General features: G+C 42.4%; 1 protein-coding gene across 1 annotated transcript; it reads left to right on the plus strand.

Moving 5' to 3' along the window:
* Positions 1-30594: 30594 nt before the first annotated feature.
* Positions 30595-116069, plus strand: arsib (arylsulfatase family, member Ib). Its single transcript, XM_028813037.2, has 2 exons — positions 30595-31594; positions 113996-116069. Exons 1-2 carry the CDS (start codon positions 31275-31277, stop codon positions 115389-115391), a joined length of 1716 nt encoding a protein of 571 aa, XP_028668870.1. The 5' UTR covers positions 30595-31274; the 3' UTR covers positions 115392-116069.
* Positions 116070-144179: the final 28110 nt, after the last annotated feature.

The following is a 144179-nucleotide window of genomic DNA, read 5'->3' on the forward strand; positions in this document are numbered from 1 at the left end:
CTGAAGAGATGTGCTCGGATTTTCTTTTCCTAAATAAGATTCTAGCAGCTGCATTCTGCACCCGTTGAAATCGATTGATGTCTTTTTTGGGTGGTCCTGAGAAGAGTGCGTTACAGTAATCTAGCCAACTGAAAACAAAAGCGTGAACTAATTTCTCGGCATTTTGCAGTGTTATAAGAGGTCTAACTTTTGCTATATTTCTTAAGTGAAAAAATGCTGTCCTTGTAATCTGATTAATATGTTATTTAAAATTCAGGTCAGAGTCAATAATTACCCCTAAATTCTTTACCTCCGTCTTGACTTTTCATCCTAATGTATCAAGTTTATTTCTAATAACCTCATTATATCCATTTTTGCCAATCACTAAAATTTCTGTTTTCTCCTTATTTAGTTTGAATAAATAAACACAGGCACTGGAGTAGAGTCAGATTAAGAACCTTGTTTGGGGACACAGGGTGATTCAGAAGCAGGGCTTAAACCCACATACCCAGGGGTTTTAAGTCCTATTCCTTAGCCACAAGGTCACATTGACTTTAAGTAATGTAATTTATTATATAACATAATCATTCTATGTTGCTCTTATGACATTAATGAAAATGCATTCAGCCTTCTGTCCCCCCCCGAGTCAAAATGTGCTTGGCTCCTCCATTTTGTCATGTCAGCTGAGCAAGTAATTAGAATCAGGTGCGTGAAAACATGTGCCAATAATGAGCTGCTGATCATGACATGATTCCACATGTTCTCTTGATGCAACCCGAAATGTTTTGAGTTTAACTTTTTAACACTTGAATTTATAGTGAAGGCATCACATTCAGATCAAAGGAAATCTGTGACACACTTAGAAATAATTATTATCGCTGCTTCTCAGTCTGGGATGAGTTACAAATCTATTTCCAAACACGATGATGTCCGTCATTTCATGGTCAGAGAGATAATATAAATGTAGCCATCCATTTGCTTAGACTTTGTGAAAGGAGGATTCGACAAACACAGGAAAAGGTTTAGGGGCGGACGTCTGTATACTTGATGTAGGTTGGTTCAATGAAAACGGGTCTCAACAGACTTCAGTCCAACAACAGAACAAACAGACAGGTAAACATGGCAGTTTTAAAGTCGACCAGGGGAAGTGATGTCATCGGGGTCAGAACCAGAAGTGACGTCAGTGAGTCTAGGTGAAATTTCCCATGGTTGGTCTGCTGATGAAAAAAAGAGGAAGGATCAGTGCACTCTGCTACCCCCTGGTCTGCCATGGAATTATCCCTTTTTGAGCCCTTCAGTTGCTACCCACGTGCACATGTGTGACACCTGTCTGTTTCATTGTGGAAAGGCTCAAAACACATACCTTCTCTTACCCGTATAATATGGACCCACAGTATAATGTGTAATTTCTCTTTCACACTGACCTATAACAGCATTTGGGATATACAGTCCACACTTTATTCTACATCACCTTCAGACAGTCTTCAGACTCCTTTACTTCCTTAATATTTTTATGTTAAAAATAAAACATGTTAAAGACAAACCAATGAAATATCACACTGACACAATTACTCAGACTGTTTGGTAAGACGCTTGAAATTTGCCTCAGGTGTATCCCATTCTGTTGATCATCATTGAGATGTTTCTACACCTTGTTTGGTGTCCATCTGCAATTAATTCAGTTGATCAGATCTGATTAAGATACAGTGCATCCAGAAAGTATTCACAGCGCATCACTTTTTCCACATTTTGTTATGTTACAGCCTTATTCCATAATGGATTAAATTCATTTTTTTTCCTCAGAATTCTACACACAACACCCCATAATGACAACGTGAAAAAAGTTTACTTGAGGTTTTTGCAAATTTATTAAAAATAAAAAAATTGAGAAAGCACATGTACATAAGTATTCACTGCCTTTGCCATGAAGCTCAAAATTGAGCTCAGGTGGATCCTGTTTCCCCTGATCATCCTTGAGATGTTTCTGCAGCTTAATTGGAGTCCACCTGTGGTAAATTCAGTTGGTTGGACAGGATTTGGAAAGGCACACACCTGTCTATATAAGGTCCCACAGTTGACAGTTCATGTCAGAGCACAAACCAAGCATGAAGTCAAAGGAATTGTCCGTAGATCTTCGAGACAGGATTGTCTCGAGGCACAAATCTGGGGAAGGTTACAGAAAAATTCCTGCTGCTTTGAAGGTCCCAATGAGCACAGTGGCCTCCATCATCCGTAAGTGGAAGAAGTTCGAAACCACCAGGACTCTTCCTAGAGCTGGCCGGCCATCTAAACTGAGCGATCGGGGGAGACGGGCCTTAGTCAGGGAGGTGTCCAAGAACCCGATGGTCACTCTGTCAGAGCTCCAGAGGTCCTCTGTGGAGAGAGGAGAACCTTCCAGAAGGACAACCATCTCTGCAGCAATCCACCAATCAGGCCTGTATGGTAGAGTGGCCAGACAGAAGCCACTCCTTAGTGAAAGGCACATGGCAGCCCACCTGGAGTTTTCCAAAAGGCACCTGAAGAACTCTCAGACCATGAGAAAGAAAATTCTCTGGTCTGATGAGACAAAGATTGAACTCTTTGGTGTGAATGCCAGGCGTCACGTTTGGAGGAAACCTGGCACCATCCCTACACTGAAGCATGGTGGTGGCAGCATCATGCTGTGGGGATGTTTTTCAGCGGCAGGGACTGGGAGACCAGTCAGGATAAAGGGAAAGATGACTGCAGCAATGTACAGAGACATCCTGGATGAAAACTTGCTCCAGAGCACTCTTGACCTCAGACTGGGGCGATGGTTCATCTTTCAGCAGGACAACGACCCTAAGCACACAGCCAAGATATCAAAGGAGTGGCTTCAGGACAACTCTGTGAATGTCCTTGAGTGGCCCAGCCAGAGCCCAGACTTGAATCCGATTGAACATCTCTGGAGAGATCTTAAAATGGCTGTGAAACCGACGCTTCCCATCCAACCTGATGGAGCTTGAGAGGTGCTGCAAAGAGGAATGGGCGAAACTGGCCAAGGATAGGTGTGCCAAGCTTGTGGCATCATATTCAACAAGACTTGAGGCTGTAATTGCTGCCAAAGGTGCATTGACAAAGTATTGAGCAAAGGCTGTGAATACTTGTGTACATGGGATTTCTCAGTTTTTTTATTTTTAATAAATTTGCAAAAACATCAAGTAAACTTTTTTCACGTTGTCATTATGGGGTTTTGTGTGTAGAATTCTGAGGAAAAAATGAATTTAATCCATTTTGGAATAAGGCTGTAGCATAGCAAAATGTGGAAAATGTGATGTGCTGTGAATACTTTCTGGATGCACTGTAGACACATACCTGTCTGTAGGGGGTCCTACATCTGAATAAAAACCAGGCCATGACGTCAAAGGAATTGCCTGCAGGGCTTGGAGACAATTGGGCTGACGTGCAAATCTGGGGAAGGCTAAACAAAATTCTGCAATAATGAATGTTCCCAAGATCATATTGGCCTCCATAATTCTTAAACTGAATAAGTTTTTTACAACTATGACTCTTCCTCATGCTAGCAATCCAGACAGACTGAGAAATTGGGGGAGAAGAGCTTGGTAAGAGTGGGGACCAAGAACCTGATGGTCACTCTGGCTGAGCTCCAGAGAACCTGTGTGGAGAAGAGAGAAATTTCCAGAAGGACAACCACTATTGCTACACTCTACTGATTTGGGCTTCTTGGCAGAGTGGCCAGATGACACATGAAAACCCACATGGAGTTTGCAAAAAAGGCACCTATAGGACTCCCACATTCTCTGATCTGATAAAACCAAGATTGAACCTTTTGGCCCCACTTCTAAGTGTCACTCCTGGATCAAACCAGGCACCACTCACCACCTGCAAAATACCACTCCAATAGTAAAGCATGGCACCATCATGCTGTGGGTTGATTTTCAGCGGCAGGTACTGTGAGACAAGTCAGGGCTGAAAGAAAGCTGAATGGAGCAAAAGAGATATCCTTAATGAAAACATGGGACAGAGGACTCTGGACCTCAGAATGGTCCGAATGTTCACCTCCCTAAAGGACAATGACCTTTAGTACAAAGCAGAGGCAACACAAAAGCATCTTATAGGGGTCAACTGTGAATGTTCTTGCATGGCCTGACCAGAGTCTGGATTTGAATCCAATCAAACATCTCTGGAGATGTTTAGAAATATCCGTCCACTGATGGTCTCCATCAAAATGAGCTTGAAAGGAAAATCCTCAAATTCAGGTGTGTGAAGCTTGTCATGTATCACTCAAAAAGATTCCAGGGTGGAATCGCAGTCAAAGTGCTACCTAACAATTGTATTAATAGGATATATCTTTTTTTATTTTCAATGAATTTGCAAAAATTCCAACAAGCTTGACTTTTCGCTTTGTCATTCTGGGGTAATGAGTGTTACTTGACGGAAAAAATTAATTTAAATAATTTCAGCACAAGGCTTCAACATAACAAAATGGGTAAAAAGTGAAGGAGTCTGAATTCTTCCTGAAGGCAGTGCACTACTGTACAAGTGCTCAGCGGTGCTACATAGGGGGGGTTTCATTTGTGAATAGGTGTGTCCTGTTTGGTGATGGTTAAATGTTAATAACAACACTGGTCATGCAGATTCCTGTTTGTGAATGTGGGGTCTCAGTGTTTAAACAGGTTTTCATGGATGGGAGAGCTTGTGGGATTTGTAATTTGGGGTTTGTAGGCACTATACAAATAAAACTGGAAGAGAAGGATGGACTTTTGGATTTGTTCATCTTTCACCTGACTTCATGTTCAACAGCATTGATACCCCTTTATCAATTGGACGTTTGCACCAGAGGAAGATTGTGCACAGCTACCAGATTTAGGGAAGGTGGTGGGTTCTTTTTTTTAATTCCAATCCAGTCCTTCAATGCTATTTTTTGAAGAGACCATTTATCTTCTCGACTCAGGTGGTAGGACTGTGTTCTCGATCCATGTTCCGGAAAGCAGTTTACTAAAGGGGAGTATTCTGCAACATCTTTCTGTCCGTTAACAATTGTTTTCACTTTTCTAGGACTGTAAATATCATCAGGGGGATTGCTCTTAGTGTTCGTTTTGTACTTTTGGCATTACCTTTTTTGCCTTGTTGTAAATAGTTATTATAGTAAATATATATAACTAGCCAACCCACGGCGTACTACACCGCATAATCACACCGCTTTTTTAATGATTTTTAAGCACAGGGAAAAAAATGAACATTTGAAAAATCTGTAATTTAATAAACCACCAAGAAAAGTAACATTGCAACAATGCACGCTACGAACCAACATACAATAATCGTTCAGTACGCACTGCCTGCTCATGTGCCCGCCCCCAACTCCTCATCTGAGTCGCTGTGGTCTGTGTACAGTCCACATGCACCTGTGAGTCACGTTGACTGTTCATTTTCCAAACACCGCCTCAGTCGCTTTCGTCTTTGCACAGTCCACATGCACCTCTGAGCCATGTTGTCTTTTTATTGTTCTTTGCGGTTCTGGCTGCTTTTCTATATATAATCCACCAAGTCACCCGACCATGGTAGTAAAGGGGGGGGGGGGGGGTGTGTGTACAAAGGGCAGGGATGTAATCAGTGCGAGTGTACGACCCGCACTTACTGGGAATTCCTCGTTCATGGGGAACAATTGCAAGCCCCGGTCTCCAGCATGAATGGGGTTCAACGACTTACCCATGTCTCTCGGCGCCGGGTAGACACATGTTGATCCATTTAGTGAAGCGCGCGTGCAGCACCGGACATCCAAGGGCATCACAGACCTGTTAATGCTCAATCTCATGTGGCTGAAAGCCACTTGTCCCTCTAAGAAGTTGGACGCTGACTGCTCTTGAGTCCATTTAGCAGGCGGGAGTCTCGTTCGTTTTCTGAATTAACCAGACAAATCGCTCCACCAACTAAGAACGGCCATGCACCAACACCCACAGAATCGAGAAAGAGCTATCAATCAGTCAATCCTCTCCGTGTCCAGGCCGGGTGAGGCTTCCCGTGTTGAGTCAAATTAAGCGAGAGGCTCCACACCTGGTGATGCCCTTCTGTCTATTCCTTTAAGTTTCGGCTTTGCAACCATACTCCCCCCCGGAGCCCAAAGACTTTGGTTACCTGGTTGGCAGCCCAGCAGGTCATGACGCTGCCGGATTGCCTGTCGGCATCGTTTATGGTCGGAACTATGACGGTATGTGACCGTCTTCGAACCTCCGACTTTCGTTCTTGATTAATGAAAACATTCTTGGCAAATGCTTTCGCTCTCGCTCGAGATGTTGTCGGGCGTGTGCCATGGTCGGCTGCTTAGTGAATTATTGGTAGGCGGGGCTCTGTGTTGTCGGTGGGCGTGGTTCTGTGAGTTGTCATCGTATCCCATGGTCTTAGCGTTGATGGGCTGGTCTCTGTGAACTGGTAGGCGTGGCTATGCCGTGCGTATCCCATGGTTGTCTTGCTTGTTCTGTCGGCTTAGTGAATTATATATATAGATATTCTAGTAGCCCCCTGCGACTCTGCCCGTGTAGTAGTGGAACAGGACAAACCTTAAAAATCAACTAACAAACAGGTATCGCTAGCTCAGCGGAGGCAAGCTACGCTCCAAAACGTGGCCAGAGGTAGACCAATTTGAACGGAGGCTGGCGTGTGAGTGAAGAGGGCTCTGCCCGGCTCCCCACTCCTGACGTCACACTTCCCTCTTCCCTCGACCCATAGCCTCTGTCTCGGATTAGCGAGAATATATCACTCCTGCAACCAAACTATGAAACTTACCTTAATGTCAGAAGTTGCAAAATCAAAATGTTCAAGCAAAAAAAAACCTGATCTAAATCCGTTCAGTAGTTCTATTGTTTGCTAACTAAGCAGAAGGAAAGGTAAGTTCCGAGGCTTGTGCGTGAGTGAGGAGAGACCCGCCTGGCTCCCCACTCCTGACGCTACGCTTCTCCCTCCCCTCGGCCTGCAGCCTCTCTCTCGGATGAGTGTGAATAAATTGCTCCTGCAAGAGCACTATGATTCTTAGCTCAATGACAGAAGTTGCAAAATCAACCGGAATATTCAAGCAAATTATAGAAAGAAAAACCAATCTAAATCTGTTAAGTAGTTGTGTTGTGAAAAGCGGACAGACATACAGATGTTGGATTTTATACATACAGAGATATATAAATATATATGATGCTGAATATATGTAATCTATTTCAACATTTTTCTGGTATCCTGTTAATATTTGGGTGTCAGGGTGGGGTGTTGGCCTGATTTTATATGTTCCTCATTTTAAAAGCATAGCAGCTTCAACACTACGCAAATCTGGTGGCAACCGCCACGCACTCCTAGAAGTTGTGGTTCACTACAAGTTCTACTGGAGTATCCTTCTCACCAGCTTACCACCCTAATGCATGTAGATAGATAGATAGATAGATAGATAGCCGTGCAGCTCCTCTGATGAAGCTGCTCCTCTGTCTAGAGATGATACTGTTTAGTGGATGCAGTGGATTTTCCATAATTGATAGGAGCCTGCTGAGCGCCCATCGCTCTGCCACAGATGTCAAACTGTCTAGCTCCATGCCAACAATAGAGCTTGCCTTCCTCACCAGTTTGTCCAGGCGTGAGGCATCTTTCTTCTTAATGCTGCCTCCCCAGCACACCACTGCGTAGAAGAGGGCGCTCGCCACAACCGTCTGATAGAACATCTGCAGCATCTTATTGCAGATGTTGAAGGACGCCAGCCTTCTAAGGAAGTATAACCGGCTCTGTCCTTTCTTGCACAGCGCATCAGTATTGGCAGTCCAGTCTAATTTATCATCCAGCTGCACTCCTAGGTATTTATAGGTCTGCACCATCTGCACACAGTCACCTCTGATGATCACGGGGTCCATGAGGGGTCTGGGCCTCCTAAAATCCACCACCAGCTCCTTGGTTTTGCTGGTGTTCAGGTGTAGGTGGTTTGAGTCGCACCATTTAACAAAGTCCTTGATTAGGTCCCTATACTCCTCCTCCTGCCCACTTCTGATGCAGCCCACGATAGCAGTGTCATCAGCGAATGTAGTTCCTGTTGGTACAATTCTGTTTTACTTTGACTGCTAGCAGTATCCATTCTAGCATCCACTCATTCACTGTGTCAATTCTGTTCAGCTTGCACTTTCTTCTTTATATTGTGCAAACGTGTAGAAATCTATTGGAGTGTCCTCTTCCTCACCAGATGACTTTGCTAAGGACTTAACTAGTCTAGTAGATGTAGAGTAGATAGAAATGTAAGCCAGGAAAGCAGATAATTAATTCAGTTTAATATTATAACATTTAAAATATGAACATTAATACTGATCTTCTTCTTCTTCTTTTGGCTGATCCTGTTATGGGTTGTCACAGCGGATCATCTTTCTTCCATATCTTCCTGTCCTAGTCATCTTGTTCTGTTACACCTGTCACCTGCATGTCCTCTTTCACCACATCCATAAACCTCCTCTTACACCTTCCTCTTTTCCTCTTCCCTGGCAGCTCTATCCTTAGCATCCTTCTCCCAATATACTCAGTATTTCTCCTCTGTACATGTCCAAACCAACGTAACCTCACCTCTCTGACTTTGTCTCCCAACCATCCAACTTGAGCTGACCCTCTAATGTACTCATTTCTAATCCTATCCATGTAACATTAATCTTATATGTCAAAGTGAAAGCAACAAAAGATTTGGCAATCTGCACAATGCAACCTGGTAATGGTAGATGTTCAGTCTTTCAGGTGGCACTATTCTATGTCACATGTGTATCTTAGTCATGATGGTGGTGGTAGAACAACAATCATCTCTTTTGAAGCTATTCTAAATTTGCTGTGGTTCTCCTTTCCTGAGGGGGCTCATACATCTTTGCATGTCTCCTTATCTTCTGGATGCTCATAAAATTGTATTTTTAACGTGTGACTTGTACTTTTTACACTACTGATCAAAAGTTTTAGAACACCACTGTTTTTCCAGTTTTTCTTCAACTTTAAGCAGTCAAAAATTGCAATGTATGAACTCAAATGGTGAAACGATAAGTAATAAACTGCCAGAAGTTTAAATTTAAAGTTTAGGTTAGCAAAAACCCAACAAAAGGAATTTCAGAATATTACAGATAGGAATTCTTCAGGGAACAACTAATAGACTACAACCTACTGATGTTCTACAGCAATTCAAACAAATTGGGCCTTGCAAGTTGAAACAAACAATTTGCACAGGTGCCCCTACTTCTGTTGATTACTTCAAACTCCTCTTTGTGTCTTAAAGCAGAGTTTGAAACAGACGGTGTTACTAAACCCTCGGAAGTGCTGCTTGGACAATATTCCAAAATGGCAATTAACAAATGAAATGAGACAGAGCATACTGTAAAAAAGCTTAATAAGGTCACATCCTCGACCGGAAGTTGTTGCCTGTTCCCAAGAGACTTTGCTTTTCCACCAAATTGGTTTACCTACAGCATGCTTGTTTGTTCATTGTTATTAATTATTTGTTATGTTGAATAAAATATAAAATACTGGAATTCACCAGTCTCTCATCTCCAGCCATCTAACCGTGACTCCTGCACATTTTCAGAGGTCCCTGAAACTCCTCTTTTACAATTAGCCATAGAAGTGTAGGCCTTGAATTCAGAGAAATTAAAAAAAAACACCTAAGTGTCAGCGAGTCCAGTGGTGTCCTACACAATCCAAGGGCAAATGGAAACTGGAAGAAACTCTGAAGGGAAGAGATCTGGCAGCCCCAAAGTCATAAGCCAATCAGAAGACAAGTTTCTGAGGGTCACCAGCTTGTGTGATCACAGGCCCCTCATAGCACAACAGCGTCAAGCACAACTTAACAGTGCAGGTTGACAAAAGCAAGTGTCAGTTTCTACTGTGAAGAGGAGACTTTCCGCTGCAGGTTTGACAGGGTGAGTGGTGGTAAGAAAGCCATTTCTTTAAAGACAAAATAGGGACTTGAAATACCAGCTATGGACTACTGAAGACTGGTAGAAAATCTTATGGACTCTGTGACGGGTCGGCCGGGTCCCATGCCTGGCTGGGACGCCCCTTCAACACTGGATCCAGGGGAGCAGCCATGGGATGCACTCTATGTCCCACGGAATGCGTGGTGGCAGCCCTCCTGGTTTACATCGGAGCCACAGGTGTGGGACTTCAGGACTCAGACCTGTTGGGCTCCGTGGCCACCACCCAGAGGAGCTGCACAGCTTAACGAGCCTCTGTGGGCTGGAATGCAGCCACACCTGGAATTGCAGCCTAATTAAGCCAATTACCACCTGGAGCACTTCTGGGAGGGCTACAAAAGGAGCCTGCAGCCACTACTCAAGGCCCAGAATTGGGAGGAAGAAGATGAGGTTGCCTGGGAGAAGGAGGAGAAGGAGGAGGATGAGGAGGATGAGGAGGATGAGGAGGAGGAGGATGAGGAGGAGGAGTGGTGGTGGTGGTGATGGTTGGTTCCAGACGAAGGATTGGTTGTTTTGAATAAGTGCTTGAGACTGTGTTATGCCTGTGTGGTTCACGGGGAAGACATGCCCCACAGGTGAAGAAAAATAAGTCTTGTGGGTTTGACACGTGCCTCAGTGTGAATCTGTGCCGGGTCGGGCGCCTATATAGTGCCTTAATTCACAACCGATGAATCAAAATTTGATATCTTAAGTTCATCATGAAGGGTATTTGCACACCGGGTTCGTGACAGGATGGTTCCTCATTGTGTAATAACAACGGTCAAACATTTAGGAAGAGGTGTTATGGTCTGGAGTACAGTTGGTGACTTGCACAGTGTGACTGGAATTGGGTATCAAAAGGGTAACCACAGTTTGGCTGTTATATCAGCAAAAGATGGCAAATTTGATGAATCAAACATCTGTATAAAAATTTTGTGCACTTAATAATTCCTTGACTTTTTATTTGCCATTGTTTATTTGCTCTATGCCTTGATTTCATGAAACTTTAAGAAATTAAACTGCACGCATTTTCATAAAAGCTGAAAAAATGGAGGTGTTCTAAAACTTTTGACCAGTAGTGTATAACTTTGCACTCAGAACTTTGGGGTTACACCGAAGTGCTCTTTTTCAACCACATCAAAAGCTGAGAGACTTTAGTGAAGTGTGCCCTTAAGACCCTACACCCATGTGGCAGTTGTAAAACCATAAATTCTGTTTTATAGCAGCTGCATTTCATTACAATGGGTGTTTATCTCTTATTAGCACACGGGCAAGAAACACCTCAGCATTGCTAAGTCTCTTGACTTACAATGCTGATTTTTGAAACTTTCATTTAAAATGATTATTAACACATTTAGGCAGCTCTTATCTGAATACAAAAGCAAATGTTAATAAGGTACATTTTGCTTCTCTGTAATTTATCACACTGAAAAGTTATAAAGTACCTATTGTGAAAGATCTACAGTTACATTTTAAATCACTTCAAGAAAAGTTCTGCTCCTTCCTCCTACACTGCTTCATTTAATTTTGGCGTCCGAAGCGAGTTGTGAAATACGGAGGGAATTTTGGAATCCCTGAAAATCTGAAAATCAAAATTGTGAGGGGGACCCTGAAAATAAATTATTGAAATATCTTACATTGTTATAAATCATTACTGTGTTTGTGAAAAAGCATTGTAGCAACCATCAAACTCTCTCCACAGGCTGGGCTGGAAGACAATGGAGACTGCAAGGATTCACCAAGCTGCTAGAAGATTTGCGGGGTCCAGTGGCTGTGGGGCATCTGTTGGTGAAGAAAAATTCACTGATCTTCTCTTTGCTGATGATGCTGTGATCTTTGCGGAGTCAATGGAGGCTCTCTGATTGGGGCTTTCGAGAGGCTGAGTGAGGAGTCTGAGTGTCTGGGCATGCAAGTGTCCTCCAGGCCTTTAATGACCTCTTGGGCACAGCCATCAGCAATGTGTCTGTCAGCGGAGAGAATGTCGACCTCATTGAGAGGTTTACTAACTTAAGGTGACTCTGCCTATGAAGTCAGTAGATGGACTGGGAGAACATGGAGTGGGATCACGGGTACCGCTGGTTTGACTTTGTGTTGAACAGGCGGTTGCTCATGGAGTCCCGAATGTGGCAGATTACCTGCATTGTAAGGGAGCGTTAGTTACGACACTATGGCCATGTGGTGTGATTCCCCCGAGGGTGATCGGACTCACAGGATCCTCATTGTTGAGGACCCAAACAGGCCAAGGGGATGCCCATGTAACACCTGGCTGCGGAAGACAGATGGTAATTTCTGGAGGGCGGGACTGGACCACGTGTCTGCCTGGGGGTTGCCAACCAGGATCCCAAGCCGTTTTGTCTTGTGGTAGGTTATGGGTAGGGTTAGGGTTAGGGTGGGTGTGGCAATGCACTAAAGCAATTCATGCTCCTCAACCTGACCTGACCTGACCTAGAAGATTGATCTGTCAGATTGGAGAAGTGTGTTCTTTGGCAGACCTCGAGAGAATCCAAGAAAGAAGGTGGAGAGTTTAGAGAATAGTTATAATCAGGAGTTTATGCAGCCACTAGTCCATGCTGAAAAGTATGATGGTGCATAGAATAACAGAAATTCCTGATACTGTGATACCAACAGTGATCATGTTGCAGGGCAGAGGTTAATTACGCTCAAAATACTGTGCTTTGACCTAATTAACCACAGCTTCAGCACCGATTCACAGTAAGAAATGACCTTAATCCACATGAGTAGATAGCCATATTAATGTTACACTCTCAGCGTCTAAGTGAGTATGTCATCCAAAAAGTTCTGTTCTGCATGATTATGGTCAGAGTTAAGATGATGTGGCTTTTGCTTGCAGATTACCTGTTTATGATGCAATGTATGTAATTAAGTTACGCATATCCTAAGTGATTGCATTCTACAGAGTTCATTTATTATATACTAGCTGTTTAAGTCCATGCTGTAAAAAGTCCAGGCTCCTAGTAACCATGGATTCTGTCACTTCAATCAATTAATCGCATCGGTTATACATTAGCGTCTAAGCAAAGTTCTCTTTTCTCTGCGGTTTTCTTTTGCCGACATGCTTGTCTATCAGCGGCTAAGCAAGTTTCTCTTTCGTCTGAGGTTTTGTTTTGCTGATGTGCTCGCTTTGCTTGTGTATTACCGGCTAAACGAGTTTCTCTTTTCTCGGCGGTTTCACTTTGGCGACAGGTTTGAGCTTCATGCTGTAGCCTCGCACTTCAGGGCCGGACAGACAATCACACTCAAAACTTCCACGGGTAGACGTTTATATGTAAGACTAGTCATTTAGCCTGTTACAATAATGGGTGCTAGAACAGTAGTGCATAAACATTAGTAGGAACAGTCTATATTAAATGGCAAGGGACTTTGACCTCATTCTTTTTGTTGGTTGTATTTTTCTTTCTTTTGTTGATGTTTACTTGCTGAGCTGACCGTTCTTCGTGGGCTGCCGCCGTGTATTGTGTGTCTTTAATTTTCTGTGACAGTAATACTGTTTTGTACGTCTTCTGGCTTGTACGTCCATAATATACCTTTAATTTTCTCTGGCGGTAATACAAGCGTGCGCGTCGGTAATATGCCTTTAATCTCCTCTGACAGTATACTGGCTTGTATGTGACTGTAATATGCGTCACTGTATTGTGTACCTTTAATTTCCATCCATCCATTTTCTAACCCGCTGAATCCGAACACAGGGTCACGGGGGTCTGCTGGAGCCAATCCCAGCCAACACAGGACACAAGGCAGGAACCAATCCCGGGCAGGGTGCCAACCCACCGCAGCCTTTAATTTCCTCTCGCAGTAATACTGGTTTGTATTTCCGTAAAACGCCTCTGACTTTCTCTGACAGTAATATCGCGCATCGCACCGTGCCTCGCGCATGTGCACTTCACCAGAAGACACCCACACACGGACACCTGGACGCACAAAGGGATTTTATTAAAGAGGAAACCACAGGTCCAGAATATGATTTTAATGTTAAGCTCTTAATTATCATGTGCTATTATGAACACTGGTAAAAGAATTTAATATACTAATAGAGGAAATTGAAAATTGTTACACATCTGGTCAGTGGAGATTCCATGAAATGTCCTCCACAGTCTAAGAATATAAGACCTACAGTAGAAATTCCAAAGATTCCAAAGGAGGTTTCTTATGCTTCATTTTGCTAGAGTAAATGTCAAATTTTCAAGAAAAGAGTGGAAAAAATGAGTGGGTATGCACTCGAAGATGGACTGATTCAGTCTGTAAAACTGCATGTGGATGAAACACAAGACTCCAGGAACCATTCTACCTGGATAGCTGAGTGGAACATTTAGTGATGAGAACAACCTCATGAAATTGGAAAAACCGGATATCAAGCAGTGCATTTAAGAGGTGACAGTGGACCTGGGGGCTCTGGTTTCCTGCCTCAAGACCAGGAAGCCTTCTTGTTATTCAGTCTCTTGTGAATTTCAAACTGTGCCAGACTTTTCCATTGGAAAAACAAGGGTGGAGAGACCACCCACCAGACAGCTGAGGTCAATCTGTTATTTGATTACGGGTTAGAACATCTGCAGCAAAATATCTGAAAAAGAAGACATTTAGGGTTATAGAATTTCAAAGACAAAGTTCAATGGAGAATTGTTAAGTCCTTAGATTTTGTGTGCTGCACAGGTGTTCTATGGAAGTGTTTAACAGAATTAACATGGTGCTTAATAAAACGGTGGCACGGTTGTTGGCCTAGGGACTATCTGTGTGGACTCAATATGTTCTCCCACAGTCTGTGTTGGTGTGTTCCCACATATTTGTTCACATCCAAAAACACATGCATGTTAGGTCAATTACCAACTGTAGATTAAATCTATATGATTAGCCAGTTCTGTACCTGGGGTGGGCTCTGGCTACCTGTAAGCCTGAATTAGTTATGTTGGCTAGACAATTGCTTTATAAAATACAGTGGACCACTTCACTTTCTGCACACATCAGGGTGTAGCTTTAATTTTAAAGAGATAAATTTGTCATGAGACACTTTAGTATGGATGTTGCTTTCTCAAATGAAACAAGAGGTGCATCCAGTTGTAGCTGTTGTACTGTATACATACTTGCCACCCCCAAACGCCGCTCTTGTAAACATGATCCCTGCAACAGGGATCTTCATCAAGAACCTCACCTCCTTTATCTGTTTATGGAGGTGTTGACTCGTGGAATAAAAGACCAATCCCCCTAGTGCTTTTTTGCTGGTGGCATTGTGTTGTTTAGCACCAGAAAAGAGGAAGTGGACAGGAAGCTGGAAGAATAGAGAAGAGTTTTGGAAGATAGAGGATTGAAGATAAACGGGAAGAAGACAGAATATATGAGGTGTGATCAGAAGTTAGCCTGCAGGGAGAGCCATTGAAAAAAGTGAATATATTTAAATAGGATCAGTGGTAGCCTGAGATGGAGAATTAGATGTAGAGATAACCCATCGAGTGCAGTGTGAAAGGAACAACTGGAAGAAGATATCAGGAGTATTGTGTGACTGAAGAGTTAAGGTGAAGGCTAAAGATAAGGTTTTTAAGAGCAGCAATGGTGCATGAGCAGTAAAGGAAATAGAGGAGAAGAAGTTAGATGTGACAGAAATGAGAATGTTGGGATGTATGTGTGGAATTACAGAAAAGGACAGAATAAGAAATGAGACAACCAGACGTACATCAGAAGTAGGAGAGATATTTAAGAAAGTAAAGGAAAGTAGGTTGAAGTGGTATGGACATGTGGTGAGGAGAGACAATCAATATGTGGGCAAAAGAGTTATGGGAATGGAGATACAGGGGAAGAGAAGGTGAGAGAGGCCAAGTGCAGGTGGATGGATGAAGTTCAAGAAGATCTGAAGGAAAAGTGTCTGACTGGGGAGGAGGTGCAGGACTGAGCTGTTTGGAGAAGTTTGATCAAGCACAACAACCTCACAAAGGAATGGAAAAAAATGAAGAGAAAGAAGAAAAAGATAACCAAAAGTGTTCAGGAGGCAAAATATTTAGTGCACGCATGTGAATCTAAAGAATCCACCAGGACAAATCTGAGGTAAGGACTTGCAAATCAGCACCTGGGGTAACATGATTGCTAATAGCCTCTTCCCTTTCAGTCCGCTGAAGTCACTTCAGGGCCACCCCTGGAGGTTCCACCTCTTCCACCCTGTAGGCTATTTGGAAAAACAGAAGCTTTGGAAGTTGGTGTTCATTTAAGAAGTGAATTCAAAAGTCCATGGAGCTCCAAGGAATCCATAGTGGAAAGCACAGAAGGAGAGGCAGCATCAAACACAAAACACCCACTATTCCTTTGTGTTGTTTATACTTTTCTTTTCAGATACTTTTCCGTGTTAAATGGGGTACCGGCTGGTCCCCAACTCTTCATCATTCCACTCTTGTTTTCTCATTATCTCTCCAATGTTGTCAAAAGTTGTAGTCTCTTCTACTTTGGGTCAGATTTTCATTAGCTTGCTTTTCGTTAGACGAATGGACTTGTCGTATTTGCCTACAGTGTTTCAGCTGACTTGGGTGCCTTTGAACATTCTGATGATCCATCAGCTGTCTTGACACCCAGACAGCTTTTCTTCTCTTTAAACGTGCATTTATCTGCACTCTAAAGGCGGCTTTGAGAACGAGTCTGTACCTGCTGCTGAATGAAAGGACGGACAGCTGTGCCATTATTAATCCTTGTGACTCCTGGAATGTCAGGAGTGAAGTCATCAGGCAATCTGAGAGAATTTACGGCTAGCAGATCTTGAAACAATGCACATTGTTGGACGGGGGAGTAAATTATGAGCTGTTCTGATGCAGTCATCTCACACTCTCCTTGTGTGGCAGGGCCCAAATGAGACACCCTGATGGTCAGATTAGTCCCTTGAGCTAGGTGAAGTTGCCTCAGGCCCAGCTGACTTGACTGTTATTCTCTGCACTGTGTGCGGACCTGTATTCACAAGTGTGTGTGTGTGTCAAGCTGTTGAACAGATACCGACAGGCTCGAGACTGAGTACGTCTGACAGTTGGGACCCTGCAGCGCACTCCCTCCACCCGGTGACAGAGAAAGGTTTTTATAAACATATGCATGTTTTTTAAAGCTTACTCTGTCAACGTAAAGCCGCCTAGGGCAGTTTAAACACATGTTGTCAGATATCTGGCTCTCGTCTCCATCGAGGGGGCTGCGAATGAATGCCTGGAGACGAGTCGAACTCAGGTGCACTTTAACAACTTGATGGCCAGCAACCCACGTCCACGGGCAGAGTTCAGAAATGGTCCTCTGCAGCTGCCGATGACGATCTTGTGTTTGGGAAAATTGGTCGAAGGGGGAGAGAGGGGGAGGGCCTCTAAAACACACTTCATTGCTCGAGCCAGAAAACATTACATGGAGTCACCAGGGACGTGTCTACATGCAAGTGTGAGACGTCCACTTCTGGAAACAAGTCAACGCCTGGGTCTTAATGCCTCCGCTTACTTACACTGTTGTTTTAACAAAAATCCATCATAAGGCTTTCCACTTCCAAATTTGAAGGAACACTACATCTAGCAATGATGCTCTTTACTTACCCCATGTAATTTGTAGTGATAGCTAAGAAACATCTTAAATCTCATGTTTTCATACAAACTGTAGATAACTTTGGATGTGATTTGAATTCTGTTTTGTTGCTTTCCTTGCGCGGTGGGTTGGCACCCTGCCCAGGATTGTTTCCTGCCTTGTGCCCTGTGTTGACTGGGATTGGCTCTAGCAGACCCCCGTGACCCTGTGTTCGGATTCAGCGGGTTGGACAATGGATGGATGGATGGATGCTTTCCTTGCTTTTTAACTTTCTGATATATATATATTTATGTTTTTGCTCTTTTCATTTGTTATTTTCATAGTTTAATTAAGTTATTTGTTGTATAAGCTCTGTGAAGGATGGCTGGGACCCTTGCCTGGCTGGGTCGCCCTCAACATGGAAGGACAGGAGGGAGACAGCATACACAGAGCATTATCTCCCCCAGAACAGTAGGTGGCAGCTCTCCTGGGTTGCAGCAGTGCCCAGGATCCCACAGAGCATCATGGGAACTGGAGTTCTTTGACTAATCCCTTTTGAGTTCCATGGGTGTCGCCAGTGGGGTGCTGTGGGGACTAGCAAGCCCTACATTGTGTGTCTCCCGCCTTACCCGGAAATGCTCATGGGCCAAGCCTGTGGAACACCAGAAGTACTTCTGGGGATCACATAAAAGGAGCTGCCTGCCACATTTATGGGAGTCAGAGATGGGAGAAAGGGGATGAAGCTTACTGGGAGGAGCGAAGGAGGCAAAGAGAGAGGCTGAAAGAGAAGGAAAGGGTATTGCTGTGTGCTACTGTGCTTGTAACTGTGTTTGTGGTGGGAAACACTTGTGGAGGAAGAGTTTCCCACAATAAAAAGTATTTCTTTTGGTGACTTGTTTCCAAAGCCTGTTTGTGTCTGGTGTGCCCGCTGGTGGCCACAGTTCAATTTGATTGTATGTAATCACAATGTGTCCAACCTACGCTATATAACAGCAAGTATCTCCCAAAACATCCCATGAAAAAATCTTCAGTTACTCAAGTCACATAATCCACATGTCAAGTCGTTTGTCATATGTTCACAATGTGCAAAACGAAGGCATTTTTCGCTAAAATAATGGCAAACAGGTACTTCTGGAAAATCTAAGTAGTCCACAAACAGGATTTGAAGACCTTCTTTCCTCCTTATTCATTGATCAAGAGCCCTGTTTTCAATTTAAAAGCACAAACTCATGAGAAGGGGCTTCCTGTTTGAGGACTACTTTTAATTTCTTCAGGTATCTCTATATCAGCATTTTAGCAAAACATTCATGATGTAACCACAAAGGGGTGCCACTGAAACCCAAACTACAGACACAATGTCACCCAACACAGTTCTCAGTTCAAATAAAGTTTTTTATTTGTCACCAACTTTTCCAAGTGAATGCAGCCAAAAAATACACAATCACATTCACAATCACAGTGCTCTTCTATTCCTTCCACCCTTGTGGAGAGTGTTGCCCACTGCCTCCTGACTCTGGCTCAATCAAGGCAGATGAGGCATCTCCTTTCATCTCAGGCCCGGGGCTACTTCTGACGTCAAAGCATTGCCTGACCAAAGCACTTTTGGGCTAGATAGAACCCAAAAAAAGTAGGGAATCCCTGCAGCACCCTCTAGTGGCAAGGATGCCCTGCAGGACCACAACTCCCAGCAATCCCTGTGGGTGTCCGTATGGCTAGCGTCCCCAAAGGGATGCTGCCATCTGGTGTGTCGGGAGAGTAAATAGTCCATCTAAGTTGCTGCCACTTGTCCCTTCATTATATTGGCTACCCAGCTAGGTAAGGATCCTTAATCATACCCTTCTGGGATGCCAATATATCTGCTACAATGCTAACACCATTTCCATGCCTTCTGGCTATGGCAAGGAATACCCTGTGTCTCTTCTTTGTTTCTTGTGTGGCCTCCTGGGGGGTATTTTCCGTATGTCATTTAAATCATCTGAGATCAGATGCCTCATCTTGGATGAGTTAATGCCAGTGAAACTCATCCTGGATAAGTCGGTTTTTCATGTATTAGATTAGTTTAGCTGGATCTAATCATACGAGAAGAATGCGCGCGCCCGCGCTGAGTAAAAACCCATATATATTGAGTCTAGAAAACATGATCAGCAAGTCTTTGATAGGCTGTAACAAAATGACAAAAGAAGGGGCGCATTTTTTTTTCACACAAGTGGAGCAAGACCTTTCATTCGAAGGACATGAAGAATTTCAAGATTTAATATGCACAAGGGGTAACACTTCAAAAGCAGCCCAAACCAAGAAAAGACGGCTAGCAAAAAGTGGCTGACAAATTAAATACGTGTGCATTGTACTTACTGAAAGCAGTGTTTCATTTCCTATGTGTCAGATTAATTATTATTTAATATGTCATAATTCCAGATCAAATGTGTGCACAAAGAGAACACGGGAACAGGTTAAAGTGAAGTACAAGAATATACTTCAAACTGGTAAATATTGGTATATAACTATTTAAAGAATTGTTGACATAAAGAATCATATATAATGTAAAGAACATTCATTTTAAAGCTAATAAGAAGGCAGACAAGCAAAAAAGAGGTGGAGGTCCATGCGGTCCAGACCTAACCCCTGCAGAAGAGTTGGCTCTCCAGTAAAATGCCCATCACCCTGTTTCTGAGGGCATTCCAGGGGGAAGCTCCTCCTCAGAACCAGTGGCAGGATGCAGTGGTCACTTCATTTCAGGTAAAGGATGGTCATTGCATATATTTGTCCTCCATGTGTGCCATAGGTATGTTCCATATAGCCCTCTTTTTTTGTTGGGTCAGTTGCAGGGAATGTCATATCCCTTGAACCTGTGTCTGACCAACAAGATATTGACAAAGGTCAAATATTTGATGAAGACACTGTGTCTGATTATTCATCAGGAGGAGAGGTACATTTTCCAAATAATGTTTGATCAAACTCCACTCTGATCAGTCCCATGTACCCCAATCACATTTGGAAATCCTGGTAATGAGAATGTTAGGCTGATTGTGAGATTCTTCATGGCACTGTGGGTGTTTTAGCCTGTGTATTACCTACCTGCAATGGCATGAAACGCCTCTTTTATTGTGTGTAAACGCAGGTGTCCAGGAAACACAATGAAAACCCGAAGGAAATATTTCAGAGCCAAACAGACTTTATGAATTGCCTGGCAAACTGCACTTTTAGATAGATTTTCCGCATCGCCTACAGTATATAAAAAAAGTGCCGCTTGTAAAACACCTCAAAGCAATGCATACTATCTGTGTGGTTGTGAAAGCCCGACTTCGCCGAGTTTGACTTCGAATATAAGGTCCTAATAAATTTTTGAGGTACAATATTCCCCCTCGGCTAAGCGGTATCTTTCGAAAAGAATTTCCTCCGGGAGCAAAAAAGGATTTTACCGATCGCGCAAAACCCTCTCTATATGAAATTCACTTCTTATAATTTGCGCACCGATATCAATTGGTCGCTCATTCATGAACGGCGAAGCCATGACTGGATGACTTCCACGCACCGTCACTGATTACATGTGTGAGCTAATCCTTGTTTACATCGAACAAACCTGCTCCGAGCAGGTCTGAGGATTAGGATGTGTTGCTATGACAACGCATCCAGCAAGAGTTTCGAAAAACCGACAGATCCAGGATCAGGCCAAATCGTCAACAATTACATCCGGCTAAACGAGTAATCCACGTATGAAAAATACCCCCCAGGTTAGGTAAGGATCCTTAAACCATCCCAGCTGGGATACCAGTATATAATGGCTATTTGGAGATGTGGATTATGTGATTCATATAGCAGGATATGTTTTCCTGGATATTTTTGATATTGCTTACTGTTGTCCAGTGCGTGTCAAGCCGGTAATCATTTTCGATTATTCTCTTGTTTCAAGGAACCCAACCCTGGATGGAATGCCCCACCTCGGTCCCATCAGCATGGATTATATTGTCTTGTACTGTCCACATTTGTGTTCTGCGTATGCTGTGGTTTCCTTATGAATTTTTGCATGCGTTTTTGGCTTTCATACAATTGTCTAGGTCTGTCTATATCCTGAAAAGGGTTGTTGGGATGCCTGAACATTTTAGGCTAAACTAATCACACTTGATAAAGCCTTGTAAAGGACTGAAGAGGCGTCTTTGTGAGGCTGTAGTGAGTTCAGTGCTTTGATTGGTGAATCATTGTTAGACGGGGTCACAGCTTTGCACATGTCTGTAAGCCACAGGATACCCAAGGCAAGCACAGGACATGCTCAAAGCTGTGCCTGACGGACATGGTTATAACAAAACGTTGTGCAGAATTACTGCATCTGAGCAGTGACTTGAATTCAAGAAGTGCTGAAATCATCACTGGGAGTATGCATCTGATGTATAATACCTGACTTTGATGGTCAAAGATTTATGCACACCGATCAAAACATGGTATTTGCTAGAGCCCACCCACTCAACTTTAATGTGTGAAAATGGCAGTTTTCAGTTTAAGTTGTATCTAATGTTCCATGGGGTGTCAGTAAATGTATAAAGAACACATTTCATGAATCATTTAATTTTTATGCCCACATATCATTGTGTTTTTGCAATTAGGGCAGAATAATGTAGCAAGAATCTTAACTAGATAAGAACAATCTGAACCCATCACACCAGTCTTAATGTCATTACATTGGTTACCTGTGTCCTTTAGAATTGACTTTAAAATACTACTAATGGTGCATAAAGCCGTAAATAATCCTCCTTCTTCCTATATCTTGGAGTGCCTGCCCCCCCTACAATCCAAGTCAAAACCTTAAATTTTCTGATAGCTGACTGCTTATAATTCCAAGAGCCAAGCTGAAACAATTGGAGAGGTGGCCTTTTGCTATTATACACCAAAAATCTGAAATATGTTACAAACTGAAATATGACTGGCAGTATTATGGAACATTTCAAGAAATCCTAAAACCATATTTTTAAAAATTTTGCCTTTTCATAGCTTCAATTTAGCTATATTCTTAATACCCTAGATATACATAGAAATATAATTCCTTTCAGTGAATCTGAAATTCATGAGGCTCAATTTTCTTCAGTTAAACAGATCCAAAACAGAAGCCATCTTAGTTGGCACATCACATCATCGCCGCTCTTCTACCATCACCAGTATCACTCTGGGTGTTAAAATGGACCCTCGACTCACTTTTGACACCCACATCAAACACTTTTGTAAGTCTTCTTTCTACCACCTCAAGAACATCGCTAAACTCTGCCCAAGTCTCACCCTGGCAGATGCAGAGAAGCTCGTCCATGCCTTTGTCTCCTCCAGGCTGGATTACTGTAATGCACTCCTCATCGGGATTCCTGGCAAGAGTATTCAGAGACTCCAGTATATTCAGAATAGCGCTGCCAGGATCCTGATGAGGGTGCGAAAGCATGACCATATCACCCTAATCCTAAAAACCCTTCACTGGCTCCCTGTCCCACTCAGAATAGAGTACAAGGTCGTTCTCCTCACCCATCAGTGCATTTATGGACATGCCCCCCTTTACTTACAGGAACTCCTTACCCCTCATACCTCCTCACGCACCCTCTGCTCTGTACACACTAACACTCTCCAAGTCCCTAGAACCAAGCTTTGCAGTATGGGTGATAGGGCTTTTTCATCTGTGGAACGCCCTCCCTGACTACCTGAGAGCCCCACAGTCGACTGATGTTTTTAAACGGAATCTAAAAACTCATCTTTTCAGAAAGACATTTTGTTAAAGTATAAATAGATTTTCTTGTTTTATTATTTTATTTTTACTCTGTAGCACTTTGAGATTGCTAAAATATAAAGCGCATTATAAATAAAATTTATTATTATTATTAAATTTATAAATGTATTAATTGTTATTAATCTTTACTTTTCACTGTTTTCTTTTCCAGGTTCCTCCATGGTGGTATTCTGTGCCACCACCACCTGATCAAAGTCCTGTGCAGCCACCTGTGATGTCTGAATGAATGTGGATACCCACCTTGTCACGAGACACTGGGAACCTCTAAGATGAAGCCTAAAAAAGAGCTAATAAAGAACGATTTAAGAACATTTATGTTAGGCAGAATGGCCAGTGGGGGCTGAGTGGTCTTTTGGCCAGGAACCCCTGCAGATTTTTTTTTTTTTTTACTTTTTCTGTTCACCTTGGTAATCTGACTCTCATTTAGGAACTTAAAAACAACAAAAAATTACATATTTTAAAGATTCTACTTCTCTTAATTATATATCTTTCTTATGTTAGTGTAGGCCTATGTCATTTCTTTATCTTTTATGTACACTTTATTCTTTATTAGATAGATAGATAGATAGATAGATAGATAGATAGATAGATAGATAGATAGATAGATAGATAGATAGATAGATAGATAGATAGATAGATAGATAGATAGATAGATAGATAGATAGATACTTTATTAATCCCAAGGGGAAATTCACATTATTATTCTTTTCTAAATTTAATTTGTTTTTCTTTGCATATAACTGTGGTGTTATGGGTCCACAGCTCTCCCACCAATGGCCGTTTTTATTTAAATAAATAATCGCCGCGCTCGCGGCTTAGCGAGGGGGCGTGGTGGCTATAGCAAGCCGCAGGGCGATCTGTGGTGTGGGCGTTTTTCACCTAAGTGCACAGGTGAGAGACTGCCCACGGTATCCGTCAATAAGGGCGCGCACATAAAGGCAACCTTCAAAAGGGCGACCTCAATTGGGTGCGGTGAATAAAAGTGCACATAAATAAAAGCGATCTTCAAAAGGGCGACCACAATTGAGCGCCGAATAAAGGCGCGCGTAAATAAAGGCGAGCTTCAAAAGGACGACCTCAATTGAGCGCCGAATAAATGCGCGCGCAAATAAAGGAGTGCTTCAAAAGGGTGACGTCAATTGGGCGCAGCGAATAAAGGCAAACGCAACAAAATTATTACAGAAAATTTATTAGATAAAGGCAATGATTGAACGTATAAAAAGGTGAGAGCAAGAATATTAAAACATCCAATTAATTAATGCATGAACTTCTAACGAGCTACTTCTAACGAACTATTTCTAAAGCTCTCTATATTTTGTTGTTTTCAAAATTACAGAAAATTAGATTAAGGCAATGACTGAATGTATAAAAAGGTGAAAGCAAGTTACACTTGAAGCTGTAGATTATGTGCAATGCCACGTAGATATTTGAGATGCGGTCTATTAGCATAATCAAGGACAATTAATTTAATTTATTCGGCGCTCAATTGAGGTCGTCCTTTTGAAGCTCGCCTTTATTTACGCGCGCCTTTATTCGGCGCTCAATTGAAGTCGCCCTTTTCAAGATCGCTTTTATTTATGTGCGCTTTTATTCTCTGCGCCCAATTGAGGTCGCCCTTTTGAAGGTCGCCTTTTTGTGCGCGCCCTTATTGAATAGAACCACTGGCCACATCCGTGATCGTTCCTGTGGCTAATGGGCTGCAGCTGCTATGTCCTCTCCGCATATAAAGAGAAGCGTGAGCCGGTTAGCGAGAGAAGTAAAAAAGAAAAGAAAGGGAAGAGAATGGGAGGTACAGAGAAGACAGGAAGCAGGTGAAGAAAGCCGGTGTGAGGAAGGAGAGCGAGCGAGCGAGTGCAGGCTCGTGCAGCAGCTGTACAGATAGTTTGGGTGTATGGCCGACACCCGAGGAGTAGCAGCAGTGGTCACTCTCGCAGAACATTCTGAAGGGCAAGAGTGACCAGAAGATGGATGACTCTCCGCATGAGACCGCGGACAGCAGCGGGAGTTAAGACTTGGGGTGTGTATTCCCCAGTGTGGGCGTCCCGGTCGCTGAGGAATCCAAGTCGCTGTCTGGAAGAGCTTACCAGAGCCAGGGGTCGGTGAGGCGATCCAAACAGATGAAGCAGGCAGAAAGAAAGTCAGCTGCATTCATGGCGACTCTCCTGTAGAGCAGCCCAGATGGGTGTAGCAGGGGAGCCGCCAGGCCAAATAGAAGACACCGGGCTTTTTGATTTATTTATTGCTTCCTGTGCTATTTTACCTTGTGGTTTTTAGAAGAGTTTGCTTATCGATTTTAACCTCCATGTTTCATTTTATGGATTATTTATTTAATGAAGACTTTGAAACACTGCACTTGACGTAAACTTTGCACAGTTGCACTTTTGTTTTGATTTATGTTAATAAAAGCACTTTTGCACTTTATACATCATCCCCTTGCTCAATTGTTTATTGCCTCACTGTCTAGCTCATCGGTGACATTACCGACGGTGTTGGGTTCAAGAGCTCCCTAACAGAAGAGGGGAGCATGGAGCCGAACCCACATCGTCACAATAACTACCTTGTTGACATGTTGTAAAGTACTTGAAACTTCAACCATTGTATGAAAATGAGGTATAAAAGTAAATATTACACTTGTTTTTATTTATTGTTTGTCAAATTTCACAGTGCTTGCATTTATTTTGGATTGATTTATTTATTTCAGTTTGTCTGGAATATTCCTCCATACCTTCAGACTCCTGATGATATTCTTGAATTAAAGCAGCCATTTTGTGCAGTAATTCTGGACAACGTTTTCTTGCACTCATATATGCCACAGACGCTCAGTCACTTTGAGCATGAGCTTCACCGATGACTTACCAATCCAAACACTTGTTAAAACCCAATTTCTCATTTTTGCACCCTATGCCAAGCTTATTACTGTGCCAAAGGACTATTTAGGTAGCTAATCCCCCACCCCACACTCCACACCCCATTATGGTCTGCACCCTAGGTAAATGCCTAATTTGCCTTAACAACAACAACAACATTTATTTATATAGTACCTTTTCATACAAATGATGTAGGTCAAAGTGCTTTACAGGATAAAGAAAGTTAACAAGACAAAATAAACAAGAATTAATATTAGGGAACACTAATTAACATAGAATAAAAGTAAAGTCCGATGGCCAGGGAGGACAGAAAAAAACAAAAAAAAAACTCCAGATGGCTGGAGAAAAAAATAAAATCTGCAGGGGTTCCGAGGCCATGAGACCACCCAGCCCCCTCTAGGCATTCTACCTAACATCAATGACCTCAATCAGTCCTCATTATATTCAGGGTTCTGATGGAAGAACTTGATGATGATGGTCATGTGGACTTCGGGCCTTTAATCCATCAATGTAAGGACATCACGGTGCTTTGATCAGGTGGTGGTGGTGGCGCTGATCGCCACCACAGAAAACCGGAAAAAGAACAGAAGAGAAAGGAGGGGTTAGTATGGATTACGGAGCCACCATGAATGATATTGATAATTAAATGAACATACAGAGTATCAGGATTAAACTAAGATGAAGCTATGAGAAAGCCATGTTAAAGTAATGTGTTTTCAGCAGTTTTTTAAAGTGCTCCACCATATTAGCCTGGCGAATTCTTATTGGTCAGCTATTCCAGATTTTAGGTACATAATAGCAGAAGGCCACCTCACCACTTCTTTTAAGTTTAGCTCTTGGAATTCTAAGCAGACACTCTTTTGAAGATCTAAGGTTATGATTGGGAGTGTAAGGTGTAAGACATTCTGAAATATAAGATGGAGCAGATTATTCAAGGCTTTATAAACCATAAGCAATATTTTAAAGTCAATTCTGCATGACACAGGTAACTCATGTAGTGACATCAAAACTGGTGTGATGTGCTCAGATTTTCTTTCCCTAGTTAAGATTCTAGCAGCTCCATTCTGCACTCGTTGCAATCGACTGATGTCTTTTTTGGGTAGACCTGAGAGGAGTGCGTTACAGTAATCTAGTCGAATAAAAACAAAAACGTGAACTAATTTCTCAGCATCGTGAAATGTTATAAGAGGTCTAATTTTTGCTATATTTCTTAAGTGAAAAAATGCTGTCCTACTAATCTGATTAATATGTGATTTAAAATTCAGGTCAGAGTCAATAGTTATCCCTAAATTCTTTACCTCTGTCTTGACTTTAAATCCTAATGGATCAAGTTTATTTCTAATAACCTCATCATTTCCATTATTGCCAATCACTAAAATTTCTGTTTTCTCATTATTTAGTTTGAGAAAATTACTACTTATCCATTCAGAAACACAAGTAAGACATTGTGTCAGTGAATCAAGAGAGTCGGGGTCATCAGGTGCTACTGATAAATACAGTTGTGTGTCATCAGCATTGCTGTGGTAGTTTGTGTTATGCTGCGAGATAATCTGACCTAACGGAAGCATGTAAATCGAAAAGAGCAGCGGACCCAGGATAGAGCCTTGTGGAACACCATATAGAATATCATGTGTCTTTGAAGTATAATTACCTAAACTAACAAAGAATTTTCTACCTGCCAGATAGGATTCAAACCAATTTAAGACACTGCCAGAGAGGCCCACCCACTGACTAAAGTGATTTCTAAGAATATTGTGATCGATGGTATCAAATGCGGCACTCAGATCTAAGAGGATGAGAACAGATAAATGGCCTCCGTCTGCATTTACCTGCAAGTCATTCACTACTTTAATGAGTGCTGTGATTTGTTCTGAAACCTGAAAACTGAAACTTATCAAGAATAGCATGTTTGTATCTTAATGGTGGTGGGGGCGGCCCTGGGTGTATGAAAGCACATGGAAAAACAATTAAGAAAGATATTAGGGAAGCTGAAAGGCAGTTAGAGAAGAATAATGCAGATAAGGCAAAAGATGACCCAAAGAGACTCTTTCAGTGTTTTAGTAGTAAAAGAACAGTCAAAGAGGAGGTGAAGTGCACCAGGAATAGATAAGGGGAATTAAAAAATACAGACAGTGAAACAGCAGATACTCTAAACTTACGTTTTTCTGACATCTTCACATGTGAGCAAGTAGATAACCTCCAAGTGGTAACAGGGACTACTAAGGAGGTTCTGAGTGATTTAGAAGTTCTAGAGGGAGAAGTGCTGCTCAGATTAAATAGGCTGAAATAAACAAAAATCAACATGACCAGATAATATTTACCCTTAAGATCTGAAGGAGATTGATGAGCACAAACTGTATATAAACTCTTGATTCATATTTTTAGGAAGTCACTGGACACTGGGAAAATTCTGAAGGACTGGGAAATGGAAAATATCTCACTGTATAAAAAGGGGGACAAGTCAGATCCAAGCATCTATATGCCAATTAGCTTAATGTGAATGACAGTTAAATTAATGGAAGGAATTATTAAGAAGAAGATTGAGCAGCTTATGACAAGAGCAGGAGTTTTACTGCAAAGTCAGCATGGGTTCAGATGAGGGAGGTGGAGTGGTGGCTCTGAGGGTAGGCATCTGCACTGGCAATTGGAAGGTTGCCGGTTTGAATCCTGTAAATGCCAATAGGGACTCTGCTCTGTTGGGCCCTTGAGTTAGGCCCTTAACCTGCAATTGCTGAGCGCTTTGAGTAGTGAGAAAAGCGCTATATAAATGCAAAGAATTATTATCATTAGGTCATGTTTTACTAACGTGCTGGAATTCTATGAGGAGGCAACAAAAGGATACGATCAAAGTGGAGCACATGATATTATTTGTCTTGACTTTCAGAAAGCATTTGATAAGGAGCCACATCAGAGGTTGGGCATCAAACTTAAAGAAGTTGAAGTTCATGGTGACGTGTGTAGGAGGGTGCAGAATTGAGTAAAACAGAAGAAGCAGGGGGTGATGGTGTGAGGAACCTTATCAGATGTGGCTTATGTTGAGAGTGGTGTTCCTCAGGGGTCAGTGCTAGGGCCACAACTATTTTTAATATATAGAAATGATTGGGAAAGGAATATAAGTAACAAACTAGTTAAGTTTGCAGATGATACCAAGCTATGTGGATTGGCAGATAATCTTTAATCTGTTTAATCATTACAGAAGGAGTTGGACAGCATACAGGCTTGGGCAGATTTGTGGCAGGTAAAATGTAATGTCAATAAATGTAAAGAATGACACGTAGGAAGTAAAAATGTTTGGTTTGAATACGTAATGGGACATCTGAAAATCGAAGGCACACCTGATGAGAAGGATTTAGTGGACTGTATGCTATCAACTGCCTGACAGAGTTCAGGCTAATGGAATATCAGGTTATATATCTCCCCCTAGTGTAGAGTACAAGTCACAGGAGGTTATGCTTAAGCTTTATAACACAATGGTTAGACATCATCTGGAGTACAGTATGCAGTTTTGGTCTTCAAACTACAAAAAGGGCAAAACAGTCAAGGCCGTCTTAACAGCATCATAGGACCTCGGGCAGAGTAGAGCACTGGGGCGCCTGTTTTGATAGCAAAACAGAAACATACACAGGCATCAGATAAAATGTGGGCCCCTATGCTCGTGGGGCACCCAGGCAACTGCCCAGCGTGCCCATGCGTTAAGATGGCCCTGATAGCAGAGCTAGAAAAATTCCAGTGAAAAGCATCTAGGGTGATTCCAGAGCTATGGGGGATGAACTATGAGGAAAGATTAAAAGAGCGGAACCTTTTCAGTTTAACCAAAAGGAGATTAAGATACGACATGATTGAAGTGTTTAAAATTATGAAGGGAATTAGTCCAGTGGATCGAGACTGTTATTTTATAATGAGTTCATCAAGAACATGAGGACATAGATGGAAACTTGTTAAGGGGAAATTTCACACAAACATTAGGAAGTTTTTCTTCACACAGTGGACATAGGGAATAAACTACCAAGCAGTGTGGTGGATAGTAGGTCTTGAGGGACCTTCAAAACTAGACTTGATGTTATTTTGGAGGATTTAAATGGAATAGGACTGGTGGGCTTTGCTGGACTGAATGACCTGTTCTCATCCCAAGTACAGTAAAAGCTGTGTGACCTCAGATTGCTTTTTTTTTTCATATATAAGGAAACCCATTAGTAAGCAGCAACATCATTGTATATTATGAATTTTATTATTACACATATACACATATGGAAGCTATGGTATACTTTACTGCATCGATTGCTTGATCGATGAATGTTAGTACCTTTATGCAAGTAGCAACTCCCATTTAAAGATATCTTTAAAAGATTTAGAGATATCTTTAAATGTTTTCAAGATATCTCTAAATGATAATGTGACTTGCCATACAGCTCCTTGTGCTATGACCTGAACTAGGCTAAACTGAAAAAGACCCCCCTACAACGCCATCCCCCCCCCCCCCCCCCCCCCCAAGTTGCTATGGAAACGTGATCAGCGGGCTCAAAAGGCACAGCGGTACTAGTGACCACGGTGAACCGCGGAATGGTCAGCGAAATGAAGTCTCCGCGCGTCAAAATCCTGTGCCGCTGACAGGAGCGGAGAGCCAACGTGCCGCTCCAATCGGCTCTCGAGGACCCAGTGAGGCGGAGGGAGGGCGAGCCAAGCTCGGGGAGTCAATTTAAGCGCATTTGAAACCGACGATCTGGCGAAGTTCTTATAAACTTGGAAAGGACTGCTGTGACTTTTTGCCAAATCGCTGCTTCTCGCAGAGCCATAAGGGAAGCAGGGGAGCAGAACTGCCGCCGCATTCTTCCTTTTGTTCGGCAAGTTTTCAAGGAAATTCACACAGGGGGGTAACAGCGTCTAAAGTGAGGGTGAGAGCATCAAGAGCGCTCGGATTTTTCTCATTGATGTTTCTGAAACTTCAATCCTTAGACACACAAGCAACTCTTTTCATTAACGTGGAATACCGATTTGAAAACTTTATTTGGTGAGCTTAGCTTAACCAAACAGCAGAACTTTCTTTATTCTAAGGCTTTTTTTTTTAATTTAGAAAGAATTTGTACCACTTGTTTTCCAGCCACATGCATTTGTTTTACAAGACGTGTGAATGTGCCCGTAACCTTTAAGCCATAAGTTTTTTGTTTTATGTGCAGGACTGGACATTTTGGAGTAATGATTTTATTTTAAAGTAACTTTTTTTTTTCTCGACCCATGGCGCTTTCTTCGCTTACCGGACTTTCACTAGTCAGTCTACTGAGCTTTGGCTATTTGTCCTGGGATTGGGTGAAGTCAGGTGTCCTGGAGAACGAACCTTCCATTTATCCCGAGAAAACCTTCCAGCTGAGGACTAAGTCGCCTCCGCATATCATTTTTATTCTTACCGACGATCAGGGCTTTCACGATGTCGGATATCACGGCTCTGACATTGAAACCCCAACTTTGGACAAGCTGGCGTCCGAAGGGGTGAAACTGGAGAACTACTACGTGCAGCCCATCTGCACCCCCTCGCGCAGTCAGCTCATCACCGGCAGGTAATCACCGTCCTTTTTATTACTTTGTAGTGTTTTTATCTTCTTATTGATCAAGCATCCACTTTTGATGACGATTAGTTAAAAAAAAAGAGCTCGAAAGTACAGTTTTGTAAAAGTAACGTTCACTGTCATCGCATTTTCACCGATTACAGGAATAAACGTCTTTATATCGTTCAAACGATCGCTGTGATATGGTTCTATATTAATGTGTTCACTTTTTAAAATAGTGGGATTATGTTGTTTAGAAGGTGGCACACTGGGCAGCCTTGCAACAAAGAGAATGAGGCTCACACTGGTTTTGGGTGCTCCCAGTGTGGAGTTTGCATGTTCTCCCTGTGTCCGCATGGGTTACCTTCCACAGTCCAACGACATGCAGGTTGGGTGCACGGACACTAGTGAGAAAGTGTGTGTGTGTTTATCATGCAAACGACTGGCGTCCTGTCCAGGGATTGTTCCTGCCTTGCACCTGATGCTTCCTGGGATAGGCTCCAGCTTACCTGCAGCCCAGCTCAGTATCAAGCGGATTTCATAAATGGATGGATGGTTTTATGATATAGTGTAGCTGCCACACAGTTTACAATTACTATTTGTGTCATGTTTGCATGTTCTCCCTGTGTGTGTGTGGATTTTTCTACTAGAATACTCCTTTCTTCTATGCACATCAAAAACATTTAGATAAGTTCAAGTTTTGGATTAACTTTGGCCTGCCTTTTCAAAATGAACTTAGAGTACTTTGGGAGGACAGCTATGTACAAAGTTATGCCTAAGTTTGTGTTCTGAATCAATTGCATGCTCATATTCACATGTATCAAGGCTTGTGAATGTTACAGTATAACTAAATCCTTTTCAGCTTCTGAAAATTGTATATGGATTTCAACTAATGGGGAAAGTAATGTTGTATATTAACTTTTGCTAGTTAATATGTGTTATAAAATTCCTGTCATGGAGGAAACTGACAGAAGTAATCAATGAGTTTTACTAGTGAGACAGAAGTGATATTTGCTTCTTATCATTTTTAAGTAAGGTTCTCCATCCTAGGAACAAGTGCTTCTTGACTTGTTGACATTTCAAATGCAACAAATTTAAGCTCTTTCTTTTGCACAACTATTTGCATTTTATTTTAACATGTGTGGTGAATATTTATTGCTGTATTAAATATGCAGTACAAAACTACAAAAAAAACAAACAAAACTTTGGCCTGCCTTGTGTGCCCCGTTGTGTCCTCAGATGGATCCATGTGCTGTCCAGGATGGATTCCTGCCTTGATTCAGTGCATGCTGCAAAGAAAGCATCCTGCTTACTTCTTTAAGGCTTCATGGTTTCTGCATTGCACCAGAAGCTTCAGGGATAGGCTGTAATCCTTGTAATCCTATAATAGGACGAAGTTGGCTTGAAAATAGGCAAATGTCTGGAAATGTTGAATGTTATCCCTGTGTGTGTGTGTGTGTGTGTGTGTGTGTGTGTGTGTGTGTTGTTTTGTTTGTTTTATGCAGGGATACTCATTACTTATTTCTTCCAACATTTCAACGACGTTTATATAAATTAAAGTGGTGAATTGATGTTGTCCTGCTGTGTACCCCAATGCATCATCAGATGGACCCGTGGCCTTTCCTGTAGGTTCCTATCTTGAATTGGTGTTTCTGAGAAAGCCAGCTGCTTACTTCACTAAGGCAATTATGTCTTATGATACTGCCTGCCTTCTACCTGATGTGGCAGGGATAGGCTCTGATCCTTGTAATTCTAAAAAAATGGATGGATGTCTAGAAATTTTTAAAAGATCAAGGTTTGGTGCCATTTATTACTATTAGAGGAAAATTGACATTCTATTAATATTCTCACCTTGCAATGGATGGTTCCTGCATTGCACCTGGTGCTTCCCGGGATAGGCTGCAGCTTCCATGTGGTTCTGCTCAAGAATAGTTGGTCTGAAGATGGATGGATGGAAAATGTTCTGTATTAGTGGAGCTGCCATACAGTTTACAATTACTATCTGTGTTATGTTTGTATGTTCTCCTCATGTTGAAATGGTGCTGCTGGGAAAGTCTGCTTACGTCACTAAAGCAAAAGTGTCCTATGATAGTTCATACCTTCCACCTGATGCTGCAGGGATAGGCTCTGATCCTTGGAATCCTATCACTGGATAAAGTTGGGTTTGAAAATGGATGGATGTCACGAAATATTTAAAAGATAAATATTTCATATAATTTATTAGTCTTAGAGGAAAATTATATTAATATTCCATCCATCCATTATCCAACCCACTATATCCTAACTACAGGGTCACGGGGTCTGCTGGAGCCAATCCCAGCCAACACAGGGTGCAAGACAGGAAACAAACCCCGGGCAGGGCGCCACCCAGCACACACTAGGAACAATTTAGGATCGCCAATGCACCTAATCTGCATGTCTTTGGACTGTGGGAGGAAACCCATGCAGACACGGGGAGAACATGGAAACTCCACACAGGGAGGACCCGGGAAGCGAACCCAGGGCTCCTAACTGCGAGGCAGCAGCGCTATCACTGCGCCACCGCGCTGCCCATTATATTAATATTTCCAAACCTAATACAATTCAGGGTCATGGGGAAAGAGTCTATTATTATTATTATTATTATTATTATTATTATTATTATTATTTTAGCAGCAAATCCCTAATTAGTATGGAATTTGTGTGTTCTTCCTTGGGAGGGACAATTTAGTTACATTGCAGTCAAGTAGATTGTAAATTGGCGGCCTCACAATCATTATGTGCCATGCCTAAGGGAGGGTACCATAATGGTGTTTCTATTATATATATAATATATATATATATATATTATATATATATATTATAAACAGAAATACCATTATGGTACCCTCCCTTCGGCATGGCACCCTTAGGCCATTGCCTACAGCCAGCCCTGTCCTGGGGTCAGCAAGGAATATCTCTGGGTACTTTGGTTTCTTCCCACATCCTAAAGATATTCCCCAATTCTAAATTATTTATAGTGGTCTCCTTATCATTGTGATCATTTGTTCATGTTTTAAATAATGAGAATATGGTGTTTTGGTTTAGTGTAACTGTCCTGTCAGTAGTCGCATGTTCTCCTGGTGGATTTTCTCCAGGAGCTCTTATTTCTTATGATATTTCAAAAATCTTCTTCTTCATCCTCTTCATCCTTTCCTACTTCTAAATGGGGTTGATTTGCTTGCTCACCCTTCTCCAAACAGCTCGGTCCTGCATCTCCACCCCAGCCAGACCCTTTTCTTTCAGATTTTCTTTTACTTTACCCATCCACCTCTGTTCTGGCCTCCCTCACTTTCTCTTCCCCCTGTTCTTTCATTCCCATCTCTCTTTTCATCACATGTCCATACCACTTCAACCTACTTTCCTGTACTTTCTCTCCCTCTTTTGTTGCAACTCTGATTGTCTCATTTCTTATTCTGTCCTTTTTTCTAACTCCACACATCCATCTCGACCTTCTCGTTTCTTCCACATTTAACTTCTTCTCCATCTGTGCTCCCTTTACTGCCCACGTCTTGGCTCCATTCATCATTGTTGGTCTTACCACTGTCTTAAACACCTTACCTTTAACCTTTGCTTTAGTTTTATGATCACACAATATTCCTGACCAGTAACGGCGGACTGCACAGTAACCTGCAGTGAATACACTTGACTTGAGCAGTCCTAGTTTTCTTCCTCTGTACGTTTGCTCAGAGGTTGATGTGCTTGCTGATAAATGAGCAGCTCTTCTTTTCTCCACCCTAGCGGCCTGCTTCTTCTCTTCTTCCGCCAGCATCTTTTCACACTAAAACTGATTAAGTCAGTGTTTGTGTTCCAATTACTTAATACGTTTTCCTTAATTTTTCCACTTAACCTGGCACTTAAGTCTTCAATCTGCCTCAAGAATGGTTTAAGATATGAAGAGGTAGGGGAAGTGATGGCGAAGGTGGTAGGGATGAGAACGGCACCCATACACATGCACCACATGGCTGCCCTGCTGCCGAGAGTTGATTCTACAATAAAATAAAATAAAAATAAAAAAGAGGAATAAACCTTGGAGGTCAATCATAAACCCTGAAAGCGGGCAGTAGAGGTCACGTAGTATATGTGTGTCAGATTTTAGGTCAATACGTCAAACGGTTTGCGAGCTACAGGTGATTTAAAATCCTAGACAGACAAACGGACAGCCATGGTAGCGTATTATATAAGAAGAAGATATCTTCTTTCAATTGTTCCATCCACACTGCACTCTGTGGGTTACCTCAGCATCTAATTCTCCATCTTGGGCCATCACTGCTCCGAGATATTTAAACTTCTCCACTCTTTTCAATAGCTGTCCCTGCAGGCTAACCTGTGACTGATGAAATTTCAAAGATGTTTAGAGCAGTAGAGTGTTGTACCGTGTTCGCCATAGATTGATACAGGAGGAAGTAGGGTGAAATGACACCTTTTATTGGCTAACTAAACTATTTATATTAATTATTATTATTATTAACTATTAAGGAACCTTTCCTGATGAAGGGGCCTTAGCTGCCTCAAAAGCTTGCATTTATAATCTATTTAGTTAGCCAATAAAAGGTGTCATTTCACCCTACTTTCTCCTGTATCAAAGATGTTTAGATAAATTCAAGTGGTGGATTAATTTTGGCCTACTATGTGCCCCAATGTGTCCTCTGATGGACCTGCATACCATCCAGAAGCATACTGCCTCTTTTACGTACTTTGACTCTTGGAGGAAAATTGACATCCTATTAATATTCTTAAACCCTATCCTGGCAGCCTTGGGACAGGACACCAGTCATTCAGAGACCCCACTGGCTCACACAAACACGGGTCAGGTTAGAATTGTCAAGTAACGTAAACTGAACATTTTGGGGGGTGTGTGTGGGAGATGAGCAAACACCATACAGATAACATCCAGGAATGGTGGATCTAAAAGGCATCTCGGTTTTATAAGCAGACAAAAAAAAAAAGTATATACTGTAAGACTCCACGTGATTTAATTTTATTCTCAAGCCCACCTTCATTCAAATCAGTCAATCTACCAGTCTATTTCATTTCAGCAGCAAACTCCCTATCTGTATGAAATTTGTGTGCTCTCCCTGGTCTGGGCACAATGGTTTCTTTTCCACCCTCCAAACACGTGCCAGCTAATTGGTGTGTAAATCTGCGTGATTGGGTGAGTGTGCCCGGTCATAAAGTGGCATCCTGTATCTACCTGTGACTCAACAGCAGAGGAGCAACATGGAACATGACTACAGTCCCTCTGAAAAGCATTCACCCCCTTAGAAGTTTTCACGTTTTATCATTTTACAACATTGAGTAGCGGTGGATTCAGTTTGGCTTTCTTGACACTGATCAACAGAACAAGACTCTTTAATGTCAAAGTGAAATCGGATCACTTCAAAGTGAACTAAATGAAAAACAGATATAAAACCCAAAGTAATTGATTGTAAAAATTATTGACCAATTTTAATATGGCAACACCTAAATCACCATTGGTGTAGCCCGTTGGCTTTAGATGTCACATAATTAGTTCAATGGAGCTCACCTGTCTGGGATATCCGTTGGTTGCAGTATAAACCGCCTTCTAGTTAGCATTTAGTGGATGACAGCCGTGAGTCCGTATGCTCAGCAAGCTCTCTATCAGCTTTGCACTGTAGATTTCTCCATTCTTCTTTGCTAAATTGGTCAAGCTCTGAGGGTTGTGAGTGAACGGCCTTTTTCAAATCAAACCATAAAATCTCATTTAGACTCTGACTCGGCCACTCCAGGACGGTCACATTGTTGTTTCGAAGCCATTCGTGTGTAGCTTTACCTTTCTGTTTGAGGTCTTTGTGTTGCTGGAAAGCAAATCCCCTCCCAAGATGCAGGCTTCTAACATTAGTGCAGCGTTTCTCAACCTTTAAGTATTTGCGACCCGAGTTTTCATAACCGTTTTAATTGCACCCCCCTAACGTTTTTTTTGAAACCCTAATAAAATTTATTCCTATATTTTTTGCTGCCAATACACTGCTACAAGTTTAAAATTTTCCTACGAATAGCGAAATTACGCCATGTATGGCAACATTTGTGCCCCCTTTTTTGTTAATTCGGGGGCGCGCCCCACAGTTTGAGAACCGCTGAACTAAACAAAGACAAACTTCTGACTTGTCTAAAGTTTAAAAGAGCGGTCCCAGTCCTAGGAGGCATTATGAAGTCACATTGCTCTTTGTATAAAGGAGCCCCCATTATGTTTCTTGACACACGTGTGCTGAATAATTCGTTGGCTGAAAGTCCTCAGTGTTAGTGTGTCAGAGAGAGGATGAGTAGCATTGTTCATAATGGCCATCTGTTTTGTCTTCATTCTCTTCTCCACAATTACCTCCGGCAGGACCAGAGAGCATACCACAGTTTGAGAACCGCTACATTAGTGCTTCAGTTTTGCTGCATTCATTTTCTCCTCCGCCCTCACAAGCCTTCCTGGGCCTGCTGCAGAGGATCATCTCCACAGCATTATGCTTCACAGGGCATATGGTGTGTTTTTGATAAGGTACAGTGTAACATGGCATTCAGTGTGATGGGCAAAAGCTCACTTTTGGTATCATCAGACCTTAGAGCCTTCTTCCAGCTGTGTGAATGTTCTTTGTCTTTGCCATGCTATCACAAAGTTGGTGAAGCACCCGGGCAACAGTTGTTGTCTGCACAGTCTCTCCAGTCTCATCACTGTAACTTGTAACTCCTTCAGAGTTCTTAGAGGTCTCTTGGTGGTCTCCCTCACTGGTGGTCATCTTGCACAATCACTCAGTTTTCATGGATGGCCTGCTCTAGGCATTCTCTTTCCATTTCTCAATATTTAATAATTGAACTGGACTCTAAGGGATATTCAGTGACTTGGATGTTTTCTTGTATCATCCCCCAACATACACTTCTTTTCACAGAGTTGCTTGTTGTGTAGGTTAGACCACCATACTGACTCCGCACAAGTGGGCCCTTCCATATCAACTACTACTATTAACTGAAACCACAGATGGGTGGTCTCCATTGAACAAATTCCGTGACTTCTAAAACTAATTGGCTGCACCAGTGATGATTTTGGGGTGTCCTTTTAAAGGGGGTGAATTCTTATGTGATTGGTTATTTTGTTTTTTAATATTTGTAATTCATTTAGACCATGTGCAGAGATTCGTTTTTAATGTGACATTAGAGTCTTTTTCCATTGATTACTGCCAATAGAGTCCACAATAGAATCCACTAAGATTCAGTGTTGCTTGACAATGAAATATGAAAACTTTCACAAGGGTGAAAACTTTTTATATGCACTGTATTTTCCTATTTTGAAAGGAGAGGCAGCTTTGACAGGAAACAAATGGTTTCATAACATGGACAGATGGAGATTAATGAACATATTGTTTCAATTCTCGTTTACGCTTTTACTAGTCATGCTACCTGTTGGAATAATTTAAAAATGCTTGCTATCTCTTGCTCTTCATCCTCACTATCTATGTATGTCTGAACCTCTCTTAAATCGTTGTTGCTTCTCTCAAGTGTATTCCCTTAAGGAAGGGGTCCCCAATTCCAGTCCTGGAGGGCTGCAGTAGCTGCAGGTTTTCATTCTAACCCTTTTCTTAATTAGTGACCTGTTTCTGCTGCTAATTAACTTCTTTTCAGTTCATTTTAATTGATTTGCTCTTGAAGACTCAGACCCCTTAATTGTTTCTTTTTCCTTAATTAGCAGATAAACAATAATGAGATACAAAATGAGCCAAAACAGGACCAGCAAACTGTGTCCATCATACAATATCTGAAAATAAAGAAAGGTGAAGGTCTCATGAATATTGATCTGCACAGGTACTCGGGACATTTGACCAGTGCTCTCAGAAAACAGAGAAAATCAACAATTTCAGAAATGTCTGCTATTGCACAATGAGAGCAGCAACAAGCCATAGAATTAAAGAATGGGTTTAATTTACAACAGGAATCCTTGTCTAATTAAGCAACTGGTTGGAGTGAAATTGGTTGGTGTTTGAGGCCCTGACTTAGTTGGTCTTCTGTTGGCTCACTCACTTCACATTTCATTTCTGTTTGGGTGCCTTTAAGGAAAGAAATGAAACAATTCAGAGGGACGAAGGAGAAATTCAGGGAAACAAATCTTACAAAACAAGTCAATTAAAATGAAAGGAAAAGGAGTTAAGGCGGCATGGTGACGCAGTGGGTAGCACTGCTGCCTCGCAGTTAGAAGACCAGGGTTCGCTTCCCAGGTCCTCCCTGCGTGGAGTTTGCATGTTTTACCCGTGTCTGTGTGGGTTTCCTCTGGATACTCCGGTTTCCTCCCACAGTCCAAAGACATGCAGGTTAGGTGCATTGGCGATCCTAAATTGTCCCTAGTGAGTGCTTGGTGTGTGTGCGTGCCCTGTGGTGGGCTGGCGCCCTGCCCGGGGTTTGTTCCCTGCCTTGCGCCCTGTGTTGGCTGGGATTGGCTCCAGCAGACCCCCGTAACCCTGTAGTTAGGATATAGCGGGTTGGATTAATAGATGGATGGATGGAAAAGGAGTTAATTAGCAGCAAAAACTGTTCACCAATTAAGAAAAGGGTTAGAATGAAAACCTCTAGGACAGGAGATGGGGACCCCTGCCTTAAAGCTCGCTTCTTCTGTCATTATTTTTGGGACACCTTTCTTGCCTCCTGTCTGGTTTTATTTTCTCCACCTGATGTGTCTCACACTTCATCTTTTGATCATGTCATCAAAGCCAAACTGACCAATCACACAAAAGCCAAACTGACCAATCAGATTGCTTTGAGGGACTGGACACCCATCCATCCATCCATTTTCCAACCCGCTGAATCCGAACACAGGGTCACGGGGGTCTGCTGGAGCCAATCCCAGCCAACACAGGGCACAAGGCAGGAACCAATCCCGGGCAGGGTGCCAACCCACCGCAGGACTGGACACCCACACAGAGCTTAATTGCTTCATTTAAGTATACTGTATATAATATACATATACTAGAGGGGCAAGGCCCCCTGGCGCCTTCGGTGCCCAGTTGCGGCCAGAATATTAGTAAAATCTGTAAATGCACAAAAGAAAAATTATTATTTGTTGGAGTCAAAATCACAAAATTCTATAAATATTTTAAAGAAAAATGAATTATTATTTAACAGAATAAAAATCATGAAATGAGAATAAAATATTTACTCTCTTACCGACTGGAGTATTCCCGTTAAACTGAGGCCCACTCTGCTCAAAGAGTATTTATAAGAGACTAAATAAATGATCCATTCGTTTTAACTGACATTCTTATAGATAAAAAAAACTTTTTGTAAAAAATTACTCATTTAAATAACAGGAAAAATCACGTGAAAACTAAAGTGGTATGCAATGCAAACTCGACCTTAAATTTAACTAAATCACCTAAATACAAACATTGCTGTTGTGAATAGATATATATTTTTTAATAGTTTGTTCCTGTGAAAGAAAGTTTACTCACTCAAAAATAAAAACCAGACTTTCTTGATATTTTAGTTTATAATTTAAAAATGGAATAAGAATTTGAAAATCTAACAACATCACATTAAAGTTCGATCAAATTCTGAAAAGAATGGTACCAAACATATACATGTATGTTTTAAAATAAGCCTGATTTAAAGTGTGCCAAAAAACGGCACATAAAATCGATGCACTTTTAGGCTTAGGATTTTATATACAGTATATAGAATAGATATATATATATATATATCTTATGCAGTCAAAGTAAAAAGTATGTGAACCCTTTGTAATTATCTGGTTTACTGCATGAATTGGTCATAAAAAGTGATCTGATCTTCATCTAAGTCACAGGTACTGATCTACACAATGAGCTTACGCCAATGACACACAAACAATTCTACTCTTTCATGTCTTTATTTTACAAACTCATTAATGTTCACAGTGGTAGTGGAAAAAGTAAGTGAACCTTGGGATTTAATAACTGGTTGACCCTCCTTTGGTGGCAATGACCTCAACCAGGCGCTTCCTGTAACTGCAGATCAGACCTGCACATCGTGCGGGTTGGGGGGTTGGCTTTGATTTTAGCCCATTCTTCCCTGCAGAATTGCATTAACTCTTCCATATTCTTTGGTTGTCTTCTGTGTATGGCTCTCTTCAAGTCATTCCACAGCATCTCAATAGGATTAAGATCTGGGCTCTGACTGGGCCACTCCAAAAAGAGGAGTTTGTTCTTCTGAAGCCATTGTGCTGTGGATCTGCTGCGATGTTTGGAGTCATTGTCCTGTTGCATCACCCAGCCTCTTCTGAGCTTAAGTTGACAGACAGACACCCTCACATTATCCTGGAGAATTAGATAGATAGATAGATAGATAGATAGATAGATAGATAGATAGATAGATAGATAGATAGATAGATAGATAGATAGATAGATAGATAGATAGATAGATAGATAGATAGATAGATAGATAGATAGATACTTTATTAATCCCAATGGGAAATTCACAATTTGTTTGTTGATAAAGTTGTGAATTCATTTTCCCCTTAATGATGGCAAGCTGTCCAGGCCCTGATGCAGCAAAGCAAGCCCAAATCATGATGTTCCCTCGATGCCCTTTTTACTCCAAATGAAGTTCTGCTTGTTCCTCCTAAATAGTTCAATTTGGGTTTCATCACTCCACAAAACATTTTCCCAGTACCGTTGTGGAGGGTCCATGTGTCCTTTCGGAAACTTCAGGCGTTCAGCGATGTTCTTTTTTGATAGCAGTGGCTTCTTTCTTGGTGTCCTGCCATGGACTCCTTTCTTGTTCAGTGTTCTGTGTATAGTTGACTCATGAACAGAGATGTTTGCCAGTTCTAATGTCTTCTTCAAGTCCTTTGCTGTCACTCTAGGGTTCTTCTTTACCTCATTGCTGACTTTGCGTTGTGCTCTTGGGGGTCATCTTGGCAGGGCACCCAATTCTATGCAGAGTAGCCACCATACCAAATTGTCTCCTTTTATAGACAACTTGCCTAACAGTAGACTGATGAAGATGACTTTGTAACCCTTTCCAGCCTTATGTAGATTATGTAGATTCAAGGCATGATTCCCATCTGGATATGCTTCTTGTCAAAAGCTCAAACTCAGACTTTATAGTGTTTTTTATCAATCAAAGTAATTCTATGCCGCACCTCTGAACTCGTTTTATTGAATGGACTCCAGGTGTGCTAAATTTTGACTGCAATGAGCTTTTTAAAAAGTCATTAGCTTAGGGTTCACTTACTTTTTCCAACTTTCATTTTCACAGTTTGAATGATTTATTCAATATGGTCAAAAATTCTCTGAAAATCTGTGTATTTTTAGTTATAGGAGACTGTGTTTGTTCATTATTGGGACTGACATGAAGATACAACCATGTTTTATATGGGAATTAGAGATAAATATAGATAACTAGCCGACGCCCGCCGTAGCATACGGCAGTGTAAGAATAGGAACGGAAAACGGTGAGAAAGGAATTCAGAAATCAAGAAGAAATAAATACTTCTTGAAAGACGCAGTTGTGAATAGGTGTTTTGGTGGAGACGACAGATAATGAGTCGAAAGATCTAACCCTAGAAAAAGCCACGTACAACTGACCATGGCTGAAGACTGGTTGTTGTAGATTAACACAAATCTTTGCAAACGTTTGTCCTTGGGACTTGTTGATAGTCATGGAGAAGGCAAGTCTGAGTGGGAATTGTGTGCGTTTAAATGTAAGAGGGAGATTGGTGTCGGAAGGAAGGAGAGAGATTCTGGGAATGAAGATTGTTTCAGATGTTTTGGATAGCGATCAGTTTGCACTCAATAATGTTTGTATGTATTCGGGTAACGATGAGTCTTGTTTCGTTGCAAAGACCTTTTGATGGCATAATATTTCGGAGAAGCATAACTACAGCTCCAACCTTCAGACGAAGGATATGGGGAGGCATGCCAGTTGGTGTGAGGGTGTGTAAAAACTCCTGTGGGTATGTTCATTGATCAGTAGGATCGTAACTGACTACTGTATCTACACTCTCACTTTTCACCCTGTATAAGATCAAGAAGTTTGTTGTTAATATGTAGAGAATCGTCGTTTGTGACTCAGTATTGCTCTTGCAGCAAGTTCTTGGGGAGTCACAGTCGAGAAATTAGTATCACCGTAAAATTGAGCAACTGGGTCTTATTCTTGTGGTAAACATTGAGAAGGTAGTTCTGCTGTTAGTTTTGTTGCGTGTTTCTTGGACTTCCTGGAAATGTGGATGGTAATATGATCATTTTGCCTATACGTATGTTGTTATTTTCAGCGTTTGCTTGCAGTGCGTCTGATAGTCTTTTGTATTGTTCCATGCGCAGATCTTGTTGATGTAATCTGAGATAGTTGAGACACGCGCCCTCTGTTTTAACATAAGCATCTACGATGTACTGTTGGAATAGTTTGTCGCTGGAGTGCAAAATTCTAAATGTATTCCTCATTGCTAATCTGTACGGGTAAAATTGGCATTGAGTAAGCCTTATTTGCTTGGCGGTTCTTTTATTGGGAACATGTTGTAAATCTTTGTGCCAGCCAAAGTCTCCGTAAGGGAATAAAAGTGAGTAAACCATAACATGACGTTGTATAAAAACCTGTCGATAGAGAAGATACTGTCATTCATTTTATAACAAAGGCTTAGGAAACAACCGTCGCAGTATAACGAAAATAGCAAGGTGTATGGGAGGCCGCAGGCAGTGTGGGAAAGGGTTTGGAAGAGGACGAATAGGAATCGAGAAATGCCATGTTGGCCTCGTGTGGACGGGACCGGTTTTGAAGTGGAAGCAGGACGAACCAGAAGAGAAATATACTGTATATGAGATTCCTAGGGGTTCACATACTTGACTGCATATAAACGTTTACGCATGGAAGTGTGTGTGTCTGTCTGCCTGGCCTGGAAGTGCGAGGCTACAACATGAAACTCAAAGAAAACGACTTTGTCGCCAAAGTGAAACTGCCAAGATAAGAGAAACTCGCTTAGCCACTAATACACAACGGAGGAGAGCACATCGGCAAAATTAAACCGGTAAGGAAAGAGAACCTCACTTAGCTGCTCACAACTGATGCGATTGTTTGATTGAAGTACCAAAAAACATGGTTTCTAGGAGCCCAGACTTTTTACAGCCTGGGCTTACACATCTAGTATATGTGTATAATATAGATACAAGGGTGAGTCAAAAATTGTCCATATTCTGGTTATATTAAAACTTCTGTTGGCAGCACTGTCTTATCAGTGCTTTCCGCACGAGGTCCCTGTTTCCCCAGTCACTGCTGTGCAGGCGTGAATGTGTTATGTCACATCATTTGTAACTGCGGTGCTAGAAACAATGGCTGCTCCACTTGTGATTTGCACGTAAGAAGAGCAACGTACAATGATTCATTTTTGCTGGTCTGAGGGTGTGACTGGTGCCGATATTTATCGAAGACTTTGTGCACAGCATGGATAAAGAATTGTGTATGAATAGATAGAGGAGTTCAAGCAAGGTGTCACAAGTGTCAGCCATGAAGAAGGACCTGGATGCCCGTCCACATCCACGACTGATGACAACATTAAGCTTGCATGGGAAATGATTCTGTTGAATAGACGAGTGACAGTAGATGATGTGGCAAATCATTTCAGCGATGGCTCTGCCTGTGCAATAATCCGCAACATACTTGGGTTTCAAAAGGAGCCTTATGAGGACGAAGATTCACGTCTGATAAAGAGGTGAAGACAGCGGTGCATTTGTGGCTTGCAGCTCAGCCTAAAACATTTTTTTAATGAAGGAATACGAAAGCTTGTTGACAGTTGGAAAAAAAGTGTATTGAAAAGTAGGGAGATTATGTCAAAAAATGATGTACTTGTCTTTTCTGAAAGTTGATTAAAAGAAATTCTACAGCTGGAGTGCAGATCATTTTTGACTCTCCCTTGTATATATAAAAATACATGACACTTCAGTAAAAAAACAGTCTGGGCTGTGCTCTTCTGTCATGATCCATTACCATTTGGCTGCCGTCCTCATTTAGTCCTCATTTGGCTCAGGTTGGACAGTTGGGAGACAAAGTCAGAGAGGCGAGATTGCGTTGGTTTGGACATGTGCAGAGAAGAGATGCTTGGGATAAGGGTGCTAAGGTTAGAGCTGTCGGGCAAGAGGAGAAGAGGAAGGCTTAAGAGAAGGTTTATGGATGTGGTGAGAGAGGACATGCAGGTGATGTGTGTGACAGAACAAGATGTAGAGGACAGAAAGATATGGAAGAAGATGATCTGCTGTGGCAACTCCTAATGGGGGAAAGAAGAAGAAGTAGTAGATGTTTCTCTCGATTTCTTCCATTATGTCTGCTATGTACACCATCCAAAACATCTGTAGTTTTAAGTTGATAAGCAACACAAAATTGGCTCAATGCACTGGCGGTGGCTGTGCATATCTTGTCCAGGTTTGGTTGCTTCCTTTCTGCAGCCTTTGATTTCCTACAGTACTCAAATGAAAAATGAGGTTATGAACATGAACAGAAGGATGGATGGTGTGACTCCATAGTCAATGAGGTATTAGGCTGCAAGTCTCATATCCTTCCAACATCCTGTTCTCCAGCTGTAAACACAGAAACAACAACAAATAGCATCCGCTAAGCAAATGGAAGTTCTTTTTCACTGTAAACACAGTCTCAAATGCAGAGAGGAGATGAGGTCACTTATTACATGTTGAAATAATGGGAGCTTCGCGTGTCTCAGATGGCCTTTTTCAGAGTGCTTTTAGCACAATTATTGCATTTCAGTCCTTCATTATTAGAGATTTGATGTCCTCATGCAAATGCATGCTTGCTTTGGTGACATCTGTGTGATAATGCACAAAGGACATTCTGAAGGCCACATGTGATAGGATAATTGTAATAAATAAAAAAATCAGGACAAACCTACTATATATATATATATATATATATATATATATATATATATATATATATATATATATATATATATATATATATATATATATATAATACTGTATATTGTGATGGACACCCAGGCGTCAGCCTGCCCAACCCCTACATGATCACAAAAGCAAAGTCTTTTATCAATTAAATGAAGGTTTTGTTTTAAATTCCTCCAAACGTATTACTCAAAGCACAAAAACACTGGTCTTTCTCTCTCCACAAAATAATCTCTCACCACCACACTGCCCTCCTCCAGTCGAGTGTTGCCTGTCTACCACTTGGCTCCGACTCGCCTGAATAAGGGAGTGGGGTCCCTTTTATTACAGACCCGGGAGTACTTCCGGTGCCAGGGCGATTTCCCGATGGAAGCACTTCCGGGTCACACAGAAGTCCATTATAAGAGTATGGAGCTTTTTCCCTGCAATGTCCTCTTGTGGCACCCCGTGACTCCAGTAGGGCTACCCTGCCAGACTACATTTCCTGGCATGCCCTGCTGGCTTCCCACTGGGCGTGGATATCCAGGTCTGCTGCCATCTAGCATGCTGGTGGAATTAACAATCTCCTAGTGATATCTCTACTTTTATAGGGACTGTCCGTCCATCTCTTCCTTCCAGGTCTGCTTCCTTTCCTGGCGGGATGTCTATCCAGCCCATGTGGCATCTACTATATATATATATATATATATATATATATATATATATATATATATATATATATATATATATATATATATATATATATATATATATATATACAGTGGTGTGAAAAACTATTTGCCCCCTTCCTGATTTCTTATTCTTTTGCATGTTTGTCACACAAAATGTTTCTGATCATCAAACACATTTAACCATTAGTCAAATATAACACAAGTAAACACAAAATGCAGTTTGTAAATGGTGGTTTTTATTATTTAGGGCGAAAAAAAAATCCAAACCTACATGGCCCTGTGTGAAAAAGTAATTGCCCCCCTGAACCTAATAACTGGTTGGGCCACCCTTAGCAGCAATAACTGCAATCAAGCGTTTGCGATAACTTGCAATGAGTCTTTTACAGCGCTCTGGAGGAATTTTGGCCCACTCATCTTTGCAAAATTGTTGGAATTCAGCTTTATTTGAGGGTTTCTAGCATGAACCGCCTTTTTAAGTTCATGCCATAGCATCTCAATTGGATTCAGGTCAGGACTTTGACTAGGCCACTCCAAAGTCTTCATTTTGTTTTTCTTCAGCCATTCAGAGGTGGATTTGCTGGTGTGTTTTGGGTCATTGTCCTGTTGCAGCACCCAAGATCGCTTCAGCTTGAGTTGACGAACAGATGGCCGGACATTCTCCTTCAGGATTTTTTGGTAGACAGTAGAATTCATGGTTCCATCTATCACAGCAAGCCTTCCAGGTCCTGAAGCAGCAAAACAACCCCAGACCATCACACTACCACCATCATATTTTACTGTTGGTATGATGTTCTTTTTCTGAAATGCTGTGTTCCTTTTACGCCAGATGTAACGGGACATTTGCCTTCCAAAAAGTTCAACTTTTGACTGATCAGTCCACAAGGTATTTTCCCAAAAGTCTTGGCAATCATTGAGATTTTTCTTAGCAAAATTGAGACGAGCCCTAATGTTCTTTTTGCTTAACAGTGGTTTGCGTCTTGGACATCTGCCATGCAGGCCGTTTTTGCCCAGTCTCTTTCTTATGGTGGAGTCGTGAACACTGACCTTAATTGAGGCAAGTGAGGCCTGCAGTTCTTTAGACGTTGTCCTGGGGTCTTTTGTGACCTCTCGGATGAGTCGTCTCTGCGCTCTTGGGGTAATTTTGGTCGGCCGGCCACTCCTGGGAAGGTTCACCACTGTTCCATGTTTTTGCCATTTGTGGATAATGGCTCTCACTGTGGTTCGCTGGAGTCCCAAAGCTTTAGAAATGGCTTTATAACCTTTACCAGACTGATAGATCTCAATTACTTCTGTTCTCATTTGTTCCTGAATTTCTTTGGATCTTGGCATGATGTCTAGCTTTTGAGGTGCTTTTGGTCTACTTCTCTGTGTCAGGCAGCTCCTATTTAAGTGATTTCTTGATTGAAACAGGTGTGGCAGTAATCAGGCCTGGGGGTGGCTACGGAAATTGAACTCAGGTGTGATACACCACAGTTAGGTTATTTTTTAACAAGGGGGCAATTACTTTTTCACACAGGGCCATGTAGGTTTGGATTTTTTTTCTCCGTAAATAATAAAAACCATCATTTAAAAACTGCATTTTGTGTTTACTTGTGTTATATTTGACTAATGGTTAAATGTGTTTGATGATCAGAAACATTTTGTGTGACAAACATGCAAAAGAATAAGAAATCAGGAAGGGGGCAAATAGTTTTTCACACCACTGTATATATATAATATATTGTAACAAGAATGAGTCGGAGACATCATAAAGAGTTGGGGCAGTCACCTGTATGATATTTCCTCAGCTGCAAAAAGTTATTTTTTATGGTACCACGATATGCCTACAACAGAGTCTGAAAAAGAACTGCCTGTACTGAGGCAAGATGGCAGTTTTAAAGGTCCGGAGGGGAAATTACATCATCAGTGCAGGAACTGGGAGTGGCATCCTCGTGCCCGGAAGTGACTTCATCATCGGGGCTGGCAACAGGTGGGATTTCCCGGGAAAGGGAGCTGCAAGGGACTAAGAGAGACAGTCGATACACTCTGCTGCCCCCCGGCCTGGCGTAAAATTACTATTATTTAGGCCCTTCAGCCGTTTCCCATGGGCACGTGTGTGATATATATATCCATCCATTTTCCAACCCAATGAATCAGAACACAGGGTCACGGGGGGTCTGTTGGACCCAATCTCAGCCAACACAGGGCACAAGGCAGGAACCAATTCCGGGCAGGGCGCCAACCCACCACAGTGTGTGTGTGTATGTGTGTATATATATATATATATATATATATATATATATATATATATATATATATATATATATATATATATATATATATATATATCTATTATAAAAAAAAAATCTTGCAACGAGACGTGATCTTTGGAAGAGAGATCTTTTGAACAGAGATCTTTTGAAGAGAGACACTTTCATGTCCCACGAGACTAACAAGTCACATCACACTTACAACCTTTGGAAGCAAGTCCCGTGATACACATGCAGAGCAGGTTAGAGATAATGGAAGTAGGAAAATTCGAAAGTCTCAAAAAAATGAGAGTAAAGATCACATTAGAGCAAACAAATGGAAAATATTACTCAGTGAAATAACGGAACAGCGAAAAGATTGAATATTCAGGTGCGCCTCACGAAATGCCGATCACACGGCACGACAGAAGCAGCAAGCCAGCAGCTAATCATGCAAAGAGGAGGTAAAAAAAACAACTGTTATTGTTTCCTATCGTATCATAATTTTAAGATGGGTTTCGGAGAGGTGGCCTTGTCTCCTTGGGGTGCGTTCAGACCTCTTCTTCACAAGGGAGGGGGAGAGGGGTTGGTTGGGGAAGGGGTTGGTGAGCAAAGTGAGCAGGTGGCAATGCCACCTAGTGTATATGTATAAATGTGTATATGTGTGTGTGTGTGTGTGTATGTATGTATGTATGTAAGTGTGTATATATATACTGTATATATATATATATATATATATATATATATATATATATATATATATTCACGGCATTCGTAGTCTGAATCACAATCTGATTGTATGGGTGGTTACCTACCAGGTAACGCTTGTGGTTGGTCAGCAAGTCAGCTAACATCCGCCACGGTGCCCTCAGTTGTGAGAAGCAGATCACAGAATGGTTGAAAATAGTTTACTGTCAAATAATGCAAATAGTACGCGACACGTCTTTTGCCCTAATTCTGGGCTCATCAGGCGTACACACTCTACTGCACTCCCTCTCGGGAATCGAACCTCGGACATCCGCGCTAGACGCGAAGCCCCTAACGTTGCGCCACGGCGTGTGGTTCTTTGACAGTAAACTATTTCATACATATATATATATATAATATATAATATACACACACACATGGTTTAATGTGAACAAACTACAGACAGGCCTATTTGTCGAATGTAAGGGTGCCAGACCTTTTTTTGCCATTACAAGTGTCAGGCTAAAAGGAAGTCAGAAGTGTACTCTGTTTTGGTTCCATGGAGTCAAAGTAGCAAATAAAATTTCACTAGACGTGAGGAGACTTGGGGGTCCTTGTTGTGACGCTAGGGTTTAAAATGGCCCATGTCAATAAGCGGTGGGGACGTGAGCTAAACTGATGACAATTCATGGCAGAAGCCAACAGCCCAGACTGTTTTATTTTTTTTTTCTTGCTGATGTGCCATGTTCTGGATTTACCTCACATAACAGGATATATTTTGGGGAGCGAAGCAACTCCGAGTGTATTTGTTCAAGCAGCCCGTATGAAACGCCTCATTCCTCAGCTGCTTGACTCACTGGGGTGGTATGGTGATGAGGTCCCAACTGAGTTCAGCGGACTTCCCTTTGATGCGTATTTCCAGCTTGATCCAGCCCAGTTAATAGGATGATAAATCCCACGGTACGTTTAGCAGAAAATGCAAACAAAAGCTAATACCCTGGCACAGAAGGAGGCAATTAGAAGAAGAGAACTGATACTGTGGCTACAGTGAGTGGCGTGTTCTGCCCTTTGATTACAAAAGCTCAGCTGTAGGCATTTTGGCGTTCAAAGTGCACTCTGAGGGGGGCCGTTTTTGGCACAGTGCCCTTTGCAGCTGCCCTCAGCAGGCTTTAAAGGCCCAGTGGGATTTTTTTTCTTCCCCCAATTCTGATCTCAGACTTCAAAGGCAAACTGAAGATGCTCTCAGGTGTATTGCATTCACAAGCTGGCATTCTCTGGGTACACCGGCATTGGCAATTCTTTCTTGTCTGTGTGAGCCTCCCTCAAATTCAGTTTTCAATCTAACGCTCTTCACTGTGTAAACGCTCAATTTGTTGTCATGCAAATGATATCATCTGCTCAGATCTGCTATTGCGCACTCAATGAAGGGCTAGTTCGGCTGTCTTCATCCTAGACTAGGACCTGAGTACGGCCATGCGACGGGTGACACCTCAGGACCCCACACTAGTTCAGGTGGAATGGAACAGTGTGAGGTTTTTGGTAGTGACTGGAGTTCCAATTCTGCCACCAACCCCCAAGTTTTTCTTGCAGGTTGGAGGGTCTACTTGCAGGGCTGGATGCAGGTTAACGTCATACCCAGGATGGAGTAATTGCAGGTTAAGGGCCTTGCTCAAGGGTCCAATGGAGTAGAGTCACTTCTGGCGTTCACGGGATTTGAACCGGCAACCTTCAGACTGGCCTCATAATTATGAAATGGTAGAAGTTTGAAACAACCACAACTCTTCTTAGCGATGACCACCCAGGCAAACTGGTAACAAGGTATTGGGAGTGCTATGTGATCAGTTGTCTGCACCAGCACAATGTAAGTAGCTTGACACTTCAGTCTCAATGGCCTCTCTGTCTCCCTTAGGCAGCAAGGTAGTGGATGTTTTTCAGTAATTGTCTCTTGAACCTTTGGTCATTCTTCGGCAGAAAAAAATTATGGCTGGGCAACTCATATTTAGGATACATCGTTTTAAGAAGCTGCTTAAATCGTGTTTTTTCAACTATGTGACTGTAATTTCTCTTCATTTTTCACTGTCCTATTTCTAAAGTACACAGTGAGAAAATGCTGCTACTGCTAATGTAGTTTGTTTTAACACAGCAGGCTGCTGTTTGGCAGTGCGAGACAAAGACTGTTCAGAGTTTAATGTACTCTTTGCACTGAGTTGTGGGTTGTTGTTTGAGATGATAGAAGAGATTTGTCACACTGCTAGCTTTGACAGGACTGATTTACCTATGAACTTAACTCTTTCAGGGCGGATGTCGACTTTTGTCGAAATTCAGGTGTAGAGGATGGCAATCAGCTGTAAACTGTGACAAAACTTGCTATTATGTTTTAGTTCGACTCTCTTTAAAGTTAGCTTCATTGATTTGACTGAGATTTCCTGCACGTGCATGAGTAGTGAAGAGCAAACAACAACCCCTCAAATGGCATCGACATCTGGCGAAAGACCAAAGCGAATGCACAAAGCAAAATACAGTAATCCCTCGCTACTTTGCGGTTCACTTTTCGCGGATTCACGACTTCGCGGATTTTATATGTAAGCATATTTAAAAACATAACGCGGATATTTTGCTGCTTCGCGGGTTTCTGCGGACAATGGGTCTTTTTACTTGCTTCCTCAGTTGGTTTGCCCAGTTGATTTCATACAAGAGATGCTATTGGCGGATGGCTGAGAAGCTACCCAATCAGAGCACGCAGTTAAGTTCCTGTGTGCTGCTGATTGGCTCAGCGACGGAGTGCTGCATTAACCAGGAACTCTCATCTCACTCATTCATCATTAACGTGCTAATGCTTCAGGGGCCGTGTCCAAGCACCAACAGAAGATGCAAATGATTGCAGAAAAGGTAAAAGTTTTGGATATGTTGAAGGAAGGGAACAGCTACACCGCTGCAGGACATCGATTCTTTTTATTTAAAAAGGAGGAAAAGCATATAAGATCTACGGCCGCAGTGTCCTTTAACCAGGGTGCAAAACGAGTTGCAAGTGGACGTGATAAGGCAGTAGTCTGGATGGAATCTGCTTTAGGAATCTTTGCAACAAGGTCGACGACGTTATGACCGCCTACAAGCTGCTACGTGTACTTCGCTATACAGTAAGTGTAAACTTATCTACCGATTTCATATTGCTTAGCAGTTGTCCCTGTTTTTAATAGAGTAAATGGTGGGTTGTAAACAATACAGGGAGGGTTTAAAAACGTCCAAATACACATTAAATAGTTAAATAAATATAGTGTCCCTACTTCGCGGAAATTCAGTTATCACGGTCGGCCTTGGAACCTATCTCCCGTGATAAGTGAGGGATTACTGTACTCTGTGGATGGTATTTTCCATATCATATCGCTGAGTCAGACTCTGAGTTATTGGATTTTGATGTAAGTGATCTGGAGATTGAAGACAAAAGTGAGGGGCCACTGTCTGCTGATCGTGGTGCTGAACATCTCCATGTAGCTAATGCACCTACGCCAACGTTCATCTGGGAGGACTGTCTCTTATGATGACATCAGGTACAAGCCAGATTGTCTCACACTGCGCCTGCCACTGCTGCCTGAAGACAGCTAGGCAGCCGGCTCATCGCATATTCCCGCTGGTCATTGAGCTGCCCCTATGCAGCCGCTGCTACCAGAGTCATCGAACGGGCAGCCATGGCATGCAGCAGAATATGTTGTATATTGATATATATGTGGAACCATTGCTTTGTGTGCTTTTCTGAAAACTGGAAAAAATATTCAGACCTCAAAGAGTTAATAAAGCTTAGACCAGGGCCCCAATCCCAGAAGTGTGCAAAAGTGCACATTGCTTAAAAGGCCTACTGTATGAGAAAGAGTTTTTAAAACCCTTACATGTAGTGGTTAAATTTAAAAAAAAAAATTGTGGTAAGCTGTCATGGAACAACCCCATCAAAGAATATAACCGTGGTTACGCAGGCCTCTTTGCTGGTTACGAAGGACCCCCCCATAACAATTCAAGAGTCAGGACCCCAAAAATGTAAGTCTGCCACTGAGCTTTGGTAGCAATCTTTTTAGGTATAGCTTGCTTATGACTGTGCTTTTGTTCCTCATCTGACCTTTTGAAGCCGAACCATCTCCTTGCAGTAGAGTCATGGGTGCCATTTTTACAGGTAATTTACGGTCCTCCTCTAGACCAGCCTCGTTGATCCAAACGTATAATTCTGGAGACAAACCATAAGTGAATTTTGCTAGAAAGTGGGTTGGAACAGCTAGACGGCTCACTGAGTGTGACATTTCTAAACCAATCCAATGGCTCGTGAGGGCGGTGCTCAAAGTAGAGGCGGTGATTTTGAACTGCAAAGAGCAGCGGTGCTCTCGTTAATCTGGTCTGACAGACAGCCAGCCAGCCAGCCAACTTCTGTTTATGATGAATGGTCTCCTTAAAAACCCAATATAGACATTTAAATGTGCGTTGTGTTTTCAGAGAGCACATTGCACATTTTAAAAATAAACATCACCTGATGCAAGTGAAAAACCTTTCCATAGCATAAGATTATACATTGGCATTCGAAGACATCAATGAATGAGTGGTAAACGTGAACAATGTGTTGTCGCTGATGCTGTGATCGTCGTGCATCACAACAATAGTAAGAGTTGATATAAGGTTGAAAGAATAAGCAGCTATATTGATGAAAATATGAACTGCATAATATGCATTTGTAGGAAACGGTGTGTCACACTCCATCCGAAGGACTGCCATTAAGAGAGCTGATTATAGCGAGCCACAGATGACGCAGATTTCAGGGCTCAAAACACCCAAATCAACAAATCAGCCTAACGGCACCAGTAAAGCATGCGAAAGGCTGTACAACATCCACCGTCTGACTACACGTCTAAATGAACAATTAAAGGGAGTTAACCTTACTGTCTAAATGGAAATGCAAATGTGCCATGCCAGAATAGCTGCAAAACTTTAACACACAGCATATCCATAGACCACAATCCTTATTTAACCTGTTATACCTTATGGTGATGCAATACTTGAAATGACAGAAGGATATCATCGTCAGTCAAGCATGCTTCAAGTCGACCACCATCATACCAGTGCGGAAGAAGTCATCAGTGACATGCCTGAATGACTACCGACCAGTTGCACTCACGCCAATCATAATTGATTGCTTCGAAAAGTTAGTCATGTCACACATAAAGACTAATCTCCCTGCCTCCCTTGACCCTCTTCAGTTTGCATACCGCTCAAACAGGTCAACTGAGGATGCCATATACTCTGCCCTTCACCTCTCCCTGACACATCTGGATAAAAAAGACACATATGTCAGGATGCTATTCATAGACTTTAGCTCTGCCTTCAACACAATCATCCCTCCAAAGCTGGTTGTAAAACTGAACAGGTTGGGCCTGAACACCACCCTCTGCAACTGGATCCTGGACTTCTTGACAGAGATGCCCCAGACAGTTTGGATGGGCTACAACACTTTCAGCATCATCACACTGAGCACTGGAGCACCACAGGGCTGCGTGCTTAGTCCACTACTGTTCACCCTGCTGACTCACGACTGCACAACCATGCACAACACCAACCACATCATCAAGTCTGTGGATGATACAATGGTGCTGGGACTGATAAGCAAGGTTGATGAAACATAATACAGAGCTGAGGTGGAACGGCTGTCCGCATGGTGTGAAGACAACAATCTATCTGTCAATGTCGACAAGATAATCGTGGACTTCAGAAAATCACGTCCTGCCCACATCCCACTCAGCATCAACGGTTTAGATGTGGAGACTGTTAGGAGTACCAAGTTCCTCGATGTACACATAACTGAGGAACTTGTGGACACATAACACCTCATCACTAATCAAGAAAGCCCAGCAGAGACTACACTTCCTGAGGCAGCTGAAGCGAGCAAGTCTTCCCCCTTCCATCCTCACCATGTTCTACAGAGGCACCATTGAGAGTGTTCTGACCAGCTGCATCACTGTCTGGTATGGCAACTGCAACATATCCGACTGCAAGCGCCTGCAGAGGATAGTGAAGACAGCAGAGAACATTATTGGGGTGCCTCTCCCTTCACTACAGGACATATTTTACAAACGCAGTGTGTCCGCAAGGCCTGCAGCATTGTGCAGGACCCCTTACACCTTTCATATGGACTTTTCACACTTCTGCCATCCATGCGAAGATACTGCAGCATCAAAGCCAGATCTGACAGGCTGCAGGAGAGTTTTTACCCCCAAGCTGTTAGACTCCTTAACACCAGGCTGCCCCCTAGGATCTTCCACACGTCCTCAACCACCTCTAAAAACAGAACTTTTATACATGCGAGCCACTGTCCTGCAAAGACGAGTGTGCAGGTAGAGAAGAACTGACCTTTAAGTATTTTGACACTCTTGAGATCCTTCTGCTGTGAAACATTCTGACCTGTCATTGTTTACACGTCTTAAACAACTATTAGCATACACTGATAATTTCTGTATTATCTATATCTATTATTTATTATTTATTATATTACATATCTTACACATCAATATTGCTGCTACTTCTTTGTCCTATCTTTGCACAATGTCTTGTCTTGTTTGTGTTTTAATTTTTAAATTTAAATTTTAATTCTATTTATTATTTATTTATTGCACGTCATGTTGTTACACTGTGGACCCTGAGCTTCACAATTTTGTCTATCTGTATACTTGTATATGGTTGAGATGACAGTAAAGTTCACTTTGACTTTGACTTTGATATCATGGCAGACAGAAGCACTTCTCAAACTCATGGAGCCCAGTAGCCGTGGTGGTCAATATGTGTGCGTCTGTCTCTTCTGTCACTGCTCTAATTCTTCTTCTTCTTTCAGCTGCTCTCGTTAAAGATCACCACAACATAATATCTGTTTCCATATTTTCCTGTCCTCTGCATCTTGCTCTGTCACACCTACCACCTGCATGTCCTCTCGAACCTCTAATTACAACGTGTAAAATTAAACATTAAGCTTCAGTTATTTGTGCTACTGACCTCCTGAATTGATAACTGCAGTTTTAGCTTTTTATTTTCTCTCACCATCCAGTCTTTTGTTCAGTTTCTTTTGCTCTTTCCCTGAAACCCTGACAGCAGTGTAAAGTGCACAGACTGGAGAAACTGGAAGGATAAAAACCTGTTGGCCGAGAATTTCCAGTAGCAGATTTTGCTGTTATTCAGTACCAACTTTTTAACGGGTTGTCCCCAGATATGTGTTTTCATTTGGGACACGCTAGACTAACTAACTTTATCAGCTTTATGGTCTGTCTTACATCTGTCATTATGCTCCACTTCTGCAAAATGAGCTCAGATGTGTGAGAGACAAATCATGAAAATAACATTAAGTTGCATGGATTTGAAAACAGACTCACTGTAGGTTAAAAGAAAATGACTTGAGCTTCAGCCATTCAGACAAGAATGTATATGCTTGGCTGATAGGGGATTTTAATAGCATTGCTAATTGTAAATGTAATTGTAAATTAGCAATGGTGTTAGGGGGATCAAGTGCAAATACTCAGACATGAATGTTCAGTTCAGCATACTGCATAGCACTATTAAGTGAGTTCTGTCGGCTCTTGAAATAAAAAACAATCAATAAAGCAATACATCCTTGGAAAATTTCAAATATAAAAATGTTTCAAATATATCCTCAATATTTGCTATATCACCCAGTCCTAATTCATACTTCACAAAACACTTCATAAAACATTTAGATAGAATTTTAATTGTCCCCAGGGGTACATTTGCCTTCTTTACAAGTTCTCTTTAAATAAATACATAAAACAAATATACTTAGATATAAGATACAGTATCTGCAATATAATAAGAGTACACAACGCGTGTTTTGTCCTTATTGGGGCTTGTCAGGAGTGCCCACTTTTGCATCCTCTTACAGGGATTGTACCTCGGACGTCTACACCTGAGGTGAAGCCTCTGAAGTTGCGTCAAGGCCGGCTGCTTCGCTTATTTGACAGGGTGACGTTCGAGGTTCGATCCCCATAAGTGGATGCAAAAGTGTGTACACCTGACAAGCCCCAATAAGGACAAAACACGTGTTGTGTACTCTTTGTATTATTTAGCAGATACCATATTACATATCTATGATCTGCTTCTCACAACTGAGAAGACATGGCGGATGTTTGCCGACTGGCTGACCAACCACAAGCGTTACCAGGTAGGTAACCACCTAAAAAATAATCAAATTGTGATTCAGATCTTAGAATATAATACATACAGTACACTAGCAAATCGTGCTTGCAAAAATTTCACAAGAATAAAATGAAATGATGACGAGGGAGAGAAGAACATCACACGTTACAGTAAGAAAGGAGATCATTTTAATAAGCAGTGACTTGAGAATACTCAATATTAAAATAGTCACATGATTAGTATGGGATGTTATTATAGTCACTTACAACAGCATGAATATTTACAATATAAAGTGTAACATGAACAGGTTAACAGAACATATCTCTCTATTATATAAAAAAAAATCTTGGGATGAGACGAGACTTTTTCAGAGAGATGAGACGCGACTTTCTCAGAGAGACACTTTCACGTCCTGCGAGACAAAGAGTACATGACAAAGTGGAACATCATAAAGAAATCAAAAATGTTGGCATGATACACATGCAGAGCAGGTTAGATATAATGGACTTACAAAAATTCAAAAGTCTCCAAAAAATGATAGTAAAAATCTCATTAGCACAAACAAACGGAAATTATTACTCAGTGAAATAACGGAACAGCGAAAAGAGATCGAATATATTGTTTGGATTTAAAGTTTAAGTCGAAGACTTGTAGATCGTCTAATTCGTGTTGCCATCATGGAAAAGTAGTGTTTCTTCCCAATGAAGAGGCCTATCTGCGAGAATTAAAAGATTTGTTATTTGGTAAAAGTGAATCCACATATGCTGTCACGCTTGGGTCACAGAGTTGCACAGTGTGATATGTGGCCGGCCTTTCATCCCGGCCAATACCCCCAGGCTGCCAGGTGGAGCCCTCCCAGCAGCATGGAGGTGCCCCGAATGCCAGCAGGGAATCCTGGACAATGTAGTTTTTATCCCCGGCCCTGTTGGATATCTTGGGGCCCGCTAGAAGGCGCTGCAGGGAGGAATAAAGACTATTTGCCTTACGCCCCGGAAGTACGTCCGAGTCACATGGACAAGGGGAACGATGTGCTTCCAGAGTGAAGAAAGAAGGATTTTTATCTGACCCGGAAGTGTTCCAGGTCACATGGACAGAGAGGGTGAAACACTTCCAGGTCAAGGACTATAAAAGGATTGTGGGAAATCCCAGACGGCGAGGTGAGCTTAGTGGTAGGGTGGCTAAGTGTCTGGGAGTGTGGAGGATTGTGAATTATTGTAGTTTATTATTATTGTATGAGTACTGTGGAGAGGAGGGTGCTTTGTGCACGTGTTTGTCCAAATAAATATTATTATTGGACTTTTACCTGGTGTCTGGAGTCAAATCTGAGGGTTCAAGAGGTCGACAGTGCCTCTATCTGTCACAACAGATACACAGGAGATTTAAGAGACAGAAATGTTATTCAAACACTTCAGACAAACAGGTCTCTTTCAGGACTACACACAAGCTCTGTGTGTAATAGGAGGGGACAGTTCCGTCTCCCAATTAAAAGAATAGAAAATCTTCCTCTTCATAGGGGCACGCCTTGGGAGCGGGACCCCCAACAGGAGCAGAGGATGTCTGGGGGAGAAGAGAGACAAGGCAGTGAGACAAAAGGACAGCTGCCGTTCAGGCTTTTAAATGTTTGAAGCGCCGCACGAGATGCAAAAAGTGGCTGGTGTGTAGTGCAGGCCTGGGGGGGAATGGGGGGGTTGGCGAGCGAAGCCCGTTAGTTGAATAAGAAGGGAAATGCAGGGCACATGTAAGTAAGTATGTGTGAAGTGTGGCCGTCAGGTAATGTAATATACGACGTCTATAATAATTGTCAGAAAACGCGATTTGTTTCATAAACGTTATTGTCAGCAAAAAATATTCCCCTGTGAGTAACCCTGTACGTTCAACCTGGGTTTCGATGTAACTCTGGAAAATGTAGTGTACAACTGCCCATGGGTAAAAGCAGGGCCTGGAAAATAAACTCCGTTTTTAAACGTTTATTGTTGTGACTTGATGATAGCCATACAATATGCTAAAAGAATGTGGAATTGCCTACTCTGTAATATAAAGGGAATATCTTGTTTGGAGTTGTCCGTGTTATGGAATCCCTGTAGTTTTTCCATTGTAATGTTTCTTTTTGTCTGGAAGTTTGCCGCTGCTCTTCAGAAAGGTTGTGTGTATAATTTGTTTCCGTTCACTGTCCAGGTACAAGACATGCCACTGATCTTCAGAAAATGTCACTCTGTGGTTTGTCGTGTGTTGTCTTTGTTGTTCTAAGGCTTCTTGCCTGTGCTGGTTGGTCTGGCATGATGGTAATGTTTCTGCTTCTGTGCATTGGTGTGCGTATTTAGGCTGACAAGACCGTTTCTGTTGATTGCAGCTATGCTGTATGTGCTTTTTCATTTTACCAGGAGGTTTACGTTGAAGTGGAGGAAAAAGGAAGTGTAAAATGGTAGTGTCATATTGCAGTTTCAGCCAGAAACAAAGTATGACCGAATAAACAATCAACTATCACAGTCGATAATTGGTCACATTGGAGAACTGAAGATAAGCCTAAGACCAAAACTCTGCCAGGAACACGGATTCCTCACTATTGTTGTGAAAGGTTATATTAGTTGTGGCAACCGTTGTTTATATTGAGCACGGACAGACACAAGCAAAATAATATAAGGCTTTATATACAGTACACAAACAATGTGGTCTGAACACACACCGGGATGACTAAAAATGAAGAAAATTTCAAAGAAAGAAAAGTTCTGACTTGGCTGTTACAGTCCCAGTGCGACATTATGCAGACATATTGCTGCTGTTATAAAGGAGCCCCCATAGAGCTTCTTGACACAGTTCTGCTGAATGATTCATTTGCTGAAAGTCCTCAGTGTTAGTGTGCCAGATAGAGGACGTGCAGCATTGTTCATAACGGTGCTCAGTTTTGTTTGAGGTGTCTCATTTGGTAAGATCTCTAGGTGGTGTAGAGTGCATCCTATAACTGAGCTTGCCCTTTTAATTAGCTTGTTGATTTGGTGGGCCTCTCTTGAAGTGATGTTACCAGCTAACACACCACAGCGTAGAAAATTGCACTGGACATCGCAGAGGTATATAAGACATGAAGGATGTCACTTCTGACATTAAAGGAACGCAGTCTCCTAAGGAAAAAGAACCTGGTCTGCTCTTTCTTATTGTGACAAGAAAGAGTTCAAGACATCATAAAGGTTTGGGGCAGCCACCCGTATATTGTTTTTCCCGGCTGCAAAAGTCGAAATAAGTAGCACGATGTGCATAGAACAGAGTCCAAAACAGAACTGATCACAAGAGACAAAGATGGAGGCTTTAAAGGCCCAAATAGGAAGTGACGTCATCAAAAGGGCCAAAATCAGAAGTGATGTCGTCTGGAATGGAAGTGACGTCAGCAAAGGCCCCGGTGCCAGAAGTGATGTCAGCAAAGGGACCGGCATAGAAAGTGATGTCTTCTGAGGTGCCGGAACCTTGCAGGATTTCCCAGGAAAGGTCTGTAGGGAACTGAGAAAGACAGTCCGCGCACTCCGCCGCTCCCTGGTCGGATGTTCTATTACAGTTACTCAGACCTTTTAGCTGCCTCCTACTCGCACGTGTGTGACATTATGTAGTTCTGAAAGCAGTCGAACTTGTCATTGATGTGGACCCCCAAGTGCTTGTTGGAGTGCACCACCTGGACATCCACTTCCTGAATAATGACTGGGCACACAGTGGCTCTTTGGTGTGAACTTGAATTTATATTTAGATTTCTTCACATTAAGCTTTGAACTTTAAGTTATGAAAGGCACTATAAAAAGTAAAGCTTGCAAAGTATGAGGCAAGTCTAATAACAAGTTGTTTGAATTACTCCGTTTGGCTAGTAGCTCATCTTGTTAAATCATTTGATCAGTTATTTACTCTCCAATAGTCTTGGAAAAATTGACTTCCATTAGCTCAGTTCATTTTCTTTGCCCTTTTTACGATGCTGTCATTTGACCACCCTTGATGGCTGCTGTCATGGCACAGCCTGTCCATCCTAGTGAATTTTTTCCTATTTATGTAAGCACAGGCGGTGTCTCTCTTTCTCTCTCTCTCTCTCTCAGATTTGCTGTGTCAGCTTTGCCTTTAAAGAGCGGATGGCGCGTCTGCGGCTGCCAGGCAGGATTTAGGTGTTTGCTTCCCAGCACCTGCCAGCTCTGATTTCTGGTAAAGCTGCCAATGTCAGCCTGCCCAAAGCAGGAGAGCCCATCTACACTTGACTGACTCACTTGAGACCAAAGCACTGCATCTCTTGACCAATGATGCGTTGGAGGTGGTGGGCATAAAGATAACTTTTTGTGACTCGGTATGTGAAAAATCTTTTGTCAGTTCAAACGTTAAGGAAACATCTTTTGTAGTTCCAGGTGTTCAACAGGAGAAAGCAACAATAAAAGTGTTTGTTTCCCGTACTGAAGATTGCTGAAAAGAATTTTGGTAAAAGATGTAAGAGTAATAAGTGCAGAGAAGTAACATTAGAATGAAGTCATTTGTCCATAAACAAAAATAAAAAATTAAAGGTTTTTTTTTTTTGGATGAGACAGCCTGCTTTGGATGAATCGCTTGCAGTGTGTTGTGTTGGCTGGGGTGTTTGGAATAAAAACAGCAAGGTCTCCAGATCAAAACCCCAGCCTTCCTGGGCTTCTGTGTGGCCCTAAGCTACGTCACCTTGGTCTCATTATAGCAGCTCAAGGGTGGAGGGGATGGGATCATTCTGGGATGGATTATGTCACAGACCCGTTAGATGTCGGCTAGTTTTTATGTTTTTAACTATTTATAGACTGATAAAAGGGTAACTAGTCAAGTTCACTTACCTAGAGGCAGGTGACGCTGGGTGTTGTATTGCTCTGGGAAAGGTACGCGAGTGCGTGTTGGCTTCAGGTTGTAGCGGTCAGGGGCCACTAAGATTCATACCGTCCAGGCTGATGGTGATTTATTTATTTTAATATAAGAGATCCCAGGAACGTCCACAGCCTTGGATCGACCCACACACACTCACAACAGAGACCAATAAAGCACACTGGGAAAGGCAAACAATTAAGAGTATAATGAAACACAATTAACTAAATGAAAACAGTAATACCACCCCTGACCCATTCGGCGATACTATATTTAACATATATACACACAAACACCACACAGCAAAGTCCATGAAAACCAATCCGGATGAAAAATGGGAAGTGACGAAATTAAGCCCAGTGATCTGTAGGTTGAGAGGGTGAAAGAAAACCTAGAAATTTGATTCTGTTCATCTGGACAAAGTTTTTAAGTGGGAGAAATATTTCGAGACTTATCCAAGTCTCTTCCTCAGTCTCAATTGACTGCAGGTTTCCCCAACCTTATAAACAGTACCTTTGCTTAATCACAGAGACTAGCACCATTGACAAAGGGCCAGTTGATCAGTGATATGCAAATTGTCCACTGATTAGTAGACGTGTGAACCATTCATAGAGGGTTGAGGAATGGCTGCAATCACAGCATTGTAAGATGGCGACAGATGTACCCTTAGGCCCCCTCCTCTGTTCAGAGATGGTTGTTCCTTTTTCACGTAAATGGCCTCCTTGATTCCTCTCTCAAACCAGCGCTCCTCCCTGTCCAGGATGTGCACCTCTTCATCTTTAAAGGAGTGACCACTATCCCGTAGATGTAAATAGACTGCGGAGTCCTGGCCTGACGAGGACGCTCTTCTGTGTTGTGACATGCGCTTAGCCAGTGGCTGCTTGGTTTCCCCGATGTACAATTCACGGCACTCCTCCTGGCACTTAACTGCGTAAACTATGTTACTCTGTTTGTGCCGTGGGACCCGATCCTTGGGATGGACCAATCTTTGGCGTAGCGTGTTTTGGGGTTTGAAAGCCACTGAGACCCCGTGTTTCGAGAAAATGCGCCTCAGCTGTTCCGATACTCCTGACACATACGGTATCACTAAGGGTTTTCGCTTAGGCAGTGGATGTCCTTCCTCTGTCATGAATCGCTTGGAGCGTTCTTTAGGTGTCCTCCCTGCTTTGACAAAGGACCAGCTGGGATATCCACATTTACTCAGGGCCTTTTTAACGTGGTGTTCTTCTGCTTCCCTGGCCTCTGAGTCTGTGGGAATGGTGTTAGCTCTGTGTTGTAGAGTCCTAATGACACCTAGTTTGTGCTCTAGTGGATGGTGAGAATCAAACCTTAGATACTGGTCCATATGTGTGGGTTTACGATACACATCCACTTTCAAATGTCCCCCGTTGACGATGGAAATTTCACAGTCTAAGAAGGCTAGCTTGTTATTTTCCATATCCTCTCTGGTGAACTTGATGTGTTTGTCCACCCCGTTGATGTGGTCTGTGAACTGTGGTACCTCCTGAGATCTGAGAAAAACACAGTCCTGCCGGTAGTTACTGAAAGGATGAAATCAGATGGATGGTTCAGGAGCGCTCCACTCGTCCGGAAAACCAATGAATCCAACACAGTCCTCAGTGCACAGGTAGACAGATGATCCAGACCCCAACAAACAAATACAGTCCAGGACACAATGATTAATTAGAGCTCCAATAACAGCAGGCAGCACGACAGATAAACACAACACACAATGCACCAAACAAAACAAACTTTTTTTTTCCCTTTTACCCTCTGCCCTCTTTTAAACCTCCTTTGACCACCTTTGACCCCAGCAGCCCCTGCAAGGACTGCTGGGAGATGCAGTTCTTATAAAGTAGCACTGCTACAAGGTTCTCCCAGGGTGTGCTTAGGGTTTAGGGTTAGGCACTCATATCACCCGGATGGAGGGGAGGGAGCTGTCGGCATGGCATTCATTGGCCGTGTGGTTGAGGCGGCGTAGAGTTGATTGCTGGCAAATTTAAACAGACCTGAGGGAGGGCTCAGGAGTGGTGACATAGGGATGGCCCCGCCTCCTGGGGCTACACCCACAAATAACAAAGAACATGGCTACAATGAAACGGAAAAAATCATATGTGAAAGCAACAGAAATAATAATAAATAGACATTAAAAAGTGTCACTCAAAATTAGCAAAAACAACAACAAAACACAAAATATAACTCACTTTGGTCGAATACACAACACTACTAGTATTAATGGTAGTGGTCATAGTAGTAGTGTACACAGCACACTTAAATTTTTACTTTCATGTCAGACCAACACGGAACTTGTTGCCACTCTGCAGCGCCATGATAGATGGATAGATACAAAAGACACTAATAATAATAATTCTGTACATTTATATAGCACTTTTTTCATAACTCATCACACTTTACATAAAGAGTGGGGAGCCACTTCAACCCTCACTAATGTGTAGCATCTACCTGGGTGATGCAATGACATCCATTTTCCTCCAGTACATTAGCTAGTAGGTGGCAAAGATTTGAGAAATAGTTAGCCAGTTAGAGGCAGGGGTTGAATAGGGGGCCAGAATGACCAGGCTGTGGTGGACAATTGGGATACATCCCACACTTTACGAAGGTTGCCATGGGATCTTTAATAACTACGGAGTGTCGGGGCCCCAATTTTACATCTTATCTGAAGGATGAGGCCATTTTTGCAGCACAGTTTTCCCACATCCCTGCACTGGGGCATTGGGATCCACACAGAGAGCACAGGTTAAGCCCACCCTACTGGCCTCGCCAACACCTCTTCCTGGCTGGTCTCCTGTCTAAGTACTGGCCGGGCCCAGACACGCTTAGCTTCAGGGGGATGACTTGTTCTGAAGTGTGCAGATGGTATGGCCGCTGACTAATAGACAAATATGAAAGATTAAGAGATATTGTAGTCTGTCAGTTTAGTGTACGTGTAGAGCAACCATACATTGGGTTTGCTTCCTGAGTCAGCCCAGAACCATCACTGAAAAACCAATCTTAATGTGGCACCGGTCCATCAGTGGGTGATTTAACAATGTCATTATGGGTTACTGAGTGTAGGTTGAAGGACACAAATGGAAAATTTATCCATTTAAAATTAAAAATGTGTTCAGAAAGTGAAAGATCAGAATCCATTATACAGAACCAAGTGCTTGTTCTGTTACGGAAGTCGATGATGGCTTAAGATTTGGCAGCCTAGTGCATTACTTTTAACCACAAGGCTGCATTTCGTGACACGCTGGAAATGAAAAGGACTTCTAAGCTGGAAGTTTACCGGATGTCTCCTGCATTACACTCGAAACCAGCAGCTTGTTAAATTTGCTGTTTCCCCCATTGCCTCCGCCAGTTAAGACAGTTGTCTTCTCCTGGTAAGTGTGTCGCACAACGACATCAACTTGCTTAGTCTTCTGTTGTCTCTCAATTTGAAGCCCTCCCTTATGTCGTCTTGCTACATTTCACTGATGGTTTTCTGCCGAACCACTGCAGGCCTTACTTCTCTATCCATTAACTGTTTCTCTGATGGCTACATTGCTTATTTTGTCTCTTTTCATTATTTTTAAAAGGTCCCTCGGCAGCAGCTGATTTCCGCTACTAATAACATTCAGAGCCATGGAGAAGTGGGGGGGTGGTGGTGGGTGTTGAAGGGATGAGGCTGCGTTCTGTTTTTTAACTTGTTTGATTACCAGGCCTCGTCAAATCCGATAATGGAGGCATTTTTCTTTTCACAGTACTTTATCGATCATGTTAATCGTTAAATGTTTTATCGTGCAAGAAAGAAATGCGGATGTGAGCATGTCTCGCCTCTGCTTAACTGTAATTAAAATGCTCACATTTAAACATGCAGAGCAGTGACACACTAGCAGACAAAAAAAGGGGGTACAGAAGGGACCGCTTTGTCAATCTACTTGACATTACAGTTTCAATTTTATTCTTTTCACAAGTTTTTTTGAGCAGGGCAATGCTAGAACATAAGAAATGTGACAAACGAGAGGAGACCATTCTGTCCTTCAAATCCATTTTTATAAGTATTTGGACAGTGACAAAATGTTCATAATTTTGGCTCTATATGTCTTCACAATAGATTTGAAATGAAGAAATAATTGCATAATAGAAGTGTACACTTTCAGCATTAAGTCCATCCATCCATTATCCAACCCGCTATATCCTAACTACAGGGTCATGGGGGTCTGCTGGAGCCAATCCCAGCCAACACAGGGTGCAAGGCAGGAAACAAACCTTGGGCAGGGTGCCAGCCCACCACAGGCATTAAGTCAAAGGTTTTAACAAAAAATATCGTATGAGCCATTTAAGAATGACTGCCATTTTTATACATGGCCACCCTATTTTCAGGGGCTCAAAAATATTTGGACATTTGACTGACATGCTGTTTCATAGCCAGGTGTGAGCATTTCCGTCATTATTTCATTAACTATTCAGCAGGTAGAAAGTCCAGAGTTGATTCTAAATTTGGAATTTGCATTTAGAAGCTTTCATTGAGAACTCTCAATATGAGGTCCAAAGAACTGTCCATGGAAGTGAAAACAGGCCATCATCCATCCATCCATTTTCCAACCCTCTGAATCTGAGCACAGGGTCACGGGGGTCTGCTGGAGCCAATCCCAGCCAACACAGGGTACAAGGCAGGAACCAATCTCAGGCAGGGTGCCAACCCACCGCAGCAGGCCATCATTAGGCTGAGAAAACAACACAAACTCTTTAGAGAGAGAGCTGACACACTGGAAGTGGTCAAATCAACCTTTTGGTAGATTCTTAAAGAGAAGGAACACATTGGTGAACTCGGCAACATCAGAAGGTCTGGAAAACCACAGAAGACAACTGTGCAGGATGACTGGAAGATTCTATCCTTGGTGAAGAAGAACAAATTCACAACATTTAGCCAAACCAAGAACACTCTCCGGAAGGTGGACCTATCATTACCAAAGTTTACAATCAAGAGGAGACTTCATGAAAGTAAAGACAGAGGGTTTGCCACAAGACAAGCCTCAAGTGAAGGAAGGACATATTTGACTTTACCAGAAAATAAAAAAAAAAAACTGTCCAGTTTCGGAACAGTTTTCTTTGAACAAATTAAAGTAAGATGAATATGTCCCAGAATGACAGATAGAGAAGAGTATGGAGAAGAGAAGGAACGGCTCATGATCTACTCTAAGTACCATGATGTTCCAAAAATGATGGATGGATTAAAAGCCAGAAGTCTGTATGACCATCAGCATCAAGTGACTCAGTGATAACCCTAACTACAAAGAGGACTATTTCATTTATGTTAGGTAGAATGCCCAGAGGGGACTGGGCGGTCTTGTGGCCTGGAACCCCCACAGATTTTATTTTTTTCTCCAGCCGTCTGGAGTTTTTTTGTGTTTTTCTGTCCCCCCTGGCCATCGGACCTTACTCCTTTTCTATGTTAACTAATGTTGCCTTATTTTAATTTCTTAGTTTGTCTTTTATTTTTCTTTTCTTCATTATGTAAAGCACTTTGAGCTACTTTTTGTATGAAAATGTGCTATATAAATAAATGTTGTTGTTGATCTGCAGCATACCACATCATCTGTGCAATATGGTGGAGGCAGTGTTATGGCATGGGGATGCGTGACTGCCAATGGAAGTGGGTCACTGGTGTTTATTGATGATAAACTGACTGCTGGCAGAAGTAGCAGGCTCTGAAGTGCACAGGGCTATACTGTCTGCTCAGATTCAGACAAGTGCTTGTGGTAAAGTGAAGTCCATGGCTCTAAACGGATGGCCAGTTTCTAGATAGATAATCACAGCACTCGTGGGTTAAGGAGGAGGCGTGGTAGCATGGTGGGAGCAGTTCCCCGGGCGCGATGCGGCGCAGGTGTTTCTGCACTTATGTGCACGGGTGCGGAATCATCTGTGTCTGTAATTGATGCCGGGAGCTGCTAATCGCCACATCTGTGCCACCTCCCCATTATAAAAAGTAGAAGCGCAAGGGCTGAGGGGAGAAAAAAAGTTAGAGAAGGAAAGAGCAAGCAGAGGTTAGCTGGTGTGGGAACGAGCGAGAGAGAGCAGGCTCACTGTGGAGAACCAGGCAGCTGAGAGTAGGAGTGTGTGGCCGACACTTGCAGAGGCAGTTGGAAGTGGTCGCTCCAACTGAGCGACTTTCAAGGAGCTGGAGTGACCAAGAATGATGATGGCAGCAGGAATCAAGGAGGCTTGGGAGGCTGAGCCCCAGCATGAATGCCCTGGCCGTTGGGAGAACCCGAATCTCGGCCCGACGAAGGAACCAGGCAACAGGACCAGGGGAAGGTCAGGTGCAGCTGTGGGGAGGGCGACTACCCTGTTGCAAGGCCCGTATGGGAGAAGCAGGGAAGCCGCCAGATTAAAAGAGAAGGGACGGGCCTTTCAAAAAAGGGACTGTTACCAGCCCCTCGATTTTTAACCTCATTTTAGGGATTATGAATTAATTTTTAACCTCCACTTATTGCTTTTGTTTTTTATGTATTATTTATTTTTTGAAACCCTGCACTTTGGACACTTTGGTTAGTTTTTAATAAAAGCACTGATCACTTTTAAATCATCCCCTTGCTCCCAGTGTGATTTGTCCTCATTGTATAACTCATCTGGTTACATTACCGAAGGTGTTAGGTTCAAGAGGCTCCCAAAACTGGAAAAGGGAACATAGAGAAAGACCCGCACCATCACAATGCTGCACACTATAGATGGACAATGAGCCAAAACATATTGTAACAGCAAAACAAGTGCTTTTCAAGGCAAAATAGTGTAATACCAGGCAACCCACGGCATAGCATACGCCGCATAATCACGCCACTTTTTTAATGATTTTTAAGCAGAGGGAAAAAACGAACATTTGCAAAATCCGTAATTTAATAAACCACCAAGAAAAGTAACATTGCAACAATGCACGCCACGCGCCAACATACTATCATCGTTCTGTACACACTGCCTGTTGGCGCCGGGTAGACACACGTTGATCCATTCAGTGTAGCGCGCGTGCAGTTCTGGACATCCAAGGGCATCACAGACCTGTTAATACTCAATCTCACGTGGCTGAAAGCCACTTGTCCCTCTAAGAAGTTGGACGCAGACCGCTTGGTGATCGCGTAACTATTTAGCAGTAGGGAGTCTCATTCGTTTTCGGAATTAACCAGACAAATCGCTCCACCAACTAAGTACGGCCATGCAACACCACGCACAGAATCGAGAAATCTGTCAATCCTCTCCGTGTCCAGGTCGGGTGAGGTTTCCCGTGTTGAGTCAAATTAAGCAAAATTTGTATGTGGTAAGTTGTTGCGTCCGGGCACATGAGCAGGCACTGTGAATGCCTTGAGAGCGTGGGTGGACGCGTGCCGGGGAATAATGAGTATCTATATATCTTAGATATAGACAGCGTCTGATAGTTTGATGGTTTTACACTCCAGTACATTGCGGTGAATGCTGGTAACAGTCAGGCGGGCGGGCGGGCAGGCGTTCTCGTCCCATGCTCTTAGAGTTGGTGGGCGTGTCTCTCTATCGGTTCGAGTTGTTGGGCGGTGCTCTGTCGTTTGTATCCCATGGTCGGACGACTTGGTGGATTATATATGGAAATGCAGCCGAAACCAAAAAGAATAACGAAAAGTCAACGTGGCTCAGTGGTGCATGTGTACTGTAGCAGAGACGAAAGCAAGTTGGTGAGTTGTTGCGTCCGGGCACATGAGCAGGCACTGTGAATGCCTTGAGAGCGTGGGTAGACGCGTGCTCGAGTTGGTGGGCGTAAGTAGGTGGGCTGAGCTTTGTGAATTGAATGACATGGCTATTTTTTGCGTATTCCATGGTTGTCTTCTGGCAGTGTGAATGCCTGGAGAGACAGGGTGTCCTTGTTTGGTGAGTTGTTGCAGTTTGTGAGTTAAAAGCTTCAATGGTTTTACACGTTTGGTGAGTTGTTGCAGTTTGTGAAGTTAAAAGTTGTTTTACACGCTGGTAACAGTCAGGTGGGCGGGCAGGCGTTCTCGTCCCATGGTCTTAGAGTTGGTGGGCGTGGCTCTGTGTTGTCGGTGGGCATGGCTCTGTGAGTTGTCGGCGTATCTCATCGTCTTAGCGTTGGTGGGCGTGGCTATATCGTGCGTATCCCATGGTTGTCTTGCCTGTTCTCTCAGCTTAGTGAATTATATATATAGATTCTTCAATGGCCAAGTCAATCAACTGACCTCAACCCAAATGGAAATGCAGTTCTCTTGCTGAAGACAAAACTGATGGCATAAAGTCCAGCAAACCAGTAGCAACTGAAGTCAGCTGCAGTAAAGGCCTGGCAACGCATTAGTAGAGTGGACACCCAGCACTTGGAGATGGCCATGGGTTCCAGACTTCAGGCAGTCATTGACTAGAAAGGACTTTTCCACCAAGTAATGAAAATGATCATTATATTTATGATTATGTTAGATTGTCCAAATACTTTTGTGCCCCAGAAAATGGGGGGACCATGTATAAAAATGGCTGTCTTTACTAAATGGCTCATACAATATTTTTGTTAACTCTTTCAGGGCTGATGTCGATGTTGACTCTCGTTGCTAGAAGGAAAGTTAGCTTCGTTGGTTTGACCGAGATTTCCTGGGCTCCTGTGAGTAGTAAGGCGCAAACAAGAGCAAAAATGGCGCTGACATAATGGTGAGAGAATCAAAGCGAATGCGTAAAAGCAAAATACTCTGTGGATGAAGTTTTGCCTATTATCTCTGAACTGGACTATGACTTGTCGCACTCCAATTTTGATACAAGTGATCGAAAACGAATGTGAGGTTCCAGCTTCAGCTGACTGGTCCCCAGCTAGTTGTGGTGATGAGCAGGTTCATGTAGCTGACACGCCTATGGCAATGTTTACCAGGAGGACTGCCACTTAACAATGATAAGAGGTATAAACCAGATTGCTAAGCACAGTGACCAAGACCGGTGCTGTTACTGCCCCAGCCACGCAAAGACAGCCTGGCAGCAAGCCTGCTGCACATTCTTGGCAAACTGGCAGCCACAACATGCAGCAACAGACGTTTTATGATTATTATGATTTATATTATGTGAAACCATTGCTTTTCAGAAACTATGTTTTTTGGAAAAAATATTCCGCCCTCAAAGAGTTAAACTTCTTGAATTAAAACTGCAGTCTACACTTCAATCACATCTTGATTGCTTCATTTCAAATCCAGTGTGGTGTCGTATAGAGAGCCTAAATTATGAAAATTGTATCACCGTTAATGTTATGGTTAAGATTAGGGTTGGGGAGGGTTATATGCCACAAGTTAAATAAAGTAAGTAACAAAACCTCATTCCAACTGGCTGTCCAGCAGAGCTCCTGAACTGCAGAGCTTCGGAGGTCCTTATTTGGACCGATCTTGTTTGCTGGGCTAACAACTACCCTGTTCTAATATCTCGCCGAGATTCTTCTTGAAGGTTGAAGGAGTTTCTAGTTCAACTACATGGTAGTTTGTTTGAGATTCTCACAAACTCTTTATGTAAAAAAATACTTCCTGGGTTCAGTCCTAAATGCACTTCCTCAGTTAGTGATGAGTGAAACAGGTAAGTTTCAGTTAATAAATAGTGTGATAAAGAATGCCATGAGACATGATAAAGGTTTGGGGCAGCTACCCGTATAATGTATCCTGGCTGCAAAAGTTGAAATTGTTGAACAGAGATGTTCACACGACTGAGTTCAAAACAGAATTGGCTTTAGACAAGAAAGATGGCGGCTTTAAAGGCCCACTCAGGAAGTGACGTTATCTTTAGGGCCAGAAGTAGAAGTGATGTCTGTGGGACCGGAAGTGACATCATCTCTGGGGGCGGGAAATGGAAGTGATGTCATCGAGGGTGCCCGGGACCGGTCTTCAAGTAACTAAGAAAGACAGTCAGGACACTCTGCCACCCCCCTGGTCGGTGGTGGTATTACAATTACTCAGGCCCTTTAGCTGCCTCCTACTCGCACGTGTGTGACAACAGGTTAAAGTAACTGACATTAAAATTAATTTTCCAGGTAATTTTGTAATTGTAAAATATGAAACTCACTTGAATATTTTGGAGTTTGTGGCAGACGGCTGGGGACCCTGCCTGGACGGTCCACGAGAGGGACAATACCTTCCCTGTGCCACGAGAGGGCAGCCGCCCTGGTCTGCTTGGGGGCCACTGGAACAGAGCTGGGAAGCTCATCCCTATGGGCGGACGTGGCCACCACCAAGGGGCGCCCGGACGGTTATGGAACCCTGGATGGCAGCACTTCCACCACACCAGGAAGTGCTGCCGGAAGAAATCCCAGGGGCTCCCGGAATGCTTCCAGGTGCTCATCTGACACTTCCACCACAAAAGGAAGTGTCTTCGGACAGAGCACCTGGAGCCCATCCAGGTTATTATAAAAGGGGCCAACTCCCTACAGTAGACAAGCCGGAGTTGGGAGGAAGGAGACGGAGCTTGTGAGGAGGGGAGTGGAGGTCAGAGAAAGAGAAAGAAAAGAGACAGTTGTTGGTAATAAGGCATTATGGTGCTGTGAAGTAATAAACGTGTGTGTTTTGGACATTCTGGTGTCTGTCTGTCTGTCTCCGGGGGCTGTCTTTCCACAGGTTTTAAAGTTTTTTTCTTTGGGAGGGGTGGAAATTCTTCTTCCTAAGACTCCATTCACACTTCTGGGTTTACCAGTGTTGTGCAATTGCATAAAGCTTGTAATCCGTACCACACCTGGAAAATCAATTCTCATGTGTGATTCTTGTTCACATCCCCTCGGAGGAGTGCATTACATTGTTTAAAATGGGACATGCTCTAAATGTTCCATACAAAGACACACTCAAATGCACCATTGTCAGAATTACTGTATTTTCTCCACAGGAAACGTAGTCGCTGCTGCCAAACTTCCTGCCAGCCATTACATGCAGTGAACTCAGAAAGTGTTCAGACCCCTTCACTTTGTACACATTTTGTTATGTTGCAGTCTTATGCTAAAATCCTTTAAATTAATTTTTTCTCTCGGCAAGCAAAAATGACAAAGCAAAAACAAGATTTTTAGAAAGTTTTTTTTGCAAATTTAATACAAATAAAAGACTGAAATCTTACATTGACATGAGTATTCAGACCTTTTACTCAGCACTTCATTGAAGCCCCTCTGGCAGTGATTTTCCTCATGGAGTCTTCTTGGGTATGACATGACACGCTTCACATACCTGGATTTGGGGATTTTCTGCCATTCATCTCTGTAGATCCTCTCAGGTTCTGTCAAGTTGAATGTCATCCCATTGAAGGTCTCCATTTTCAGATCTCTTCAGAGACTTCTGATTGGGTTAAAGTCTGGGCTCTGGCAGGGCCACTCAAGAATATTCCCCGAGTTGTCCCTAAGCCACTCCTGTTTTGTCTTTGCTCTGTGCTTAGGGCCATTATCTTGTTCGAAGGTGAACCTAGAGTCAGGCCTGAAGTCCAGAGGTCTCTGGATCAGCTTTTCATTAAAGACATCTCTGTACTTTGTTCCATTCAGCTTTAACTCAACCATGTCTAGCTGATAAAAACAACCCCAAAGCATGATGCTGGACCTCCATGCTTCACCGTTGGGATGGTATTGCACAGGTGATGAGTGTTGCCCTGTTTTCTCCCATAGAATTAAGGCTAAACAGTTCAATCTTAGTTTCAACCCATGCAGTGGCATCCTGACTGTGCCTCCAAGGAATCTGAGATTTTCAGACACTTCATTACTAAGTCAGAAGATAGTTAACTGTTGTTGATACATTACAGCTGCCTAGTGCTACCAGCATGTCATCCTGCTAGATCTCCTCATTGCATTCGACTTGGTCAACCATCAGATTCTCCTTTCTGCCCTTGACATCACTGAGACTACCCTTAAGTGGTTTGAGTCCTACCACTTTGGCATATCTACTGATGAGAAGAGATATTGAGGATGTACCTTGCAAGAATCGGGGTGCCTCAAGGGTCAGTGCTGTGTTCTCCCTTCTTCTCTCTACACTCTCCCTCATTAGGCCCTATCATTCTGTCTCATTTCTCTGAGTGCTGGGGCCAATGATATGCAGATGTACCTAACATTCATTCCAGTGGACCACACGGTACCAGCTAGAATCTCTGCATGTCTCATTGAGATTGTAACCTGGAAGAAGGATCACCATTTCTAGCTGAGCCTGGCAAAGATGGACCTCCTTGTTATCCCAGCTCATCTCTCTATTCAGCAGCTCTATTCACTCTACACAACATTCCGCAATATCAGACCATATCTGACATCGTGTGCAGGACAACTCCTGGTCCAGGATTTGGTTTTGTTACGTCTGGACTACTGCAGCTCTTTACTGGCAAGGATATTGGCATGTGCCACCAAGCCACTGCAGGTGATTTAAAATGCAGTAACATGTCCTGTGATCAATGAGCTGAGGTGGGCACGTGTCATTCCTCTTTTCAGATCACTATAGGCACTTTCCCACTGCAGGGACATTTTATAGAAACCTGGGACTTTTAAGAAATTGGAGGAACTTTTGTAGCATTCCTACCCCAGGCACTGGGACCAATTGTAGTTCCTGGTCAAATCTGTCAAATCTATGTAATTAACGCTGATCTTCTATTTTTTTTTTTTATTTGACACACGGGTTGTGCATTAGTTTGGTCTGGGATAATAATGTGCACCCCAATCCCTTTCCCTCGCAGCACCCTTTTAATCTTCTGGATAGAGGCACCCATTTTTGTTGTTTCCTCACAGCGTCACTTCATGAACTGATGACTCTTATAGTTCAAGTGTTTTTTGCTGGGAAAATGCGGTGGTGGTCTGGTTTAGCGAGTCGTGTCGGGGCTTTGGTTTCCCGATGCACAGTATCTGTCAACTTATTGCTATTTTCACTCTCCATTGCTCACCATGCAAAGTTATCAGTCATTAGGATTACAACTATAAGTGACCTGAGTGGGTGCAAGACAGTCACTACCACGCTGCCATTGCCGGTGCATAACATGGGACAACAGAACAGATTGATAAGACCATTTCTTTATTTTTAGACCCTGTTCTGCATATTTTGCTTATTTTTAAAATTTTTGTTCCTAATCCTAACAACCAGATGGACACACAGATACACAGACACAAACACTTGTTCTTTTTTTAAGGTGGACATATCTATCTATCTATCTATCTATCTATCTATCTATCTATCTATCTATCTATCTATCTATCTATCTATCTATCTATCTATCTATCTATCTATCTATCTATCTATCTATCTATCTATCTATCTATCTGTCTGTCTGTCTGTCTGTCTGTCTGTCTGTCTGTCTGTCTGTCTGTCTGTCTGTCTGTCTGTCTGTCTGTCTGTCTATGAAAAATCTAAAGGAAGACACTAAACACAAATCATACATATTTATTCAGTTCAAATACTTATTTCTAATGAAAGGAAACATTCAACTTAGAAATGAACTTGTGTTACTTTCTTCAGAATCCTCCAGAAAACTCTGAACTCTCAATGTCTTCTCATGGGTTCTTAGCAACAGCAAGCTTTGTGGAGCACCATACCTTATCTAAAACTTTCCTGCCTTGTCAAATGCCATCATTTTGTTGAATCTTGAATACAGCAGCATAAAACAAAAGCCAGAGTGGTTTTATACATGGTGATGTATTGTATAAATGGGAAAAATCAACACAAAATGACAGCTGCTGGTTGGAGTTTCCAGAGCTGTCTACTTCTGTACTCCAGCAGTCTTGGCCCTTACACCAAGGAATTTTGTCACAGTCCACCCACTCCATGTCCTTTTGTGTTCCAAATTGTGTCCATTTCAACCTTATGTTGTGTTTTCTAGGAGATATCTATCTATCTATTAGATAAATAGATGTGAAAGGCACTAACTATTATTTAGTGCCTTTCACATCTATTTATCTATTATATACTTCCTTACATATCTATCTATCTATCTATCTATCTATCTATCTATCTATCTATCTATCTATCTATCTATCTATCTATCTATCTATCTATCTATCTATCTATCTATCTATCTATCTATCTATCTATCTATCTATCTATCTATCTATCTATCTATCTATCTATCTATCTATCTATCTATCTATCTATCTATCTATCTATCTATCTATAATAGATAGGTAGATAGATAGATGTATAAGGAAGTATATAATAGATAGATAGATAGATGTATAAGGAAGTATATCTATTATATACTTCCTTATACATCTATCTGTCTACCTATATATCTATTATATACTTCCTTATACATCTATCTATCTACCTATCTATTATAGACAGATAGATAGATATGTAAGGAAGTATATAATAGATAAATAGATGTGAAAGGCACTATATAATAGATATATAGTGCCTTTCACATCTGTCTATCTATATACTATACAGTAATCCCTCCTCCATCGCGGGGGTTGCGTTCCAGAGCCACCCGCGAAATAAGAAAATCCGCGAAGTACAAACCATATGTTTATATGGTTATTTTTATATTGTCATGCTTGGGTCACAGATTTGCGCAGAAACACAGGAGGTTGTAGAGAGACAGGAACGTTATTCAAACACTGCAAACAAACATTTGTCTCTTTTTTCAAAAGTTTAAACTGTGCTCCATGACAAGACAGAGATGACAGTTCCGTCTCACAATTAAAAGAATGCAAACATATCTTCCTCTTCAAAGGAGTGTGCGTCAGGAGCACAGAATGTCACAGAGATAGAGAAAAGCAAACAAATCAATAGGGCTGTTTGGCTTTTAAGTATGCGAAGCACCGCGGCACAAAGCTGTTGAAGGCAGCAGCTCACACCCCCTCCGTCAGGAGCAGACAGAGAGAGAGAGAGAGAGAGAGAGAGAGAGAGAGAGAGAGACAGAGTTTGTTTTTTCAATCAAAAATCAATACGTGCCCTTCGAGCTTTTAAGTATGCGAAGCACCGTGCAGCATGTCGCTTCAGGAAGCAGCTGCACAAAAGATAGCAACGTGAAGATTATCTTTCAGCATTTTTAGACGAGCGCCCTTATCGTCTAGGTGTGCGAACAGCCCCCCTGCTCAATCCCCCTACGTCAGGATCAGAGAAAGTCAGCGCAAGAGAGAGAGAAAAGTAAGCTGGGTAGCTTCTCAGCCATCTGCCAATAGCGTCCCTTGTATGAAATCAACTGGGCAAACCAACTGAGGAAGCATGTACCAGAAATTAAAAGACCCACTGTCCGCAGAAATCCGCGAACCAGCAAAAAATCCGCGATATATATTTAAATATGCTTACATATAAAATCCGCAATGGAGTGAAGCCGCGAAAGGCGAAGCGCGATATAGCGAGGGATTAGTTAGGAGACCTGGGTTTGCTTCCTGGGTCCTCCCTGCATGGAGTTTGCATGTTCTCCCCGTGTCTGCATGGATTTCCTCCCACAGTCCAAAGACATTCAGGTTAAGTGCATTGGCCCTAGTGTGTGCTTGGTGTTTGGGTGTATGTGTGTGTGCTCTGCGATGGGCTGGCGCACTGCCCGGGGTTTGCTTCCTGCCTTGCACCCTTTGCTGGCTAGGATTGGCTCCAGCAGACCCCCGTGACCCTGTAGTTAGGATATAGCGGGTTGGATAATGGATGGATGGATAGATAATTAGATATGAAAGGCACTATATAATAGATAGATAGATAGAATCTATCTATCTATCTATCTATCTATCTATCTATCTATCTATCTATCTATCTATCTATCTATCTATCTATCTATCTATGGAACTAAGTTGGTTTATTAAGGGTGCAATTACTTTCATTACATAGTGGCCAATGTGGTTGAATGACTTTGATTTTTCAATAAATAACATAAGTGCCAGCAGTCACACCAGCACTTCACAACAGATAATCCTTCTGAAGATAAGCATGTTATGACCTGGTCAGTACTTGGATGGGAGACCATCTAGGGAAACTTTGGACCGCTGCTTTGAAAAGGTGTTGGTGAGGCCAGCAGAGGGTGCTTACCCTGTGGTCTATAGTGGACTCCAATGCCTCACTATGGCGGTGGGGACACTGTGCTGTAAATATGAAGCTGTCCTTCAAATGAGATGTAAACCAAAGGCCCTGACTCTGTCATCAAAGATCACTGGACATATTTCAAAAAGGGGATGGTGTATCCCAATGTCCTGGCTAAATTGCACACCAGAGCTTTGTCCATTCTGCCTCCTAATCATCCCCTGTCTCTCCCATCCCTAATCACCTAATCACAAATGTAATATGAGTGTATTGGCGCAATAATGGCTGCCATTGCATCATCTTGGTGGGCGATTCACATTGGTGGAGGTTGAAGTGTTACCCCTCTGTCTATGTAAAGTGCTTTGAGTAGCGAGAAAACTACTATATAAATGTAATTTATTGTTATTATTATTGCTATTTGTATATTCATATTCCTCTTTGTCTAAAATTAGATGTAGATTGAAAACCTGAAAAGATTCAATATCAAAAATATGCAAAAATAGAGGAAGTCAGGAAGGAGCCAATGCCTTTTCACAGCTTAGAGTGCAGGCGAATCCCAAAGGGACATTCCTTTTTTTACCAAGATTTCCTACATTTCCTACAGTGCGCAGACCATCAGAAGCATCTGAAGTCACTTGCCTTTCTTTTATCTTCAGCCTTAGTCACGTCCCGTCACTGCCTTTTCAGAGACTCCGCTAATTGGTGGAGTTTAGTAGAAACCTCGGGACCCAGGGGACCATACGCTCGGGGAATAATGACGACAGATAAAATGTACCTTGGGCCTCGGCGAGAGCATGAATCATCCGAGAGGTTAAGGCAGGCTGTGCGATTCATTCATCCATGATCAGGCCTTCTGTGCTGTCTGTCATAGGACTAAAGCAACGCTCTCAGAGTGCAATTACAGTGAGATGCACATTGGATATTTCATTTCTGTCTCCATGAATGCTTCATTAAAATTTGTCTTTCTTTTAAATGTGAAACAATGTATTCATTGGCTGATTTCCATTTCAATCAAAGCTTTAATAAATAGATTAGAAAAACATTGGGCCCACAGGGTATTCTTGCACCGGTGATCTGCCATGCTGTTCAAGTAGTATTTTATATAAACTGTTTACTATAAGACAGACAGAATAAGAAAGCAGTTTACAATTAGTCAGTGCAGTTATATATTATAAGACATCATTAATGGTCAAACGGACCCAATTTGAAATATGCAGGTGTAACAAGTAGGGAGTGCCACTGAGCCCCCAAACCCCAGATCCAATAGCACCCAACACCGTCACTGGTTCAAATAACTGATTTTTAATCCACCAAAGCATGTTATATAATGAAGCATATAATCAAATACAAAACAATGAAGCTCTTCTCTCTCCTTCCACCTCTAGTTAAGTGTTGTCTGCTGCCTCCCGATTCTGACTTCTCGAGGTAAGGCAGTGGGATCCTTTTATGCTGGTCCAGCATGACTTTTGGGGAGTACTTCCAGGTTGTTTGGGAACCAGAGCAATCCTCCCCTGACAGCACCTGGGGACCCTGACAGGGCTACACGTCCGGACTCCAACTCCCATGAACCCCTGTGGGTGTTCAACTGCTCCTGTCTTCTGGCTTCTGCTTGTTCATCCCCTGGCACCTTTCATCTTGGTAAGAGGTCATGCCATTGTTCAAGCAGGAGGGCAGTTTGTTCTCCTTGACACTCACAGGGTTTAGTAAAGGGATGGACAATTTATGGTGAACTCTAAATCAGTTCAGTTAAAATGTGTTCAGTCAATCAGGGAATACTGCACACACGTAATGCCTATGACAATATGCAGTAGATTCAGAAAGTATTCCGACCTCATTGCTTTCTGAGCCTTTTATCGTGTTATAGGTTTAATTTTAAATAGACAAATTTTGACCATCAAATTACACTCAATAACTCATAAAGACAAAGTGAAAACATGTTTTCAAGAAGGTTTGTAAATTTATTACAAGTAAAAAACCAAAATCTCTCATTCCAATAACTATTTGTTGTGCTCAGGTGCATCCTGTTTACTTTAATTCTCCTTGAGATGCGTCCAGAGTTTTATTGAAGACCACTTGTGGCAAATTGAATTGACTGGACATTGTTTAGAAAGGCATACATGGTACCTGTGGTATATAAGTAAGGTCCTACAATTCATACTTCATGTGAGGACAAAAAACAAGCAATGGAGTCCAAGGAACTCTCTTTAGACCTCTGTGATCAAATTGTGGTGATCAGGGCAAAGGGATAAAACCATTTCTAAAGCTTTGAGCACAGTGGCCTCAATAATTGAGAAATGGAAGAAATTTGGAACCACCAGGACTCTTCCAAGACTTAGTCATGTAGCCAAACTGAATAACTGGGCAGGAAGGGCCTTGTCCAGGATGGTGACCAAGACCTCAATGCTGACTCTAAGAGAGCTTCAGACGTCCTCTGCTGAGATGGGAGAAACTGTCAGAAGGGTGACCATCTCAGCATCACTCCATCAATCAGGTGTTTATGGCAGTGTCTCTGGACAGAAGCCACTCATGATAAAAGGTGTACGACAGCCTGTTAGAAATTTTCCAAATGGCATTTCATGATCCTGTGTTCTGATGAGACAAAAATTGAACTCCACGCACTTTGTCTGGTGAAAACCAGGCACTACTCACCACCTGCTTAATGCCATCCCCACGATGGTGGTCTCAACATCATGCCTATGGACAAGGAGACTGATTAGAACTGAAGGAAGGATAAATGCACCAAAATACAGAGAGGTCCATGAAAAAACCTGCTTCAAAGTGCACCTGACCTCAGAATGGGGAGACCGTTCATGTTTCAGCATGACAATGACCTGAAGCATACAGCCAACATTGGAGTGACTTCAGGACAAGACTCGGAATGTGTCCCAGCCAAAGCCCAGATGTAAACCCTACAGAGCACATGTGAAGATGCCTAAAGATGGCAGTTTATAGACACTTCCCGTGCAATCTAACAGAGCTTGAGATGATCTGCCAGAAAGAATGGGATAACCTGCCCATATCCAGGTGTTTAATACTTATTGAGACTTACGCAAATGACTCAAAGCTATAATTGCTGACACTCCGGTCTGCAATACAATAATCTAAAACCAAAAAAAAAAAAAAAAGAAGAAAATTCCGGCATAAACAGTACTCACAATGATGGTCTACACTCCTCATTTCTTAATGAAGCTTGGCCAGATCAGTCTCCTCACCATCAATTCAAAGACTGATGGCGGTCCCTAGTAGTGACAGCAGGGTGGTCCTACCTTTTTGGGGTTCCAACTATTGAACACAAGAAAAACAGTCCACTAGGGGGCAGAGCAGAGCCCCAAACCCCAGACACAACTATGAAAACAACACTCCTGAAGTATTTATTTTAGCATTTATCTTCACACAGCCTTATCCAGATTCTTTCTTTCTTTCTTTCTTTCTTTCTTTCTTTCTTTCTTTCTTTCTTTCTTTCTTTCTTTCTTTCTTTCTTTCTTTCTTTCTTTCTTTCTTTCTTTCTTTCTTTCTTTCTTTCTCTCTCATTGTCTACTTCTTCCACGTGAAGACTGATTGAGATCTTTTATGTTAGGTAGATTGCCTAGTTTTTTTTACATCTTCTTGCTCCCTCCAATCTCACATCAGTTTTTCAGACACATTGAATTTTGTTGCAGCAGCGCAGTTACCAATTTCTTTCGCCACTTCAATGACTTTTAATTTAAAACCAGCTTCATATTTTCTTCTGTTTGATCGCTCCATCGTAGATTAAGTAATGCTCTTATGATAAAGATGTATGAGGGTGTGAGATACAAAAAAAACACAAATCAGTGCAAACGTCGCTTAGTTCAGGTATTACCGTGTGGTCAAGTAGGCACAATACATAGAAAACAAGGCAGTGTGCTCCGTGGTTACTTTCTCAGGTAGGCGTTAGCATATCATAATCTCTTGGACCAATAGCGTGAGTTTTCCACATTCAACTTATACAACTGACATTATAAAATACTGTAAATTATACGGTAAAATCAAGCCCTGATTTATCTGCAGGAGAACTTAAACAGGAGTTTATATGGTAATCGTCCAACTGTCCACGGATGCACTCTGTTCACCGAACACTTGTTTCCCAACGGAAGTTTTGTCGAATCTTTGAATCCCTGTCAGCGTCTCTTGGTCATTCTTTATTTTTTCCACTCTGGGCTCCTTGTGTTGCTGTGACCTAGGCACGTCTCACTTTTTATCCGCCAGCTTTGCTTGCTCCTTCCATGCAGCTTCCCTCTCTCGCTGGACCCCCAACCAACACCTCTCTGGTGGAACAGTCTCTTCCTCCCTGGAGGTAGGTGTTGCCATCTTGTGTGGCTTGCGTCATACCAGCTACGTATCCTCATCTGCCTGTGAGCCTCTGTGCGAGAGGCCTTGACAGCACTTTCAGTACACTGGCCCTCACCCTCTGCCTTCTACTGCCCTGAAGTATAAATCTCCAAGATGTCTGGATGCTTTTATGCTGGACCTGTGGGTATTTCTAAGGTCGGACTATTTGCACTCAAGAGGTACTTCCAGGTCAGGTGTAATAGCCATGAAACAAGGGAGACCCCCCCCACCCCAGCCATACCAAGAGCCCAATAGTCTTTAACATGTAGGGCTTGTTAGTAATTGTTTTAAGTGGGGAAGCTTTACTTTATAAAGTACATTAAAAGAAATGAATCCTTCCATGTATCATGCATTACTTCATATAGTGCCTTTCAAATATTCTATTAGAAAGTCCATTACAATCCATTAGTCAGTCTTTTTAATTCATTGTACTCTGTGTTGCTCTTTTCATAACTGCTTGCAATGAAGTAATTCAAAAGGAATCAAGCAGCAAATGGGAAATTTCACATTGAGGATGAAAGAAAATGCATTGTGAGTCGATGATGGCCAGCGCAGTCATCAAGACAGCAGAGAGACGGGAACAGAAAATGAAGGCAGTCAGATCTCAAGTGGCTCAAGTGGCATTGCAACCTGAAGAGAGCTTCATGGACCAGACAGAATTTTGTTGCATGCCTCGGAGAGAATTTTTGCACGACTCAAGAGGAAAATGAACTTGGATGAGCAGAATGCAAAAGGCAAAAGAGGTCATACAATAATGGAATGGGCTTAAAAAAAAATTTAAAGATTTAAGCACGAGGGGAACTGACAGGGACGGAAAATGAAAGTCACGGAATAGGCATGCAGACACAGCGGGTCACTTACAGAGCTTGCATAAATAAGCTGGCATAGCTGGACTCTTTAATTGGTGCCAGAGCAGGAGGATTTGGTACAGGATACAACAACTCTCTGCTATAGTGCTGGCCATGTAACGGTATCACGTAATGCAACATACGCCATTTTTAATGGAGTTTGGCTGCTACCTTTACTTGATTCTCTCCTTCTGTGAGCATTGGCCTTTACCCCTTGGTATGTTCATTCATTCATTCATTCATTCATTCATTCATTCATTTTCCACTGCTTATACAAAACATGGGGGCAGCAATCTTAGCAGTGAAGCCAATACGTCCTTTTCCCCAGCCACACTTGCTAACTCATGCTGTGGGATCCTTAGGCCATCTGAGAGATATAATCCTCCCAGCAAGCCATGGGTCTTTCCCGGGGTCTTTTCCCAGCTGGTCGTGCCCATTAAACCAGCACAGGGTGGCATCCAGGAGCTATCCATATTACAGTAGATGTGTGAAACACCTCAATTGGCTTCTCACAATGCAGAGGGTCAGCATGGCTACTCTGAGCCTCTCCTGGATGTCTGTGCTTCTCACCTTATCTCTAAGCCTCTCTGGGAATCACCACCTTATCGTGGTGGAGAGGTTTTTATTTCCTTTTGACCATTGGAGCTATGTTGTCCAGAGCATTAGCTCCTAGTAGGGCCTTCAAAGGCAAATTGGTCCCAGGTTGAGGGGTCAGACAAAGAGAGATTCAAAGCCACATAATGAAGCAAACCCATGAATTTAAAGAGAACACGCAGCCCAGTATGGAGTTACTGGGGCCTCCTCCTGGAGCCAGGCCTGGGAGGGTGCCCGCAGGCAAGCACCTGGTTGCAGGGCCTACAACAGGGAACAGTCGGGTAGAGACAGAAAATGCAATGTGAGACTACAATATGATCTGGGCAGTGGCTGTAGTCAGAGGCCTTGGTGGACTGGAGGCCAGACACACAAACTGACTCCTTGGGATTTGGTTACTTGTAAGTTCAGTTTGTGAGTGGTGCTAGTTAATCAGTTACCAATGCTATTCAACTTTTTGGTAAAATGTAAATGTTTCTAAGGATGAAAGCACAGAAGCTTTCATTTTGTAGTATAGACACACTATATTGCCAAAAGTATTGGGAAGCCTGCCTTTACACACACATGAACTTTAATGACATCCCTTTCTTAATACATGGGCTTTAATATGGAGTTGGCCCACCCTTGTAGCTATAACAGCTTCAACTCTTCTGGGGAGGCTTTCCACAAGGTGTAGCAGTGTGTTTATGGGAATTTGTGACCAGGAGAGTATTTGTGAGGTCAGGCGCTGGGCGAGAACGCCAGGCTCACTCACATTCTCCGCTCGAACTCATCCCAAAGTTGAGGTCAGGGCTTTGTGCAGGCCACTCAAGTTCCTCCACACCAAACTCGCTCATCCATTCCTTTATAGACCTTGCTTTCTGCACTGGTGCATGCGCAGTCATGTTGCCATTCCCCAAACTGTTCCCACAAAGTTGGGAGCATTAAATTGTCCAAAATGAAGCATTAAGAGATTCCTTTCACTGGAACTAAGGGGCCAAACCCAACCCCTGAAAAACAACCCCACACCATAATCCCCCTCCACCAAACTTTACACTTGGCACAATGCAGTCAGGTGAGTACCATCCTCCTGGCACCCGCCAAACCCAGACTCGTCCATCGGATTACATGATTCGTCACCCCAGAGGAGACGTCTGCACTGCTCTAGAATCCAGTGGTGGTGGGCTTCACTCCACTGCATCCAACGCTCTGCATTGCACTTGATGTAAGGCTTGGATGCAGCTGCTTGGCCATGGAAACCCATTCCATGAAGCTCTCTTCTCTACGCACTGTTCTTGAGTTTGGAGGTCTGTAGCTGTTGACTCTACAGAAAGTTGGTGAATTGTGCACACCTCAGCATGCGCTGTCCCCACTCTGTGATTTTACGTGGCCTACCACTCCATGCTAGCTTGCTGTTGTTCCCAATTGCTTCCACTTTGTTATAATACCACTAACAGTTGACCGTGGAATATTTAGTAGAGAGGAAATTTCACAAATGTACTTATTGCACAGGTGGCATCCTAACATGGTACCAGGCTTGAATTCACTGAGCTCCTGTGAGCGACCCATTCTGTCACAAATGTTTGTAGAAGCCAGCAGTCTGCATGCCGAGGGGATTGATATTATACACCTGTGGCCATGGAAGTGATTGGAACACTGGAATTCAATGATTTGGAGAGGGGTCCCAATACTTTTGTCAATGTTGTGTATGTCAGACTGCAAAGATGAAGAAATGGTTAGCCGTATTGCTGATGTGAAAAGTGCACTTGCACACCAGTGGATTAGGATTTCCCCATCTCCCACCTTCCTGTATTGCTCAGTCTTGATGACTCTGCCAGCATTTCTGCAATATATAAAAATATTTTACAGTCCCTCCGTTTCAAAGATCCAAGAGGACAATGGGAAAAGGATCTCTCACTCATCATATCAGAAAAGGAGTGGAAGGTAGCACAGCAGAGAATTCATTTGAGCTCCAAAGCATACAATTATTCAGCTTAAAATTATATATTGAGCACATCTGTCTCGCTTGAAATTGTCCAAAATGTTTCCAGGGCAAGATCCAGCCTGTGAACGCTGCAATCAAGTTCCAGCCTCACTGGGTCACATGTTTTGGGCCTGCACCAAATTAACATCATTCTGGACAAATATTTTTTAAGTGCCTTTCAGACAGCCTTGGGGTCCCAATCCCTCCTAACCCATTAACAGGTGTGTTTGGTGTACTTCCAGATGGGCTTAAAGTGGAGAAGGACAAGCAAACTGGGATTGCCTTTACTTCACTATTGGCATACAGACTTATTTTGCTCAACTGGAAGAATCCTAACTCTCCTCTTTTAAGTCAGTGGGTAACGGATGTTTTATATTATTTGAAATTGGAAAAAAATTAAATTCTCACTTAGAGGATCTGTGCAGAACTTCTTCAAAACCTGGCAGGATCTAATCTCTATATATAATCTTCATTTGGATCTTGATCTTTGTTTGTCCGCGAATGAATTAGAAGAAGAAGCACTAGATGGCAGTAGAGAGACAGCTAAAACATAGGCATTGCATTAAGAACCTCCTCCAGGCTTATACTACTGAAGACTGTAGTACCCCAGTCACACCTCAAAACACAGACATTCAAACTAAACAAATTGTTGTGCTTTAAATTAACTAATCTTTATATATAATCTTCATTTGGATCTTGATCTTTGTTTGTCCGCGAATTCCACGCATGCGTAGACCATCTTCCAGTTTAGTACGTTGTTGTTACTCACGGATGTCAACAATGTGCCGGAATAACGAAAGGGGTGGTGGACAGTGTTACGCTGGTTAGCTCCTGAGGCCTGGTTAGAGAATGAGATTGCCGAAGATAAAAGGTACGTGCCTACATAACATACGAATGAAAGAAAGACAGTGGGTAAAATGAATGACAACGTAACAGCACGTTCCGGAAATTATTATTGTTACGTTGTAGCCGGCAAGTACTGCGCGTCTCACAGTTGTATCGTGGCTTGCTCACATGTCAGTGAAGTGATCCCTATTTATGCTTTAAAGAGCCTGGATACCTATGTGTCCCCCTTTTATAACCATTGCTCCGTGTATATTGCCTTACTCTTTGGATTGCCACAAAGCAACCTGTGAGATTGGAGAAAGGTTGAGAAGAGATCGTGAGAGGAAACGACAGCGTTGTGAAAACGAGAAGGACTGTGAACAGAGAGAAGCAGAAATGCTCCTCCACCACCACATAATTACTATTCGGACAGTGATTCAGAGTAGGCCATTCCTATCGAATCAATGTCCAAGGGTTTTGTTTTGTAATTTTGTTTCCCTTATAAAAAATCATAATGCTGTGCGACGAAGGGCCCAGTTCACGACTGGCAGCCGCGTTTAAACAGGGAGCCCTTCACAGACAACTTTAACATGCGCAACATAGTTGGGCGCACATGGCTAGTTAAGAATATTTTACAATAAGCTCTTAAAGCACTGAGGAAGTCGATTCTCTCCCCATTTCTTTTTCTTCTCCATTAACCTGTATCCGCCTATTAAACTCTTCAATTTATTTATTTTTACTATTTTTAAGTTTTAGTCCGTTGGCCACGCTCTCTTTCTCAGGGGTGTGGGTGGATTTGTTTTCAATCCTGTTTTTTTTTTTTTGTAAAAATTGATCTATTTATATGAAATAATTACAATAAAATCAATTAAAAAAAAAGGATTTGTATTACTTCTTGCTGGTAACTTTATATTTATGAGGCTTTTTGCTTTGCTGTTTTGAACATTACTTGGTTTATGGGTGACGGCATTATGCGTGTTTTAATTCAAGGTCATGGACTTTTTGTGTTTTGCAATGAAACCCAACGCCGGTCACGTGGGCATAGTGAACGAGGTTTGCATGGTCACAATATATGGCATCAGTGCATCACGGATATTTAGGATGGCAGTTGCCACTTCGATTGTTTATTGTAACTTTGTTTTAGTGACATCAGAATACTGACATTTTTTGTTTGAGCACTGGCATTTCTGAGCATGGGTCTATAGATATGACCATACGTGCCTGAGGATCGCCTTCAGGTCTCACTTGAGGTATGTGCTACTACCCCGGGGTGACAGGGGGTGCTGTTGCTAACACTCAAGTGTCCATTTTCATTCAACAGTCTCGAGTAACTGCCCTTTGACTGTCAATGGAACCAAAGAAACCCCAACTCTACTGGTCTGGCCAGTATAAAGGAGAATTGGCAACTCAAATTGGACCTGACAAGCTATGAGGAAGGTCTCACAGACGCCTCACAAGCTTACAAATGACGGCAACTTGCCAATCTTCACAGCACCATAGAGTGCACATTCTTGTTAAAGATTTGCTTCATTTGTTGTGGCAGTGAATTAAATAGGGTTCTGCCGGTTGGCACCCCTACTATTTTTGGTTTCACCTTGTGCCATCCCTTTGCCCTTGTCATTAGGCATGTGATTTGAGGTCAGAGATGTCATCATCCTGCATATACCGTCCCTATAAAATGTATACACCCCCTTGAGTTTTTCACCTTTCCATTTTTTTTATTGTTACATCACATTGAATCACAGTGGATTTGATTTGGCTTTTGTTGAAAATGATCAACAGAAGAAAATCACTCTTTGGTTCTAAAGTAAAAACAGATCTCTGTAATGTGGTCTAAATTAATTACAACTCTTCTTCTTCTACTAAAACCTTTTGTTGTTTTAAAATGTGCTCAATCAATAAAATTGACTTGACTAAATGTGCTTGAATGTGGAAGGGCCAGTGTGTGGTGAGTCAGTATGGCGGCCTAACTTGCACAACGTAGACAAATGAACACAACAAGCAACTCAGAGAAAAAATGATTGAAAAACACAATTTAGGGGATGGAGGCAAGAAAATATTGAAAGTCACTGAATATCCCTTGAGAGTCCAGGAGGATCAGCCATTAAGAAATCTAAAGAGTATGGCACGGCTGTAAATCTGCCTCAAGTACAGTAGATTGTCCACAGAAGCGACTAATGAAGGAGGACACCAGGAAATCTCTGAGAACTCTAAAGAAGTCACAAGCTCTAGTGGCTGAGAATTGAATGACTGTGCGGACAACAATGCTGTGCCAAGGTGCTTCACCAGTCTCAGTTTTTGAGAGAGTGGCAAAGAGAATAAAACACACAGGACATCCTTGCTAGAATTTGCCAGAAGGCACATGGAAGATTTTAAAATCAGCTGGAAGAAAGTTCTGTGATCTGATGAAACCAAAATTTAGCTTTTGGGCCATGAGACTAACTGCCATGTTATACCGCACGTCATCAAAAACGCACCATCCCTACTGGAAAGTGTGGAGGTGGCAGCACCAGGCTGTTGGGATACTTCTCAACAGAAGGCCTTGGAAGGCTTGTGAAGGTTGAGGGTAAAATGAATGCAGCAAAATGTGAGGACATGCTGGAGGAAAATAATTGTAGTCTGCAAGAAACCTGCGCCTTGGAATAAAGCCAAAGCTAAACAGAACAACAATGTGAATGTCCTGGAGAGGTTCAGTCAGAGTCAGGGATTCATAAATATCAGAGTTACTCCTAGGAAATGTACTAAAAGTCTGACTAGGATAAAAAATTGGTCCAGCCTCAGAGTAGGACATCCATCCATCCATCCATCCATTATCCAACCCACTATATCCTAACTACAGGGTCACGGGGGTCTGCTGGAGCCAATCCCAGCCAACACAGGGTGCAAGGCAGGAAACAAACCCCGGGCAGGGCGCCAGTCAACTGCAGGACACACACCCACCTCACACTAGGGACAATTTATAATCACCAATGCATCTAACCTGCATGTCTTTGGACTGTGGGAGGAAACCGGAGCAAGAGTAGGACATGAGAAGTATTTATGAAGCATCCTACTGTTGTTTCCAGCTAGGAGCAAGAGTTTGCATTTGAGAGTGAATGAAGTTATGAGCCTTCTCGCTATTATGGCCACAGGAAACGCCTTGTGAAGTAACAATTACAGCATAGCCATGGATAGAAGTCACAGTCGTTCTGCCAGTGTACTGTGGGGTGCTGTGCCTCTCTCCGTGACCACCTTTATCTTCTGTGATGTTATTTATCTGACACACACACAGACAGACACACAGACATAATTCCAAAAATGGTATTTTTGGACTCGGAGGTCTAAAACGTTGAGATTCATTAAAATCTCGAAACTGAATTTTTGGATGATTCCAATACTTTCTCTATACTTTGTATACGAGAAAGTAACAAGAACTGAGCTGTGTGCAATGGTAACAGAATTGAATATCTATGTACTATAATAATAATAATAATAACAACATTTATTTGTATAGCACATTTTCATACAAAAAAGTACCTCAAAGTGCTTTACATAATGAAGAACAGTAAATAAAAAAAATATAACAACATAAGAAATTAAAATAAGACAACATTAGTTAACATAGAAAAAGAGTAAGGTCCGATGGCCAGGGTGGACAGAAAAAACAAAAAAAAAACTCCAGACGGCTGGAGAAAAAGATAAAATCTGCAGGGGTTCCAGGCCACGAGACCGCCCAGTCCCCTCTATAAAGAGAAGTGTGCTAGTTTTCTTGTTAAAATAGACTTGAATAACATGGCGGCAGCTGAGAAACAATGAGTTAGATAATTAAGCCTGTGTTAATGAACAGATGAAAAAAGTTGTGGTGGCAGGTCCAGGTTAAGAAGTCTTATAGCCTGTAAATAGAAGCTCCTCCTGAGCCTCTCTGTTCTGGCCATAATACTCCTAAACCATTTGCCTGATTTGAGCAGGTTGAACAGTTATTTACTCGGATGAAATGAGTCTCTGATGATCCTAGTTACACTGGTCCTGCATCTCCTGGTATAAATATCCTGCAGAGATGGTAGGTCAGATCTGGTACCGTTTCCGCCACCCGGGTCACTCTCTGTAGTTCCTTAAAGTCCCGTACACAGATGTTCCCAAACCAAGAGGTGACGTTCTGAGTCAAGAGGGTTTGTGTTATTATTGTGATATTGTTTGCGATTGACCTAAGCGTGCTCATCCACACTCGGGGTAATAATCTTTATGTTGAGCTGATCTGCATGAATGCAACTTGCTTTAAGATTACCTCATGTGGAATGGTAAAGAAGTGTGTTAATCTTCTTATAATCTCAAGTATTGTAAAATGCATTCAATGTTTGGTGGATAATTTGAAAAATGGTTGGTTGTGCAATACCCAAAATCATCACTATTGTAAAACTGCATTTCACATGTACTGGTACCAGTACTTTCCTTTTCTCATACAGTGCACAACTTCTCCAGATAGATGGAACTAACACATAACGTTCAAGAGTTTTTTCCATCTTTGTCAAATCGATATCTTTTTACTTGTTCATTGTTGTCCAACGTTTCCAAAACATTACAGTTTTCCCACGATGTGTGTGCCAATTTCTGCCTGAATGCCATCTTCAGCTCTCCTAAGTCCAAGTGAAGTTTGCAATAGTTTCCTAAATTACGAAAATTAATGAAGTGCTTTTCATCCTGCTCCTAGGAGTACGACCAAATTTGCATCACTCTGAGATTTTTTTGCCGCTTAAAACAGTTTTCCCATGCCGAGATTCTTGATAAATACAGGTCCAGCTCCAAATGAGAATTTGTCGCTGAACTTAACAAAGGCTGACCATTCACCATCATCATGCAAACTCAAAGAGCTTGAGCAGTTTTATAAAGAAGGATGGGGAGAAAATGGCAGTATGATGATGTGCAAACCTGATAGAGAAGGAGAGATCTGAGTGGACGGACTCAGGGCTATCATGGCTGTCAAAGCTGCATCTGGTACATAATGACTCAGCACAAATTGGACCTTCCAGATGAAGTGCACTAGAGTTAAGTGAAATCCCAGACAGGTGATCTCCAATGATCTAATTATGGAACTTCTATTAACAATTGCATACACCAGTGAAGATTTAGGTGCATCAATGTGATTGTAACTAATGCAATCAATTATTCTGAATTACTTTTACGGAGATCTGTTTTCATTCTGTCATTAGATTGTCCTTTTCTGTTGATCGATGTCAAAAAGCCAAATTAAATTCAATGCAATATGTGAAACCTACTAAGGGAGTGAATACTTTTTGTAGGCTCTGTAAAATTGGGTTTAGTGATTTCGCTAAGCACAAGTGGCAATGCATGAACCTACCACATCTGAAGCAGTAGTCATGTCTTGTCATCTGAGGATGTTCTATCTGTGTCCGCTGAGGAGTGGTGACTCTGAGGATAGGGATCTGTGCTGGCAATCAGAAGATTGCCGGTTTGAATCCTGTAAATGCCAGAAGTGACTCTACTCCATTGGGCCCTGCAATTGCTTTGTCCTGGGTATGACGTTAATCTGCATCCAGCCCTGCAAGCAGGTCCTCCAACTCACAGGGAAAAAACTTGGGGCTTGGTGGTCGGATTGGTACTCCAGCCACCGTAAAAAAAAAAAAAACCTCACACCATTCCAGTGTGCTACTAAGGTGTTACCCACTGTACTTAGGTCCCAATCCAGGTGGCTCAGTGTGTGGTGGGTGCAGCAACAAGCTATCAGCGCATGCTCTCAACCTCCTCCTCCTGAGTCTCCATCAAGCAGTACTGGTCCAGTTCTACAGAGCCATCATCAAGTCCATTCTGACCTCATCTATAACTGTCTGGTTTGGTTCTGCCTCTGTTCAGACTAAGACTAATCTGCAACACATCCTCAGAGCCTGTGAAAAGATCATAAACTGTAATTTACCTCACTGTAAACACTAGAGGGTGCCAGAGAGCACCCAGACACAACCTCACATATCACGTTTAAATAAAACCAGTTTAGTTTTACAAGTGCCTTCTGTAACAGGTGTCTGGTCACACTTACAGGTAATCTAACTTAGACACCATTTAAATATCCGACTACGCTACCCAGTTTTATTAAGAGACTGGGAACTCTTTAAATTTACTTGTAATATCACACAGGTTTCTTTAAATTGGGCGGTGAGTAAACACACAATGAAAGACACAACAGTAATTTCAGAAAAAAAACACAGTAAGTTCTATTACACAAGACAATATAAAGTACATTAAAAAGATAAACTAACATAACAAAAACTAAACATATCAGGAGCGAATTTCCTTTTTTAAAAAGGAAAACACACAGTTAGTGCCGGATTAACCAATAGGCACATGTAGCATATGCTACGGGCCCCGCAATTTCGGGGGCCCCCAAATGGTGGACCCAATATTTAATGAAAAAGTGTAGCATTGAAAAACTGGTCTTTAAAAATATTATCTTTACGTTTTTAAACTGTAAATTTCTTACACAACAAAACTTTAGGGGCCCAACACATAAAATCCATCCATCCATCCATTTTCCAACCCGCTGAATCCAAACACAGGGTCACGGGGGTCTACTGGAGCCAATCCCAGCCAACACAGGGCACAAGGCAGGAACCAATCCCGGGCAGGGTGCCAACCCACCGCAGGACACACACAAACACACCCACACACCAAGCACACACTAGCGGCAATTTAGAATCGCCAATCCACCTAACCTGCATGTCTTAGGACTGTGGGAGGAAACCCACGCAGACACGGGGAGAACATGCAAACTCCACGCAGGGAGGACCCGGGAAGCGAACCCAGTTCCCCAGGTCTCCCAACTGCGAGGCAGCAGCGCTACCCACTGCGCCACCATGCCGCCCACACATAAAATTCACATAAATATTATAAGATTCTTATTATAATCGAGAGTAAAATAATTATTTAGTCCGGTTTGAACTGTTCAGAATCTAAACTTCAGATGATGCAGACCAAAAGGGCCCCCAAATTTGAAATGTGCTACGGGCCCCCAAAGCTCTTAATCCGGCCTTGCACACAGTCCACACTCTAAAAGTCCGTTAAAAACAAGAATCGGAGGATACAACCTTCAGTGGTGCAGAGTCCAAGTTGCTCACTGTGTTACCCCAACACTTATTCGTTCAACTGTCCACGGATGCACTCTATTCACCAGACACTCGTTTCCCAACAGAAGTTTTGTCAAAACATTGAATCCCTGTCAGCGTCTCTTTGTCGTTCCTTTTTTTTCCCAACTCTGGGCTCCTTGTTTTGCTGTGACCTAGGCATGCCTCATTTCTCGTCTGCCAGCTTTGCTTGGTCCTTTCATGCGGCTTCCCTCTCTCGCTGGACCCACAGCCGGCGTCTCCTTGTGGAGCTGTCTCTTCCTCCCTGGAAGTGTTGCCGTTCTTGTTCCTCACGTCGTGCCAACCACGTACCCTTGTCTGCCTGCGAGCCCCTGTGCTCTGTCCAAATGTCTTGGCAGCGTTTTCTGTGGATTGTCCCCTCTGCCTTCTGCTGCCCAGGAGTTTAAATCTCCTTCAGTTCCTGCTGTTGTCAGTCCTGGACAATCAGTTTAATCAATGGCACATCTAAATTTCCTGGGTTTAACAATTAATGAAAACACAAGTTAACAAAAGGTATTGTTACCAACCATTAATGAGTACAGATCTGCTGATTAGAAACCAATATTTTGTCAAACATGTTAATTTCAGGTAAATACAGACATCCTCCAAGGAAGCAGCAGTTCTTTTATCACACGTGGTATTGTTTGTATACTCAACCAGCCAGACTTCAAAGCGGTGACTTCTTTGCAAGACAGCAAATACCTACACAGACAACCCTGACACAATCAGTAACTGGATTATCCAGGAAATCGAAAAACAAGGTCCCCTTCTGACACTTCCACAAGACTCTGACTCCCTGGATGAGGCTGAGCGGCTTCTTTTATCCCGGACCTGGGAGTATATTCGGTGCTAGAGAATTACCCAATGGAAGTACTTCTGAATCACATGGAAGTCCCATAAAGCAGGGATGAGGAATCCCTTTACCACACCCTGGCAGCCCCCACTGAACCTGACAAGGCTGTTCTTGAGGATTATAACATTCAGTGTGCCTTGCGGGTATCTGCTCAGGTACAACAGCTCTGGGAGGCTACGTCCTATTCTGCCAGAGGAGCCCATGGTCCTGCCGGGTTGTCTCCCCATGTCCTTCCTTTACACCATCTTCCCAGTATTGCTCCCGAGTACAACCCAGCCAGGATTCCAACATACCCACTGTCACATTGGCATCTTCTGCTTGTCTTTTGGGTGAAATAGGACAATCGTCATCCTGCCATCCTCAGGCTGGCAATCCATTTAATCAAGGAACCATACTCCATCCTGGCTGGGATGCCTGCCCATGTGCGGCATACATCCCATCACATTCAAGTCCAATATGAGTCCAGGGTAAAGAAGTGGGCTGCAAAGATCATTGCTGATCCCACTGACCCAGGGCACCACTTGTTCCAAAGATTTCTCTCCAGCAGACATCTTTGTGCAGTGAAAGCTAAAACAACATGTCATGTCAATAGTGCGGTTATTCTGACTGTTCAGGTCTGAGCTTCTACTCTGTATCTATGTATACCTGCACACTAGACTACCTGGACATTTTAATCCTACTGTCTTTTTATTTTTTGTATTGCCCTTGTGTGCTGCATCACATTTTTATCATTTTACATTTTATCTTATATTTCTCTTTTGAATTCTGTGTTGTCCTTGTATGTTGCACCAATAATATCAAGACAAATTCCCAGTACACAGAAATGTGCCTGAGCCATAAAGTGAATTCTGATTCTGATGTCATTTTCTAACCAACTTAACCAGGGTTACCAGGGGGGGAGCTGGTGCCTATCGCAGCAAACATAGGGCACAAGGCAAGAACAAACCCTGAACAGGGTGCCAGTCCATCACTGGGCAAACACACACACACACACGCACGCACGCACACACACACACACACACACACACACACACACACACACACACGCACGCACGCACACACACACACACACACACACACACACACACACACGCACGCACGCACACGCACGCACGCACACACACACACGCACACACACACACACACACACGCACACACACACACACACACACACAGCCACACATCAAACACAGAGCCATCAATTCATTTAACCTGCCTGCTTTTGGACTGTGGGAGGAAACCCACGCAGACAAAGTTAAAACTCTCAAGCTCCACACTCTAGGACCCCGGATGTGAACAACGCTACCACTATAAGCAGAACTAAAAAATAATTGATAATTGTGATTTGGGACCCTAATTGTGTTAGAATACATGCAGCTGATGTGGGGAGAGATCTTTCAGGGAGGGATTAAAGCAGGCCTGATCTATCACTTTCGGTTAGAGGCCATGAGTGAATAGAGCAGGTCCACTGTGGACAGATAGAAAAAGAAGAGCACAGTCCACATATAACATAAACTCAGATGGTAGTTACCCATACCCGGAAAGTTTCATAAAAAGGTCATTTCTTCTTCTTCTTTCGGCTGCCCCCATTAGGGGTCGCCACAACGGATCATCTTCTTCCATATCTTTCTGTCCTCTGCATCTTGTTCTTTAACACCCATCACCTGCATGTCCTCTCTCACCACATCCATAAACCTTCTCTTAGGCCTTCCTCTGTTCCTCTTGCCTGGCATCTCTATCTTTAACATCCTTCTCCCAATATACTCAGCATCTCTCCTCTGCACATGTCCAAACCAAAGCAATCTTGCCTCTCTGACCTTGTCTCCCAACCGTCCAACTTGAGCTGACCCTCTAACGTCCTCATTTCTAATGCTATCCGTCCTTGTCACACCCAATGCAAATCTTAGTATCTTTAACTCTGTTACCTCCAGTTCTGTCTCCTTCTTTCTGGTCAGTGCCACCGTCTCCAACCCATATAACATAGCTGGTCTCACTACCGTCCTGTAGTCCTTCCCTTTCACTCTTGCTGATACCCGTTTGTCACAAATTACTCTTGACACTCTTCTCCACCCGCTCCACCCTGCCTACATTCTCTTCTTCACCTCTATTCCACAATCCCCATTACTCTATACTGTAGATCCCAAGTATTTAAACTCATCAACCTTCGCCAACTCTACTCCTTGCATCCTCACCATTCCACTGACCTCCCTCTCATTCACATACTGTACATGTATTCTGTCTTGTTCCTGCTGACCTTCATTCGTCTCCTCTCTAGAGCAGATCTCTACCTCTCCAGGGTCTCCTCAACCTGCTCCCTACTCTCGCTACAGATCACAATGTCATCAGCAAACATCATAGTCCATGGGGACTCCTGTCTAAATTTGCAAAATGTGGGGTTATTAATAATGGTGAGTGACCTTCTAGAAACCAGAAGCTGTCTGCAAGAAAAATGCATTCTGCATCCTGAGGGACCAGATGTACAATCATCAGCATTCTCCACTAAAGAACTAGACTATGATTGTACATCTCTAATGGTTTCTCTTCGGCCTGGATCTGTATGTATCAATGATTATACCACAATGTATATTGAGAGTGAAAGCTGCATTTTAAAGCAAGTTAAATTTAAACAGTACTGTATATTGTGGCTGATGACCAGGGCCCTTACCCAGCCAGGACGTCTCCATAATGGAAGGACATGGGGGGGGGGGGGGGTTGACATGTACATGGCATTACCTCCACCTGAGTACTAGATGGCAGCCCCCTGGGTTGCAGCAGTGCAATTCCCACCAGGCATCATGGGAGCTGAACTTTGGCACAGCCCTGATGGGTGCCACGGCTGTCACCAGGTGATGCTGCAGATAATGTGGATCTCTATTTCATTGGGCTTCCACCTCACCTGGAAGTTCTTCTGGGCCATTTTAATGGACCACCGAGGTGCTCCTGGGTGCAGGATAAAAGGAGCCATGCTGCCACTGCTGTAAGATCCAGAGGCAGGAGTCAGAAGATGAAGTTTACTGGAGGAGAAGAGAAGGTAAATAGAGACAGAGACAGAGAAAAGAAGAAGAAAAGAAATTGATGTTTGCTTTATTTGTGCTGTGTTGCAAAGGTGGGGAATGGTTGGGGAAGTGTTTCCCACAGCTGAATAAAAAGGCTGTGTTGTGCTGAAATTGTGGATTGTGTCTGTCTGTGTTGGGTTTGGGGAGTTGGTGTGCTCCCTGCAGGCCATTTTATCTATCTATCTATCTATCTATCTATCTATCTATCTATCTATCTATCTATCTATCTATCTATCTATCTATCTATCTATCTATCTATCTATCTATCTATCTATCTATCTATCTATCTATCTATCTATCTATCTATCTATCTATCTATCTATCTATCTATCTATCTATCTATCTATCTATCTATATTGCATAGTTTACAGTCAAATAATGCAGAGTACACAACACGTGTTTCACCCTAATTCTGGGCTCATCAGATGTACACACTCACTGCACCCCCTCTCGGGGATCGAACCTAGGAAATCAGCGGCGACCCTCTTTATGTTGCGCCACGGCGTGTGGTTCATTTATTTGACAGCATGTAGATCGGGTAATTACATTCATGACATCTGTAGTCTGAATCACAATCTGATTGTATGGGTGGTTGCCTACCAGGTAACGCTTATGGTTATATATATTATCTTTTTGTGCCATATTTCTATGGTCTGATTATTTCCACTATGGTTACTGATTGGTTATATATACAGCTTCAAATATGCCATACTGCATGCACTTCAGAAGACGTTATCCACCTAAAGCTAAGCATGTTCAGGCCCAGCCAGTACTTACATTGGAGACCATCTAGGAAAAAAGTTTGGGTTGCTGCTAGATGAGGTGCTGGTGAGGCCAGCAGTGGGTGCATACCAAGTGGTCTGAAAGTGGATTCCAGTGCAGTAACAGGAGATATTCTGCTGTAAAAATGATGTTATCCTTCCAATGAAACATTTAATTGAGGTCCCTGGGCATCCTTTGTAAAGAGTAGGGTGTATCGCGATGTCCAAATTAGATTGCTCTACATGGCCTAGTCATTCTGGCCCCTTAATCATCCCTTTCCTCTAACTGGCTATTTCTTTCACGACTTCACTACCTAATAAATCATGTGTGGTGAACATACTGGTGCAAAAATGGTGGATGCCACACATTAGTGGTGGTTGAAGTGGCTGCCCACTTACTATAAAAAGTACTTTGAGTAGTGGGAAAAGCATTATTTAAATGGAAAGAATTATTATTTTCTATAAAGAACACAATCCCAGGGAGCAAGCGCCCCCCTGCTAGAGACAACCATCCAAGCAGAAATCACTCTAATTGTTTTAAAGAGACCTGCAAATCAGCCACGTTGCATGCATGGAGATACCAAATGGGTCCAAACCAATTAAAATTCCTTAACTGAACAAACATGCTGATACCACCTGGGGAAAAATCTGAGCACTGATCTCATTCACTGCATGCTGACCGTAGCCACATTTGCTTTTCTCTGGTGATGTGCTGATCGAGAGACCCCCGTCTACTGCAGGTGTTTCCTGACATAGCGTAAAATCTTTACTCCGTAGAGGTTTTCAAATAAATTCTCACTAGCAGACAAACAAAATGACTGGCACAGGGGTCTGGCGCTTCATATTTCACACTCTACTCAAGGTGATTGGGTGCTTGAGAGAAAGAACTGACATGAATACAGCAGGTCGTCAGAGCCACCCCCGGGGAAGTGACACTTCTGAGAGGACAGTGTGCACTTTTACCAAGTTAATGGCGCCCTCAGGTCAGTGAAAAGCCGAGCTTATTCTCTAGGCTGACAGGATGCATGAAGTCACACATATCTCTCGGTTCAGCAGTCCATCTTGTCTGACTGGCTGCTTTAAAGAGGAGTGACATACAAGCAGCTCCCCCTGGTGAAGCTCTTCTGTTTTTCCACTTTCAAATTCATTTTTATTACCCTCTTGTTTGTATTCTTCCAATTCTCTTCTGAAATGAAGGTTGTCCTGTTCTGGGTGTACATAAAATGCAAAAACAACAGAGTAGTACTAGGGTGTTGTGAAGTGTTAGCCATTATGGATATATAGTGAGACGTTAAGCAAAATGACACCTTTTATTGACTAACTGAAAAGATTACAATATTCAAGATTTCGAGGCAATGAGGCCTAAATCTTGCCTGAAGAAGGGGCCTGAGTTGCCTCGAAAGTTTACATATTGTAATCTTTTTTATTAGCTAATAAAAGGTGTCATTTTGCTTGACTTCTCACTAAAAGCAATACAGTAAAGCTTTCTGGCTCTCCTAATTGGGGCTGAGCGTTAATTGAATTAATTGAAATAGCTGACCCTTATGTCCGGAGTGGCTTACAAGTCACAAGTTGATGCTACACTTGTTTGCACATTTCTATGATGTGAACGAACAGAGGCACTCAAGGTCACAAAGGGTGTCAAGCTAAGCCTTGTGGGTTATGTTACAAAAGCATAGTCTGTCGCTTTTATGTTTAGACATTTATTCACAGAGCAAAGTCCTGGTGTGGAGTTTGCATGTTCTTATCATGTTTCCTTTGGGTTCTCCGGTTTCCTCCTGCTGACCAAAGACATGAAGGTTAGATGAATGGGCAATGCTAAATTGGTCGTTTGGTGTGTGGTTGTCAATGTCCGCCCTGCGATGCACTGGCACCCAGTCCAAGGTTTGTTCCTGTCTTGTGCTCTATACTAGCTGGGGTAGCTCCCCCTGCAAGCCTGCTCTGGATTAAATGGGTTAGAAAATAACACAACAAATTTTTAGGACCATAGTTCCTGGCTTGCGCCCTGTGTTGGCTGGGATTGGCTCCAGCAGACCCCTGTGTTAGAGTATAGCGGGTTGGACAATGACTGACAGTTCTAATACTGGGTATGTCTTTGTGTTATCGTCTATTTACCACTTACACTTGTCAAGTTCGTTATTGGATTGGTCTGCTCCCACACCCTAAATAATAACACATTCAAACATAGATACACACACTTAGACCCTAACCATAACAGTGCCCTACGAATGACACACACACAGCTGGCTAACTTTTAACACTTTAAACCACACAAGTGCTATAAGAATAACACAACTTTTCACTCTTTCAGCACTTCAAGAGACTTACTTATTATCGGCACGAATAACGTACGATGTTTTAAATAGATCTCAGACCTAAATATTACTTTTGGTCTCTAAAAAAATATTAAAACATACAAAGACTCAGCATCCTTGACTATAGGCCATTTATCAGCCAAGAATGCCTTACTTTACATACTGTTCCCTACTATTGGGTGGAGTTCACACCCTCAGCCTTAATAAACCTCACAGCACAGAGCGTATGGCAAACCTCCGGCTGCACCAGGTGCTCAAAGAAATCTACCTTATTATTTCAATCACTCTAGACATTAAGACAAAGCATAGAAAGATGAAAACTAGTTACTATTTATTAAAGAATGATAATGAGCAATAGAAAATAAGATCAATAGTAGAGTCTGGATAAAATAATCTTAAAACAAAGCTTACTGAAAGGAATCAGTGATGTCTAGGAGGAAAGCCCCAGGGCGGCATTTGATTTAGCAATCGATGTTCATGAAAATGCTATTTACTGACGATCGTATGAAAACTGGTCATACGTGTCTTTGTTTTCTTTTCTGACGTCGCCCTTTTGTCGTCGCTTTTTCTCTTCTTTCAAATGAAGCATATTTGTTACAAAGTTTCACGCCGTGGTTTCACAACACATGACTGTTGCTTGCACCTGATTGGCTGGCTGTCAATATATTGGATGAATTTTGCTCAAACTCTTTAATCTATTTTTCCCCAGATAATAAAGTTTTTTTGATGTTGCCTAAAACATCGCCATGTCCTTCTTTCCCAGGCTGTAAACCAAATTGTTGTCCCAGATGTCCATCCATAAAGTAATTAATATCCTCAGGTATCGGCTCAGTCTTCCTTTCCCAGGCTGTAAAACCATTTTAGCACTATGCTGTGAACAACTGTTATAAAAGTGAGGTGTGAGGGAAGAGGATATGCATTTTTTTTATTATAATGCCTATACAAGTGTTGGGATTGAGCAAAATGTAATAATAAAAATATAGAGAATTTGTAGGTTTTATACACCATAACAGTCTTCATTTAGCTCTCAAAACAGCCTCAGTTCTTCGTGGCATGGATTCCACAATACAGTATGCTGGAAACATTTCTTTGAGATTCTGATCCATGTTGACATGATAGCACCCTGCAGTTTCTGCAGATTTGCCAGCTGCGCATTCGTGCTACGAATCACCTGTTCTACCACATCCTAAAGGTGTTCTGTTGGATTCAGATCCATTGACAAGGAAGCTCATTGAACCCATTATCATATTCATGAAACCAGTTTGAGATGACTTTTACATTGTGACATGGTACATTATTATGCTGTAATTAGCCATTAGAAGATGGGCCAATTGTGGCCATGAAGGAATGTACACGATCACCAACAAAGCTCAAATAGGCCGTGGCATTCAAGCGATGATTGATTGGTATTAAAAGGCCAGAAATGTGCCACGAAACCATTCCCCAAACCATTACACCACCACCACCAGCCTGGACTGTTGACACAAAGCACATTGGATGCATGGATTTCTGCTGTTGGCTCCATTTTCTGACCCTACCAAATGTGTGCCTCAGCAGAAACTGAGGTTCATCAGACCAGCCTTCATTTTCCAGCCATCTAATGTTTAGTTTTAGTAAACCGATGCCCACTGCAGCCTCAGCTTTCTATTTTTGGCTGACAGGAGTGGAGCCCGACATTCTGTTGTTGTAGCTCATCTTTTACAGCACGAGTAATCCTCGGCTCTTATGCAAGATGCATCTATACAGTTGCCCAAGTTTCATCCGGGACTAACGCTTTTAGCACTGTTTGTAACGCTCAGGTCTAACGCTAAGGAGGGTAAAAAACAAACCAAGGATCTGAATCAAAGTCGGAATACAGTGCAGGATTTTGTAACCATACGGAGACAATTAACACAGAAAGATAAGGAACAGAAGAAGAATTCGTAACCAGAACTACCTAAGAAAAACGATCAATGAAGGGATTTTGTAAGGGAGTAATCTGAAATCTTAGACAATCAGGGAATGTACTACTGGTCTTTATACAGTTGTGCTGCTGAGTTTACACGCTCCTGTTCATCTTGCCTGGTAAGTGCATAGCGGCAATCAACAAAAATGTCGGTGCCCATAAAAGGACATTATGGCACCGTAGGATAATGTAATTCATTTTCAGCTCTTTGAAATAAAAAAAAAAGATATAACCAATAGATACAATACCCTAAAAACAATTATTATTAAAAAAAAAAATCCCAAGAACGGAAAGTTTTTTTTCCCTGCTGGAATGGTACACGCCAGCACATCTGAGCACTGGGTACAACTGTGTCACAGACCAAAGTCTGAATAAAGATGTTAAAAATATATTTGACAGTTGGCCTTCAAAAGCTTGAAAACAATATTTAAAACAATGACCAAAGAAATGATAGAAAAAGCTAACTTCCTGTGCACTGCAACTTTATTTTCAATTATCTCGAAGTGCATTTGAGGTATCTCAAAATGCGCTGTAGAATTTATTTTGACATATTGTATCCTGAATTCAGTTTCAGACAGCTGAAATGCTGCATGACATTTTTAGATATCTGAAATGCATTTTGAGTGATCTGTAAATGTGAGTTTGGCTTGCCGTAAACCAAGTTTGTTTGCCTTTTTACTCTAAAGTATCTGTGGAAGTTCTGATGATAGGACACGTCAAGTCGAGCACAACTCGTGAGAGTGAGCTTCTCTCTTATTTCAGTTGGAGTGCTAATGGTAGGGTGTCAAAGAAGAGGTCATACATTATAACTGTAGTCCATATTTGCTACACTAAGTGCCCAAAAATTTGTGAACACTGCTCCAAATTATTACGTTCAGGGGTTTCATTGCTAGGTGCATAAACACAAGCACATAGTCATGCAATCTCCATTGGAAGCAGAATGGGTCGTACTGAAGAACTCAGCGACTTTAAACGTGGCACGGTCATGCGATGCCAGCTTTGCCACAAGTCAGTATGTGAAATTTCCGTTCAGCTCAGCCCTGCCCCAGTCAACTGTAAGTGCTGTTATCGTGAAGTGAAAGAGTCAAGGAGCAACAACAGCTCAGCCACAAAGTGGTAGACCATGCAAACTCACAGAGCGAAGCCACCGAGTGCTGAAGTGCATAAAAATTGCCCATCATTTGTGGCATCACTTAGAAAAGAGTTCCAGCTTCTGGAAATAACATCTGCACATGAACTGTATGTTAGGACCTTCATGGAATAGGGTTTCCATTGCTAGGTAGCTGCACACAAACCTAGAAAAACTACACACAATGCCAACTGTTGTCTGGAGTTGTTCAAATATACCACCATTGGAGCAGTGGAAGTGTGTTCTCTAGACTGTTCTTGATCTGGCAGTCTGATGGACCGATCTGAGTTTGACAGATGCCAGAAGGACACATTCTGGACTGCCTAGTGCCTACTATAAAGTTTAGTAAGGGGAGGGACAATGGCCTGTTGTTTTTCACGTTTTGGGCCAGGTCCTTTAGTTCTAGTGAAGGTTACTGTTAATGCTACAGCAGACCAAGACATTTTGGACAATTGTGCACTTCTGAATTTGTGGTGACAATTTGGGGAAGGCCCAAAGATGTCTGTGCCCCTTGTGCATAAAGCCTGGTCCATAAAGACATGAAGGAACTCAAGTGGCCTACACAGGACTCTGACATCAACCCTTTTGAGAACAACTATGGGGTGAACTGGAGTACCGATTGTGGACCAGGTCTTCTCATTCAACATGTATACCTGGCGTCACAAATGCTCATTTTGTGCTGAAGTGGTACAAATTCCTCTAAGACACACTCCCAAAAACTTCTGGAAAGCCTTCCCGGGAAGTGTGGAGGCTGTTATTAGCTGGAAAGGGGGACCATGGGTTTTGGAATGGAATGTCCAACAAACTCATAGTCATGATGGTCAGGCGTCCAAAGACATTTGGCCATATAGTGTACATCAATGAGAACATGCCCCCTAAATGTCTTTCTAGGCTTTTGCCTAAATCATCAAATGTTATAGTAATAAATATTAGTGAAAGATACAACAAAGTCCTTTATCTTAATCTCCGACTCTATCCTGTTGATATTTCTTTTTGCTCAATAAAATAATGAACATTAATTCGACTTCTGGTAATGATGTCAAAGTGTGTGTCATGAGTGACATCAACAAGTGTATCGTGGCATCAATAAGGGTGTTGTGAGAGACCTTAGAAGATGTGACTGCAGTTGAACCCTTCTCAAAGAAGAAGCTCTCCCTGGTTTGAAGGAAACGTAGGGTTTATCAGTTTTAGGGAAGGTTTTGTAAAGCTGGATTTACCTTCACTGGGGTTTATTGCCAAAACTATAGTGGCTAAGAAGAAAGCGTAGATGCCCCATAGGATGGTTGGGTGTCCTGCCCAGGATGGAGGTAGAGTCCTTACCCAGCTGAGATGCCACAATAGAAGGAAGGAATAAATCCTGCCCTGGGTGGGAAGATCACAGGAACTGGCCGGAGAGCAGAGCAAGGAGCAGTTCATTCCTCACTTTAATAGGAATCATACAGAATCCCAGTTTGAGCTGCATGAAAGTTGGAGTCTGGAGGAGAAGCTCTGTAGGGATCCCTGGCAGACGATAGAGGGTGCTGCCGGGGGAGGATCTCCGTGGCTTCCTCATAACCCAGAACTGCTTACCAACTAGCTACATCACATCACTGGAAGTACTCTCAGGGTCCTCAATAAAAGAGACCACTTTGTCTTATCCAGGCGATTCAGAGCTGGGAGCGGATAAGATAGGCAACCCTTGTCTTGAGGAGTAGCAGAGCGGTGTAGAGAGCTGGTGAGAGGGAGAAAGAAGGAGAAACACCTATTGTTGGTACAATGTATTCTTTAGTAAAACCCCTTTATTTGAACCCGGGAGTTTGTTTTGTGTGATCGTGTTTGGGGTTCGGGATTCGGTGGCACCCCTAGCCTTCACAAATGATAACACCTGGTGCCCCCAGACCAAGGTGGTCCTTTCAATGACTAATATGTCTACAGTATTATTTGTATTCTTGTATAATGGTGGCAAAATTGAAGTCTGAGTCCTGCGCTGCCATCAGCTCAGGGGCAGAATGCCAGGAACATTTTTCAGTGGAATAAACAGCAAAGTGAGCGATCCCAGAAAGGCCATTTGCGAGCGGCTCAGCGTGCTTTTTATTGAGAGGCTCTTCACATCCATTATCTTAATTGACAGCACGTAGTCCAGTGCACGCTGGTGCAGGGAGTCGGCTTTGCGATTGCAGCTTTGGTAAATTGCATAATGTGTCGTTGTGTGCCATTGAGAGTGCTTGAGAGCCTTGTGTTTGTCTTTTATTTATTTATTTACTTATTGTGAAGTGATAGAATTTAAAAACATGTTCCTGTGTCTGCTGGCAAGGAGAAAGTGCTTAATGGATTTTGTGGGGAGAGGAAAAAAAACGCAGCAGCCATTTCTCGCTCTCTCCAATTCCGTCAAGCGATCACAGACATTGGCCGCTTATGGCAGCTGTACTTCTGTAAATAATGGAGACAATCTTATGTACTCCAGGTCATGCTGAGGTGAGACATGGAGACACAATCAGAGACAGTGGTTGGCATATAGGAGTAGGGACAAATTGTAGCAGATATTTCTGTCCACTTTAATACCTGCTTAACCTAATTATAGGACTGTGAATTCCTGGAGGCTACCCATATAGCATCTGAAATGGACACCCGTCCTCTGTAGGAGACGCACAGAATTTGCTTACTTCTCACAGGTGATGTTTCATATACAACATATCCCCTTTGGATTCTGGGGATGTAAACATCCTTTGCAGAATGCACAAAGCAGCTGTCTTAGCAGTTTGAACAAACCAGAGCTTTCTCAACTTCTAATTTGGCTTCTGACTGTGAGGGTGGCTCCTCTTCAAACTCGCACGTTCCATATGAGCCTCATTATGCATACTCTGTCTCTGGGTCAGTTAATAGTGTTGAATTATCTTAACAAGCAGGGCCACAGAATGCGGAAGTAGACAGCTTCTTTCTATATATTGTGAGGGACAACTAGGAACCTTACTTGACTGGGATGCCCAAAACCTGGAAGGACATTGGGAGACAGTTTGGACAGGCCTTTGTCTCCTCCGGCAGGGTTGATAGAGTCCCCCCTCAGTTACAGCATTGCCACAGATTCCTACAGGGCTTCTTGGGAAAGGAAGTTTGTCAACTCAGCCCTGTTGGGTGCTGTGGGTGCTGCCAGGGCGTGCTGAGGGTACTGGCGAGCCCAACTTTGTCGGGCTCTCACCTCAACTGGAAGTGCTTCTGAGCCACAGCTTTGGGACACCAGAAGTACTTCCGGGTGTTACATAAAAGGAGCCACCTACCTCAACTCTGGGAGCCAGAGTCTGGAGAAGGAGGAGGACGAAGCTTGCTGTGAGGAGCGGAGAAGACTGGGATAGGAAGACCCTGATGACAGAGTTACAGAGAGAGCTACTGTTTTTATAATTGTAATTGTGGTGATGGTGTGGGAAGCTCTTACCTATAAGAGTTTACACAATAAAATCCTTATTCATTAGCAACTTGTGTTCCACCCTGTGTTATGTTGGGAGTTTGGGGAGCTGCAGTGCCCCCTAGGGACCACAATATATATATATATATATATATATATATATATATATATATATATATATATATATATATATATATATATATATATATATATATATATATGTATATAACACAAACAGGCTCAAACACAAGTTAATAAGGCAAAAGAGTCTTAATTTGTGGGAAACACTTTCTCTATAAGCATTTCCCACCACAGCCACAATATAAATAACACAAAAGCACAATTATAATTCTTTTCTTCCTTCGCTCTCTGTCACTGCCACCTCTTCCATGCCTTCTCACAAGCTTTGTCCTCCTCCTCCCAACTGGGGCTCCTTGATGTGAGGCAGGAAGCTCCTTTTATCTAATCCCCGGAAGTGCTTCCGGTGATACCCGAAGCACTTCGGGGTGAGGTTGGAGCCCTACAGAATATTGACTCCCAAATCCTGCAGCTTCCTCTGGCGGCCCACATGGGACCCAACAAGTCTGTCCTCAGGGACTATAATACCCAGCAAGACTTGTGGGCACCCATGCAGGAATCCAAGCCTGGGCTTGCTGCCATCTACCATGCTGGGGGAGACCAAGCCCTGCGAAAGCAGACTCCCCCTGTCCTTCCACCTCAAGGGCATCCCTCACTATATATATATATATATATATATATATATATATATATATATATATATATATATATATATATATATATATATATATATATATATATATATATATATATATATATATAATAAAATATATATACATACAGTGGATTCAGAAAATGTTCAGACTCCTTCACCTGTTTCACATTTTCTTATGTTGCAGCCTTAAGCTAAATTCCTTCAAGTTAATTTTTCCCTACATCAAATAACAGTCAAAACCCTGGAATGACAAGGTGGAAACAGGATTTTAGAAATATTTGCAAATTTATTAAAAATAAAAAACTGAAATATAACATTGGCACAGATATTCTGACCCTTTGCTTTGATGCTTGAAATTTGGCTCGGTTGGAATATGGTTGATCAATCACATTCTATTGATCGTCATTGAGATGTTTGTACACTTTGTTTGGAGTCCACCTACGGTCAGTTCAGTTGATTATGCCTGAGTTTACAGCAGAAGGCACCCACCTGTTTTTTTAGAGGCTCCATAGCTGACAGTGCGTATCAGAGCAAAACACAAACCATGAAGTTGGAGAAATTGCCTGCCTGCTCAGAGACAGGATTGCATTCAGGTACAGGTCAGAGGAAGGCATCAGAAACATTTCAGCAGCATTATAGGTTCCCAAGAGCTCTGTGTCTTCCAAAATTCTTAAAAAGAAGAGGTTTGGAACAACCAAGACTCTTCATAGACCTGGCCACACGGCCAAAGTAAGCAATCATGGGAAGAAGGGCCATGGAAAGAGAGGTGACCAAGAACCTGATTGTCACTCTGGCTAAGCTCCAGAGAATCTGTGTGGAGGTGTGAGAAACTTCCATAAGGACAACCATGACAGGAGCATTCCAACGATTTTGTCTTTATGACAGAGTGGCCATACAGAAGCCTCTCCTTTGTAAAAGATGCATGGAAGCCCACTTGGACTTTGCAGAAATTCACTTGAAGGACTCTTATACAGCAAGATGCATTTATTTATTTACTGAAAAATTTTAATTACTGTACAGTGACATTTTTAATATTTGCTTTTTAATAAACACCCACTTTGGCCTTAACCCCTGTTGTTGTCTCCTCACTTGCCATAGTCAATCTCTGTTCATGAACTACAAGATGTCCCAACAGTGGTTGGTGTCCATTGGCTGCAGGCACGGGGCTTCACAGATGACCAAAGATTTGTGCATGGTCCAATCAAAACACAGTACTCTCCAGAGCCCACCCTGTCAACATTGGCGAGTAAAAATCACAGCTTTCATTTCAAGCTGTACTTCATGTTGTGTGTCACCGAAATAAATAAACGAATAAACAATTGAATAAATCTAACCAGAAATAAGCCGCAAAAACATATTTCATGACACATTTAATTATTTATGCTCAAATATCATTGTGTTTTTATTTATTCATTGTTACATTTTACACTGCATATATTTATTTGCATATTTATTTCATTTGGTCTGAAATATTCCTCCATTGATGTTCACAATTAAAAGGCTCCCTGTAAAATTAAGATGTCTGCCTAAATATTTATTTCACTTTAAATTACATGTAATTATTACTTTTTCAATGTTTATATACTTTGCCACTACTTTATTAAAAGTGAGATACCACACTAAATTGAACTTCTGGAGGGCTGCAATGGCTGCCGGGGTTTATTGCAAAGCTATTTCTAAATGCAAAGTGAAATCTTTTCTTAATTTGGGATCCTTTTGCTGCATATCTGAGCTCAGAAGGTGAAAAATAAATAAAATAGTGCATTTAAATTTAGCTTTTGGTGGTCTAGAGGGTGGCACTTTTGCAACATCCTGGGGTCAAATCCTTCATCTGGTTGTTTTCTCTGTGGTGTATGGAGTTTGTAAAATTCTCCCCGTGTCTTGATGGCTTTTAAGCCCAGATGACAAAAAATGAGAAGGTAAGCCGACTGCTGATTAGTGCCATACAAATGGATGGCATTTTGTCTGAATATTTCATATAAAATTAAATAGATAAATGCATTGTGCAAAAAATGAATAATAATAAAATGATTAGTCACCATGAATAATTAAATGTGTCACATATGTTTTTTCATTACCTATTTCTTTATGGATTTCTTTAATTCTTTCTTCATTTATTTATTTCAGAGACACCATATTGTGATCCTCTCTCATAACCTGACCAAAATAGTGTTATTCCTCCAAACATAGCCATGGAAACAGGGCTGGGACCCCCAACCTGTCCAGAGGAGGTGCACAAGAAGGCAGCCTAGCCTCCACTAAATTGGCTGGCTTTGGCCTACACCGGAGCAAAAGGAGCTTTTAACTTTAAAGTTCAGAAACATGCTAAGAAATCTCAGTAATTCAAAATGTCTGTAAAGGGAAAGGAGGAAAACTATGATAGACCTTTAGTCCTTCAAAGAATCTTTATAAATAAAAAAATTTTGAACAAACAGAATACAAAAGGATCAAAAAAGGAGACAAAAAAATGTTGTCAAGCAGGCAATCCAATAAACACCAAATTCAAATCACACTCCTTAACCTCCTTAGCTTTAACCTCATAAGCATTATATATTTTTCGAAAAAACACGTAAAAAATATCATATTTTTTGGCACGAAAAATGACATTTTTATTAAATCTCATCTTTCTACTGAAAAACTTGCAAAGCATGGAAAGTACAAAGTCAGTAGTGTAAAAAGTAGAATAATGATACAAATAATAACAATAATAATAAATAATATGGTATATAATGTCAAAAACATGCAAAACACTAAAAGCACAAAGTCAGAAGTGTAAAAAGTATAATAATAATGATGATGATGATGATGATGCTAATACTGTATGCACAGTCATTTACCCAACACTGTTCAGCGTAATGGTTCGTCTTAACGATTGTTTTGATCACTTCATCAACTAGAAAGTACTGTAAGTAGCAGATCTTTCCTGTCAACGTTCACTTTTATTCTTGGCTGCCCCTCAAAATTAAAATGAGGTGGTACTGCTTTATTTGAAGCAGGGTGAACAGAAAGCCAAAAACAATTAAGTGTCATTTCCGGATTCATCAGAATCACTTTTGGTTTCACAGTCCATTTCAAATCCGCCGTCTGAAGACAGATTCACTTTGTCGTGACAGCTGATGAGAGGCTCCTCAAACATCATCTGGGCTGTTGAAAAACGTTTCTTATGAGACATCCATCCATCCATTTTCCAACCCGCTGAATCCGAACACAGGGTCACGGGGGTCCGCTGGAGCCAATCCCAGCCAACACAGGGCACAAGGCAGGGAACCAATCCTGGGCAGGGTGCCAACCCACCGCAGGACACACACAAACACACCCACACACCAAGCACACACTAGGGCCAATTTAGAATCGCCAATCCACCTAATCTGCATGTCTTTGGACTGTGGGAGGAAACCGGAGCGCCCGGAGGAAACCCACGCAGACACGGGGAGAACATGCAAACTCCACGCAGGGAGGACCCGGGAATCGAACCCAGGTCCCCAGGTGTCCCAACTGCGAGGCAGCAGCGCTACCCACTGCGCCACCGTGCCGCCCTCTTATGAGACACCATTATGTTATTACAAAGACGCGCCTACACCATTGCCAAGGTAACTCTCGGGAATAACCTTACATAAGACCCGTCTATACCGTTGCCCAAGTCACGCTCAGGACTAATGCTGTTAGCACTTTTTCAGCCCGAGTAATCCCCAGGTCTAACGCTCACATGAGATGCGTCTATACTGTTGCATGAGTGACAATCAGGGCTAATGCTTTTAGCACTATTTTCTCAGGGCCTAACACTAGAGATCTTTAACAAAATTCTTAATTCAGAAGAAAAAGGTCAAAGTAAGCCAGAAATGCAGAGAGGAAAACAAAACTCACAATGAGAAGCCATCTCCACCAGAACACATTCTAAATGAATTGGTGAATTGGTGATGCTAATTGGCCCTGTTGTGTACTGGTGTGTGTGTAAGTGTTTATCCCAAGGTGAAGTGTCGCCCTGCCTTGCACTTGATGCTTCTTGAGATAGGCTTCTGCAACCCTACTCAGGATAAAGTGGGATAATAAAATAGTATGTTATGAAGAGATAGCAAAGTCTGGATGTATGTAGCCTCAGAACGCTTACTGATAATCATCAATGTCAAAGGTTGGTGCCGTCCTGGCCTACTTTTTGATTCAATTTTTTGAGTGATGCATGTTCTCCGATGTCCTGATGAAATGTCCTCTCACTTTCTGATGTGTCTCGGTCTCTGACGTTGCCCTCCCTGTCTCTTGTCATTCTCTTGTTATTTATGTCAAAAATGAGTTGGGAGATATTACACCAGGGCCGGATTTTCCTATAGGCTAACTAGGCTTCAGCCTAGGGCCTCAAGATCAAGAGGGGCCTACATTCAAATTGTTAGCAAAATTTTATTATCTCTCATGTAATTTACAAACTTAAAAATGGAAGGTGAAAGGGCCTCATAAGTGGAATAGCCTAGGGCCTCTTTTCATATAAATCCGGCCCTGTATTACACACATATGATGGGTTAGCTATCTTGGTGATGGATGACTCTGCCCAAAAAGCCTTGATCCTTGTGCTCATCTGTGCAGTCTCATAGTGTCTCCCATTCTTTTACTATTAATTAAACGGTCTGAACATATAAAACCATCATAAAATGTCTTGGATAACAAGACACATGCGTTAAAGTTCTAAACTATTGATAAATTATTGGTCGCAAGAAGACAGAATGTACAAGTTTTGATCAAAAGGAAGAAAAATGCAGATGTAATTAGATAAGTTGCCTTCTAGGGTCCTGTAAATGCTTTTGTAATTATTTATGTCCTTTATAGTTCTAAAAACTGACAACTTTCTTCCTTCCAGGACACCCACCTTGTTCCATAGTGCAATGTGTAAACACAACCCTCGGCATAGGTAGTTAAACCCAGGATGCCAGAGGCTGCCAAATGTTTACTGTTAAAAATCCCAGACTGAGTCTATTAACAGAGGAATTATAAGTAAACTAGCAGTGACTGCAGCCATCCAGTAGTGGAGCTTGAGACCCCTGTGCCACAGGGTCTACAATGGATTTTTAAATATGAAAGAGTCTCATTGCTGATGGGGGTCTTCCTGTTTTTTTAATGTTACTGATTTATGCTTTCCTTATTTTTTTCCCTTTGAAGGTATCAGATTCACACTGGACTCCAGCATTCCATCATTCGGCCTCGCCAGCCCAACTGCCTGCCCCTAGAACAGGTGACCCTTCCACAGAAGCTGCAGGAGGCAGGCTACACCACTCACATGGTAGGAAAGTGGCACCTGGGCTTTTACAAGAAAGAGTGCTTGCCCACACGGCGAGGGTTTGACTCCTACTTTGGCTCCCTTACGGGCAGTGTGGACTACTACTCGTATGATTCCTGTGATGGGCCGGGCATGTGTGGCTATGACTTGCATGAAGGCGAGACAGTGGCGTGGGAGCAGAGTGGCAAATATTCGACTCACCTCTACACTCAGCGGGTTAAGAAAATCCTAGCAACCCATGACCCTCGTCAGCCAATCTTCATCTTCTTATCTTTCCAGGCAGTGCACACTCCGCTTCAGCCCCCTAAAGAGTACATCGACAAGTACAAAGACATGGGAAGCGTGGTACGGCGTAAGTACGCAGCTATGGTGTCCTGCATGGATGAAGCTGTCAAAAATGTGACCTATTCACTCCGCAAGTATGGCTATTACCAAAATAGTGTCATTATTTTCTCCACTGACAATGGTGGCCACCCCTTCTCTGGGGGCAGCAACTGGCCTCTACGGGGGCGCAAAGGAACATACTGGGAAGGTGGGGTTAGGGGCCTCGGATTTGTGCACAGCCCTCTTTTGAAACGCAGGAGGCGGGTGAGCAAAGCCTTGGTGCACATCACAGACTGGTATCCCACTTTGGTCAGCCTGGCAGGAGGGAACATTTCTGACTCTGAAGGGCTTGATGGCTTTAACGTGTGGCCAGCTATCAGTGAGGGCAAAGAGTCACCACGCATAGAGATCCTACACAACATTGATCCACTATATAACCATGCCAGATCAGGATCCTGGGAGAAAGGCTACTACCTGTGGAACACCGCGGTGCAAGCGTCCATTCGCTTTGGGGACTGGAAACTGCTGACAGGCGATCCTGGCTACAGTGACTGGATTCCACCCCAGACTCTGTCTGACTTTCCTGGGAGCTGGTGGAACCTGGAGAGGCGCACAGATATTTTGAAGAAATCCGTCTGGCTCTTCAACATCACTGCTGACCCCTATGAGCGTTACGACATCTCAGAGCAACATGCTGATGTAGTGCGGAAGCTGCTAGCCCGACTGGCCTACCACAATAGAACTGCCATCCCAGTCCGCTACCCTGCTGATGACCCACGGGCAAACCCAGAACTGAACGGGGGTGCCTGGGGACCATGGGTTGGTGACGAGGAAGATGACCACTGGGATGATATTGTATGGATGAAGAGCAAATCCAGAAAGAAATGTAAGCAGTGCAAACTGAAGCCCTACTTTAGAAAAATGAACTCCAGGATAATGTCCAACAGAATATGAGCACCACAGATGCCACCACGTTGGGCGTTACCGTGGGGGGGCACAATGTGCACAATATTCTTCAGTGACGACAGCACCGAGGCACAATCAACACGAAATTTTCATGAAGCTGGAGTGCTTTGATAAAATCCTTCGATAAAGAGATCTTTTTAGAAAATAACTGAAATATACTGCAGCATCCTTATTTGTTCATTCTTAAAGGGCACTTGAAGTTAAAATAAAAAAAAGGAGTAATTTCCTGAATATTGGCACAAACGTATTTCCGCAATGAGAAATTTAGTCCAACAATGCGCATAAAGACAATGCAGTAAACGATGTTGCTTCTGTTTTGTAAAAATGGGCTCCTTATACCCTAGAGCAGGGTTTCTTTATTATTTTTGTGTCTTTCAGACTTTCCCTGTTCAATACCTGGATGACCTGGACGATCGTTCCCCCTTGGACAACTGTGAAGGGGGTTAATTGAGGACGATCATCCACGATTCTCCAAGAGACCTCGTCTCTGGTTCTGATGATCATCCTCAGTTCTCCAAGGGGGACCCCCTTGTCCATTGGTTAACTGTTTTCCACTAGGAGGCGCTAGCTCTCTGAAAATACGTTCGTTTTGCAATTGTGGCTTCTTAAGTAACCTGAACCTAAATAGATATATTATAAAGAGGTGATATCCCTCCCTTAGTGATACGGCGGTAAGAAATCACGTAAGAGAAAATAACTTAGCTTGCTTTAATGACGGTTTACGCGGCATAACCGACGGACAGATGGGAGATAACGTCATTCGATCCTGAAAATCCTTCCAACGCAGAGACGAAAATGGCAGACTCTACTCAAGGTCTTGTCATGGCTTCCTTTCTGTTATGCCACGTAATTAATATCCATTTATGATCAGGTTTCTTAAGATGCCACAATTGCTAAACAAACGGATTTCCAGGGAGCTAGCACCCCCTAGTGGAAAACATTAACCAACCCACCAAGACCAACTTCACAAAGCATCTACAAGCCATCACCATTAAATACAGCATTAACTCGCAATCCAACGGCAGCAACTCACGACTCATAGTTTAAGAAACCCTGCCCTATAGACAGTTTAGTAAAGAGATGAGTGGAGCCCTAAAAGAAAGCTGGAAACTTAAGAAGCTTTCATAAAAGCAACAGATAACAGTAATAATGTGAAAACTATGTGTTTGTTTGTATGGGGGTCAATATTTTTCTATTTTCAAACTCAATACAAATAATCAATGAAACTGCCTCAGCGAGGGTGCTAGTCGCTGAGAAAGCCGCTTATTTCATTATACTGTGACCAGTAGGGGGCATTGAAACACCCCAAACCTCAGACACAACCTCACTGATACAAATTCTAGTTTATTTATACGAAATATCTTGTAGAAAGGCTTTACACAAGGCATAGACAAACCGTAACACAATTCTTTCTCTGTTCCACACCTCCCAGGTGAGCTTTGTCCTCCTTCCACCCGACTCCAACTCAACTGGAGGAGTATTGACAGCGTCCTTTTATGTTGGACCAGGGAGTACCTCTGGTACCATAAAAACTGAACGGAGGAAGCACTTCCAGGTCATGATAAATCCTACGAAACAGGGAATTCTTCGCCCTGCAGCGCCATTTGGCGGCACCCAACGGGGTTGTTCCTCAGAACTATGAATCCCATGGATTCCTGCGGGTGTCCATACTGGGTCCAAACCAGAGGAGCACTGCCATCTATTGCACTGGGGGAGAATTTATTTTGGATAGGTAATCTCTCCTTGTTCATCCACTATGGCCTCCTGGCTAGGAAAGGAACCATGAACCAACCTGGCCATGATGTCTAAAAATGTCTGTCTATTTTATTAAGCTACTTTTTCCATTACCCAGTTGTGTGGGCACCAGAACTGGATGCCAGGATTACTGCACGTACAGTAAGTCATGTTTTTTTAAATTTGTTATTTACGTATAGGCATGCGTTAGCCGTCTATGATTACATCTTCAAAACTGTAGAAGAATTAACAGCATTTGATTTAATAACTTGAATAAATAAATACACGGTTGTTTTGCTGTCCTTGGCTTTCAAAATCCCACATCAGATGTGTTCGTCTGGCATCAGCAGATTTAAATTGGTTCTCTTTCTAGAAGGCAAAATATTTGAAAACGAATAAAAAATGAAATAGAAGCAACAAAATCAACTGACTTTATTCTCCTGAAAGTACACCTCCAACAGGGTGTACCCCTCAACATAAATGATTTACTGTCAAATCCCATGAATTTGCCCTGGGGTGATGCATAAACTGCTTTATAAGAAGGTCGTTTAATTTATCCATGAAACTTTCATGAAAATCTATTTGTATGCATCCTTGGTTTGGAACTCAAAAATGTAAGAAAATAATTTGTTGCATTTGTTGAAGAAAGAAGCCATCCCCATGCTAAAAAGGTATACTATATTTTGACCAGAACCAAGACCAATATACATATAAAATTCATTTAAATCCCTTGAGTTGTTCTCACAGTGATGTCCTGACATACAGACAGAAAGACAGACAGTCTTAACTTTATTTATATAGATATAGGTAATATATCTCTCTTCTTCTTCTTTCTGCTGCACCCGTTTGGGGTTGCCACAGTGGATCATCCAAAATTGTTGTCCGCATATTGATTTGGCAAAATTTTAGACCAGATGACCTTCCTGACATAACCTTCCCCATTTATCCGGGCTTGGGACCGGCATGAAGAAACACATTGGTTTGAGCATCCCCTGTGGCTGGGTTAGGTAATATATCTTTCTATTATTATAATAAAAAAAACTTGGGTCGAGACACAATCCTCTCGGAAGACACTTTAAAGTCCCGCGAGACAAAGCAGTGAGACAAAAGGACAGCTGCTGTACAGGCTTTTAAATAATCGACGCACGGCGCGACAAGCAGAACACGCAGCTCGGCAGCAGTGTGCCAGCAGCTGATCCATCCGCATCTCCTTAGAGTACATTCAGCCCCAACCCTTCACAACACGAGCGGCAACAGACGCGAAGTGGCTGGTGCAAAGCGCGCCCTGAGGAGGAGGGTAGGGTTTGGGGGGGGTGGGCGAGTGAAGTGAGCAGGGGGATTTTCCCCCTAATTTATAAATAAATAAAATCTAACTTGTTCAGTTAACTCATGGTCCAACTATGAAAGTGCACCATGATATGCCTGTGTTAAATTATACTACATTTTATATATATATATTCATGGCATTTGTAGTCTGAATCACAATCTGATTGTATGGGTGGTTCCCTACCAGTTAACGCTTGTGGTTGGTCGGCAAGTCGGCTAACATCCGCCATGGTGCCCTCTTTCAGTTGCGAGAAGCAGATCATAGAATGGTTGAAAATAGTTTTACTGTCAAATCATGCAAAGAGTATGCATACTCTTTGCATTATTTGACAGTAAAACTATTTTCAACCATATATATATATAAACTATTTTCAACCATATATATATATATATATATGGTTGAAAATAGTTTTACTGTTTTCAACCATATATATATATATATAATATATGGTTGAAAATAGTTTTACTGTCAAATAATGCAAAGAGTATGGTTCGGTTCGGTTCCCCGAGAGGGGGGTGCAGTGAGTGTGTACGCCTGATGAGCCCAGGATTAGGGCGAAACACATGTTGCATACTCTTTGCATTATTTGACAGTAAAACTATTTCAACCATATATACTGTATATATATACAGGGTAGGATTCAAAAGTAATGAGCCTTTGTTCAAAAAGACAAATTTATTGAGCAAATCGGTACAACTAATTAATAGTCTTCAAAATAGGCACCTCCTGCATCAATACACTTTTTTAGGCAGCTTTTCCATGACTCGAAGGCGTCCACGTAGGCCTGTTCCGGGATGGTTGCAAGGGCTGCCTTGACATTTGCTTGGATGTCCTCGATCGAGTCGAAGCATTTTCCTTTCAGCGTTGATTTTAAGCACGGAAACAAGAAGAAGTCAGAAGGCGACACGTCCAGACTGTAGGGAGGCTGGGGGACCACCGGAACGTTCACCCGGGCCAGGTAGGCGCTCACGATGAAGGTGGTGTGGCTGGGCGCGTTATTGTGGTTAAACTTCCAGCTGTCCTTGATGTCCCTTCGCTTGTGCGCGACGCTTCTTTTCAGCCTTTTCAGGACTTCCAAGTAGAAAGCAGCATTCACGGTCTGTCCTTGTGGGACAAACTCGTAGTGGATGATCCCCTTCACTCCAAAGAAGGCAATGAGCATGGTCTTCGTCTTCAACGCATACCGTTGCTCTAACGAACTTTCCATTCCGCCGTGTAATGCACTACTGCACAGGGGTTCCCGTCAAGGCCGATCCTACCGCTCTGAAAGCTCGGAGCGGTAGGAGCTCCGTTGCGTTGTGAAGCCAACACCCACCGTCGCTGGCAAGTGGGGCGCGCGGCGAGGTACGTCAGAACAAAATGAGGCTCATTACTTTTGAATCCTACCCTGTATATATATATATATATATATAATATACATATTAATAAAAGGATAAGTGTTTCTTTTGCTATGTCTCCAAATGGCATAACAGAGACATACAGTATGTATTGCACGGTGCACTACAAATGTTAATGCTGAGGTTTACATTGACTAATTAGATTTCAACCTGCCTTAGACAGGTAGCACAGCTAGCACATGCATATGTGTGTGTGTGTGTATATATTATAGGTAAATTAGCCGGACATTTTGCAATGCCTCAGGCTAACTGGAAAGGAAAGCAATATGTTTTCAGACAGCTTTGGCTCATATGAAAATGATTTGTATGAAGACTTCTCCTCTTATTGGCTATTTTACTGCCCTTTTTTGGTTTTGGGTGGCACATTGGTTTCGGCTGCTGCAGATACCTGAGGTCAAATTCTAGACCAGCCACTGTTTCTGTGGTGCTTGCTGGAGTTAATTTTCTCCATGTAATGTAGAAGGGTGATCCTACAATGGGTCTGGTGTGTGTGTGTTCTGTAATTCCCCTGGTGTTTCTTTCACCGTTGGCTCCTGCCTTGTGTCCAGTACTGCTGGATTGGGTCCATCATCCTATGACCCTAAACTGGAAAACGTAGGTCCAGAAAATGAATGGATAGACTTTTTCCAGTTCTGAACGTTTGCTCTCTAAGCTGCTGCTGCTTTTAATAAATATTTGCCGGAGCCTGTCAACTATCTTATGTAAGCAATTGCAATATTCACTTTCCATTCGTTTTGAGAAATATGCTTATGAAAGAGGCCTGCTTTCTTTTCATGTGGGTGAATGATCAACAGTTCAGCGTGTCTTTTATTCAGCGCTTTGCTTTTTTTTCTTTCTTTTACATTTTTACCACATTATCCCGTTATTGCTTTTCCACAAATTACACTTTTTTACATTTTAAAACACCTGAAATAGCATATTTACGTTTAGAAAGATTTGAACACGCTTTGAATGTAGTGAGAATTATTGAGAAATGTTCAATTTCATATCACCATGGCAACTTAATGGTCTCCCAAACTCTGGAAGTGGAAAATAAAAAATCTCATTGTCATTATATTAGTAAAAAGTAGCATAAAGCACACTACGTGAAAGTCAAAGAGCGAGCGAGTGAGCGCAGGAGAGGGCGGGAGAGCAGAATATTTATTGGAGTCCCCGATGTGGCCATCATTTAAACGTTTTAGAGTGACTGGTAGATTGGTTGCAGCCTTTGTACAGCTTAATGGGTGATCAGAGCAGCCATCACATCAAGGCATGTAACATGGAGGATTTATTATATGTGCTCAGGCAGCATGGAGCAGAGTGCACGCGTCATCTCCCCAATTAGCTTTGCTGATGACACTGTGATTCAAACCAGAGGCCGTGGCATGTCTATATTTTTATTCTTGATTTGACGTTTTCTTCTTACTTCATCCTGGTGGTCGTTTTATTTTTCTGAGGAAGTCAACAAAACATTCTGTGGACTAGACTGGGTTAATACCTCTGAATCGCACCTGAATACTTTATGATATGCTAGCCACAGTACCCGGTGTTACCTGGGTACAACTAAACAGGGATAAACTTTCTCTTGGAAATTCAAAATGGAGAAGCACAACCCAAGATGAGACCTTAAGACGTTCTCTTGGACAAAAGCTTTAATCCAGTGAGAAAATGAAACTGCTATCCGGATTAATTGAGAAGAAAGTGCTGTACGTATCGGTGGTCTTTGAGATTGCAGCTTTGGCCTTTAGAAAACATTTTGCTGTTGATGATGTCCTCTATCATAAGGCAGAGTGGTGGCTCTGTGGTATCTGGAAAGTTGCTGGTTTAAATCCTGTTAGTGCCATAAAGGATTATATTCCACTGGGACCTTGACCAAGGCCCTTACCTTGAAAATTGCTCCAGGTGTGCCATACAATGGCTGACCCTGTGCTCTGACCCCCAAACGTCAGGCAGCAAGACGGTTTCCCCTTGGGGATTAATAAAGTTTATCAAATCACAAGCACTCCTGCTGCATGATGGGAATTGTAGTCCCCACGTGGGTGCAGGTTTTTGGGTTGCCCCTCTTGTGTTACATCCTTTCTCTTGGATACTCTATATAACCTACATATTAAGATGGACCAATAGCAAGGAACATGTAAAATTTCGAGAAAATCTTTTCTGCCATTGTCTTGTGATTAGCGAACAAATGTACAGACATCCAAATGGCTTACGATTTAATTTATATAGTGTGGTTGCTTGAGTGATGGAAAGTTGACAACTTTTAAAAATTTTGGAAATAAACAGAAAGGTTAGACTAATATATTTGAATTGAAATAGTAAATGTTAAATAAAAACCTAAGAAATTTGACAAACAAGAGGAGATCATTCTGATTATCAAGTGTGTTTGTTTAGCTCATAGCTAAACTTTTCCAATATCTTATCCAGATCCTTCTTAAAGGTAGCCAAGGATTCTGCTTCAGTTTCCATGTGTCAGTAGTTTGTTCCAGGTTCCCACAATTCTTTGTGTAAAGAAGTGCTTTCTGTTTTCAGTTCTAAATGCACTTTCTTATAATTTCCACCAATGATTCACCATTTAGTTGAAAGAATTCTGCTTTATCAATGCCTTTGAGGATTTTGAAGACCTGACTTAGGTCCCCATGCAGTCTCCTCGGCTCAGACTAATCAGGTTTAATTCTCTGAGTCTGTCACAGTAGGACATGTCCTTAAGTCCTGGCATCTTGTTTGCTCTCATCCGCACAGCTTCAAGTGCTGCTATGTCTTTTTTGTAGAGTGGTGACCACATCTGCACACAATACTCCAGATGCAGTCTCACTAATGTGTTAAATATTTTCAACATAATGTCCCATGATTTAAATCCATCCATCCATTTCCAACCCGCTGAATCTGAACACAGGGTCACGGGGGTCTGCTGGAGCCAATCCCAGCCAACACAGGGCACAAGGCAGGAACCAATCCTGGGCAGGGTGCCAACCCACCACAGATGATTTAAATTCAACAGTTTTAATGCTATAACCTAATTTTTTATTTAAATAACACACAACATAACCAATACCCCTCGAGCAACACCCTCCCTAATACCTAACACCTACATAAAGACTGCAAATGTACAATTCACAATCAAAACATAAACCATCCTTATTGAAATGACAAAAAAGTACAATAAGTCCACAGATAGCCAAAATTATTTAAAAAGCGACTGCATGGATTAGCGGACAAGTCTATGCAGATGGAGTGTATTTGTCCGGATCATTAAGAACTGAAAAGCAGTTCGTCCCACCATTAGGACTACTTCAGGTTGACAAGTTTTCTTCCAAGTGATCAAAAATCCTGGAGGTCTTCGTTTTAGTTTGTGGCCGGGTGCAGGAATGACAGCTCCATGCGATGACAAAATTTGGGGAGCCAACCAGGTCGCCCCATTTATTGTTCGAAGACACAAAAAAACAAACCAGAATAAAAAAGATAATGCTCTATGGCATGTATTACTTCCAGTTATGTGGATTTCAATTAAAAAACAAAGAGATTTCAGGCTTGATTGGCCAAGGTTTGGCGAGTTGCTCGCGACAATAATGACTCCTTCCTTTTTGGAGGTTTTTATGGCTTCTCAACACTGTGGGGAAAGAAGGAGATGGCAGTGTTAGCAATAACACCCCCTCTTGTCCCGGCAGATTATTACATACCTCGACAGAGCCTGTGAGGGGATCCGCCGAACGTGCATGCGTGACAAGCTGTAAAAGATTTCAACTTCTACATCTGTTTACTGCTCTAACTCTTCTCTTCCACCAAACTGACGGATTGCCTTTCTTTCCACCACTGCATTTAAACCATCTGCTTCCGTCTAGACTCCGCCCCTTTCTGCCAAAGCATGTTTCCTATTGGTCCTCTCCCATCATTATTCCCACAGCAGGCATCCTTTCGACCGAGATGGCAATGTGATGATCAGACTCTTGCACATTTAAACAAAAGAAACAATGGGTGCAGACAAGCAATGAAACAAATTATTCCCATGGCCATTGACAAAAAGTCAAACGGTAATCAATACTCCAGAATGGAAAGTAATTCATGTATGGAATAAAACCCAAAAAGCAATCCTCACACAGATCCTTCCTCTAACCTACACCATACCAACAGGAACCACAGCGACACCAAGAGAGTCACAAGTCTCTGTCCGTCAAAGGTTCAGCCCTGGAAGCAGCTGAATCCCAGATTGTTGATGGAGGCTCCACTAATTCACTATGCTGCCAACTCCACTCCAGAAGAATCCAATTATAAAGTGAAGACAGTGTTTCAGTGTAATCAGGATTCTTCCATCTGGAGACAAGGAGAAGTGTAGCAGTTACTGAACCCAGATACAAAGAACTTAGGCGGCTGTACAGAGACAGCGATGGGTGAAAAGTGTAGGAGGATAAAAACATGTGGTATGGGAGGAAGAAGAAGCTGATAGCGCTTAGAAGAATAAATAAGTGTTTGGGGTCCAGGAGGGCAAACATTACAAAACTGACCCCAATGCTACCTTACAGTCAACGCTGCCCCATAGGGGCTAAGCTTGAGACTCCTGATTAAAACGAGTGCATCCATTAATAAATGGGCATCAAGTCAAACCACATACACACACACACTCACTGTCACTGCAGACTCTGACACCCAGCCAAAGGAAGTGCTTTGCCTCTGAAAGGCACTATAAGGATGGGCTGACTGGTATAAGTGCAGAATACAATATATATTTTATTAAACAGAAACAAAAAAAGTGTTTATGTTTTCTGGTTGGCAATCTCGCTTGATCCTTTCCTGTAAATTTTGAATTTTGTGAAAAGTCAGTGCTTTGAGATTCTGACCATAACTGGGAAATACAAAATGCTAGCAAAAAAGTTGAAGGAGTGCATGCTGGTAACATAAAAGAGTGAACTGTAACAGTATGAGGTTTGTAAGAAAGATATTTATTGTATTCAGATCATTCCTATTTATATAACATTAAAGCAGTGCTGCAGTATATCACTTTTTGGGATTTGTAAAAGTGAAATATTTGGAGCTGAAGTACAAAATATTCTTTTCATAACTGTGAATATTAATGAATAACTTCTTTTTGTATAAAACCTAAAAGAAATATGAAATATAATTAATAAAACAAATAAAAATAAAGAAGCGGTCTTATGTTTATTGTGTGCAAATCTACTGAGGATCAAAAATGGAAGGTGTAGTGAGGAACATTATGGGACAGCAACGTGACTTTTTTAAACGTTGTACGCATTGCCCCTTCCGGCCCCATTTTAATAAAGTAATCCCTCTAGAATGGGAGCGGGTGGTCAGTAATTAACATTCTGTAGGTCTGGCTGGTAGGGGTAATAAAAATGATTGCACTTTTTAAGTGCAGTGGCAGAGGCAGGGTAAAGTCAGTCAAAAAGAGAGACCCATGTGATTGTTGGGATCGGGGTGGCACTGCCATCAGGGCATTCTTGATGTTCTTCACCAATCCACCTCATCAGCCCTCCTCGATGAAATGATCTGAGTCTCTCCATGTGACGAAATGACCAAAGGGGGCACCCAATCTGAATCCCGGCAGCTTGACGAAATGCTCGAGTCTACGCATGCAGAACGAAAGTGTGGGAAATACCACGCAGCATTAAACTATGCATTGTTAAAAAAATGATCATCACCTCTCTGTTAAGGAGGTAAGTCACCCAAGCGACTGTGGGAGTCTTAATCTGGGCATAGCTGGAATGATGTACATAGGAGAAGGAATAAAGGAGAAGTTTTGTTTTAAACAAACTTTAAAGTTTCTGGGAGAAGAAGAGTGAATGAGTGTGATGCTATATCTGCACAGCTTTGCCACAGTGCGGTGTTTTGTGCCATCTTTACGTACATTAGTGTTGTAGTGGTCCAGTGCCACTAAGATTCACACAGTCGATAAGACGGTGATATATTTATTTTTTCAGTGGGGATTCCAGGAACGCACCCAGCCTTGGCCCGACCCACACACACTCACAGATAGAGACAAAAAAGCAACCGGTAATAAAACAAAAATAGAAGACTGTATTCAACAATAATAAACAAAATACAACTATTGTCACGCACGTGTGAGTAGGAGGATGTTGTAAGGACCCAGCGAAGGTAATTTCACGCCAGGCCAGGGGGTGGTGGGGTGCACTAAACCTTCTCCTGTTGTCTCTGCAGACCAGCCGCGGGAAAACCTATCTGACTCAACATTGAAGATGTCATTTCTGGTTCCAGCACCCAGAAAAACATCACTTCCGGTTCTGGCACCCAGAAAGACATCACTTCCAGTTCTAGCCCCTAAGGTGACGTCCAACAGGTCAGTAACCCTAAGAGGAGTGGCTTAGGGGTAACTATATAAATGTCCCAGATGTCAGACTTTAACCAATTCAAATATCTCTGGAAAGACCTGAAAATAGCTATCCACAGATGGTCTCCATTCAACCTGATGTAATTGAGAGGATATACATAGAAGAACGGCAGAACATCCACAAATCTGGGTGTACAAAGCTTATCACGTTCGACTCAAGAAAATCCCAGGCAGTAATCACAGCTGAAGACGCTTCAACTAAGCAGCCAAAAACGGGCACAACTATATGTTGCCACACACATGCGCTTGGTAGACAGTTTATGGGCTCAAAAACCTACATGATCCTACCAGACAAGGGGTTGGTGCTGCCCTCTAATTCTTAATCCTCTTTCCCTGCAGACCAGCCAACGAACCCTCAGCCTAACGTCACTTCCGGTCCTCAGAAGACTAAAGTCACTTCCTCTTCTGATCCTCTAGATCCCACCTCCATCTGATGTCATTGTCATTTCTGGCCACCGACTCATTACATCACTTCCTGTCTACCTGATATATATATATATTATATATATCTCTGTACTACCCATGTTCTCTTTGTCCTCGGTTCTGTTTTGAGCTCATGTCTGTAAAGACCTACTCTGGTGGATCCCCAAACCTTTCATGTTGTTTTGTGTACTCTTTTACAGGAGGCGAAAAAAAAGGAGCTGGAATCAGTTATCCTGTCAGTTCCGGAGGTAGTTAGTGAAGTACCTGGCCGGACCTCGCTAATTGCGCACAATATAATCACCAAACCTGGAATGATAGTCAGGGAACACCCCTATTGCCTAGCAGAAGCGAAAAGGGCTGGAATTTGAGATCAAGATAATGTTTTAACTAGGTGTATTAGACGAGAGCCATAGTTCGTTGTCCAGCCCAATAGTCTTGGTCTCTAAGCCTGATGGGAGTTGGATGTTCTGCAATAACTTCTGTCAACTCAATCAAGTTTAATTTGCTGGGCAGTGTGAAATATTTGACCACCCTTAACATGATGAAAGCATACTGGCCAATTCCTTTGACGAAATTTGTGAAGGTTAAAATTACATTTAGTATCCCTAGTGGAGACTCATAATATAATGTTCTTTAATTTGGTTTGCATTAGTCCCCTGCCACTTTCCAGCGTCTGAAGAATAAAGTTTTACAGCCCCACAGTTCCAACAGTGCCGCCTACCTGGATGATGATATCATCTATTCTGGCACATGGAAGAAACACCTACAACCGGTTCAAGCTGTGCTTCATACACTCGGAAAACACGGCCTTCGGATTAATCTCAAGAAATGCTTCTTTGGATTCACCAAGGCCAAATATTTAAGTTACCTGGTGGGCAGAGGTACAGTACGGCCACAATGTTCCAAAGTAGAAGCCATCTTAGGTTGGCCACGTCTGAAAACCAAGTGGTAAGTCCAAGCCTTTCTCAGGCTAGCAGGGTAATACCGCCAGCTCGTGCTCCAGTTCTTGGAGAGAGCAGCGCCCTTGATAAATGTGATGAAGAAAAGGACTCCTAATTCTATGGTATGGGATGAGAATGCAGACTTTGCATTTCATGACAGGCCCTAACATCAGCACCTGTGCTAAGTACTCCTAACCTTTAATTCTCCAGACCAATGCTTTGGACCCAGGTCTTGGTGCCATGTTGAGCCAAAGCGTCGTGGTGTCGAACACCCCGTTATGTTCCTGAGCTGGAAACAGCTGGACAGGGAAACTAGGTATGCGGAAGTGGAATGAGAAGCTTTGGCTATTAAATGGGCCGTTACACAACTTAGGTATCACCTCTTGGGCTGTGAGTTCACCTTCGTTACTGACTATGCTGCTCTGCAGTGGCTGGCGATCCACAAGGAGACAAAGCCACATGTTCACAAGGTGGTTTTTGGTCCTACAGCCTTACAGGTTTTTGTTCATCGCTGAAACTCTCTTCAAGCCAATGCCAATGCTCTTTCTCGGGTTCACAACCTCTCGGTTCACACTGCCTGACCCGATTGGGGGGAGGTTCTGTATCACACACGTGCGCTTGGGCTCAAAAACCTGCATGTTCCTGCTATACCAGGGGTTGGCGCTTTCCTCTAACTCTTTCTCCTCTTTCCTTGCAGACCAGCTGACAAACCCTCAGCCTAAAGTCCTCAGAAGACAGCCAACACCACTTTCTCTTCCTGTCCTCCTGATCCCACCTCCATCTGATGTAATTTCTGGTCCCAGAATTCCACCGACCTGTTACATCACTTCCTGTCTACCTGCTATATATGCTACCCATGTTCTCTTTGTCCTCAGTTCTGATTTGAATTCATGTCTTGTAAAGAGCTACTCTACACCAGCCTTATTTCAAGCAAACAGGGGAGATCCCCAAACTTTCCATACTGTCTAGTGTTTTCTTTTACAATGTAGAACAAGAATTATATTAATCTTAAGTTTGTTAACAAGGTACAAATACACATATAACAAGAAATATCTGTTAGTGTATTAACAAAGTGAAAGTGTTTACTATGTGTCAAGAGAACAGAGTTGCACATACTTATCAGTTACAATTTCACAGTACAGGATGTCAGTCACTGGCACAGTGTATTGGCACATGGCATCATAGTCTGTTAAGATGTCAGCTAGACCAGCTCAGTACCATTCATCACATAGAACAAGACTCACTGACTCATTATAGAGCCTGATGGCTGAGAGTAGAAACAGTTGTCTCAGTCTGTTACTGTTATGTGCTCCTCTGTTTAGCCAAAGCCTCCTCCAGGAGGTGACAGTCATTGTCCAGGATAGTAAGCAATTTCCTGAGTGACAGTTCTATCTGTTCTATCTGTTCTATCACCTCCTCCAGTGAGTCCAGCCAGATTCTCAATATTGAACCAGCCTCTTTAATCAGTTTCTTTAGTGTTCTGGCATCACCTGCACTAATGCCATTTCCTTGACACACTACAGAATAGAAATGCACTAGCCACTAAAGACTCGTTGAAAACATTTAATAATGGCCTGCATACATCAAACTACTTCAGCCTCCTCACGAAATACCTGTAGAGGTCTAACCATTTTTGCATGGCCTCTGTGTTGGCACTCCACTCAAGCCTGTTGTTCAGCTACACCCACGAGGTATCTGCATGTTCTCACCATCTCCACATCTTTACCATCAATGAGAACTTAGGGCAGAGTGGACTTGAACCACCTGTAGTTTACTGTTACTCCCTTTGTTTTATTGATGTTGAGCTGCAGGTGGTTCCATTTGCACCATTCAACAAAATCCTCCAGAAATGTTGTGTTCTCGTTCTACTATCCTCCACTGATCTTCCCAACTATGGCTGTGCCATTGGAAAATTTCAGCACATGACATGATTCGGTATTGTGTTTGAAACTCTGAGGTGTACAGGGTAAACGGGAAGTGAGACAGTACAGTGTGGAACCTCTATGCTACTCGTGACCATGTCGGGTAAAGAGATTTTAAGCTCCATAAACCGTGGCCTATCAATTATGTAGGTAATTATCCAGAAGACTGTGGTAGCATCATCCATCATTAGCCGGAGTTTCTCTCCTGGGCTGTGTGGTGTTGAATGCATAACAGAAGTCAACAAAAAGAAGATCGTCACCCTGCTATGCCGTGTCTCCAGATGGGAGCGGGCTCTATTCAGCACATAGATGACAATGTCATTCACTTGTATGTGGTCCTGGTAGGATAACTGCAGAGGGCCCAGTGTTGTTCTGACCACAGGGGTGCAAGTGAGACAATATTAGGCCCTCCAATGTTCTCATAACACGTGAGGTTAGAACCACCGGATGGTAGACCTTTTTGATTTTTGTCTGCACGCTCTTGGGGACTGGGACCACACAATATTTTTTTCACACAACTGGAACCCCTTGTAGGACGAGACTCATGACTGAAGATATCCACCCATTTTCCAACCCGCAGAATCCGAACACAGGGTCACGGGGGTCTGCTGGAGCCAATCCCAGCCAACACAGGGCACAAGGCAGGAACCAATCCCGGGCAGGGTGCCAACCCACCGCAGGACACACACAAACACACCCACACACCAAGCACACACTAGGGCCAATTTAGAATCGCCAATCCACCTAACCTGCATGTCTTTGGACTGTGGGAGGAAACCGGAGCGCCCGGAAAAAACCCACGCAGACACGGGGAGAACATGCAAACTCCATGCAGGGAGGACCTGGGAAGTGAACCCAGGTCCCCAGGTCTCCCAACTGCGAGGCAGCAGCGCTACCCACTGCGCCACTGTGCCGCCCTGACTGAAGATATACTGAAAAAAATTCACAGAGTTGCCCAGTGCACTCTTTCAGTACTGTAAAGTTAACACCATCAGGTCCGGCAGCTTTGTGTCAACTGAGCTTCTGTACTTCTTCCTTCACCTGGTCCTCTTTGAAGGTTAGCTGGGAGGTTGGCAGGATAACTGGTGCATAAGGACATTTGGTGTGCAGAAGTGTGAATGGAAGGTGAGAGGGAAGGAGGATGTGTGGACAGTGGTACATGGTTTTGCAGAGGTACAAGGGGAGGTGAACCTCACAGCTTGCCCATGGCATCTGGGTGGTTAAACTGTGAGCAGGGTAGTCAAATCTCATTATCCCTCTCTGGAATTTCCACATCTGGTCTTCACTCGAACCCCAGTGATATGTTTTATTACCCCACTACCCCTACGCAGGACAAAGACAAGGAAGCGCTGATTACCAGTAATGCAAGTAACATCAGGTCCTGTACGCTCAAGTCAGAATGAGCTGCCTAATGCAAAATGTGATCCGCGCTGTATAGCCGTAAACGCGGCTTGAGATAATTGCTACTGTAAAGCGTACTTCTTTTATAAATCCTCAAATTTATGATTCTGGCCCACAATGGAGATGGAGTGTAGATTCACAGTGTGGCTCCTGTGTTATTTAAACTATTTTATTTACTGAAGGGTCTCTTAATGATTATCCAAACAAATGATCTGCAGTTTCCGCCTGAGCCGCTGAAACAGACCCCCACCAAAACAAAAAAAAAAAAAAAAAAAAAACAACAAACCCCACAGATGTGTCATGATAATGATTCACAGTTTTATGTTGCCATGGAGACCGTACAATTGGACTTGAGCAGCAGCAGGCCGCTCTCCAGGGAATTCAAACATTTGTATAGCCATCCAGCGAGCGAGCACACGGTGGAGTTCAACACGCAAAATGTGGAGTCAGGCCTACGGGAGCATACGCTTGGTTGGAAGCGGTCTTTTTATTTCTAAGAGCTATGAAATGGCAGAAATCAACACACCTGAATACATTTATTGTGCGAGGAGAGCAGATTTCAGAATTGAGTGTGCTTTTGTTTCCGTTGTCACACCGCACACAAGACTTTTTAGCTTTACACTTATTGTATCACACCGGCCAAAAATCCAACTTCCACATACCACTTTTAGTCGAGACGTACCCTCCTCCCCCCATCCCCCCCGAGGCCCAAGAAGTTGGATATTACACTTAATGAGGCCTGAGCTCCTTTTTAATTAAATCTTTAACAACAGCCCCATAAACCGTTCACTCAATTGAGAATGCAAATTGCCATCAAAGGGTATTGTGCAGTGCATCCATCCATCCATTTTCCAACCTGCTGAATCCAAACATAGGACTTGTGCAGTGCAGCAGCAACCAAACTTCACAGAAAATCCAAACTCCACTCATAAAGAACCCCATAAAGAAATGTGGCCAGGATATTTCTTTAACTCATGTTTCAGTTTGATTAAGATGGTGGCGGCTTTGTTAGATGGGCACCGGGGACAGCCGCAATGCTCACGTCGGTGAACCTGTGGGATAAGGAGAAGGCGGCCATGAGACAGTCGCTGGCATAAGAGGTGAAGTCTACTACCGTACTAATGCAAGAAAAGTACACCATAATACTCATAAGGGCTCATTTATACTTCACGCTCAGAACGCGTACGTGCCCGCATCATGGCCGCCACGCGTTCTGAGCGTTCATTTGATGCGTCCTCTGAGCAGGTCCTCAGAAATTAACGCGACGCGTGCGCGAGTTGCAGTACCAGCAAAAAAGTAAGGGGGCGCAGTGTGCTAAAAGTTGGAAAGTGATGTCAGAGTCTCTGTTTACTATTTACATGCGACAGAAAGCCGCTTTGCGGATCCTATGAGATCGATTTGATAAATGGTTCAATGTGGTGAAGCAAAATGCTGACATACAGATGTATTCACGGTGTTTTTATATTCAAGCATCGCATATTCCCGATCGTAATGACATGATACGTTTTAAAATTCTCACATACCGTCTTCTGTGCCATCTTTTTTTCTAGGGCTTCCTCTGCACCTGACAACAGTGAATCGCCAGCAATAGATCACCACACTGAGCACATTAAATGTATGATATTCCAACTCTCTGCACATTTAGAATCCTTAGATTTATACTTGATATCACTTTCATGATGAAAAGCATTAAAGTATGTACATTACATTTTACAGATAAATCGGTAATTTCGTTTAAATAATGAATACTGTTAATAATTACACACATGGGGTGACACAGTGGCGGAGCGTTAGCACTGCTGTCTCGCAGGGAGTCACGTCGCTGATATTCCCTGCCTGGAGTTTACATGTTTTCCTGCTGGGTTTCCTCAGTGTGCTCCAGTTTCCTTCCAAAGATATGCAGATTTGGGGATTTGGTGCCGCTAAAATGACGCCAGTGTATGTGTGTGCTTGTATTCACCTTGCGATGAGCCGAGGCATCTTCCAGGGATTGTTTCTCGCTCGTGCCCAATGCTTGCTGGAATGGACACATCCCTGGATTTAATCAATAAACATCCTTTTCAGAGATATTGCGGTAAGGTGTCATTGGAATTTAATTGGTGTTCTAGGCAATTCACAACACAGAGAAGCCGAACATGTTCTCACCGTGATAATATCTCGCACTGCCACCTGGTGGATTCCTCCAGATTTACGTAAAGTACGCGCGCATGCGTCGCTATGCGTGAAGTATAACTCCGGCCTAACATTGCTGAGATGTTTAATTTATTTCTCAGTGAACACCAGAACAATGAGCAGACTTTTGACAAAACTGAGTTTTATTAAACATTTGTTTTATTAACAACATAAAAGCTTGGTCACTAACATCAAAAGGGCAAGAAAATAATGAATTTTATTCAAATGAGGTGTTGCAAAAAAAATGGACACACCCTACAACAAGTTCCACCAAATCTAACATTTTGTTTGGCTGTGTGATAAGTCAGCCACTCCAGACATCATTAAAGGTTTGGGGCAGCCACCCGTATATTATAACCCGGCTGCAAAACTGTAAGTATTTGACCAAGGATGTTCACAAGATCGAGTCCAAATCAGAACGGTTAGACTGGAGGTAAGCTGGCGGCTTTAAAGGCCTGTAGAGGAAGTGATGTCATCGGGGCCGGAACTGGAAGTGATGTCATCTCTGGTGCCGGAAGTTGGTGGGATTTCCCGGCACTGACCTGCAAGGAACTTTGAAAGATAGTTAGTACACCCTGCTACTCTACACTACTCAAGCCCTTTAGCTGCCTCCTATTTGCACGTGTGTGACAGCTGCCATGATTTTTAAGAACAGTACCAACTCTTCTAGACATGGAATTAACATGTTGACGATGTACTGCCATGTATGTCTATCTCCATTCTTTCAGAGCCTGCATGCTCGATGGAGTCTTGATAATGTGGTTCACAGAAGGAGTGCGTCGCTCGTTATGAGAGTGCACTGCAGAACGGAGTGCCTCCAAGAGGTTCTATCAGCCGAGTAAAGGTTCCTCAAGCTAGGACCCTGAGTTTTCATTTGTTTTGTGCCATCGAGTGCACATTTTGTTTGAACTGCTGTTTCATTTAAGTGGGGATGACCGGGTTTTGTGCCCAAACATTTCAACTTGTGGACATGTAATTGCTTCCAATGACCACGATATCCATCCATCCGTCCATTATCTAACCCGCTATATCGTAACATCAGGGTCACGGGGGTCTGCTGGAGCCAATCCCAGCCAACACAGGGTGCAAGGCAGGAAACAAACCCCAGGCAGGGCGCCAGCCCACCACAGGGCACACACACACACACACACCCACCCACCAGGGACAATTTAGAATTGCCAATGCACCTAATCTGCATGTCATTGGACTGTGGGAGGAAACCGGAGCACCCGGAGGAAACCACACAGACACGGGGAGAACATGCAAACTCCATGCAGAAAGCACCCGGGAAGTGAACCCAGGTCTCCTAACTGTGAGGCAGCAGCGCTACCACTGCGCCACCATGTTGCCCACCACAATATACAGTATATACAGTATTATATGTTGCATTAGTTAAAGATTCTTTTCTTTGCATTTTGTTTATTTTGTAAACTGGATTTGTTATATTTTACTGATATTGCACTACCTGGGTCAATAATAATTACTTTTCCTTAGCAGCTGTAAGCACAAGGGGGCACCACTGAGCCCCAAGCCACCGACACAGAAATGCCCAACATGGTAACACTTTAGTTTAGGTACCTCAAAAATGTGCCTGTTACTAATTTACTAATTTTGTAACAAGACCTTAACAAAGGTTTCTTTAGGCCTTCATAACACTTCTAAAACATCCCTAGGTGGGTTATTCATCTGTTTACTGTGTGGCATATTGACATGATGGCAAAATGACTTGTTAAGATGAAGTAATTTCAAGAAAAATGTGTCTCAGTGGGCGGCATGGTGGCACAGTGGGTAGTGCTGCTGCCTCGCAGTTGGGAGACCTGGGGACCTGGGTTCACTTCCCGGGTCCTCCCTGCGTGGAGTTTGCATGTTGTCTGCGTGGGTTTCCTCCGGGTGCTCCGGTTTCCTCCCACAGTCCAAAGACATGCAGGTTAGGAGGATTGGCGATTCTAAATTGGCCCTAGTGTGTGCTTGGTGTGTGGGTGTGTTTGTGTGTGTCCTGCGGTGGGTTGGCACCCTGCCTGGGATTGGTTCCTGCCTTGTGCCCTGTGTTGGCTGGGATTGGCTCCAGCAGACCCCCGTGACCCTGTGTTCGGATTCAACGGGTTGGAAAATGGATGTCTCAGTTAAGCCACCTCAGACCACTTGGAAATGAAGTTCTGTTATCACATTTCAGAGATGAATAAACACTTTACTGATCCTTTGGACGTGTTACGAAGACCCAAAGAAGTGTCTGTTAAGGTCTTCTTACATAATATTAAATGAGTAATAGATGCATTTTTGTAGTACCTAAACTGAAGTGTTAACCCCAGCACAATACTGGGTTCAAATAAAAGATATTTATTTGTCAGCCACATGTTTCTACGGAAGCCGAGAGAGGATGTGCAATATCGTTAGTTTTTTAAATTGTTTCCTCGAGATAATGGACTAATTTTATCGAGATCTTGATAAAACAAAAGATCTTGTTTTCTCGAAATTATGAAATAATTGTATCTAACGTCTGCAGTGGGCTGGCGCCCTGCCTGGGGTTTGTTTCCTGCTTTGTGCCCTGTGTTGGCTGGGATTGGCTCCAGCAGACCCCCGTGACCCTATAGTTAGGATTTAGCGGGTTGGATAATGGACGGATGTATCTAACATTTAATTTTTAGCTTATTGAAGCCATGTCCTGTTTGACATGGCAGAAGAGCAGAACTGTATTGATCAGCGCGTCACATTTTTGTTCAATCAAGAGCTAACACAGGCGAAATATGTTTATGCCTTAGTTTAGAAAATAATAACGTTACTGTCTATCATTTCAGAAGATGGTTAGCAAGGCTTCAGCTGTATAGGCGTCGCAATCTAAGCGAGCCTGATGCCAGGAGCAAAGGTTAAGTTTCGTTTTCTTGAGATCACAATAAAATTATTCCATTATCTCAATAAAACAAATTTTCATTTTTTCGACATCTCGATAAAATTATTTCGTTATCTCGAGAAAACAAAGTTTGTTTTCTCAAGATCTCGATAAAATTAGTCTGTTATCTCGAGGAGACAATTTACAAAAATAACGATATTGCACGTCCTCTCTCAGCTGCTGTATGTTTCTAACAATCACCCATTAAAAGATCACTACCAAAATTACAAATCAGGTCAGTTTTTTTCCTCCTTCCTTCCTTCCTTCCTTCCTTCCTTCCTTCCTTCCTTCCTTCCTTCCTTCCTTCCTTCCTTCAAGAGTGTTGCCCGCTGCCTCCCGTCTCTGACTCCCTGACGTGAGGTGGTGGGCTGTTTTTCAAGTAAGACCTGGTACTACTTCTGGTGTCACTATACTACAGTTCAGGAGTATTTCTGGGTTCACATGGAGACCAGTATATAAGCAACGCCCTCTGGTGGCACCCAAGGACCCCAACAGGGTTGTACTTCCACCATCCAATACCCATGCAACCCTGTGGATGTCCTGATTGGGATTAGCCACAAGAAACGCTGGCACTGTGTGTGGGGTATGAACTGCTCCCGGTATGCCCTTTCTCCCGGTTCATTCAATACAGTTCAATCCCAGCAGAGACTAAGATTATAGGGCGTTCCAGCTGGGTTGTGTCTCCATTCCTACAGTCCTTTCTTTATGGCATCCTGGCTGGACAAGAACTCCATCACCATCCCACTAGGGATGCCTGTCTGTCCTTCATGGCATATACACTTACTTATTTGACTCTTGATTCGTGTGGTTGTATTACTAATAGTACTACTTTGTTCTACTGTGCCACACCCTGCCAACACACTCACAATGCCACCAATAAGCAGTCCTGTAGTGCCAAGTGCTTTCCCTCTGTCCCTTGCTGCTACCATCTCACACACAGCTGCCTTGCAACTCAGTTTTGCTGTGCCACATGCTGCCACCATAATAGAAAATGGTACCAATTTATGCATTTTTGCCATGCCACACACTGCTATCATGCCAGCTCTGCTGTGTGACATGCCATTTCCTTTCTACACAATAGTTCCAATCTACAGAGTACTGCGGAGTGAAGTTCTTCTCCCATTCTGCATTATACTCTTCTGTTACATATGGCTGTCTTCCCACTCAATGCTGCCGTGCTTAACATTACCACACATGGTGCTGAATGGCAGAAAAGCTTTCATGTGCTAATGCCTTGACTAGCGTAGGGTACCCCTGAGGACTGACCACTAAGTTATCCAGTCTTGTTAGAACTTTATCCAATGAGTCACACGAAATGGAAGTTCATACCAGGTCAATGGACTTATTCAGATCTCAACTGAGTTCTTTTTTATTTTTTATTTGGTAATAAGAACGCTGTTTAGTAAAAAAGAAGAACAATAAAGAGTTGAGAAGAGGCCTTTGACGCGATGACTTGCAGTCGACACCCAAAGAGCTTCAAAGGCATCTCTGCTAATTAGCAGTAAATTAATTCTCGCAATTCCACACATGCTAATGGCTTTGCTGGATGCTGTTGATGTGATTTTTTCAGTGCTAGCTCACATTTCCATAAAGTAGCTTTGTCTGTGCCATGAATGATACAGCGCAGGTCGACTGAAAGCATGTCTCCATGAATACACCTTGTCATGTGAATAGATGGCAGGTGCAGCACAAGAAAAGATGAAATGTAAAGAAGAGCAGGCCTGCTCTAAGTTGCCAAAATTCAGCAAAAGACACAGAATGGTGGCGGATGTTTTCAAAATTGTTTTGAATCTTTCATTCCAACCAATTCCTTTAACAAGCGACAGTCTCCTGCTAGCTCCAAATCAGCCTTCATTGTGCAGGTTTGGTTATTTTTAACTTAGGGAGTGTCACAAGAGAGTGTCAGTAGCACAGTCTCCTGGTCTTGAATCATTCGTCTGGATGTGGAGTTTGCAGGTACTTCATGTTTTCTGCCACATCCCTAAAGATGTGTTGTTCAGGCAAATTTGAAATTACCCCCCATGTAAATGTACGTCCTGCAATGGCTTGACTTGTCCAGATCTACACTTTATGGCCAAATGTATGTGGACACCCCTCCAAATGGCTGAGTTCAGGTTTTTCATTGTTAATAGATACATAAAATCAAATCATAGCGTTGCAAGTTCCATTGACAAACATTGGTAGTACTATGGGTTATGCTGAAGAGCTTGGTGACTTTAGATGTGGCACTGTCATAGGATGCCACCTCTTCCCTGAGTCAGTATGTAAAATTTCTCCTCTGCTGGATCTGCCTTGGGTAACTGTAAGTGTTATTATTGAGAAGTGGAATCATCAATGAGCAACACCAGCTCAGCCATGAAGAGGTAGACCAAGCAAACTTAAAGAGCGGAACCATTGAGTTCTAGTGTGCAAAAATGGCCTATCGTCTCATGCATCACTCATAACACATTTTCAAACTGCCTCTGAAAGCACAAGAACAGTGTGTCATGGGCCTCGTCAAATGGGTTTCCATGTCTGAGCAGCTGCACACACACCTAAGATCACTATGAACAATTCCAAATGTTAGCTGGAGTTGTTTAAAACACTATGGATGGACAGAGTATGGACTCTGGAGAAGTGGAAACATGGTCTCTGCAGTGATGAATGACACTTCATTATCTGGACGTCTGATGGACAAAGATGGGTTTGGCAGATACCAGGAGAATATAATGGTCTGGGCTGTGTTTTGGGGTTTGGGCTTGGCGCATTGGTACCAGGGAAGGGTCCTGTTAGTGCTACAGCAGACAAGGCCATTTTAGATAACTGTAAATGTCCAACTTTGTGGCAACAGTTTGGGGAAGACACTTTTCTGCTCCAGCATGACTGTGCCCTTATGCAGAAATTCAGGTCCATAAAGATATAAAGGAACTCAAGTGGCCTGCACAAAGTCTACACCTCAACCCTACTGACCATCTATCTATCTATCTATCTATCTATCTATCTATCTATCTATCTATCTATCTATCTATCTATCTATCTATCTATCTATCTATCTATCTATCTATCTATCTATCTATCTATCTATCTATCTAATACTACCATTCCTATCTATCTATCTATCTATCTATCTATCTATCTATCTATCTATCTATCTATCTATCTATCTATCTATCTATCTATCTATCTATCTATAGTGCCTTTCATATCTATCTATCTATCTATCTATCTATCTATCTATCTATCTATCTATCTATCTATCTATCTATCTATCTATCTATCTATCTAATACTACCATTCCTATCTATCTATCTATCTATCTATCTATCTATCTATCTATCTATCTATCTATCTATCTATCTATCTATCTATCTATCTATCTATCTATCTATCTATCATATGTAGTGCCTTTCATATCTATCTATCTATCTATCTATCTATCTATCTATCTATCTATCTATCTATCTATCTATCTATCTATCTATCTATCTATCTATCTATCTATCTATCTATCTATCTAATACTACCATTCCTATCTATCTATCTATCTATCTATCTATCTATCTATCTATCTATCTATCTATCTATCTATCTATCTATCTATCTATCTATCTATCTATCTATCTATCTATCTATCTATCTATCATATATAGTGCCTTTCATATCTATCTATCTATTGTCACACATGTGCGAATAGGAGGAAGCTGAGTAGACCAAGTCAAGGTAACTACCCACCCAGCCAAGGGGTGGCATGGTGCACTAATCCAACTCCTGTTATCTCTGCAGGCCAGATAAGGGAAAACCTACCGGAAGCCCCAACAATGGCGTCACTTCTGGTTCCGGTGCCATAGATAATGTCACTTCCAGCTCCGGTGCCCAGACTGACGCCGCTTCCGGTTCTGGTGCCCAGACTGACGTCACTTCTGGTTTCCAGCGCCCAGAATAACATAACTTCCGGTTCCGACTCTAGATGACATCACTTTCGGTTTTTGGCTTATAAAGCCGCCATCTGTTTTAACCAAACCAGTTCAACCCAGGATTCGAAACAATTCACATGAATGCCTTATCAAAACCCAATTGCAGCCAGGGACAATATATGGGTGGCTGAGCCAAACCTTTTTGTGTGTGTCGAGGCTGTTCTTTTTACACTATCTATCTATCTATTGATTAGTGCTTTTTAAATCTATCTATCTAACTGAACTTTTTACAGAAGTTCAATAAATAAATCAGTAGATATATTATATCAAATAATACCCCCCAATACAATAAAAGGTTAAGAAAACAAAAGCCTCAGACAATCCACCTACATATCCCTGAGTTTACCACTTAACCAGGATCGCTGGATGGTATTGAAGCCACTGAAGAAATCTAAAAACATAATCCTCACAGTGCTGACAGCTTGTCCAGCCTTGTAGAGCAGATAGATAATTGCATCGTCTGATCTTTACATGATAGGCAAACTTCAGTGGGTCCAGGTGGTTTTTTATTAGAAGACTCCTATAGTCCAGGACTGGTCTCTCAAAGGCCTTCATGATGTGAGGCATAAGGGCCACTGTTCTTTGGTACAGGAACAATGTAGGATGATGGAGCCTTAGTGGAGCCTTAGTGACAGACTGAACAGGCGTCAGAAGACACCACAATGTTGGTCAGCACAAGCCTTAAAAACTCCATCTTAGTAACCTTGGCTTTTCCTGTACGTATCCTCCTCAGTTATCTTCCTCACTTGGTCATCAAATATGGAAAGCCAGAAATGGACCTCTCAACGTGGCAGGAAATGTTGATGTGTGGGAGGACTGGTCATTGAAAGAAGGTGGTGATAGTGTGGGAACTATTAATGAATTTAATAGTAATAGTTATAATAATAATTTAGCTTTGTCCACATTCCTTTCAGGCACCTTAGCCCTGGATTGACTAAGTCCCGTATTTATACGCAGTCCATTCCAGACATCTTTCATGTTAGTCTGAATGAGTTTGTTTTCCATTTTAGCTCCTTCCCTCCACTTTTTCTTCAGCCCTTCAGCGCCACGTTGTCATCAGATTTAAATGTTCTCTTTTTCTCTTTTATGAGACTTTTTAGCTCCTTCATAATCCAGGGCTTGGAAAGTAGCTCACTGATACTGAGGGTACAATTGTGTCAACACAGGAGCTAATATATGATATCACATCTAGCAATACATGTCGCAGATAGCAACCTCAACAGACAATGAAATATGAATTTAGATTAAGGCAATGATTCAAAAGCCTGCTTTTTATAAGGCATTTTACTTTTGTGAGGCACAAATAATGTAATAAGTGAATATGTTAGCAATGTCTTGCTCTTCTCTCTCCCATATTCCTTAATACTGACTGACTTTACTGAGTTTCAGTTTCTGTGTGTGTGGCCTTTAGTGATCTGCTTAAGCTGGGCCCCATCTTGCACTTCTTCTTAAATAATTGCACATTTCAGTATCTTTGTTGTTGTCTTTGAGCAGGTGTAAGGCTGCTATTGGACCAGCACACTTCATGTTAAAGTAAAGTCACAGTAGGACTTTCTAACCTGAAATAAAGACATATGAAAGTTATTTGTCTGCTTCTTCTTCTTCCACTTCATCTTTTTCCACTTATGTGTGGTGTCGATGTGCTTGATCAACCTTCTTGATCAGCTCAGTCCCGTACCACCTCACCAGTCAAAGCCTTTTCTTTCAGATCTTCTTTTACTTTATCCATTCCCCTCCACTTTCTCTTCCCCTGGACTTCCATTCCCATCATTCTTTTGCCCACATATTTATTGTCTCTCCTCATCACATGCCCACACCTCTTCAGCCTACTTTCCTGTACTTTGTTTGATATCACTCCCACTTTTGTTGTACCTCCCGATTTCTTCATCTGTTCTTTCTTGTAACTCCACACACCCACCTGAACCTTTTCATTTCTGACACATCCAACTTCTTCTCCTGCTCTCCCTTTACTTGCCCACATCTCAGCTCCATACATTATTGCTAGTCTTACCACTATCTTAAAAACCTCACCTTTAACCTTTGCCTTAATTCTTCTATCACTCAATACTCCTGATAATTGTTCCATCCAAACTGCACTCTATGGGCTATCTCTGAATCAGGTTTCCTATCACGGGGTATCACTGATCTTAGATATTTAAATGTATCCACTCTTTTTAGTGGCTGTCCCTGTAGGTTAACTTCTGAATCCTGATCATCATTTGATCTCATATATATTCTGTTTTCTTCCTATTTATCTTCAGGTCTCTTCAGAATGTTAAGCTGCTGATCTTTATCTTGCTTATTTATGATTTAGCTCCTGATCAATAGGAGAACCCCCAAAGTGGACCCCCCCTCCTCAGTTTTAAATCGGAATATTACACTCTTTGATTCTGATTCTTCATATTGGTTAAAATTAATCATGAAACTAAAAGGAGGACCCCTAAGCTCTGTTCGACTTTCTATCCGAGTAAGACAACATGTGAAAATGAAAGAGTGGGCTAACTCCCTGATATCTGCAAATCCTATAAACACCCTTGATCTGATGTGTGCTCAGATTCTAGGAGGATAGCATGAGGGGTAAATAGTCTTGTGGTGACGTGTTGTGTTTATGCAATCAACAGATGCTGTTTTTAACCTTCAAAAACAAATTCTGTAATGCATAAATTGCTTATATGAGCTTTTATGTACCAGAAGGTTGTTAAAGTGATGTCACATTTGAGCCCACTCCATTATTCTGGGCCAAATAAAACTGCCCCAATGCTAGCTCTGCCACTTGCTCTCCATAATAGAGTACGAGGGAGGACCCAAAAATAACGAGATTGGTTTTTAAAAAAATTGTATATTTCTCAGAACATTTCCAAAATGTAGTCACCTTCAAGATACTCTCCCTGAGACGCAGTACACTTGTCCCACCACTTTTTCCATTGTTAGAAACTGTTCTGAAACTCTTGCAAAGTGACAGCCTTCAGTGCCTCCAGCATTTGCTTCTTGGCCTTCTCTACTTCCTGAAAACGCTTTCCTAAAGGTTCCTCTTCATTCTGGGAAATAAGAAAAGCCTGCAGGACGCAAAGTCCAGGGAGTGTTTGGGTGGGAAACCATTGTCATCCCGTTTTTCATGAGAAACTGCCGCACACTCAATGCTGTGTTGGGGGGAGTGCTGTCGTGATGCAGAAGCCACTCGCCTGATCGACACAATCCGGGTCGTTTTCTCCACACTGCATCACGCTTGGCACAAATGATGCAGAGGGTAGTTTAGTACACACGCCTAACGGAAAATGTTGGAACTAATGCCCCTCCAGCCTCTCGTTATTTTTGGGTCTCCCCTCAAATAGACACAAATGAATGCATGATTTTTGAATAGTAAAGTTGTTTTGTTTGTCATCTGTCACTTCTTCCTAGCATGCTGGAAGTCAAGAGCGGTGTTTAGGGGTAGCAAGTGGGGCGACCGCTCCAGGCCTCGCACCTAAAGGGGCTCTGCTTTTAAGGTCCACGTGTCCTGTTCGAGCGGATTTGTCAAGTTATATTCTCCAGTATACAGTATATATATATTTGAGATGCTTCTAAGAGGAACCCTTTTAAAAGCCCTCTTCAAGGTCATATTCCATACATGTACATCTTTGACAACATTCCATAGTCCAAATATTAATGCACAAAGACATGTATTGCTAATGATAACTGGCTGACATGACATCAACGTGAGTTATGACTACAACATCCTGCATATTGAGACTCAGAGTATACTTGCAATTTGGGTCCTTTTCTAGAAGAGGCCCTGCTAATTTCCGCATGACACCGCATCACATTTCGTACTGTCGTGGTATTGTCATGAATTATGAATTGCACTTTTTTGATAGATTATATCATTATATTTTGGTAAAGTCCGTGTGTTATCTTGCAAAAATGTAGCTGACTGCAGTAATGAGAAAATCGGGTGTATGTTAACATTACTTTATTAAATTTGCGCACAAGTTTATACAGTCCACACATACTGGTAACAGCGTTTAACGTAACCGGCCCCACGTGGGGTTGGTCAGCCCTAGGACCTGCACACCCCTAAGGCCGCCTCTGCTGGAAGTTTATTAGGTGGGTGTTGTGATGTGAGATTTTGCATATAACTTGATAAATATTTTGTATGTCTTTATTTGTAATTTAGGCAAAGCAATGTAATTTAGTGTTACTTTGGTGAGAGGCATTCGTGTTTGCCCCCCCTTTACGGCTGAGTCTTTTTGAATTTTACGACAGAGTTGGGGGAGGATGTACCTTAAACAAGTTTGGCGAGTGT

The sequence above is a fragment of the Erpetoichthys calabaricus genome, chromosome 11, assembly GCF_900747795.2.
Source record: "Erpetoichthys calabaricus chromosome 11, fErpCal1.3, whole genome shotgun sequence".
NCBI lineage: Eukaryota > Metazoa > Chordata > Cladistia > Polypteriformes > Polypteridae > Erpetoichthys > Erpetoichthys calabaricus.

What these genes read in the sequence shown, in the direction of transcription:
- arsib (XM_028813037.2), top strand. Translation starts at nt 31,275, where the DNA reads ATGGCGCTTTCTTCGCTTACCGGACTTTCACTAGTCAGTCTACTGAGC. An exon ending in AGTCAGCTCATCACCGGCAG is followed by an intron (nt 31,595 to 113,995) that starts GTAATCACCGTC and finishes TTCCCTTTGAAG; the next exon opens with GTATCAGATTCACACTGGAC.